Here is a 143,079-nt window from a genome sequence, read left to right on the forward strand (position 1 = left end):
AACATACATGAATATATGACAGTCTACGTTCCATATCCCATATAAAGAACAAATAAACCTACATTATAAACAAGTTCTACAAATAGATAATAAAAGAGCACTTCCCCAGTAGGGGGAAAAAAAGGATATAAACTGCAAAGTTCAATAAAGGGTCTGATAGGCACAAAAGACAAAAGGCAAGTAGTTGACAAACTTTGAAATGTCTATTTTTCAGTAACCAAAAAAAATAAATTACAATTGCAATGCACCTTTGCATCGGCAAAAATTGATTTTAAATAGTAAGGAGTCATGGGGAGAATGCACAGGATCTGACTTTGCAGGTGAAAATCTCTATGGTACTGTCTTTCCAATGGAGAATTTGGTGTTTACAACTGGCACACTTTTGACCTATACATTTTACTTCTAGAAATTTATCCAGGAAAAAAAAATCATGAATCTGTACAAAATATATCATCAAGATGGCTTATCACAGCAGGAGGCAGTTGGTTGCGTTAACGATGCTGTATCCATAAAGGTGAATACTGTGTGATTTGTTAAAATGATGTGTAGGCAATGTTTTTCAAACCAGCCTTTGCCAAGTCTCAGGGGTTCCTTGAGCTGCTGTAGTGGTTGCCTGTGGTGGGGGTGCAGGAGAACTATAGGAGGGGGAGAGGGCCAGGAGACAGGAGCGGGTGAAACCGGAGGCTTCCATCCTCATTTCAACCAGTCCAGCTCCACTTCTATCTGTTTTTTATATGTGAGGCTTATGGGAAAACTCTTTTAAAGAATACATTCCAGAGTTAAAACAGTTTGTGAAACATTGTTGTACAATAGCGTCATGGCAGAGAGAACATGGGTTTTGGGGGGAGACAGATTTGTTATAATCCTAGCTCTACCACTAAACTAGCTGTGTGACCTTAGGCAAAATACTTGATCCCTCTGTGCCTTGGTTTCTTCATCTGTAAAATAAGAATAGTAATGGTTCCTATCTTACCGTTACTGTTGTGAGAGTTGAGATAATACGTGTGAAGTGCACAGAGCTCGGGACACAGTAAGTCACCATGAAGGTTAGCTGTTGTGGTCGTTTAATGAATTGCAAAAATGATCAGAGATGCACTGAACAAAGAAGGTCATGCACAGTATAATCAAATGCATGCCAATATCTAGTGACCACGTGGGAGAGGACATATATAGAGATGCTAGCTAGCACGGGTGTTTGCTGGGAGGTAGAATTACAGGTGGTTTAGAGTTACCACTTTTTGCTTCCTCTCCCAGCAAATGCTTTTATAGATTTCTAAGACCCTGCATCTCCTTATGTGTAGGGAAGGTCATCTGATATTGACTCACATTCCGTTTTACAATGTTCCAACAGTCTAGACAGAGCTAGACGTCACCTTTAGCCTATTTGATCAGTAGGATTTATATCATCTTGCGCATTCATCTCGTCCACTAAACCTGGACATTTAGGAGATGATATATTGGTGTCAAGATTTGGGGATCATTAAATCCAAAGCAGGATTGTCTCCTGGGCGCTGTGGAGGATGCTATATATCATAGGATGCCAGTATCTCATAAGCCCCAAGGACAAGTGTCTCCGAAATGGGGTGGGGATGAGAGTGCTGACGTGCCAGCCATCCCTCCTGTCTCTTTTGATATACATGCTGCTGCTTATTATGGGATGTCCTTCATATTATGATAGGAGACAGGACCGTAAAGAAAAGATAGGCAGGACAGTAAAGGGATTTTAGAATGTGAAAAGGGGTACGGCCTATATAAAACTCGCAGATTTACCTCTTTGAGCCGTGCCTGGGGCCATATTATCTGGCAGTAATGAAGGCGGCAATGAAATGTCCTAGGAATCTCTAAATCAGTCTGACCCTGTCCTCTCCACCCTAGGAACAGCTACTGATGGCAGTGTGCATGTATTTGTCGTACAAGAGATTAGGGGGATTGAAAAGATTCAGGACAAAGTGTCCAGAGCTGTCCAGTAGGACACTCTGGGGGGATAGACATGTTCTATAACTTTGCTGTCCAAAACGGTAGCTACTAGCCACATATGGGCAGTGAACATTTATTCGAAATGTGGCTGTGGGACTTAGTGGATTTTAATATTATTTAATTTCAATAAATTTGTATTTGTTAGCCATGTGTAGCCAGTGGCTACCTTATGGAACAGCTCGGCATAGTGGTGAAGGTCATAGAGTCTGAATTCAGGTTGCCTGGATTTGAACAGCAACTACTCTCACATTGACTTTGGACATTTAACCTCACTTTACTTATCTATGAAATGGCGTGATGATAGTACCTATGCTTCTTCCAAGAATTACATGAGTTGCATACGAGTCTATGCGGCATGAGTTGCTCTACATGTTACGTGCTCATATGTAGTATTATGCGAGCCACTGTACTGGATTTTCCCTATCTGGCCCTTCTGATCCACTCTCCACTCTTCTGCTGCGCTCTGTCCTCCAGGAGATTGGCCGTGATGGACCACATGAAGGCTCCCTTGCCCTCTAGCTTCAAGTTGGGTTCAGTCAATGAGAAGCGCTGATGGGAAACCGGAGGACGGGAGGAGGAGGTCAGCGTATTTTTCCGCCTCCTCTCCGTCTGATTGCCATGTTGTGTCCTCTGCTGAAGGACGCAGCCCCTGCCAGCAGTCCTCTCCCACAACCACCCTCCCCAGTTTCTAGTTTCGGCTCCATCTCTTGTCCCTGGGTCATAGAGGCGGTAGGGATTTGCCCCTGGCTGTTGTCAGTCCTGGTGCTTCATCGGCTCTTAAATGGTTCATCTTAATGCTGCCCACGTAGTCAATAGTCCCTTTCATAAGCTCTGCTCCATCGCTCCATGTGAGGGCGCTTCCCATTTGCTGCCAGACCCTGCCGATAACGTTATTGTTACTCTCCTTGTTATCGTTTCACCATCCTGTCATTACCACAAGGCGGCTTGCAGGTGCCTTCTCGGCTTCACTTGGACTGTTGGCTTCCTCTTTTTGATGGACCCTTAAGTCTTATTCACTGATCTCAGCTGATTGGCTTGGGATCTTTAGAAGGGGGAAGATGATCATCAGAGAAGAGACAATGTGTTTTCTCTGTAAGAATCCCTGCCCTCAGAGGATAATCGGATACACTTCGTTAGTAAGCCAAAGCAAGAGCACATTCTAATTGCTGCTTTTCTGTGCTTTGTGTGGGAATACTGAAAGCCAGAATACATTATCCCTGCTCCACTGGGAGCAGTACTCTCCCCACCCTCCCTACTTGTCACACCCTTAACCACAGCCATCACTGAGGACAGGCCTGGATTTAACTCTGTCTCCCTAAGGAAGCAACACAAGCTATGTGTCTGCCCACCTCGGGCCTCATTGGCTGGAAAGATGGCTGAGGGCAAGGGCGGGCTGCTGGGTGTTCAGGGTGTGGACCAAGGGTGGACTTGAAAGAGATGAAGAGAAAAGCTGAAATGGCAGCTTTGCCTTTCCGAGTGATTGATCCAGTGTATCAGCAAACATTTCCAATTTGCAAGGTCCCAGTGTGTCTGTGAGGGTTTGTACATGCAAGTGGCAAAAGAAGTCAACTCTCATTGATTTAAGGAGACAAGTAATTAATTGAGAGGATGTTGAGTGGGTGCCAGACTGGTCACAAACACTGGAGAGCCAGGTTCTGGAAACGAGCAGCTAAAAGGGATGTCAAGCCCAAGCCACGCCAAAGGGCAAGTCACATGGCTTCCGCTGCCCATGCACCGGGTTCCCCAGCTCATTCTGCCACGCTGCTGCCTCTGAGGACTGGAACTTGCAGGTGCCCACTGTCTCCTTGTCCCTGCCTCTTGGGGTCCTCAGCTCCTGATTCAAAATCCCAGGAGGTGAGACCTCTTGGCTGAGGCTGAGACACATGCTCATCTTTGCTGTGCCAGGGGGCTGGGAGGGCAGTACCTACACCTTTTGGCTTCTGTGAGGAAGTGGGTTTTGTCTCCCATCAGGACCATATGTCAGGGAATCCACAAACATAGGAAGGCGGTGAACTGGTGGGCAGCCCCTACCACAGCCTGTACATAAATCAATGGCACAGCCTGTAACTTGGAGGCACAGACGGTCTCCAGACCAGTAAGTGTCTATCATTAATGTAAGTGTGCATGAGAATCAACTGGGGTGGTCAAGTCACAATGTAGATGTACCACACCACCGTTAAAGACTCTGATTGAATCGGTCTGTGCTGGGGTCTGGGAATACACACGATGCCGAGGCAGGCGATCCCCACACTGGTTCCGACACCTAAGCAGAGGCCGGTGCCATGGCCAAGGTGTTCTGACAGCACAGAGGAGCCTCTGACCAACCCATGGAGATGAGCTGAATCCTGAAGAAGGAGGTGGGGAGGGTGGGGAGGGGAAGAAAGAGAGGAGGACAATTCAGGCAGAGGGTCTGGGGTGAGCAAAAGCCTCAAAGTGAGGCCCAGTACGGGATCTTTACAGGAACTCAAAGAAACAGAGACCGGCAAGAACCTGGAGCAGGGGGAAGGGGGAAGAGGTGAGGCCTGGGAGGTGGGCTGGGGCTGGGTTACCAAGGAGCCTTCTTGGCCACTCCAAGGGAGTTCTGCTTTATCCTTTCAGGAAATGTTTTTCAAACAGATCTTGACTCACTAGTGAAATCAGTTTAGTGGATCCTGGCCGGAAGTTTTAGAAAGTGATATAAAACAGAAACTCAGGTAAGTATCAATTCTTAGAAAATTTGCTTCAGTTATAAAGATAAGTGTGTTGTGATATCAGTTGCAATGTAACACAGATTTCTTACCGTGGCTCAAGGTCACAGAAGTTTGAAAGTCATGGTTGTGGGCAGAAAGGCGGTGTTTGAAGCTTTTTAAAGAGAGGAGTAGCATGATCAGATCTGCAGTATACAGCGATTCCTCTGCTAATGGTTGAAAAATCCACAGTCCACACTATCCATCACCACCTTTTACAGGTGAGAGAGCATCTTGATGGCCTTGAAAAATCTGAGGTGGGATTTGGATCGAGAAGGGCCAGGAAAAAGGAGGAGGAGGGTGACCAGGCAGAAGCACTGGCATGAGTGAGTCACAGAAGCTGCCACTCTGCTCCCCTACTCGGTCACTAGAGTCAGCCTGGTATTCTCCTGGTTTATGAAAGAGAAACAGGAGAGAAGGTCTAGGCCCTACCTGTGGGGCAGAGGGCTCGGCTCAAGGGGGTGCGGAGGTCAAGGCACAAATTTGAACTAATTAATAGCTGGAGCACTTAGGAACAGATCTGAGGGGGTTTAAAGCTGCTGCGTTAGAAACAGGGGAATAGAGGAGAGTGACGGATTTCAAATCCGTATTGGGCATCTTTTCTCAGAGCCCTCACTGACCTCACCCCAGGACTAGCTTAGGTGCCTCCTCTGTGTTCCCATCGCTCTGTGCTTCCCCAAGGTAATCATTCCCTCCTTGATTGTCTCCCCAAAACCTGTTAGACTAAAGAGAACAAGGACACTATCTTCACTGTGCTTCATATGTTGCCTAGCACTCAGAGGATGAATGAATGAATGAATGAATGAATGAATGAATGGGTCCGTTCCTCCTGCAAGTGGCCCCAATGCCCCTTTTCCCACTGAAGTATCAGTCCTGAATGCTGTGTGCACACAGCGTTGTGTGGCTTATTGACCACAGAATCTGCCTGCTTGGTTCCTTCCCTCAGGGCTGTGTGCAGAGCTGTTGTTTACCCAGTAGATAAGCAGGGGCCAGGTCTGGTCAAAGTGAGGTGAGCACAGCTTGGTCATGAACCAGGCAGCAGCGGAAAATCCCCAGCCTGGCCTCCAGCCTGCTCAGCCTGGCTGCCTATGCGGGAAACTCTGGGAGCGGGAGCGCAGAGCAGGAGTCCTCCTTAATTCAGCTGCAGCCTGGAGGACCTGCATCACAGGCAGTCTGCCCAGAAGCCCCCTGTTGTTCCCACCCTTTCTCTTGAATATTTGGAGGTTGGGAGGAAGGTACAGGCCTAGGTCCTTCTACCTCATCACAGTCCACTGGAAACTTTCTCTGGAAAGGAGCAGATATTTTACATTTTGCAAACCAGACAGACTTTGTCACAACTTTGCCATTGTAGCAAGAAAGCAGCATATACAACACACAGATGAATGGGTGGGGCAGTGTGCCTATTAACGCTTATTTATAAAAGCAGGTGGTGGGCTGGAAAGTAGGGGAAGTGGACCTGCAAGCCCCCCACAGAATCCACCCAACCCTGACCTCAGGACAGACCCCTAGAGCAGGGGTTCTCAACCAGGGGGATTGTGCCCCCAGGGAACATTTGGCAATGTCTGGAGCCATTTTTGGTTGTCACAATGCCTGGAGGCATTTGGTGGGTATAGGCCATCACTTGCTGCTAAACATCCCACAATGCACAGGACAGCCTGCCCACCCCAAACCCAATAACAAAGAATCATCCAGCCCAAGATGGCAGTAGTGCCCAGCCTGAGAAGCCCTTTTTGTGGTTCTCAAAGTGTGGTTATCGTCCCCTGTGAAATTGTTCGACTTGCACAGTTTCAGTCCCTTCCCCCTCCCTACTGAACGGGACCCAGAAATCTGTACTTTAACAAGCCTTCCATTTTTTCCACGTCTTCACCAACTTGCTATCTTTCCTCTTTCTGATAACAGCCATTCTAACAGTGGGGGCGGGGGGAGGGGGATTTCGCATTGTGCTTTTGATTTGCATTTTTCTGATGATAGTAAAGTTGAGCGTTTCTTCATGTATCTGTTGGCCATTCGTATATTTTCGATCTTCTTTGAAGAAATGCCTATTTAGGTCCTTTGCCCACTTTTTAATCAAATTATTTGTTTTTTTTGCTATTGAATTGTATGAGTTCCTTATATATTTGAATATTACCCCTTATAAATTCTGAAGATCTATGTGCAATAAATGGGACTATAGTTAAGAATACTGCATTGTACACTTGAAATTTTCTAAGTGTACACACACACACACACACAAAGAAAAAGAAAGAAAAAGAAAATTGTGACTATATGAGGTGATGGACATGTTAATCAGCTTGATTGTCGTGACTATTTCACAATGTAAATGTATATCAAATCATCAAGTTGTACACCTTAAATACATACAAATTTTAGTTGTCAATTATACTTCAAATAAAGCTGGGGGGAAAAATGAAAAGGAAGCCATCCAGCTGATTGTGACACGTGCTAACCCTGAGAACCACTGGGCGAAAGAGATCAAGAGGAGAGGCTGAAGAAAAGGGAGGTGAGGAAGGGCAGGGTGGGCAGAGCAAGAAGCAGGCAGCAGCCAGGCTCTGAGCTAGGAGGGGCCTCAAATGCCGTGAGACAGATCATTTGGAGCCACAGAGATACCATTCAGAACGGAGTAAGAGGAAGTGGGGGAGGGCCTTGAGAGTGCGAATCCCTGATGGAGAGTTTAGGAAAGGCTCCTGGGAGGAGACGGGGCTCTGAAGGGGGAAAGAAGAGACGACATGAGACGTCTGGATTGGGAGAAGGGTGTGTAGAGGAAGACAGACCAGAGAGACCATGTTCCCTTTAGGAAACTGCAAGATGTCCAGCACATGTCTGAGAGGTGGGGGGAATTGGGGATGACAGAGAAGCTGGGCAGGTGACAACAGCCAGAACAGAGCGCAGAGTTGTTGGCCCAGCAGCCCATGCTGTTTCTCAGTCAGCGTGCCATGTTCTGCGCTCGGGAGATGTACAGGTGTCAGCCTTCCAGTGTGAGAGACAGGCATGTAAAGTGATAAAGACAATACTGCCAGCCAAGGGTGGACCAAGGTATAAGCAAAGAGCATAAATAGATTAGAGAGAGGAGCCATGGAGTGTGCACCCAGTCTCAGAGAGCTGCTGGGAGGAAGAGCAGGGCCCCCAGGTGTAAGAGGAGGAGGAAGGAGAAGAAAGGCATCTTGGACAGTCTTATTTATTCCTTACAGCAATCCTGAAAGGTAGAGTTGACTATCACCTCTGTATTGTGGCCGAGGAAACAGGCTCAGAGAGGTTAGATAACTTACCCAAGGTCACACAGCACGAACACAGCAAAGCCAAGGCTCCGACTCCTCTGGAAGGAGTATGACCTTGGCCAGGGGCATGGAAGTGACTAGAAATCAAGTGTGGCTTTCACCACAGGGACTTGCAGGAGAAGAGCTGACAGCCTTCCATTTATGGCAGCAATCGTAAGATCTCCAGAATCCCACTCCCTTCAGTGGCTTCCCCAGCCCTTCCCCATTTTAGTTCCTATGATTTCTCCTTTAGAGGAAGATCAGCCAACCGAGACAATTACTCCAAGTTTCAAATAAACATAACCTTGGGAGGTGAGAATTCTTTTCTCTGCGAGAGACTTAGCAGGGGGTGCAAAGACAAAGGCTCTTGTACTTCCTCTCCACCCCCACCCTGTCTGCCCTGCTGGTATTCTAAACTACAAAATACTTCTCATTTGGATCTTCTTCCTGGGAAAATTTTCCTCCCTGGCACACTTTCTGCTGAATTTCAAGAGTGAACCAAAGATTTTTATCTTTGCGATTTAATTAAAATGTGTTTGCTGGATGGTTGAGAAAGACAAGCTTCACTACTCTTCACACCTCTTCAAACGCCCTTTTCCAGCCCTTTGAAGGATCGATCCCCTGCTGCCCCGGGCTGTGTAGCCCAAGCCGGTGGGGAATGTGTGCTCCACTAGCGCCCCCCGCTGCCTTAATAATGTCAGAACAACCTCCCACCCTCGTGGGGACCTCAGGAATCGGGAAGGAGAATGTGCTGGGTGCATTAGAAGAGCAGACAGTGCAAATGCCATTTGCTCTCTGGGTAGAAGGAAACTGCCTAGGCAGCGGATGGTTTCCTTAATGGGTGGCTTTGAGCGCATGGGAGAACTAAGTGGAAAGGGTGTCTCCAAGAGGCCCCTGCTGGCCCCTCTCTCAGGAAAAAAGCACAAACCCCTGGCTAAAACCGAAGGTCAGGGATATGCGCAGTTGCCTGGAACAGAGTTAGAAAGGTTACCAGTCAGTGTCCCAAAGCAGATGGTTCCTGAATTATTTTCTTTGTCCAGGATGTCTCACGCACCCTCACCCACCCCCAGCCAGCCACAAACAGACCAGTCGCTTAGGTGGTTCTGGGAGTGCCAGTTTGGGGAGATAGAGCACATCAAATGGCCTGAACAGTCGCCACCAGTCCCAAGTCTTCGCTTCCGACTTGGCACCTTGGAGAGCAAACTGTCTAGAGAAGTGGAGGAGAAGGGGTTTTCAGGAGGCACTGAGGCCAGCAACTTGGAAACTTGGGTCCAAAAGTGTTTGGAGGCAGTCAGTCGGGCCGTTACAGAAAAGGGGGGGAAATCTTCGACTCCTCAAAGCCCTCTTTGCCTTTAGCAGTGGAAATATATTATGCTTGGGCACATTCTCACTTCCCTGAGCCTCACTTTCTTCATCTCTAAAATGGGATAATACAGATCCTCACCGGACTGTCTGAGTGCTAAGGGTGTCCCATACATGAGCACGCAATAAATGTTTCCCCCATCACAGACAGACTGCCTGGCAGTGTCTCCTCTGTGCTCGTATTTTATGGGATATTTACATTGTTCTTTACCTTTCTTGTGAGCATATGGTTTTCCCAACCAGATGAAAAAGTCCTGGAGCTCAAGGTTGTGTTTTAAACTCCACACTGTTGCACAGCGTATTAGACCCATGTCTCAACCAACATATTTCCAGAGATATAAAATATTAGTGGCTTGATAAATATATATAGTAGAGGCACAAAATAGATCTACTGAATGAATGAATGAATGAATGAATGAATTTAGCCTCCATGTAGCTCTTCCTGAGAGAGCAGACCCAGGATATCTCCCCAGGGTCCTTTCTCAGGGCCCTTGTAGCCCAGAGCTCTGAGTAACGGCCAGGTGGGGAGGGCAGAGGCCAGTCTGCTGTCGCCCAGAGAGGAGAACCCACAGAGCTCTCCAGAGCAAACACACAATGCCCACAATGAGCACGACAAGAGACAAGACGCTTTGTTTCCTCTGCTCCTTGTCTGCACCCCATGCTCCCCTGGGCTGCCACAGGCCTGTGCCGTTGCTAGGGAACCATCTCGTGCAACATCCTGGGGGAGGAGAACCTGCTGTCCCCAGGGTCAGAAGCCTGTGCTTGCTCCCAGCTCCAGGGGTTTATGACGGCCCCGATTAGACCGCACCTGCACTAACTGAGGGTTTTGTCCAGGGCTTGGTCACATTATCGATTGGGTAAAGCTGGATGCTCCGGTTCTCCTGGGAGAAAAAACAATAGCTGCCAGTCTCTCCCCTATGGAGAAAGAAAGCTGCAGCACTCCCTCCTGTGCAGTGAGGAAAGGTGATGGTGAATGTGGTGATGGTGAGGCCACAGTCTCACAGAGCCTGGGAAGTGTTGGGTGGTGTCTGTTCCTTGGTGTGAAATCCCTGAGGGAAGTGGAGAAATGCTTTGGTGTTCTCGCTCTCTTTTCAGAATCACTGAAATCAGTGGTTCTCAACCAGGAATAATTTGCCCCCACCCCCATCCCAGGACATTTGGCCATGTCTGGAGACGTTTTTGATTGACATGACTGGGGCTATTGCTGGCATCTAGTGAGTAAAGGCCAGGGATACTACTTACACCTCCTATAATGCACAGTACAGCACCCATACCAAAGAAATAGCCAATCCAAAATGAATGAATGAATGAATGAATGAATGAATGAATGCAACAACATCTGAGCGCCATACAAATTGTAGGTATCTTTTTGTGTCCCTATATCCCTCTATATATACACAAAGACACACACATATCGTCACAGTGGATATGAGCACCTACTACATCAAGGCACTGCGCTAAAGTGGTGGGTATGCATTTGTTAGAAAGCTTAGAAATGCAAGAATCTGGGTCTGGTGATAAGAGTTCAACTGAGCCATGTGTAGTGGCTGAACTTTACCAAGGGGTAGAAGCTCCAGAGAAACAGGGGCAAGGATATCCGTGGTTGCCGTCTGACACACAATTCACCAGCAAATCCAATCCTCCCTTGTCTGGCTACCAAGCACCAATTCTTCAGGCAGGCTCAGAGGTGGACCCCCAGGAAATGGAGCCTCTCCACATAGGTGCCCCCACTGCCCACCAACCTCCACAGGTGCCGATGGGCACCTCCCCCATCTGGGGGCTGTAGGGAAGATGTGCAGAGGTGTCCCCACTCACCAAAATATATAATACAACCTTTGCTCCTTTCCCAGAGTCAGTGACGCAAACACTCTTTCCAACATCCTCACCCTCCCCACCAAAAGCCTAGAGTCTCTACATCTCAGACAGAACCTGCGAGTCACTTCCGGGGTGCTTGGAAATGTGTTTTCCTCCTTGAAGCACAAAAACCTCTCGCAACCCCCGGAGGTAAGGTAGCTCGTCAGTACTTGCGAACACCTGCCGCATTGAGCACAGGATGGAACACAAGTAAGTATCTTCATAAATGATCCCACCACCAGGGTCTTACCACTCTTAGTTTTTTCGGTCATCACAACAGACTAAGGTGTGGGCGTTACTAATCCCACTATACCGATGAGGGAACTGGGGCTTACAGTGTTGAGGGGACTTGCCTAGGGCACTGCCTCCTGTTGGGTTCCTGGGGAAGCAGATGGAGACAAGTTCTGAGTGCGGGATAGATATGAGGGACAGAAGCAGAACTGGGCAAGGGAGAAGTTGAACTGCACTACAGTCTCACTGAAGGCCTCCATCACCCCCGTGGGGAGTTTTGGAACTGAGCTGACCCTGTGAAATTGTCCCAAGTTGGGTAGATGGAGCCAGTGTTTGGTCGATAGTCATAGGCTACCCTTGGACGGAGGTGTGACCTCAGGCGGGGCAGTTTTTTTCAGGTGAGGCAATCCAGGGCTAATGGCTGAGAGCCACCTCTGGTGGCACTTCCCACAGCTGGAGGAAAAAGCCTATCTTTAAGAAGAGCCTGGGTGCACGTGACAGCGTCCACCCCAGTCACCTCACTCATAAAGGACAGAGCTAGAATTATGACCCGGGTCCCTTTCCCTTGCCATCAAGTCTCTATCTTCACGCTTGATTTACACGGGGGCCAAGAGACCTCAGGACAAGGATTAGAAGAGCCTCCCTAATTAGAGTTCCAACGCATCCCATCCTGACACACCCAGGGAACTGCAGGGGTGAGGGTGGACGAGAGAAGCCCAGAAGCTCAATTGCAGGGCTGGGGATGGTGCAGCTGCAGGTCCGGGAAGGAACAGAACTGACTCCTAGCCATAACATGGGTTCCCCTTTACCCCCTCAGACCCTGTGTCCTGACTCGTCTTCATTTCACTCTGACCCTCCAAAGTCTGCTGACCATGGCTGGCCGCATCCCACACCCCTGCAGGGCCCAGAACCTAGAAAGAACCTAGAATTGACATAATCATAGAGTTTCAGCACTGGAAGAACCTTAACAATCTCCAGTGTTTTCTGCTGAGCAGTTGAGAGCCAGAGACCCTGGTACGCACAGTGGGTTCTCAACAACGTGGGAATAATCATGTGGGGACACAAAGCTAGTAGAGTTAAAGGTGGGACTAGAACCCAGGTCTCCCGGCTCCCAGTCCTAGCATCAGGCACCACGGCACACTGCTGCAGGCAAGGAGATGGCCCTGCCTTCTTGGCACCACCTCTCTCCTTCCCTCTCTGTGTCCAGCCTCCTGTATTTCTCAGACACGATCAATTCTTCCTCTGCCTGCAAGATTCTCCCTCCTCTTTGCTCTGTTAGTACCTGCTCACTCTTCAGGTCTCCTGTTCCCCAGGAAGCTTTTCCAGACTCCCCAGGCCAGGTCAGCTCCCAGCCCAGTCTCCTTTTATTCTCTCATGGGACCCCGTACTCATCCATCACACACATTACCTAAATAAATTGCTGTGCAATTGCTTATTCCATGTCTGTCTCCCTCATTGGAATATAAGCTCCATGACAGTGAGGACCAGCTTTGTCTTGTTCCTAGTGTATAACCCCAACACCCAAAATTATAAACCAATGAGTATATTCAGTGGTATATAGTCTTCTTCAGTTCTTTCAGTTCTTAATATAGTTGTCCTGGCTGTTTAGACAAATGTCAGATGCCCCAAAAGGCGTCTCATGAGACTTTATAAGTGCCCGTGCCCTCCCCCATCTTGTCCCCAACCCCTCCCCCACTCCCACCTCTTGGCACCTAGTCCAATGTCAGTCACGAGAATGGACAAGCCACAGCAGTTTGCTGATTGGCAACCTGAGCCTCCAGAGCACACCTGTCAGGAAAAGGAGTGAAGGATTTTTGTGCTTCTGCAGACTGAAGGGCAGGAGCCTACCACGGCTCTGCACTGGGACCCCAGACGGCAGGAAGGGAAGTAGCTCAAATCACATTAACATGGTTCTCAGGAAACGCTGCTGAATTAGAGGTTAGAGCCACGGCAGCTGCCTCTTTTTAATAGGACATTAGTGCTCATTCTGAGCAATTACCCTGTTTGCAACGGTTTCTTAATGTTCAGCTTCTGGAGCCCTGAGAAGAAAGAGCCTTGTGTTTCCAGTAACCAGCTCTCCACTGGGCAAGGCAGAAGAATGAGCTGGGGACATGCCCTTCCTGGCTAGACCAGGGGACCGACACCCCAGACAGCCTGGAGAAGGGGCTGGGGGCTGGCTTCCCTGACCAGCTCGCATTCCCAGAGCCGTGCAAAGGGTAGGGCTGTACAAACAGAGGCAGGAGAGTCTACACACAAGAGAGCCTTACAGAAACTCTACTGTTCCCTGTACAATTACGCAGCTGCCTAAAGCAGGTCCCTGCTTTACAGCATTCGGTACCTCTCCCAGCACTTACCATGCTTACCATTTTGATTTTAATAGCAGTTCCTTTCTTGATTATTAGAGTAATTAAGGTTCATTGCAAAAAATAAAGCAAAATGTAAACGAAGGAAACAGATTGCATTGCCACAGCACCCAGAGGTCATAGCTTTCCAACATACTGTTTTTCTATGCATACTCACATAAAGATCTGTAAATACCAGTTTTTAAGAATGGGACCAATCATACCACCCACCCTGTTTTCTTAACAACAGGGTGACCATACTTTATTCTCATTGCTTATGTAATGGTCTTTTCCAATGAGTTTTAGCTTCAGTGTGGGCAGCACTCCACTCCATGAGGTTCACTGGTGCTTTTTGGGCAGAGAAGCTGGCACATGGCAGTTGCTCCATACATGTTAGCTGGTGAGATGGGGGGCAAGTCAGTCGGGATTCTTTGAATTGCAAGTAACCCTATAAAATATCCAGTTAAATACCCAATTAAAACTGACTAAAGCAAAAAAGGAATGTATTAGCTAAAGAACTTTGGATGCTCAGAAATATAATAGTTCTAACTTCAGATGAGATTTGATCCAATAACTCAAACCATGTCATCCAGGATTTAGTTTCTCTCTCTCTCTCTCTCTCTCTCTCTCTCTCTCTCTCTCTCTCTCTCTCTCTCTCTCTCTCCTGTCTTGTGTGGTGTTAGTGTCATCCTTAGGCTCTCTTGGTGGCCCAGAGCTTCTGGATAAACAAGACCTCATGTCCTCACATTGCATTGTCCAGGAGAACAGAGCAAGTTACCTCCAATAACTGTAGTACACATTGGGGGGGGGGGGGTTTGGAGAGAAGGAGGGAATCACTTTCTCATCAGCCTAAATTGGGGCACATGCCTTTATCTGAACCCATCCCTGTGGCCAAGGGGATAGTTACAGGGGTGGGGTCAAGCCCACCTAAGCTCCATGGGTGACAACAGAGAATAGATGAATTCAACAAAGGAAAATTGGCATCCTGTTAAAGGGATTGGGAAGGAGAACACAGACACCCACTAGAAATGATGGATGGACGGATGGATACAAGGGAAGATGGAAGAGTGAATTATAATAGCTATTGATGACAGCACTAGGTTTACTCAAAGAGGTTTGTGAGGAAGGTGGAGTTTTTGAGGCAGGTAGGGTCCTATCCCATTTCGTGAAGGTGGTAGGTAGCACAGCACTAGGCAAACTGTCCAGAGGAAATCCAGTCACTGAGTGACTTAGCAGGGCACTTCCTCTCTTCAGGCCTTGGTTTCTAGAACAAGCTGGGTGTTGGAGGTTGGCTAGATAGACTATGTTGCATTCAGTTTTGAAATCCTGTAGTTGAATTCTTCGGGACATTATCCTAAACTTTTAACTGGCCTCAGCGCCCCAGCTTGCCCCTTCTCACCCCCAGGGTCAGCCAACTACTGTGAAAGAGTTAGCATTAGGGAGAGGAGGTATCACTTCTCCCAGGACGCTGACCATTAGTGGGTTGCCAAGAACCCCGCATAGCCAAAAGGAAACGTTTAGGTGCATGAGTGGTGTGCTTGGGCCCAGTACACCAGAACTTTGGTGATTGGTGTCTGGGACATTAAAGACGTTGTCTTGACTCTGAGTCCAATGAGAAGCCTCTGGAGGGTTTTAGACAAAGGACTGCCATGATCTGACCCCCATTTTAAGAGTAGCTCTAGCCACTAAGTTGAGAACAGAGGAGGTAAGTACCTTCTTACTCCACTGCTCTCCTCCCCTTCCTGTTCACCTCCACCTCATCTAATTCAGCTCAGGTGGCTAAGAGTTCTGCTCTCACACCAGTGACTCTCAGCATGAAGATATGAGTGTGGGAGAACTCCACCTCTTCTGTTTGGAGAGCTTGGGAAACATGGGGTTCTTCGTTTTCAACTAGGGTGAAAAATGAATTAGACTTCATGTCCAAGAGATGATGAAGCTTTACCTATAACCCTCCCCACCCCCACTTCTGTGTACGTGTGTGTTTCTCAATCTTCTTCTTGGTCTTGGTATTTGGACTTTATCAAACACAGTTACTTACCTTATCAACCAAGTAGGCACTCAATATTTGTTGTATGATTGTAGAACTCAAAGTCTCCTTTCTGATAAATGAATCCTGCTTCTTTCCATAGGCTACGATGTTTTAGAAATACATTTAGATATATTGATTTTTAAAAGAGCCGTAAAGCAGGTCTCCCTGCAGAGATCAAAGGCCCCACTTCCTGCAGGTGGTACATATGGCCGTATCTATTTGTCCACAGAGATAAGAAGAGCTAATATCTAAGCTGAACTAATTCAGAGAATGCCTAGTGGACTTCTGATAAATGTCTTTTAACCAGCTCTGTTGACATGTTGGTAATAACACAGTCTTGCAGCCACCAGAAAGTTTTATGCTCTGGGGTGCAATTATTGGGTCGTTTCATGTGAGGGTCATTTCAAAGAAATGCTCCCCAGGCAGAAACACGGAATCAGTAGCTAAGAGAGGAAGGGTCTTAGGCAGGAGGACAGAATGATTTACCAGGAAGTGGGGGCAGTAATGTCTGGGTCATGTGACACGCTAGCTTCCAGGTCGGCAAAGCAACTTCTGACTCATGTCCATGATGAAACTGCCCAAGGGATTAAGGTTTTTTCCAGTCGGCTCCCAACTTTGGGACCAGAATTGGGTCCTTCCCCACTAATTCTGCCCATCATTATAGCAATGAAAATCATTTTGTGGGTACATTTTCTAGGCCAGCACTGAGCGAGGTATTTGTTCATTTGTTCATTCATCCTACAAATCTTTAATGGCAAGCTACTGTGCCAGGATCTGTTTTAGGCATTGGAGATATGGTGATAGGTACAGTATATAAAGTCTACGTTCTTATGGGGCTCACATTCAAGTAGGAAGAGACATAATTTTTGAATGAGCCAATAAATACATAATATCAAGCAATGAGAAATGCTTAGAAGAAAAATAAAGGGATAGAAAGTGAAAAGGGATACTATTTCGGACACAGTAGGTACAGTGTTTAGGATAGGGTACAATTTAACAGGAACCTAAAGGAAGTGAGAGATCAAGGACAGTACAGGTAGAAGAAATATCATCAGGAAAGGTGAATGCATGCTTGGTATGTTGGAGGAACAGCTGGGAATCAGTAGGGATGGTGTGGAATGAAGAAAGAGAAGAGAGGCAGGACGTAAGATCAGAGAAGTCACGGGCCTTGCAGGAAGGATACAGACATGGGACTTTATTCTGGTACCAATGGAGAGTTTTGAGATGACGAGCGTCTGGCTTCTTTTTTTTTAAAGAACGGTCCTGGCTACTGTGGGGTCAACAGAATTTCGGAGGAGAAGAGTGGAAGCTGAGGTAACAGTTAGGCCGCAAACTCAATAGTCCACGTGAGAGACATTAGTGCTGACTCTGAGGGTGGAGAGGACTGGCCCCATTGTGGACATAGTTTTCAAAAGTGGAAACAACAGAATTTGTTGCTGAATTAAGTACAGAAAAAAAACATAAGTCAAGGATGATTCCAAAGATGTTGGCTGCAGCCCCTGGGAGAACTGGTGGTGAACTTTCCAAACTGAAGGAGGAGTCGGTGGGGAGAGATCAAGAATCTGGCTTTGGATGGGTTAAAATGAAATCCCACCCAGAGGCTGGGTGTAGGGAGAGCAGAGAAGAAGGCTAAAGACTGAGCCCTGGGGTGGTCCGATGGGTGACTGGGAAGAAGGGAGGATCCAGTAAAGGAGGCTGAGAAAGTGGCCAAGGAAGTTGGAGTGACCTAAGAGAAAGTGGTGTCCTATGGCTGAGGAAAGCAAGTATTTTAAGGGGCAAGACCTGATCTACCGTGTCAAGAGCCACTGGTAAGTGCAACAGAGTCCTTATGTCCTGCCGTGGAGACTCCTGTCTCCTGTCGCCCCTGAGTAGTCAGCCTTGAGTTTACTGCCAAGGGGGTCGTGTCAGCATGCAGTCTTTCTAGAAAGCATCTTGATTCAGTTGAAAACATAAGCTTGGTGTTTCATTTTCATTGTTTTTACTCCTAAAACTTACTAGGCTTTTTCTCAGCTTAGCTCTGAAGAAAAATGTCATTGTTCCTAACTGGACCATAGGTGAGCAAGTTTGGAGGGCTGACTCCGCCACCCTTGACGCCTAGGGGAAGAGGTAGCTGCTGTCTTCTGCTCAGTCCCAAATTCTATAACCTCTCCAGTCGGAAGAGAATCACACCGGCTGTCTCTTCTTCCAGGTCCTGCCAAGATTTAGTCCCACCTGGTTCCAACTTTCCCAGCCCCTTCTTTCTGTCCTCCTTACTTATCAGTCCCTTGAAACTAGTGCAAAACAATGAGTGATTTTTATTCTTTCATCTTCAGATTCTTATTGATGACAATGAACATTAGCTACTTTTGAAATACAATTTTTCAGTTTATAATACTTTATTATTCAACATTTTATTATGAACATTTTCAAACAGAGCAAAGTTCAAAGTAATGTACAAAGTTCAAAGTAACACCTATTAGCACCACCTAGAATCTACATTTAACTTTTTGTTTTACGTGCGTTATCACATTGTCTATGCGTCCCTCTGTCCATCATCAATCCATCTTATTTTCTGACACATTCTGAAGGTGCAGACATTAGTACACTTCACGTCTTTGGTGTGTAGATCATTAACTAGAGTTCAATATTTGCCTAAGGATTTTTTGAGACAAATTTTTCAAACAGAGACATGAACAAATCTCACATGTACATATGCTGAGTTTGGACAAATACATACACACCTGGGTAATTGAAACCTCTGTCAAGATACAATCATTGTCATCACCCCCAGGAGGTTCCCTCTAGCCCTTTCCTGGTCTGTTCCCACCCCCACCCCAGAGGCAACTGCTGAGCTGATGTTTTTCACCACCGATGGTTTTGCCCATCTTATTCTAGAATTTCACATAAATAAAATCTTACAGCATGTACTCTTCTGTGTCTGGCTTCTTTGGCTCAGCATGTTTTTGCAATTCATCAGTGCAATAGGATGGTATTAATAGTTCGCTCCCCCTGTTTGCTAGTCGTATTCCACCATGACTATGTGACAGATTGTTTATCCATTCTCCTGCTGATTGCAATGATTACCTTAATAAAGGAAATGATTCTTTAATGAATTTATAGTTAGATGCTTCTGCCTTTTTGTCAAGCATGCTCTCCTCTAATGCGAACTGGGTCTGAGTCGTGGTTGTCAGGAGCCTAGGTGTTGAAATCAGAAAGTTCTGAGTTTCTATTTATGTTCCAACTGTTACTAACTAGTTGACCTAGGACCAGTTACCCAGCCACTCTGCACCTTACTTTTCACATCTGACAACTGGGAATACAAATATCTGAATGATGTAAATTTCTCATCAGGATTAGAGTTGTTCATTCATCCCTTTGCTCATTCATGTAACAATAGTTAACAAGCATCTGGTCTGCTGCATTCCTTAAGCTCCAAGAGAAAACAACAGGAAATAAAAAGAGGCAGAGACCTCACGGGGCTTTCTGGCTGATGGGCTACACGGGCACCAAACAATTAATTGCACAATTAATTATTTAATTGCCATTGTTATCAGTGCTGCAAGGGGAGATGTGACAGCTGCTAAGAGCTTGTAATATGGTTGTTCAAGGAAGGTGAGCTTGGAAAGATGAGCTAGAGTTAAGCTGGCAAAGAAGGAGCCTTCCAGGCAGAAGGAGCCGCAGTGCTCCAAAGCTCTCTGGAGGGAAGGTGCACTGCATGTTGGGAGAAATGGAAAAGGCGATGTAACCTAAGGGTGCAGGTTTTGTGTATGTAAAGTGATGGAGAAGGAAGGTGAAGAAGGGAGGGTTGGTTTTAAGCAGACGTTTGAGATTTGTGTCTTATACAGGTCGCTGGCTGCAATGTAGAGACTGGGTTGGCAAAAGCTCAGAGCGTGTATGAGTTAATTCAGGCTGCCATAACAAAATGCCACAGACTGTGTGGCTGAAACAACAGAAATTAATTTTCTTGAAGTTCTGGAGATGGGAAGTCCAAGGTGAAGCTGCCATCAGGGTTTCTGGTAAGATCTCTCTTCCTGGCTTGTAGTTGGCCAGCTTTTTGCTGTGTCCTTCCCATGGCCTTTCCACTGTGTGTGGATGGAGAGAGATACCTTTTTAGAAGGACACCAGTCCTATCAGATTAGGGCCCCACCCTTATGACCTCACTTAATTTTAATTACTTCCTTAACGGCCCTATCTTCCAGTGCAGTCACTTTGGAAGTTAGAGCTTCAATAAAAGAATGTCCACAATTCAGTCCACAACAGGGTGGATGCAGGGAAACCAATCAGGAGGTTAGAAAAGAAATGCTAATGGCTTGGACTAGGTGTTGGCAATGGAAATGAAAGGACACTGAGCAGAAAAATCTACCAGAATCAGTGCTAGACTTAATGGGGAGGGAGAAAGAGGTGTCAAGGATAACTCATAGGTTTCTACAATAAATGTAGTGTTGAATAGTGGCCACTGAAAAGATATGTCCATGTCCTAACTCTTGGAACCTGCGAATATGACCTTATTTAGAAAAGGGGTCTTTGCAGATACAATTCAGTTGAGAATCTCTAGATGAGATCATCCTGGATTGTCTGGATAGGCCCTAAATCCAACTACAAGTTTCCTTATAAGAGACAGAGGGTAGAAGACACAGAGAGAAGGCTGTGTGAATGGGACAGGCAGAGACTGAGGCCACAGAAGCCACCAAAAACTGGAAGAGGCAAGAAAGGTGTCTCTCCAGAGCCTTCAGCGAGGCGTACATCTCTGCTGACACCTTGATTTTGGACTCTGGTCTCCAAAACTGTGAGATACTAAATTTCTATTGTTTAAAGTCACCAGTTTTGTGATAATTTGCTAAGGCAGCCTTGGACAATTGATCCAGGAGTAATTGAATATGTGACGGTGACATTCACAGTACAAGGGAAATGTGGGTGGGGCAAGTCTTGCGGGACAGGAGGAAGAGTATGAGTTTAGATTTAGAAATGTAGGATTTGGGGTGACTTTTGGATGTCAAGGAGATGAAACAACAGCAGCTGGGGTCACAGTAAATACTCAATAATTGATAGCCATTACCATTCTCATTTGCTTTTGGAGTGCTCCGATATTAGAAGATGTGATTGTCCCTCCTAAGCATATCTGATTTTCCTGTAATCCTGGGATGGAAGTCCGAAGTTCTGCCAGCGACATAGCAAAGTTCAGTTCTTTCCCTGCAATTCCCCTGTTTGGACACAAATATTTCCTGGTACAAATTTCTGTTTGTACCTCTTTACCTCAGGCTGATACCAGCTTTGTACCCACCCGGAAAGTCTACATCACAGCTTTCCAGAAGGAGCTAAGGGAGGCACAGTTCGGCCACTTTTCCCTCCTCCCCTTCTTCTACCCACAGAGAGGCTGAGCCCTGCTGAATCCATTGGCAGCATACATCCGCCATCTCGTGGACACCAGCAATTCTAACAGCCTGGTCATAACATCAGGATTAGAGAGCAAATGATTTCAAAGACACTTAACTTGCCTACCTCCAAATTCAGCTTCAACTAATCAGGCTCTAAACGTCAAGGGTATGGGTGTGAAATCTTTCTGGTCTTTAAAATAGCTAAGAGGTCAGCAAAATGAGAGCAAAGTTCTCCAGAGTCTCTTCATCACACTTGGGAGAAAATCAAACTCCTTAACCGGCACCTTTCCAGCCTCATCTTTCTCCCCTCATACCCAGCCCTGGTGAGCTCGGGACCCAGGACCTTTCCCGTGCTCTTCTCTCTGCTTTAATCACTGGTCCATGCCTTCTGCACCTGCATTCACCCCTTCATCTTTCAGGTCACAGCTGAAAGTCACTTCTCCAGGAAGTTTCTTAAAGCCCATGGAAGAGGTCCAGTTCCCCTTGTTTCACACATCCCCACAGCAGTCCCCACTTTTCCTTCACAGTACGAACCACAATCACTTGCTGTGATCACCTGCTTGTCTGTGTGATTATTGTCTAGTCTATAAACTCCACGGGGCAAAGACGGTGTCTCTTCTGTTCACAGTCACATCCTCAGTCATCAGCATAGTGCCTGACACTTAGTAAGACCTGAATAAATGTTTACTGAATGGATGGAATAAATGGCTCAATGAGTGTTTCACACTGATGAGGAACGTAGTTTTGGATAGAAATTACCGTGTTTCCCTGAAAATAAGACCTAGCCAGGCAAACAGCTCTAATGCGTCTTTTGGAGCAAAAATTAATATAAGACCCGGTCTTATTTTAATATAATATAATGTAATATAATACTAGGTCTTATATTAATTTTTGCTCCAAAAGACGCATTAGAGCCGATGGTCTGGTTAGGTCTTATTTTCGGGGAAACAGGGTACGAGGTTGGACAATGAAGTTCATGAACTCATCCTAGGAAAAGTGCTACATACCTCTTTGCTGAATATCACTACAGTCACCTTTGAAGTTCTCCCCTTGGGAAGCTATGCACTGACACCAGAGCCTAGTTCATCCTTCAAAGCAATTTTGAAACTCTTTTTTTAGAATGGCCATCAGAGTTCTCGTCGTATTACGCTTGATGTCCTGAATGTCATCAAAGTGTCTTCCTTTCAATATTTCCTTTATTTTGGGGTAAAGAAAGAAGTCACCGGGGGCCAGATCAGGTGAGTAGGGAGGGTGTTCCAATACAGTTATTTGTTTACTGGCTAAAAGCTCCTTCACTGACAGTGCCGTGTGAGCTGGTGCATTGTCGTGATGCAAGAGCCATGAATTGTTGGCGAAAAGTTCAGGTCATCTAACTTTTTCCCTCAGCCTTTACAGCTCTTCCAAATAGTAAACTTGGTTAACTGTTTGTCCAGTTGGTACAAATTCATAATGAATAATCCCTCTGATATCAAAAAAGGTTAGCAACATCGCTGCAACAAGTTTGCGAACTTAATTGTCAGACCTCATATGTGGTGGGTAAGTTGAACTGTATGTATTCTCCTTCGGGAAGGGACATCAAGGATATCAACGAACATTACTTGAGCCAGGTATCTTTCACTAACAACCACTACAAGAAAGGTTTAAGGCTTTCATAACATGGTCTAAGTTTTGCTAAGAGTACTTCATGGAGTCCTTCATGGAGACCAGATGAGTTTTGCAGAAGCAAATCAATCCTTGCTGTGGTGAGGTGCATGTCTGCTTTCAGATTCTTTAGGAGCAGCCTAAGGCTCCTAAAGAGCCTCCTTCCCCCAAAGCTTCCCTGACACAGAATCAGCAGACTGGAGAGAAGAGGAAACCGTTGCTGATATGATGTGGTGGGCAGAGGAAGGTGGATGGCACAATATCTGGTACAGGACAGGATTCTTGTTCCCTGTCAGCCCTGTCCCTGAAGAGGTCATCCAGTGAGTGTCACCAACACCCACACTTGGCAGACGGTCCCACTGGGAGAAGCTCCACTCACCAATGATGACCCTGCCTCAGATTTTATCCACTCACCTCTCACTCCTGAGTAGCTGACCACACCTGCCAGGACAGATAATGGAAAGTTAGAAGGTAAATGAGTCTGTAAAAGACAAGTGTCCTATTAATACATTCTTAGAAATACACCTGGCTCATTGACCAGACTATTGGTGCCAGGAGGTCAGCACATTCCTGTACTCTGTAAACAATCTGGGTATGAAGCCACACTGTCCAGAACTGGGGTTCTAGGATCACGTCAAAGAGAAGGACTGAGCTTTTGCGATGCTCAATCACTTGAGCCCCCATGATGGCCCAACAAGGAAACGTGCGTGGCACGTCCAACGGAGCAAAGTGCCTCTCCGGTCTGTGCTGGGATGGCCTAGGCCTGCCCTGCCTCCTGGATGGACATGACTCTGTCTGGACTTTCACAACCCGTCAGTCCCCCTCTGCGAATACTCTTCTTTCAGATATGTTTATGGCTTTGTCGGCTGTCTTTCAATCCGGTGGCCCTGGGAGGCTATCTATGTCTTTCTGTGAGCTTGTCAGTCTCTGCTTCATCGCCTAGCATTGGATTTATAATCCCACTCCCAAGAGAACAAGCAAGCACCTCTATTTCCAAGTTCTTGGAGGACAGATGTCCATATGCTGCCTAGGCACTGCTGGATTGTGGAGAAGAGAGTTCCCCTCACCTGGCACCAATGGCTCTGATTGCTTTCATGATGCTGCCACTGACCTGGTGGCCAAGGGGTAGCTCAGCAGGACGAAGGCCCTTCATGCCACCCTCTGTGCGGAGGGAAGCAAGCGTTGACAGACCCCTACTCTCTTTCAAACCAGCATCTCTATAGTAGTGTAGCGTTGTTGTGAAAAAGGACAATGAAATGACCCCTCAAGTAAAACTCTCTGTGATATTGAATTCATTTAAACTTATTTCTCACTACTTTTCAGACGAAGATTTCTCTTCCCTATCTTTGCAAAATCTGGACAAACATACAGTGGGGGTGGGGAGTGGGGTAGAAGATTTCAAGCATTGTCTTAACTACTAAATCATGATTATACAAGTCACCATTCTGTGTCACAAGTGAAAAAAACCCAACTCACACAAGTTAATATGTAAAGGAGGGACTTAGTCAGCTCACAAAACTAAAGGGTCAAGAGGTAGTTTCCAGCTTCAGGTGTAGCTGGATCCAGAGTCTCAAGTGATGTCATCAGCCTCCTTTATCTCTGAGTTCTGCTTCCTTTCCATGAGTTCACCTTCAGGAAGATTTTCTCCTGGCAGCTCCAGCTTATATGCTATCAGCTCAACACACTCAGCAAAAAGAAAGATTCTCTGTAATAGTCCAGCTAGGGCTACCAGATTTAGTAAATGTATGGGACACACTTATACTAAAAAATTATTCCTAGCTGATCTGAAATTCAAATGTAACTAAGCATCTTGTATTTTAACTGACAACCCTCAGTGTAGCACAGGTCCTAGGACTGAATCTGGGCAATCTGGATCACATACCATCCCATACCAGGTCAGGAAGACGGGCTATGCAAACTGGCAGGCCAGGGAAATGAACGCTGTGCAGACAAAACCAAAAACATGTCCACACAGTGACCTTGAAGGTCCCAAACAACAGTGAAAATTGTAAAACTGCATGGTGGTTGTATGCCACACAATAGTTTACCAATTATTTTCACACCGCTCTTTCTTTGTCACCCATACCCGTTTGGTTGGCAGAGCAGATATTATAACCACTCCCTTATTACTTTGCTCAGGTTGCTGTAACAAAACACCACAGACTGGGGTGGGGGGGGCGGGGCGAGGGGCGGCAGTGCTTAACAACAGACATCTATTTTCTGAGTATAGTTCTGGAGGCTGCAAGTCCAAGATCAAGGTTCTTTTGAGGTTTCTCTCCTTTGCTTGCAAATAGATGTCTTCTTGCTGTGTCCTCACATAGTCTTTCCTCTGTACATGTCTGTGTCCAAATCTCCTCTGCTTATAAAGAAAGACATCAGTCATATTGGATTAAGGCCCAATAAATAGTTTAATTTAATTACCTCTTTTAAGACCCTATCTCCAAATACAGTTACATTCTGAGGTCCTAGGGGTTAGGACTTCAACATATAAATTGGCATGGGGGACACAACTCAGCCCACAACACTCTACCCTCTCCTTTCTTTCCTTTCTTTCCTTCCTTCCTTCCTTCCTTCCTTCCTTCCTTCCTTCTTTCTTTCTCCTTCTCTTTCTCTCTCTCTCTCTCTTTTCAGGTAAGGAACAGGACAGTGAGGATGGTCACAACTTGTCCCCAGCCACAGGGCTGATTTAGTGGTGGAACTCAGTAAGCAGCCTTGCCCAATTCCAAGCAGTGGCAGCCGCCGCTGTGCCTGCCCACCCTCTGCCCGGCCTTCATCCCCTTGTGTGCCCACTGTTTATACAGGCCACCTATTGCCAGAGTGCAAGCTCCCTTCCTGGAGTGCACAGAGCAAACCCACCTTCGTGGTCCCTGCACCTCAGGCTGGACCAGACACCCAGCAGATGATATAAGCATTCCTTGAAAGGAAGGAAACAGAAAAAAAAAAAAACCCTAAAGAGTTTTAGATTTAGTTTAAAAAGAGGGGAGGACAGGGGCACATGCTCATGATTTGAAGTGATAAAGACTCTAGAACAGCACAAATGATGAGCCCTATGGATGTGTAAATGAGCCTGGGGAAAAACTAATCAGAAGGGTAAATTACAAAACAGAAAAAGACTAAAACAAGTGAGGAAAGAATAGTGAATATTTTAGTTGCTTTGGTTCATAAGAAATTCATGAGCACTGAGTGTGAAAATGTTGTTGGTTTTGGTGGTGGGAAAGAATTGTAAATATGTATAATATGTAAATACTTTTATAATAAAAACCCATGAAGATAAATGAGGCTGCCTGCAGAAAAGCTGTGAACTCTATAAGATGCTAATGTGACTCTCGTCACTCTAAGAAATTACCATAATGCTTACAGGGCTTTGAAAGTTCCTGAGCTTTGGAAATAAATGCATAAATTCTAAATACTAACCAGAAAACTCTCTTCTTCTTCTTCTTCTTCTCTCTCTCTCTCTCTCTCTCTCTCTCTCTCTCTCTCTCTCTTTCTTTTAATTTTTTTAATCTGAGGAATGACAAGCAGGGGAATCGGACCTATATGGGGTCAAACACGACTTCCGTCCATCATCGACGAGCTGTGCAGCCTTGGGCGAGTCGTCCAGTCTCTCTGCACTCACTTTGCCCATCTATGAAATGGGAAAAACGCCATCTACCCGCGCCGCGTTTTGGGGAGGAGCAAACGGGGAACGCGCGCGCCGACCAGTGGCCGATGGACGACATAGGACCCGCTGGGGAGCGAGGCCGGGGCGGGACCCGGCGGGGCGCGGCGGACGGAAGGGGCCGGCCCGGTGGACTCGCCGCCGCCCGCCCCGCCGCTCGGCCAGAGCCCATGGCACCGGCCGCGGGCCGCTGGGCGCCCGCCCTGTGGAGGGCCTGCAACGGGCTGATGGCTGCCTTCTTCGCGCTGGCAGCCTTGGTGCAGGTCAGCGGCCCGGCCCCGGGAGGCGGGCGGCGGGCGGCGGGCTGTGGCAGGGGGGCCTGAGGGCTCCGCAGGAGGCCGGAGCCAAGCTTCTCTCCAGGCCCCGCCTGCAGGATAGACTAACAAGCCCACAGGGTCGCAGAGGCTGGCAGTTTAGGTGGAGGACTAGAATTGGGGTTTATGCTTTGGGAACCCCCACTTCCTCCCCGTCAGACACTCATGTGTTGGTGTGATCTCACCACACCCCTCTCTTTTGCTCAAATGCTGGAAGGAGCTAGTTCAGAGTGTGTCCCTTTGAAAGGGACCTGAGCTGAAGCACCCTGGGCACCTTTCTTAATATTCAGCCTGTGTATAAAAATGAATACAATTCAGGGCCTAGGACAGGTATCGGAACAAAACCCTTTTGTAGCACAATTAGACTTTCACGTCTGCTTTGGGCCCCCTTCATAACAGCTTTCCTCATTCCTTGAGACCAGAAGGCCCTTAAAATACCCATTCTAGGTTTGGCTCACCCTTTTCAGAGTGCCTGTGCAGTTCTTTACAAAAATATGTGCTCTATGTTCACACCATCTGCTGTGTTCAGCCTGAAGCCCCATCACCCATCGTGATCTGCTGGACTATGTCTTATTCCTGTTTTGTATCCTTGGTGCCTATTGCAGCACCTGGCACAAAACAAATAATCTGAAATGAATCAAAGGGCAGACCAACTACAGGAATGGAACCTGACAGCATGTCTGCTAACACCGGATGTTTTGGCATTCCAGGTAAATGATCCAGATGCAGGACTCTGGATGGTGAGTATCAGCTGCGTTCCTCCATCTGCAAGAATTGTGAGACTGCACCAAACACACAATATTATTTATCTCTTTGCTACCATCCCCTCCGCTTTGTTTACTTAAAAACTTAGAAATCAAATCCTTTGAAAGCTCTTTTCCCTAAAATATTAGAGGGAAATGGGTCAGAGTGATAAAATGTGTGTGTGTGTATTCAGAATTTTCCAGAGACATAGGGGTCTTTCAGCAGTATTCTCTTTGAAAAAAATGGTCCAACTGAGGACACTTTTTTGAAAACATAGAGTGGACCTTTCAAGGTCAAATGAACCATTCTTCATGAGAAACTCCAACAAACATCTGACCAGAAATGGGAGGCTTAAATTACAGTTTGTGGTTCTGCTAATTCTGTGAGTTATATTTACAAAGTCATTAAAGCCCACAGGCCTACAGTACACATCAAACCAGTGCTCTAACAGAACCATTTGGAGGAGGGGACGGTCCTTCCACGCATTTTCTGAAATACCTGGATTTTCTTTCAATACAGATCCACAGACTATACAATATCACCAATGAGATGATTTTAGGCTTTGGAATAGCGTGAACCATGTACAGATTAGCAACAAGTGAAAGCATTTGGAATTATAATGCAAAATTCTAGTCAGTTATTTTTAGTGTAGTGGAATTGCATTCTCATATTGCTTGTTGTCCAGATTCACATGTCCCTGAATCAAATCAAATTGTCTCTTCCTTAGCACTCTGGTCCATATCCCGAGCTACAAATATTATTTCCCTGCAAACAAGTCTCAAATATCCAGCTTAATGTTAAATGTACAAAAGACTGCGACCGTGCTTTCCCGAAAATAAGACCTAGCAGGATAATCAGCTCTAATGCATCTTTTGGAGCAAAAATTAATATAAAACCCAGTCTTATGTTATATAAGACCGGGTGTTACATTATACTAAAATAAGACCAGGTCTTATATTAATTTTTGCTCCAAAAGATGCATTAGAGCTGTTTGCCCGGCTAGGTCTTATTTTGGGAGAAACATGGTAGATATACCCACCTGTACATCACACTGGCTCCTCAAATACACCCAAGTTCCTACCCAGCATCTTTCCCTCCAAAACCCATTCCTCCTCCTGACTCACCCATTTTTATTACCAGCAGAATCACTCGGAGTCATCCTTGATGAAAACCTCAGTCATCTTTAACATATCTGTTCCTCACCACTGTCTTTGATATCCCCTTAAAAAAAAAAGCAATCCAACAACAAAAAACCCAATCTAGGTTTCAATGCTTATCTGTACAGTACCTGTACATTTTACCTTTCACTTCATGTTTAGATGATGTAATATGAATAATAAACACCATATCCCCACAGACGTCCTCCCTTATTTCCAGGTTAGCCCTCCATTACCTCCCACAGGGACCCTTGGAATGGCTTCCTAACTCTTCCAGCTGCATGTAATCTCTTTCACTCCAAGAACACTAGTTATATTTTGCTTCTTGCTTCAAAAACTTTTCTCATTTCCCACGATGGGTAAGTTGAAACTCTCTAACTTGGCATTCAAGGCCCAGCATAATATGGCCCCAACCCACTTTTTCAGTTTGGTTTTGGAAGCCCAGTCCACCAATAATAGTTATAGTGGCTTGCACCTAGAATTCTTGTATGTCATACTCAAGCTTCAAGATCTACCTCAAACGCTCTCTCTCACCCCCAAAAATCTGTCTTTCCCATAAGTTCCAACCATCCTTCCTTTGAGCCTTTATTGCAGGACTAATGCATTCCGCTTTGCGCTAGAGTTGGCTCCGGACATGCCAGCTCCCAGGGGGACAGAGGCTTGGTACCTTCTTCTTGGTGGCCCTCAGGCAACATAACATAGTGCCTTCCTATAGATGTCCTTCCCTTATTGACTCCTGAATGAATGAAAGAATAAAAGGATGCATAGATGAACGAATACTAGTTTACTGGGCCTTGGGGGCTTGTACTGCACCTTACTCATTTCCATGTTCCTTATTTCATCCTGCTCATGGAGCATACTTCCATGTTTCCCCAAAAATAAGACCTAGCCAGACCATCAGCTCTAATGCGTCTTTTGGAGCAAAAATTAATATAAGACTTGGTCTTATTTTACTATAAGACCAGGTATAATATAATATAATATAATTATATAATACCAGGTCTTATATAAGACTGGGTGTTTTTAATATGAGATAATACCCGGTCTTATTTCAGTATAAGACTGGGTCTTTATGATATAATATAATATAATACCCAGTCTTATTTTAATATAAGACCGGGTCTATATAATATAATATAATATAATATAATATAATATAATACCAGGTCTTACATTAATTTTTGCTCCAAAAGACGCATTAGAGCTGATGGTCCAGCTAGGTCTTATTTTCAGGGAAACACGGTTGTATCAAGACACATACAGGAGCAAATAATAGAAAACCTGACTAACATCAGGTTATAAAAATGCAGAATATCTCACTTAACAAGAAGTCCAGAGGCAACTGCTTAACGGCCAACAGCGTCACCAAGGACCCGAGCTTCCTCTTTCTTCTCTGTCATACTCAATGTGTGATGTGTCCTCTAATATTTACAGAATGACTGCTGCAGCTCCAAACATCTCTTCCCCAGGCAAGAACATCACAAGTAGAAAGACACAGGCAAGAGCAAAATGAGTTTTTCTCCTGTGCTTTCCTCCCTTTTATCAGGGAAGAAATGTTTCCCAGGGAGCCCCGCAGGCAGGCTGCTATTCGGTTTGTACAAACAAATATGCTTGGTCAGCACCCATGCGTGTTGGTGGTTAAAAGCTTCGACTATCAGTCTCACCCCTAAGAGACTTTCCCTTACATTTCACTGCTGGAATATGACCACCCCTTGCTGCTGAAGTGGCTGGGAAAACAAATTGGCTTTTCAGTTTTTATAGTGGCAAAGGGATAAGGAAGAGCAGTATTAGGAATGACTGCTATGGGACTCAATGACTATGTGCTGAATTAAACTAAGAATTATAAATAAATATGATGATACCCTTAGTTTAAAAACCTACCAACAAAAAGTGGGTTCTACTGAGTTCATTACTGAGTGTTTATATTGTGCATTGTTTTTACTTGTGTACTAAACACAATTATTTTCGGTCTCTCTGCCCTCCAAAAAAAAAAGTTATCTCCTTCAAGATAGAGAAAAGCATTTAAATAAGGATCGACATGGCACAATTGCCATGGGAGATCATTACTTAGTTTTTAGGGTTGTTTTGTTCATATATTTACGATACACTGAAATAAAATCTTAGTTTAGACCCTTTAATCTATTAATCACCAATATCTGATACATTTTAAAATCTCTGCCAAACATTTCTTATGGAGAGCACAATTAAATACTGCATGTTCTCTGTGTGTTTAACTTTCCCACCCTCCCACTCCCCCCAGCTAAATCATGTAGGTTTTCACTGGAGGAAAACAAACTCCTTACTACTCTAAGTGTTGTCCTTGAAAGAACGACAGCAGTATCCCCTGGAAGCTTACTAGAAAGGCAGAATGCTGGGCCCAACCGCAGATCTCTAGAACCAGATGCGCATTTTAATAAGATCGTCAGGTAATTCATATGCACATTCAATTTTGAGAAGCACTGGTCTCGCCCTCAGTCGCATGACTGTCCACCTGTGAGAGGTGACCTGCCTTGGACATACTGATATTGGCCAATAGTCCAGTAATCATAGGAAAGATGAACAGGGTGTAATCCAGATCCTCTCTCTCACCAGGGTCAAGACAGACATGTTTTTATAGTGACGGCCAATCATTTAAAATGTACAGCTCCGACAACTTCCAAATAAACTAAAAACTTCTGACATAAGCATCGTCATTGATGTGGTTACACAGCTACATTTCTGGGAAAGTCCCCAAACTTCTTAGAAACCTAATTGTCCTTTGCCTGCAACACACAGGCAATGGCAGGTTTGGCTAGTCTGCTGGCTATGGACGAGGCTTGAAAACAGGGCTTCTTCGGGGCCAGTCTTGCAAACCAACTCACCAGAAGTTTCCAAGATGAAGAGCCTAGTCTTCTTATTGAGCACCTCTGATCATCCCTCATCAGTAAGCTTTCTTTGGCCTCACGGCAGAGATGGAATATAGGGCTGGATGGTCCATGGGGCCAGACCCAAAAGGGCCATCTAGCTAATAATTATGGCTGTTCTTGCCCTACTTTTCAAAGAGCCTTTTGTTTTGTGAGTGGGGAAAGGCTATTTGGGCATGGATGTTGCTTAGGAGAGCTTAGGAAGTCAGCGTGTCGAGACCCAAACTCTGCTCAATGATAGAGCTCGAAGATGAGTAAAGACTTTCCTGGAATAGCCTTCAGTCTAGGAGGAAGGCAGATTAAATTATTCCTTGATTGTTCCTGAAACCTAAGGTAAATCATGGAGACTGATGGCCACTGATGTCATTGTTCTTTACTTCCTAAATATCTCTGAACATCTATGTTGGGCATACGTCTTAACTCACGTGATCTCCTCTCTTTTTGCTAACAGGTTGTGTATACAATTCCTGCAGTGCTAACCCTGCTTGTTGGACTTAACCCTCTTGTCACAGGTATGACCCTTGGATTAGGAATGCAGATAATGCTACTACTTGTGAATGAATGAATGGCTGTAAAACAGAGGCTTTATCGTATGTTTATTTTGTAACCTGCTACTTTGACCCCTTACATATATATCTATCTTGGGTGGGTGTACACGTAAAATCAGATTTCCTTATAATGAGAATCTATCTGCCCATCCTCCAGGAGAAAAATGGGCTCTCCAGATCTTTTTCCTCATTTCTGATAATAACTGGGAGCTAAGTCTAATCTAGATCATCCTAACCCATCTTCAGGGAAACTTCACAAGGACTCGCCATATTGAGACAGTCTATCAGTGTGGAACCCCAGATCTCTTCCACTGGTGTGGAATAGTAGTCACGCAGTTTAGCTTACGAGAGCGAGAAGGGCTCCAGTCTCTGCCACCAAGTGCTAACCTTGTCTGCATACTCAGCGGTGATCAATGTCTAGTATATATTTACTCTTATCAAATTCTTTTGAGACCATTGTCACCCCCATTAATTTTACTATTTTGAATTCATTCAAAACCTATGTATATGAACTGCTACTTACGTAGAGAAACTGTTTGTATCGTCTATAACAAGTATCTAGATTTTTTGTTAATATAGGTTGCTCTCCCTAATCTCCCTATGTGCTGTCATAATACCCCCAGCAATTTATTGCATGCTTATGTGTTTCCTCCTCCTAGACTGTAAGCTCCTTAAGAGCAGGATCATTTTTAACCCATCTTTGTACCAGCTGAGCTTAAATATAGCCAAGAATATGGTAGCTGCCTGATGTTTACGAATGAATAAATGAGTGGCTGTAAAACAGAGGCTTAATCATATATTTATTTTGCAACCTGTTCCTTTGGAATCCTTACATGTATATCCCAGGTGGGTATACATGTAAAAATTCACTTAAAAGAGCTGGTTTGTATTGCCCTTGGGCTACCTACCTGAATTATGGGCAACACATAGCTGCTTCACCTTTTATGGCCTTTAAAACTCTTTAACAAACCTTTAAGTTCGAGTTTTATACTATAAAAGTGTCTTACAACAGAAAAAAATACATTTGACATTGTTTACTAACATTTTATTAATGGGGACTATTACTCCTGCAGGTTATTCTTCCTTTTCTTTATGACAGCTTCTATTAGTGGGGCTTGAACGTTCTTAGGGCCTTAAAATAAAGACTAATGATTCCCACGTGCGTGGGGAAAACTCTTGTCCCCTAGGTGCCCAGGTTCCTTGTGTAGGTCCCTAGAACTCGGTCTACATGTTTAAGGCATATCAGTTAGGGCTCCTTAGTTGTGAGCAAGGGAGAAAACTCAAATGGGCTCCAAGCTAGAAGTAGCTGTATTAGGATACGTTACTGAGAAGGCCAGGGTGGTGCTGGCTTCAGGCACGCTGGCAGCTCAGAACGTCAACTTCTCTGCACTCTCAGTTCCACCACCCATTGCAGACTTCAGTGCTGGGCTCCACGTGGTAGCTCTGCAGCTCAAAGTTCATATCTTCACCACGCCAAGTCCAGCAGAATATGGAATCCACTCCCTGCTATCTCAGAATTGAGTTGTTGGTCCTGGTTTGTCTTATGTTCATCCTGAGCCAAATCACTGTCACTAAGGGGATGAAATGCATTGGTTGACCTAACTAAGGTCCAGTTATCTGGGACATGTGGACAGGGGTGTGGGAAGGGGAGATCCCCAAAGAAAATAAGGGCAGTCACCATATAAAGGGGAGATGCTGGACAACCAAAATAATAAATGTCCGTTTAAGTTTATAATTACTGCTTTAATCTCTGTGACATCCCTCAAAACGAAGGACAACCAAACCCCGGCCTTTTCTGAATACTTTACCTAAAGCAGACTGCAGCAGATGCGGAGATCATTTTTCTCTGGGATGTGATTCCATGAGTAACAGCATCAGGGTTTCTGTTTTTAGGTAACCTGATTTGGAAGAGTGTCTCTGCAATACACATGTTCATTTGTATTGTGTGGGCTGTCGCCTTGGCGCACTACCTCCTGCTTCACACCCAATGGAGCATCTTACATGAGGAAGAAGGCAGGTGAGCAGTGACTTTGGCTCTCTGGAAGGAGTGGGGAAGAACTGAGAAATCTGTTCCTTTACACCTTAATCTGTGCACAGTGATTTAATCCCTCCAATTATACCATGAAGAGCAGGGGAGGTATTATCTCCTTTGTAAGTTCAAGAAACTGAAGAAATGATGGAGCCAGGATTCAAACCCAGTACCGTCTACCCTATGTCATGATTACTACAGACTGCCAGCACATATTACATTATGTTACCGTCAAGGCAGTTGGAACTTGACCCCCTTACAATAAGCAAGAGTACTATACAGTAATAGTCCAGTCGAATGAGGTGAAAGAAAACTCCAGCCGCATTGTTTCAGTTCTGGTTCAAGCCAAAATCTTACCTACAAGTGTGATCGGCCACCGCAGAGGTCAACCTCATTCAGCCTTGCCCTGATGTCTCACGTAATCCCCTCCCTTTGTCACAGCCATTTGTTCTTACTCACCTCTTCCTTTGCTTTCTCCCACCCTTGACTCCCTGGCCTAATACCCCAATTCCTTGACTTTCTATCCCACTGCTGACATCTGCCAACACCCAGATTTAGAGACCTGTAAGTTAAGCATCACTGACGAGGTGCTGCTGTTACAGGCCCTCCTCTTTGGAAACCTGGATCAGGTTGGTAGGTCGATGGGAGTGTAAACCAAATGGGTTGCATCACCTCCAACTCCAAGCCCACAGGTATGGTACAAAGTGGGGCTGCCAGTGGTACTATGGCCAAATACGACTGTTTTCTACTCTATGTAAAGGATAAGTGCTTTTAACACATATTTCTAAAAGCATATACCCACCGAAATCATCAGTCTGACGCATATTACAAATAAATCATTCCTCTCCACTAAGATGTGACCCAATTTCTGTAGTATGTGCTCAAATTGTTTATCGAGTTGAGCCCAGGTGGCTGACCCTGAACACACTGAACACTGTGAAACAATGTATAAAGAATGCCTGATCAAATTGAGCTTGTTTTCTTGGTTGTAGTATTCCTCCCAGTGACAGGAAGTGATTTAGCTGTGTTCGTGTTTGTATTTTGTTGTTTTCTTTTGTTCACTTATAAGTTGGGGAACAGTCATAGAACTTACATCTGCTTCCTAAGCTGAAATTTTTATATAGGGCTTTAAACGGTGTGAAAATAATTTGAGTCATGCCAGACTTGAAAATATTCTGTAGATACTACACATCTTGGGGGAAGTCATCCAACAATCAGCAGAAGCAAGTGTCATCGAGAGAATGGCTTGATGATACGTGTCTCACTTGTAGCCACTTCAGAAATGTGAGACGTATGCTGTTTTACAGGGAACTGTTTGGTCTGGTGATTATCACAGCATGGATGAGCCTGTGCCACAGTTCGTCAAAGTAAGTTGTCCTATCAGATGCATTCAAGGTTGATCAGATCAAGTCGGTAAGTGAAACACTGACACAAAACAGGAATCTTTTGAAAGAAATCTTTCCTTCCCTATGGAAAGCTAATAGTTGACTTAAAGTTTCATGCTCATTAATACTTTCACGAGTACCACAGTTTCCTATGTGGCCCAGAGTAATCAGGGAGTTGCCAGCCTAAAGAGTGTTCTTCAGGGAGAAGGAAAATGATCTCAGAAGGAAGCTTGGAGATTTAGGGAAGAATGAACAGCAAATAAAATATAAAAGTGTGAGTACATATAAATGAATATCAACTTTATAAGACAATAATGATGTTTTGTGGGACTCAAATATGTAAGGAATAAAAATACATGACAAGAGTAGCATATAAGTGCGAAGGGGATAACTGAAGGTAGTGTTCTACATCCTTGAATTGTCTGGGAAGAGGTAAAAGTACCCATGCATATTTTAGATTTTATAAGTCAAGGATTCATGTAGTAATCCTTAAGGTAACCAGTAAACGAAAAGAAATTTAGTATAGAAGTCAAGAAAAGAGAATGGAAAAAGAACAAATGGGAAAAATAGGAAAAAGATGTTTAGAGAAATAAACCCAAATATATGAGATTACATTAAATGTAAATATTCCAAATATTCCAAATAAAAGTCAGAGATTTTTCAAAGTGGGTAAGATTACAAACCCGACTAAACACTGCTTACAAAAGACAACTCTTAAATATACAGATACAGAAAGATTGAAAGTCAAAAGATGGAAAAAATATACAATGCAAACACCAACCAAATGAAAGCTGGTATAGCAATTTTAATTTTAGAAAAGCAAACGTTAAGGCCAGCATTACAGAGAAAAGACACTTTTTATTGATTTTTAAAAATTTTTTATTTTGAAATATTCAAACATATACAAAAGCCGAGACTGATATAATGAATCAGATGTACCCATCATCTAGCTTTAACAATTATCATAGTATGTCCAATCTTATTTCATCTATATCACTGTCTTCTCCACACTTAGATTATTTTGAAACAAATCCCAGACATCACATTGTTTTATTTGTAAGTATTTCAGTATGTATCTCTAAAAGAGAAGCACTTTAAAAAAATAACCAATCTACCATCATCACACACAAAAAATAAAAGAACAATAATTTTTCAGTATGGAGTTTTCCAGTCAATGTTTACATTTCCCCAATTGTCTTATAAATGCTTCTTCCTGTGTTCTGTATTTCTTATAAATTGGTGGTTAGATCTAGAGGCTTGGCCAGATTCTAGTATTTTTAGTATTAATACCAAGCAAGACTACTTCATGGGTGGTATTATGTACTTCCATCATAATATATATAATACTTAGCTGTTTTTCTGTAATGTTAATACCGTGTTTCCCTGAACATAAGACCTAGCTGGACAATCAGCTCTAATGCGTTTTTTTGGAGCAAAAATTAATATAAGACCCAGTCTTATAGTAAGATATAGTGATATAGTAAAATATAGTAATATAATAGTGAACTTATAGTAAAATAAGACCGGGTCTTATATTAATTTTTGCTCCAAAAGACACATTAGAGCTGATTGTCTGGCTAGGTCTTCTTTTTGGGGAAACACGGTAGTCTTTGATGATAATTGCCTAAGCCCAGTAATTCACTGGAGTTACAAAACAGTTCTATTCTAATTATACCATTCCTTGATTATTAGCTGGAAAACTTCAATAAAGAGAAACTTCTAGATCATAAGAAGGAAAGAAAAAGCTGTTGATTCTTAATTTACCATTTTTCAAAGAGTTTTTCTTTACTGGGCATCTTCCAAAAGTGACCGATGAGTTTTGTTTATATGTTGATTTAGTAGTACCATTATAAAGTCATGGATTTCAACATAGTTGTTTTTCAGTTCATGGTAGTTATTATCTTTATTGATGCTTCAACTGTCCCATCTTTGACCAGTGGCACTGACTCAGGTTTGGATCCTGCATTCCTTCTTTTTTTAATATGAGAAAATAAAATTTTAATACATGTGCATGGGGAATTCACATAAACATGAAACTTTCAAAGACACTGAGGCAACATTGGGTATGTATGACATTTTGGACAAAGGAGAAAAGGCAGAGACAAGGTACTAGATTCCTGAATTCTTTCTGACATGACCCTAGTAATCTTTGATTGCTTTCTGGTATGATAAAATGTTCCAAGATAATACACATTTTATGTCCCAGACCTGGAATTAACCATTTTCCAAAAAGCCTTGGTTACTTTTGATAGGTAATGGTATTTATAGGTCACATTCTCGGCATGAGTGGTGCTCATTGCTACTGGATTGGTGATTGGATCTTTTTAGTGGACAGCTAGGAAATTCATACGTATGTGCATATTCGTGTGTGTGTGTGTGCACCATAAATATATATGCACACATATTACACATATATATTTAAAGATAATATGTATTTATATAAATTTAAATATATGTTTAAAGATAAAATACCTTATGAGTTCATACTGATTCTAGAAATTCAAATTCAGGAACAGAGCTTTTCATTTAACCTTATCAGCGATCTGACATCAGTATTTCCTTGAAATCATGTCGAAAAATGTCTAGTCTCAGTGACCTCAACTCATCTGACTTATCCCACAACAATCTCAAAATAACGATGATTACTAAAAACAGGATTTATTTTTTATCGTTGGTAGGGACCGTCCCTCTAAGGCAGGGGTGTCCAAACTTTTTTCAACGTTTTTTACCAAGGGCCATTATTCGGTAAAATACACAAACAGCTGGGCCACTCACTCGAGGTGAAGTAAGTATTGCCTCACCTGGTTTATTTAAGTAAACTAAATATATTTTTGGAATTTGCTGTGGGCCAATGAAAAATGGATTGCGGGCTGCAGTTGGGCCGCAGTTGGCCCGCGGGCCGCAGTTTGGACACCCCTGCTCTAAGGGATGTACATTCAAATTACTTGGGATAGTTCCTCTGCATGCTAATGCTACCAAGTGAACACACAGGTTCATTTATTTCATTTTACTTTTAATTTCTAGGGATAATTTTATTAAAAATACATTTTGTTTTATAATTATATAAAATATCTACATGGTCCCAAAGTCAAATCTACAAAATATAGTCAAAGAACTCTAGCTTCTTTATTCCCCCAACCCTCCCTTTATAGGTGAAACTTTTTGCAATTTTATGGTTTATCCTTCTATGGTTTCTTCATGGAGCAAATTCGTGCATTTATTTGTATTCCTGCTTGTCTTAAGTGGTAGCATATAATAGAAAACTGTATTGAATACAATTGTCTTCTCCTTGAATATTTCCTTACTGTATCTTGGAGGTCATTCTGTAGTATATATAGAATTTCCTTATTCTGCTAATAGCTCCACAGTGTATTCATCTAGTCCTCTTATCGTTTATATTGTATACAAACTTTTGCTATTAAATATAACGTCAGCAGACTATATTGGCAAAGTTTTGACTTTTTACTAATCAGATAGTTGAGAAATGGGTAATTTGCATTTTTCTTATTAGGAGCAAAGGGGGGCATTTTCCTATGATTAAGTGACATATGCATTTCTTTTTTCTATAAAATACTGGTTCATCTCTGAGTGATATAGGTTTAACCTGTTTCTAAGGTTGTTAGTCTCTATTTTTAGAAGCTCTTTACTATAGGTTAATACTACAGACATTAACCCTTTGTGATATAAGCTGAAAAAAAATTTTTTTGCAGTTTCTTTTTATCCTTTTACTTTGCTTTACATAAAGTATACTTTGCCGTGCAAATGTAGGTTTTTTTTTTTAATGTTACTAAATTTATCAATTCTTTTCCTTATTGCTCTGAATTTGGAGTCATAAGAAATCTTTCCTTCCTCTCAGGTTGTAAAGTAAGTTTTCTTCTAATACATGTATGGTTTAATTTTTATATTTAACTCTTTGATCTACTTAGAATTTATCCTAATACAATGGTATAAACAATGCTATACCAATATTATCTTTTTTTACTTTTCGCTACCTGGTGATCTCAACATCACTTATTAAAAAGTGGATTTAAGATGCCAAAGAAAGACATTTTTTAATGACCAAAGGTTCATTAAATCAGGTTCAATAAATCATTATATCAGGAAGATAATAACAATTCTAAATTTGTATATAACTAATAACATAGCCTCAAAATAGATAAAACAAAAATGGACAGAACTGAAAAGAAAAATTGAAAATTCTACAATCATCTTGAGAGACTTTGAAAGACGTCTTTCAGTCACTGATAGAATAAGAAAATCAAGAAAAAATTTCAATAAAGATACAGAAGATTTGAGCTATACAATAAGAAACTTGACCTAATGGATGTGTACAGAACACCAGCACCAAGAATGGAAGAATTCACATTCTTTTCAAGTACACACTGAATATTTACAAAATGACTGTGTATGTTGGGCCATGAAATAAGTCCCAGCAAATTTCAGACAATGTTCTTGACCACAGTGCAATAAAGCTAGAATTAATAAAAATAATTTAAAATAATAATTGTACCAATCACTGTATGTTTGGAAATTAGGAAATACACTTCCAAATAACATTTGGGTAAAGAAAGAATCACAATGGAAATGAGACAATATTTTGAAGTGAATATAAGGAGAATACTACATATTAAAATTTGTGGAATGCAGCTAAAAGTCACGCTTAGAGGGAAATTTATAGCCTTCAATAGATATATTTAAAAAAACAAAAAACAAGAAAGGCTGAAAATCAATGAGCTTAGCTTCCAAGAAGTTAGGAATTCTCCAATTCAAGAAGTTAGGAAAAGAACAATTAAATCCAAAGAAACAACAAGAAAAGAAACATAAGAAGATTTTTATGAACAACTTTTTGCAAATAAATCTGAAAATCTAGACAAAATGGACAAACTCTTTAAAAAAATACAACATATCAAAACTGATACAAAAAATATTCAGAACAATCCCATAAATATTAAAGAAACTGAGTCCATAATTTAAATTTTTCCTAAAAGAAAACTCTAGAACAAATGGCACAACTGGAGAATTTTACCTAACACTTAAGGAAGAAATAATACCAAACTTCAACAAACTCTTCCAGAGAACAGAAAAAGAAGAAACACTTTCCAATTCATTTTATTAGGGCAGAATATCCTTGATACCAAAACTTGACAAGAACATTAGGAAAAAACAAAAAGAATTTACATAGCAATCTCACTTATGACAACAAATGGAAAAATGCTAAACAAAACATTAGCAAATCAAATCCTTCAATATAACTCAACTACCAAATTGCGTTTATTTTAGGAATACAGTTAGTTTAATGTTCAAAAACCAACAAATGTTTTCTACCACATAAACAGAATAAAAGAAGAAAATAAACTGATAGTTAATCTATACAAAAAGAGCATTTGATAAAATTCAACATCCATTATTGATAAAAGCTCTTAGAAAATGGGCATACAAGGGAACTTAACCTGATAAAGAGTATCTATGCCAAAGCTTGATACTTAACAGTGAGCAGTTGAAACTTTCCCTCTGAGATCAGGAATGAGATGAGGTTAGCCACTCCTGACCCTTCTACTCAACATTATTATAGCTATTGTTCTAGCCAGTAAAATGAGGCAAGAAAGAAATGAAAGGCCCAAGGATTGGAAAGGTAAAATTAAATTTTCATGATTCATGGGTGACATGATTGCATACATAGAAACTCAAAAAGTATCTAAAAAGTTATTTGAGTAAGTGAATCTAGCATGATTGATGAATACTAGGTCAATATACTAAAATCAACTGCACTTTTATTAGCAAGTAACAGAAAATAATAACAAAGTTACTACTTTTAATAACAACAAAAAATCAATTCCCTAGGAATAAATCTAGCAAGAGAAATGCAAATATCTACACACAAAACTATAAAACATTACAGGAGAAATTAAAGAAGACCTGAATATTAAAATAAGGAAGACCTAAGTAATTATCCTAAAGTAGTACAGGCTAAACCTATACTGGCAAAACGATAAACTAGAATGAAACCAACTAGAATCTAGAAACAGATCCATACATATATAGACCCTTGACTTATGACAATAGTGGAACTGCAGGGTAGCAAAGGAAGGAAGTCTTTTCAGTAAATACTGCTGGAGCAATTGAATATCCATATAGAAAACAAAAGGCAAAAAAATCTCTACAACTGTAATAAAAATCAATTCCAGATGGAATACAGATCTAATGTGAAAGCAAAACAAGAAAACTTTTAGGAAAAAAATAATTATTTTCAAGATCTTAGGAGGGAATGTTTTCTTAAACAGGACACAAAAATTATGAAAAGATCAATTTTAACATTGCTTAGTTAATGACTAGTCAGATCCTCAAAAGACATCACTGAGTGGGAAAAGGCATTTGTAACAGGTAAACAACAAGGATGTGCATGAAGAATATGTAAAGAATTCATGCAGATCAATAAGTTATATTCCAGTAAAAAATTTAAGAGAAAAAGGATCATACAAAAATATAATGATGTATTTTACCAAATTCCATCTTTATACTTGTTTCCAAAGTAACCTATAATTTTCATTGGATTTTTACTGATGATAATTTTTGTGTGTCTTTATAGGAATCCAGTTGGTGGAAGAATTCAGTTGGCTCTCGCCATTGTGATTGCTCTTTTTCCCTTTACCTCGTGGGTCTACATATACGTAAACAAGGAGATGCGGTCCTCCTGGCCAACTCACTGCAAGACAGTAATTTAAATGAAGAATCCTGTTCTTAAAATGAGAATTTTCAATTTTTTATAAACATGGATGATTTTTTTCTTTTTAAACCTAGGAACTTTTTAAGGCTGCCTACAATACAACGTAGGATTAGACGGGACTGGTAAGAGACGGGGTCTCACATTCTGTTGTGTCATAGTATAGAAAAGGCAGTAGAAAAAAAGTTAAGAAATACAAATTCTGACTCAGCTTCCTCACTATCAATGTGACTTGGGCAAATATAAAACACTTCCTGGAGGATATTTCTTTATCTATAAAGTACGATTATTACTAGCTCTCCTACTTCCTTTTACAGTTGCAAGAATTAAACTAGGTAATATGAGAGCACTCTGAAAATATTAAGTGCTTACCAAGGGCTGCCCATGACTAAAATAGAGGGAAGCAGGGTTTGGTTAATATGTACGATAGAAAAAGAGGTTCAAGAGAGGGCTACAGCCCTGAACTAATCTCATCATCATTTAACTGGTACAGTGCCAGGAACTAAATGAGGTCTCCAAATAAACCAAATGAACAAGCATGTCTTGGAAAGAAAGGCAAGTTAAGATAAAATAAAGGAATTTGGAACAAAAAAGGAAATAGAGAATGTTAATTACATTGTAAATAAAAAATAAAATGAAAATCTACACACATCTTTTTTTTTTTAATGTCAAAAGTAACCTTGGGGAGACCATTTTACAGTTGTACTCTCCGACACGGTCGCCGCTAGACATGTCACACTGAGCACTTGAAATGTGGCGAGACTAACGTACGAAGTTTTTTTTTTTCCTTATTTTAATTTAAAAATATATCAATTCAGTTCTTAGAAAATGTAGTGTTTGGAACAACTTGGGTGTCTGAATCTACTTCTTCAACTGCAAATTTTATATCTAATACAGATCAAGTATTTTCAACGAAATTAGTGTCCAAATGGATGGGTTATAAGTATAAAATACACATTAGGTTTTAAAGATAGTATAAAAAAATGTAAAATATTTTTATATTGATTACATGTTGAAATATTTTAGACATTCTGGGGGTAAATATATTATTAAAGTTCATTTTATCAGTTACTATTTACTTTTCAAAATGTGACTGCTAAAATATTTAAATTACTTATGTGGCTCACATTATATTTCTGTTAGTGCTGTTTTAGAGCATCTGGGTGGCAATTTTTTACATAGACTACTATCAAACTCTGTAGTCAAGACACTATTTCATGAGATTTAAGAAATATTTCACTCAAAAAGTTATTAGCACCAATCATACATCATGAGAGTGAAAACAAGCCTGGTAGTTTGTGTCTTTATTTTTATAGCCTTAATATTAAGTATGCTATAAATGTTTGTTAAAGGAGGTAAGCATGTGTTTTGTTCGTTTTACACAATTACACAATGGCCAGTAGACAGTCAGCAATTCTTTATCAAGGTTTAGATGAGGTAAAGGGAAAAAAATCTAGTTGATACTAAAGCAATTAAAGTGAAATTTATTTTAAGGGTCAATAAAATAAATATAAAGGATTTCAATGTTCCAGGGTACATTCAGCTTGCATGGTATTTATGGCTTTTATAACTATTAAAATCATACATGAAGAAATGGACTTATTTGCAAATTATATGTAGGACCTACCCATGATTGATTCTATGCTTAAGAGAAATGTTCCAATTTTTAAAAAAAGTAATGTTCAAGATAAAGATACTTTCATCCTATCTGCATCTCCCATTATCACACTGAATTCTGTGAATATACAGTTCCTTTTGAATCTCCAAAAGTATCTAAAGGAACTCACTTTTGGTAGTGTACTGCCTTTAGAAAACATTACTGAAATTGCTTTTAAACTCCATAGTTTAATTGAATTTAAGTATTATTAGGTAAGTTGCATATTTCTGTTATCAAAACCTGTCTTCTCACCAGCTTTGTTTCCTCCCCTTGTCCCTCTTCTACGTCAGGGTCTCATTATCCACTGCGGGACTGAAGCACAATCTAGCCACACGTCACCCAGCCCAGGAACCCGAGGGTTCTTCACTGTGTGACAAGTCAAATTCTAACTCTGCGCCCATCGTTCAAGGCTCTTCTCCACACAGCCGTGGCCTGTCCTGTCCTGCTTTACTTCTTGCCACACCCCTAGAACCGTGTGGTGATCCTCACAGCATCACCTGCCTCTCCTACACTCAGCATAGCTTTCGGCGCCGCTGCTTATGCTAATCTGTCTGCGTGAAATGCACTTCCACACCTACTGAAACCATATTTTCTTCCTTCTTCAAGCCAACCCCAATCCCTCCAAACATGAAACCCCTGCTCCACGTTCCCAGTTCCTCTTCACACGTTTGTATCTAAGGTTGTCAGTGTCCACATGCTTCATAAAGCTGGTGAACGCAAGGAGCACATTACAGTCTCCTCTGTGATAGGCTGTGATAGGCTGAATAACGGCCCTCAGAGATATCCAGACCTTAAACCCCGGAACCCATGGATATTAGCTCATATAGCAAAATGGACTTTACAGATGTGATCAAATTAAGGATCTTGAGATGGGATTATCCTGATTATCCAGGTAGGCCCTCAAGGTAATCACAATTATAAGAGGGAGACCTGACTACACAGACAGAAGAGAAGGTGGCGTGACAACAAAGAAGAAAGATTTGAAAATGCTACCTTGCTGGCTCTGAAGATGGAGGAGGGGCCGTGAGCCAAGGAACCAAGAAATGCAGCTCTAGAAGCTGGGAAAGACAAGGAACCAGACTGTCCTGTACAGCCTCCTGAGGGAGCATGGCCTGACAACATCTTTATCTCAGCCCAGTGAAAATAACTTCAGGCGTCTGACCTCCAGAACTGCAAAAGAACAAATCTGTGTTATTTAAGCCATTATGTTAGTTTGTGGTAACTTGTTATAGCAGCCATAGAAAACCAATACACCTGTATGCCCCGCTGGTGCCCAGGTACTCAGCAGGCACTTATGTTGACGAGTATTGGTTTTGACTCTCTTGCTGTTTTTTAAGCCCTGAATCAAACTTTCTCCACACTTAAACAGTCCCTACGTGCCATCTAGGAAGTGTTTTTGCAAATAAGCCTTAGCATGTATGACAACTGAGTTAACATGTTCCATTCATCGATAATGGGAGTCACAGGGAAATTCATTTACTTGCTATGTTCACGTAGCCACCAGCTGGTGGCCCAAAGAGACCACGTCAGCAGGCACACAGATGCACTCACTGGCTCTTGGTCCTGCTTTAATTGGAATCACAAGAGGACCACGTGACTTCTTTGAAGGCCCTTCTTATAGCCTTACGTGGGAGCACACTTCCTTCACCTGTGAAGTAACTTGGTATTTTTGGTTTACAAAATAGGAACACAATCCTATAAAAGTACAGTATGATGGATATTCTGAGCAAAAAACAAAATGTCCAAAGCTCACTCACACAACAGAGTAAAAAGGAAAAGCTTTACCTGAGCTTCTATCTGTTTTATTATGAATTTTAAGTTACATAGATAATACATGAACATATTCTCCTTGTAAAAAGTAAAAAAATCTCAGGTAAGGCTAAAATAAAGTCTGTTTTGCAGATTGTATCACCCTCCCCACCCGTCCCCCTCCACCTCTGCAGTCTCTCTGGTTAAGTCAGGTTACTTTAATTCATTTTCTTTCCAATTTTCAGCACTGGATATATTATCCAAAAATGACATTTCAGAATGTCTTATGAGCCAACACACAGTGAAGCCATAACTACATTTTGTGATGCAAATAGAATACTAAATGAGATTAAGGATTAGGGGGTGGGGAACAAACACAAAGCAATGTCATCCTCTTTCTATAAAGACAAAATCAATCAGACTAAAAATGGAGAGCTTTTTCCTTCTTGTAATTCATAATTCTGTCTGGCACTCTGCCCCTCCCTTTCAACATCATTTTGTCAGGATACACATAAACTGTACCAAAAGCCTGGCTGTCTGGGGCTGTTTCAATAACGCCTTCTAGATTGACGTGGTGCACACCGAAAGGGTCCTCACAGTAGCCGCCATCGTGAGTGTGACCGGCGAAGAAACACACCACACACTCATGAGACCAAATGACTGTCAGGGCGTCTCTGTAATTCCAGGCCAGGCACACAGTGTCAGAGGCCTCTGGGTAAATGGGAAGATGGCCTGTTAGTTAAAGAGAAGAAGAGTTATGAACCAATTAGGAAATACCTCTTTCACCAAAAGCAAGGGCGAAAAACTAGTACCCAGAAAGGGGAAAAAAAAACTGTGTACTGCTACCTCATCATGGACTGAGACCAGCGAGAACCCACATTCGTGAAGAACTAGGTAATCTACAACACGTCTCTGGAGCATAAAGAAGGGTGCGACAGTTCCCGTACCAGGGGAGAGAGGCTATGGAAGAGGCAGAAACCCTGAGATCTCTACAGCCTACAGAGTCTCAAGATGTACAAACATCACGGGAGACTGAGGGCTTCCTGTGCCGGGCGGCCTGCAGAGGCAGCCAGAAGTCAGGCAGAACCTGTGCTGGACTCCAGTGTCCTTAAGTATACAAGTGTCATATACACACACAGAGGTACTCTTAAACAAAAGAAGAGTTTAGGGACGGGCCAGTGAATTATAGATCATTTTTATAAGCACTCAATGTTCTATAAAGAACTGATTTATGTCACTTTAAACACCTCCAGGAGATCAAGGTAGCCATAGCCATGTGACAGACAAGAACAAACAGTGAGTTCAAGCAGGGAGCGTTCACACTAGGCCCCACAGGAGATATGCGGAAGCAGAGCCAGGAGGACTTCCAATTCCTGAGGCCAAGACACGTAGGATGAGGCCACACCATGTGTCAGGCCACATCTTCAATCCCTTGCCTTTTTTCTTTGTCACTGTTTAATTTTATTCTAAATATTTTTATTCTGCTTAATAGCTATTAGTTTGTGTTACAAGTTAAAAAATGGGGGGCTAACAGAGTGCACCTGCGTGTGTATATACACACACACACACAGCCACTCTTCAAGCTGTGATCAGGGCTAAGAAGCCAGAGGCTCTGAGACCTTCCAGCTCTAGATGCCATACTGTCCTCATCTATCGAATCCCTGTAGTATTTGACACAGTGCGTTTCTCCCTTCTCCTTGACTTCGAGGACATCACCAGTCCTCGTTTTCCTCCAACCTCAATGACAACTAATTCTCATTCTCCTTTGCTGGCTCTTCATTTCCCCAGTGTCTTATTAGAATGCTTCACTTCTCTGTCTACACCTAATGGCTTGGTGATCTCTTAGCAATTTACAGTTTTGAGTATAACTGTATTTTTTCAACTTCATTTATACATCTTGTCCAACTTCTATTCCGAATTTCAGACTCATACTCATATGTCCAAACTGCTTACTCAACGGTCTCTGCGGATGTGTAATAGACATCTGATATCTAATAGGCATCAGAAACTCAGTATTTTCAAACTTGAACTCCTGAACTCTTCACCCAAAACCCGCTCTGGCTGCAGTGTTCCATATCTCAGCTAAGAGCAATTATATCCTTCCAACTTCATAACCAAAACTTGAGAATTAGGCAAAATGACATCCGAGTAGCCAAAAGGAAAAGTGCAAAACCAAATGAAAACAAAATTTCTATTAGTCATTTTAAATTTTGCTAAAGAAAACCTGAGGCACTCAGTTGTTAAAGGTTTATTCATCCAGGTTCTAAGCTTACAAAAAAATGGAAGAAATTTAAGAGATTGCTCATGTAGGTAAGTGTACTGACATTAAGTAAAGAGAAACAGGAAGAATACAGGATAGAGGAGGCAAGGGGACTGGGATAGAAAACATGGACTCTAATCTCAGCTCTGTCAGTACTTGTATGATTTCAGCTATGAGTTCACTCTCTTTTGCTTCAGTTCCCTTATCTTTAAAACGAAAAGGTTTGACTATATGATCGTTAGGCCCCTCTTAGCTCCAGTATTCTCTAGATTAACACCTATTCTCTAAATTCCAGCCTGGCACTGAAAAACTAAAAAGCAGAGACAAGAAGTATCCCAGTTTTTAAGACCACTTATTGTAAATCCAAAATAGTGTCACAGCAAGCCCAAAACCTGAAGGTACATTGTATTTTCCAAGCCTTGAAGGACATTTGATACACTGATGGTAGCAGAAACCCCCGTACTCCATCTACAGGTTTTTACTACGTGAGTGGACGATGAGTAAGTAAAAACTATATAGAGAGATAGAAACCTAATTTTATATCATCACCTGTCTGAACAGCCTATCCTTTTCAAAGAGTCTTCATGTTCACAATTTCCTTTGATGCAATACTGAGAAAACTGCAGTTTGTAAGTCTGACATTTGCCCGGTCACACGGCTCACAGAAGTTAAGAGCCAGAAGAGCATTCCGTCTTTGTTACCCCCAGTCCAGTATCTCATCCATTACGGCACATCAATTAGATCCCTAAAAACCGGATCTAATCATCTCAGCCCCCAAACCAAGTACACCAGCCACAAGGCAAATCCAAATTCAGCTCTTTGCGCACGCACACACGTGCACACACCCACGTCGGAGTGTTATGTTAAGCACCTCCAGATTCCTACAATCTCTGATGGCAGTATGTCTGTCAAAAATGATTCTGAACGAAAATAATAACATAAGTGCTCAGTGCCCACTGCGTTGTCCCTGTTATACTGGCTTGGCTTTCATCCAGACAGCAGGGGGCCTCTGGTGGCCACTGCACTGACAGGCAGGTCTCCTAAGGCTTAGATTTGGTATGGGGCCTAAACTGAATTTCTCATTTAAATGTTGCTATATACATTGATCCCATTTGGGGAAATTGTACTTTGAAACCTGAACGGTCAACTCACAGGCTCTAATATTTGGCAAGATGTATCTGTTATTTTTCCATTCTTTCTTGACTCAACCTTAAACGTTAACCTTATTTTCAGATCTTTTCTCAATAAAAACAAACATTAAACTAAGTATTCACTTTATAGAAAGAGGGTATCACAATATAAATATTGTTAGTATGCTTTAAAGTCTGATTCCTCTTATTCTCTAAAATGCCGGTGTAAACAAATTGTTTAAATACTTACTCACGATCACCACCTTTTCTTGGTTGGTGTCAGAGAATGTAAGGACTTCATTCAACCAGTTCAGCTGTTCTTGGCTGAATCCTCCATTAAACTGGACAAACTGAGGCTCAGAAAGTCCTAAAATGAATTCTGTAAGTTAGACCCGTCAAACATCTTTTTTTTTTTTTTTCTTTTGTCCTCATGAGTGCATTCGAACTTAGCTAATATGGGGACACTTGTAGTAGGTCGGTGCAAAAGTAACTGCGGTTTTTGCCATTATTTTCAACCTTTTAAACAGCAATCACTTTTGCACCAACCTAATACTTTTCTTTAGGAACATTTGGCAGCAATCAAAATAGGAAACCACAAGAGTTTAGAGTGATATACAAATAAACCACATTGTATCTTACTCCTAGTCTTAACACTCCTCTGCTTAGTTCACTAGCTTCCTGTTACACTGTAAATAAAATACACTCTGTACTGTATCCACTGAGCTACTGCTAAACCCACCAGCACCACACTGGCCTTTTCTGCGTCCAAGAACGCCCAAGTCTTACACTGCTTAGTGCCTCTGTATTGTTTTTCCCCTTGGTCTCAAAGACTCTCCCCAGGGTTGACTTCTTCCTGTTGTTGAGGTTTCAGCGTCAATGCTTCCCTCCCAGGAGAGGCTATCTCTGACCACCTAAACTAAAATAGCCCGCCCCCACCCCACTCCTTTACTATGTTATTATACTTTATTTTCTGGGTAGCGTTTATCATCATGGAAATAATCTTGTTTCTGTTTCATTTATTATCTGTCCTGCCTACCTACTGTTCTTGTTCCTTCCACTCTATCCACAAAAAAAGTGACACTGTCAGTCCTGCTTACAGTTCTGAATAGCTAAGCTCTAGAAAAGTGCATGGCCCAAAACAGGCATTCAGATCTCTGTTACATAAATCTTGGACCAACTGCAACCAATCCATGTGCCATGAGGCTTGTGAGAAATCCTGACCCTGAACGACAGCGACAATATATTTTTACCTTAATCATCCATCTTCCTGCTGAATAAAAGGTAGCTGAAGAATTTAAAGACAATGTATTAGATTCTCAGCTCAAAGGAATAATTCACCTTGAGGACTATTCAATTCCATATTTGGATTGTGCTCCCTCAGCATCCTCAGACACTGCTGGTATTTTGGAGAAGACTGATCCACGCCCAAGACACTCAAGTCATAAGCATCGAGTAAAATGAACCGGAACTTAGGGAATGGTGCAAAGTGGTAAGCGTAGTAACTCCCTGAAGGCACAGTCTCTGGATGATGCACAATCTGGTCTTCTAGAAACTTTGTGTTCAGTTTAGAGTTTGTTAAATAGTCTCTGCTGAAGTTATAGAATTCATGGTTTCCCCATGTGTGATGAACTGGCACTCGAAGCCTCTGAAATGTGTTCATAACAAGTTCTAGCGACCTTTCTGATGCTTTATACTGTGCATTATATCCATCGATGATGTCTCCAAGCTGAAGTACACAACACGGTGGGGTGCTTTCTTGATTCCAGTATTCAATAGCACCCTGCAAGTGAAGAAGACTGTGTCTGTAGTATCTCCGTCTGTTTCCTTGGTAATTATAGCCGTCTTCTAAATTAGCATATTGAATATCTGCTATCACTCCAAAGGAGAAGAGAGGTTCTGAACTCTCACTTAGGGTTCCAGGATTGGGCTTATCATCCATAACCTCCAAACAAGTTTCTAAGTAAAGCAAAAAAGGTAACTAAGTTATAAACATCTTAATTTTCTAAATGGTAAAATGGATGTTAAATTTACTGGTTAATCCACTGGGTAGCCTGGTATAGAGGAAACTGCATGGGCTTTAGAATCTGATGGTCTTAGTTAGGTCCAAATTATCAAGTCCTTGCAATGCTTCAGTCTTCTCATCTGAGAAACAGATAACTTCTATTCTTTAGAAGTGTCATAATTTAGCAAAGGATTATTATCCTATAAATGAATAGGCATTCTAATGCTAGTAAAGTCAAATCTGGTATAATTTGAAATTTTTAAGAAATATATACCAGTTTTACACACACACACAGGCACCTTCTTTCACAAACACCAAAAAAACTACTTCAGGAACTTTTTTTGAAAGTCATGTATTACACTCATTCATTGCATTTTATACATTAGATTCCTGCTATGGGTTATTTTGTGTCAGGCTGGATAGGTCACCTGAAATAAGTTTCTCATATTTTATATCTGGAATAATGGAGAGGCAATAAAGACATGAGAGGAATAATTTTAAACAAAAATTTCTGGCAGAAAAACGATGATGCTGACGTGACCATTTTCATTTCTGAGAATAATGGTTCCTGGTTCTTCAACAGCTGGATTCTTATATGAACCAACTTTTAAAAACCAGAATACCATTTCCCCACAACCAAAACAGGAAGTATGGCATCTTTTTTTTTCTTACACATGATCTCTGCCTGGCCTCAGTGGCCAAGAAGTAGAAGAGATTCAGACTTGAAAAAGCTATTACTTTATATTGTTTACAATCTTCATGTATAATTATTTATAATCTTGTAAAAGAGCCAAGAATACTAAAGATTAAAATAAAAACCAAAGGCCAAAATCCTAAATTATCAACTATTATTGTTACAAAGTTTACAGTAATAAATTCTGCCGTGGTATCTAAGTTTATTAAAACCTAGTAGTTCCTAAAGAAATTCATTTGGAGTTTCTAAAATCACTTTCAGACTCCTGGTCTCCAGTCATTTGCTAAAGAACTCATATACCGCCCGAGTTCTTTTTAATCCTCGACAGAATTATAAAATCCTAATTGTCAGAGAGCTCCCATCAGAGGTGGACATGACAACTCCACAACTGGCAGTAAGGGCCAGACTTCAATCTGACTTGTTTCAGAATTAGGGGCTTCTTTTCATTCTACAACTGTTGACACTAATGACATACTTTCAATTTGATCTACGCTATTATGAGCTTCTGCTACTTTCCTTTCTTCATTAACCTGATTAGGTATAGTTAACCCTAAAACAGGAAATACAGCAGCACCAGAAAAAGAGATGGACATCCTAAAAAATGGTTCGGTTTTCTTATACTTTGTTAGTTTCATTTGCTTTTGTCTTCCTGCAGTCCCCATTTGAAAACCCCACTAGATATCAAGTTAGTCTATATGTATGAGGGGTGGTAGATGAGATAATCAGATTTGGAAGGTGAAGAACTCAGATACAAGTACAATAAACACAAAACTCATTTAAGCTGAAAATCTCTAGTCTTACTAAGTTTCAAAGATTTGCAATTCCAAGCACAGATTAATAAGAGAATCAAATCAGAAGACAATTTTGCAAGTGTGTCAGTGGAACATTATTACCAAAGCTTAAGAGAAACTGTTTCTGGGAGTGCTTTTATCAACACTGCCAATCGAGCTTGTTTATTTTTATCTTTAAACTCAGAGCCTTCAAGGTAATAAACACTGTGGAACTTCTACAGGGCATTCAGTCCCATTGATCTCTCCTGCACAACTGTGTTTTTTGGTGTTTTGTTTTTTTTTTTACTTACACAGCACACATTCTGTTTTTCTGGTAACAGCACCTCAGTGCCTCTTTACGCAACTATTCCTTATTTTCCATGTGGTTTACGAGAAGCGCAGACACATGACCCAGGCCCAGCCTGTTTTAAAAGCCCAGCTGCCCCTCTGGTCAGTTAAGCGTACGCATCTAACCTACGCAAGCCAAGGGTCAGCCCTAGGACTTTTGCTAGAACTACTAGCAAAACAATTAAAAGTACTTCTGCTAAGCTAATAAGACTGGAGTTCTGGGGAAAAGCTAACTGAGAAGAAACCCAACCTTCCGGAAGCAAACCTGACTAACGGAAAGATGTCGATTCCTGGGAACATTAGTTGAATACCTGGATCACTCTGTCCCTGCTAGGACTGCTCTTGGTTATTTAGTTGTACCAGCCAATAAGTTGTCCTTTGAGCTTAAAGCCAAATTGAATTAGCTTTAAATTTTCTGTCATGTCATTCCAAAAGTCCTGTCAGACACACCGTCCACTGGAACACAGTTCTCACAGATATGCAAAGATTTGCCAACTTTTTAAAGAAAAAAATTAAGCAACGGAGAAAAACCACCAAGGGCCACACACTTCAAAACAGTATGTATTCTGGGGTAGAAAAGAGATCCCAAATACTGAATACATATAGCTTTTAAAAATCAGGTTGTGGCTAGGGAGCATGCAATGTCATTAAAGAAATTGTTCTGAAAAACAGAAACTTGAATTCATACTGTGATCAGCTAAGGGAAAGACAAGAGGCAAGAGCGGAGCACAAAGCCACGCTCAAGGAAAGACAATTAAATCCGAAGTGATTTAAGTGATTTAAAGGACAAAAAGAACCAAGTGGGCAGGGAACTGACTCTCCTGGCTAGTTCAGTCTGATTTTATGGCTCGTGGAGACGCCAGGGAGCTCAGAAAGGTTGGTCCTGGCGGGCAGAGAGAGCGAAAACTCTAAAGACATCTCCAGAGCTTCGGGAGCTGAGGCTCGAGTTGCTGTGCACCCAAAGGTGGAGTTGGGGCCTGGCTAAGTGATTTGAATAAATTAATGAATAAGTTAGAGGGCCTGGCTGGCCCGGAATGAGCCGCCTAGTCAGCTGCACCAGTCACTGCCCCCGCAGAGGCCTCTGGCCCAGCGGCCAGGAGGTTCCTCAGCTGGGAACTGGGAAGATTGGGTGGTGTGGAGTCCGAGGTCGGACATGGGCGGTGGGGACTGAGACCTGAGCAACTTCTCACAGGCATCCCCTCCTTGTCCCGGGCCGGGCCCTGCCTCATCCAAGAGCGTCCTAGTCACTCCAGCGTGGCCTCCCCCCACAACAGGCATCTGGCACGAGTGGCAGACCCGCATTCACCTAGTGCTAGCATCCTGCGCACTCCCATCCAGGGGGAGAGCTCTCCACAGCCAAACGTACCAGCAGGGAGCAGATGGAGCGTCCAGGGCTCAGATCTCGGCTCTCCTACCCTTGGCATTGCATGGACACCTATGAAGACCAGCAGCAGAGAGCCCCCAAACCACGCGTGAAAGGGCTGAGTGAAGTATTTGAGTGAAATATTTGAGACGGAAGCCCCCAAATCGAATCTTCCCCCAGAACCTGTTCTGCACCTAGAGGCACCTTCATCTTCTGAACTGGACTTACCTCTGGGCACCCAGTTTTCCCTTGAGGACGGATGTCACCTTGGAGTCAGAATGAGCTCCCTTCCAAGCGGATGTTTTCTGAGGAGGAAACAGGACAGCCCTCAGAAACCCCTCTGGCCAGCCAGGGCTCAGACAAGCCCTTGAGATACCCTGAGACGCCCCGCTCTTCAGGTTCTAAGTGCAACAGATGGAAACAAAATGGCAAGGCAGTAGGGTGATCTCCCCTCACCATCCTGCAGGATGACAAATCCCCCGGGTCTCTGACACCACGGCAGGGTAAGTGACCTTCTCCCGAGTGAAAGTGTTTGTTAGAGAACTAAAGGATGGGGCCATTCTGGGAACTGGACGACTCTGAGACTGGAGGACAAGCATGGAACGAAGGCTAACACCATGACAAGGAAAATCAGCACGTAGCCGTGGTAGAGAACGAGGCCAGGCGCAGGCCCAGCCCTGGGTTCACCAGGGGTCTAGTGGTATTCTATGTCCTCTTGCCCCTTCTTTCCCTGAAAGACTGGAAAGGCTCATTTTCTTCGATTCCCCCTAAACTACCAACTCTGGAACTGAGAGCTTTCTTGCGCTTTCTTTGTGTCTTATATGTTTCTTGTACTTTAAAGGAAGTGGCTTTAAAAAAAAAAAAAAAGGGTATCTCCAGTGGGGAGATTTAGAATAAACAGAAAATCTAATGCCAAGGAATTTTTTCAAAATATCCTCCTATTCTACCAAATACACACAAAGAGTAAGTAAGGAGAGAATAATTGTTGAAGCTAGTAATGGGTACACGAGGTTTATTCTCTCTACTTTTGTGTGTTTTTAAATGTCTATGAAGATTTTTAAAAAGCATTCTAAAGTTGAGAGAAAATAAGTCTGGAAGAATCAGAAGACGTAAGGAAACAATTTGCTTTCGAAAAGAAAGGAAAATAGCAAGTTTTTGTTCTCCAAGTTTTGCCTGCACCATTTATTACATTGTAAGTTTTCTAAGATTTAGTTAAGAGGTATTATGATGAACTGTTGAAGGCTTTAAAATTGAAGACCTTGAATTGAATTGTAGTTCCAGATTTTCCTAGAGTAAAACAATCCTCACTGGTTGTGAGATTCAACTAGGTTATAATCCAGTCATCTACTGTGTTTGCCCAAAAATAAGATCTAGCCAGACCATCAGCTCTAATGTGTTTTTTGGAGCAAAAATTAATATAAGACCCGGTCTTATTTTAATGTAAAATGTAAAATAATGTTACATTTTAATGTTAATGTAAAATAAGACCGGGTCTTATACAATATAAGACCGGGTTAAAATAATATAATATAATATAATACTGGGTCTTATATTAATTTTTGCTCCAAAAGATGCATTAGAGCTGATTGTCCAGCTAGGTCTTATTTTCAGGGAAACAGGGTACTTTGTAAATCATAAATAAAGCACTATATGCATGTTAAGAATATTATTTTTTAATTATGTATCTGAAAAGTTATCTGCCTAGTGAACCTCAAGATACAACTTTTTATAGAACAGAATTATGTAGAGAACTTTGCAAGTTTTTCTCCAAAAATGCCTATAGAAAGTCATGGTGCAGGATAAACAGCCAGCATTTTGTAAAAACCACCTTTGCCGCATCAATGATTTTTAAGACTAGGAAGAAATACCTAGGGATGCTTAACTGCTGAAAACTTGCTCCAAAATGATACTAATAAAACACTGTAATAATTAACACTGGCAGAAGGCTGACATTCCTTATAGAAAGCTGTCAGGCATCTATAATGAACTTGTGAATGACAGCCCTACATTGAGAAGAATATTTCCTTTATACTATTGTCAAAGATAAAAAGGGGGTAGCGTGGGGGTGACAAATCCAGAAATTAGTAGGGAGAGACTCTATTAAGGGGAACTACTGCAAGAGAGAGATGCTCAAAGCCTAAGCCAGAAGTGGTTGAGGGGAAGAATAGGAAAGCATAGTTTTTACATGCAGAGCCCATGAGATAGGTAACTACAGAAGCGGGCGTTGGTGGTGGTCTTGAAACTTAACTGTGCTAAATATTACAGTAACAGGAAAGTTGAGGCAGGAAATATTGGTGGCTAGGTGCATGGGGTGGATATCTGAACTGGAAATGAAGCAAAAATGTTAGTGCTAGGAAGTTCACACAAAGTTAGGCCTAGTCAAAACAGCCTAACGTTATGGCAAGCACAAAATGTAACCAGCCTTGTCACTAATGATAGAACATGTATCAGATAACATTATGCATCCTACCTCTATCAAGAAAAGTATCTCAATTGAAAGGAAAAAAACCTCATTTGGGGATCTCGGTGGTTTAACAGTAGTAATACAAGTTGTAAGTTTACACTAGATGTTTTAGGTACATATCTTTTAACATTAAAGTTTCATGGGTCCATGAAATCAGGCTCATACGTGTTATTCGCAATCCATCCACGGGTTAGTTACAAAACACCTACTTTGAGTCAGCAACTGTTTTAGAAGCTACTGTTTCTTTAACATTATAAATTTAAGATGAAGTTGCATGAAAATGCTCTGGTAAACAAACAAAGCTATTAAAAGAATCATTCTGGCAAACAAAATTGAACAGACCCGCTAAAAACACCACTGAACTCAAATTTATATGATGTGTGTTTGATCAATTAACCTACAAGTTGAGCAAAAGAATGAACAATAATTTTATATGCTCACTGTCTGAATAAGCAAGGTGCTTTTGTGTCTTTGTGTCAATTTGAGGAAAAATTTCTCCCTGGGCAATACACAGAAGTAAGACGGTAAGGAAAAAAAATCGTACTACCCACACACAGGCAACTCCAAGACAGAAAATTTAGTTTGATTAACAACGATATGAAGTGCTAAGCAAACATTTACTTTGAGCAAAAATTCCAGTTCAACTTTGGAATCAAGAAACATGGGTGATACTAGACTACAACTTGACTGCATGAGAGCAGCACACTTGGCTAGTTATGCCAGCTCCCAGAAAATACCATGCTTCAGTCCCACATCTCCGGAGCAGGAGTTACTTCTGCTTTCAGGGAAGCCCAATGAAAAAAAGCCACGCAGGAGTGGCATCTAAAGTTAAGGAACAGAATGAGAAAGTGATTTTTTTTTCCTTTTTCTGTATTTTGCAATTCTACCACGGAAGTAGGGAGGGTAGGGGTTAAGTTCACAGATATTGAGGCATAAACAAAGGCAGACAGAATAAATGCGAGTTAAACTTTCAGAAGAAATGAAAAATAAACCTCCGAATGTTCTCAGGCTTATTAACATGGGGCTGTACCCAAACAAAATAAGCAGTCCCAGATGAGGAACCCATCAACAAACTTTAAACCACGCAACTGAAGGGGGCAGGGGAGTCAACGAGAGCATTTTAAGAAACTGGGGCCCAGGGAGACTAAGTTAAGGGATGGACACGACGCAGTATATATTACTTCGTACTGTGCTGTTATTTATAATTAGGTAACATTACGTATAACCTGAGAACAACTGGGAGCGCCAGGCACTTCAATCACACTTGAATCGCCCTTGCCTTATTAACTACTCAAATTATCCTTATTAGCAATCAAAACAAAAGTCAAATTATTTCAAGTGCAATGGGTCGGCTTGGAGGGGCAAAGGGATCAACAGCCTTATAATTCCACTTGGCCGGCCTCCACACTAGACAGGAAGAGGGCGACGAGAGTGGGGGTTGGGGGTTGCTAGGTCCCGCGGGTCTCTGGGCGGTGTTTTCTCTTCCGTGGCTGGGATGCCTAGCGCAGCGAGGAGCCCCCAGCGCTCAGGACCGCCCCGCCTAGGCCCGAACCCCGAAGCAACCCCCTTTTCCAGGCCCTGCTGCCCACCCCCGCCCAGCCCAGCCCAGCCCCGACCCAACCGCGAGGAACCACCTACCGCGCGCCAACTCCTAGGCGAGGGGCTCCCAGACTAAACGCTAGACGACCGCGCCACCATCGAGACGAACGGAGAGAGCGGCTCCTTCTGACTTCCGGAGGAAGTGGAAACGCCGCCGGAAGTGGAAGGGCGGGTCAAAGGAGGCGCGGTCTCCTAAGCTTATGGCGGGTCTGTTACTAAGTGGGGGCCGGATCATGGGGCTTCCGGGTGGTCAACTTTGGCCTCTCCTACCTCGCGGTCTCGGCGTTTGGGGTCAGGCACAGGGGACTGGGACCGCGAGGGTCTTGTTGAGGCAACTCTGCGCACGACGAGAGAAGTGGCGGGCCTCGGGGTTCGTCTGCAGCTGCCTGGGAAGCCGGCCCCTCAGCACTGCGATGCCGCCACCCCCGGGGACGTCAGGACCCGAATCGAAGGGCCGCGGGGACCCCACGCGCCCCTCGCAGCCCGGGGTGAGTGCACACCTGGAGCACTTCCTTTCCTCGTCGCTGCTGTCAGACAGCTCTGTCCCTCTTGGTCTTAACCTCAGAAACCAGTCGGCTTAGCCTGACATTGTCCGAAACTCAGCCGGCTCACCTGGGTCACAGAATCTCATCTCGCGTTTCTCTTGGTTTGCCGGTAGTTTCTGCCTAGAGAGAGAACTTGTTAGCCAACGCTCTCTCCACGCGCGGTTAAATACATACTCGAGCTGGGATTTTAGTTAGTTTTTGCGCCAAAAAATAAGTTTCAGTATTTTGTCATCCCAAAGTAACATGAAAACATTCTGTACATTTAACTAGATCAAAGCCTGTGAGTATGTATGTTAAAAACTGTAATAAATTTAGTATGATTAAATGTCTGCATCTTATTAGTATTTTTATGTTTGAAATCTCTGCCCCGGTAGCCTGTTTCCTGGAAGTCTTTAGCAGTCACATTTGCTATTGGAGGAGCTTTATTGGCTGGAATGAAGTACTTCAAGAAAGAAAAGACAGAGAGTAAGTAGATATCATCTGGTCAGCTCTGAATAACATTCGCCCTGGCTGTGGACTGGCATCTTTTTGTTGTTGTTTTTAAACTTTTTAATCTTGAAATAATTTCAGGTCTACAGAAGAGTTGGAAACATAGCATAGAAAGTTCCTATATACCTTTCACTTAGCTTCCCCTAATGTTAACATCTTATGTAGCCATGCCTCATTGATCAAAACTAAGAAATTAAAAATAGTATAGTAGTACTCACTAAAGTACCAACTTTATTTGTATTGCACCTGTTTTTCCATTGCCATTTATCTGTTCTAGGACACCACTGTCTAACAATATGAAAAGACTTACAGTAGGACAGATTTGAACGTGGGTAGTATGAAGTTCAGAGGGTATAAAGATGGTTAAGATGCAGTCCGGCCATTGAGGTGCATATGGTAGGGAGACAGACACAGAAGTAAAGGATTTTACTAGATGAGGTTCTGCCAGGCCAGAGGAAAGTTCAGGGTGCTCTGAAGGCCAAAGGAAGGTTCAACCCACTGCAAATCACTAAGTATCCGCAGAGGGAAAGGATGGAGGCTGACCATGGAAGACAGAGAGAGAGAAAGAATGCTAGGAACTGCTCTGGATATACACTTGAAGTGTTGAGAAATTATTTACAGGAACTTTATATTTTAGCGAATATTCCAGGACCTTTAAGATTTGGTTTAGAAGTTTCCAGCAAATCTTTAAAGTAACACTTAAATCTGTTTTGCTTTCCTTACTTTAGAATCTCTTTTGGTGTTATTATACAAAGGATAATGTTTAAATCTGGGAATGAGAATGCATAGGCTTTAGAATCTCTTTTGTATAACAAGTCGTGTTTTAGTGATATGATTTTTATATTCGGATGAGCAATTAAGTTCCTTTCACAATGAAACAAAACTAAAAACTAGGAAGGTGGTAGAGACACTTCTGGAAAATGCAAGCTTCTTTTGACTTAGTTTGGAATTTCACCTGGAATTAATAACTTTTTTATTAAAAAATGTGTTATGAAACAATTCGACAAGTGTTCCTAAAACATTTGAGAGTATTTGGTGACATGATGCCTTGCCGTCTCCAAGTACTATTGTATATTCCCTACAAATAAGGACATTCTCCAACATAATCACAATTCAACCATCAAAATCAGAAAATTAACACTGATATGTTACTGTGCAATCTTCAGACCTCAGTCAAGATCCAGTTCAGAACCACATCTCATACCTAGTTGTTACCTCTGTAGACTCCTTCAATCTACACGTGTAACAGACTTTCCATTCTTTACCTGACTATCATGACCTTGACACCTTTGAAGATTACAGGCCAGTCATTTTGTAGAAGGTCCCGTAGTTTTGGTTTGTCTGATGTTTCCTCATGATTAAATTTAGGTCATGTACTTTTGGCAGGAACATCACAAAAATGATGCTGTGTTCCCACTGTACCCAGTCAGGTGCCACACGATTTTGGTTTGTCCCATTACTGATAATGTTCAGTGATTAAGGCGGTGTCTGTCATGTCAGGCTTCTCTACCAAAAATGGAATTAATATGTATTTTGTGATGAATATGTAAATAATGTAAATATTCTGTATTATTTACTCACGTAAATATTCTGTTCCCCATCAAACACTTTATTTATATCAGTGTGGACTTACGATTTCCTATATATCCAATGTATTGTAATTTGTTATTCTCTTTATTTTAATGTTCGAATTATCCCAGATTGGTCAATGGGAGCCCCTTTGACCAGGCTTCTGTTTTCCTTTTGACATATCTCCAATATTCTTTGAGTTCTCCCTTAGTTCAGGCATAACAAGATGTTCCAGGCTTATGTTGTGCTTTCTCTGCCCCAGCCCTGATATCAGCCATTCCTCTAAAAAGCCCTGTTTCATTTTAGTGGAGGAGGATATTTAAAAGTCAGGATAAGAACTCATTGTTATTAGGGTGTGTCTGCTCCTGGCTCTTCTCAGTAGGCAGAGCTAGGAAAGATGTATAAATATAGATACAGATTAGATATAGATATAAAGATATATATATAGGGAGATGGCTCTCTGTATATATATACATATATATTTGCATCTAGATACATCTAGATAGAAACCATAAATTCACACCATAATTCCGATACTGCAAGGTTCATTCTAGTTTTCTGTTTCCATCATTCTGACTCCTTTTCCATTTATAACTCTTATCCCTAATATATTTACATATTTGATCAATTCATAGTAAGTAACTAAGATCTCATCACCGCTGTCCCTTCCCTGTGCCGCTGCCTCCAGCACACTCAGACTTCTAATGCCAAGCCACCCTACCTGCCCACGTGGGTCTACATGTTCTGCACTGCTGTGCCCCTCCCCCAACCATATTATGGCACACTTGTTGGCTTGATGGTATGACTTGTTCCAGAAGAGGAAGGAATATTTTCACCAGTTTCTTATAGTCCTTACAACATACCAGAGCACTTAATTTGATTCTGTTTTATGTTTATTTTTCTTACACGATTTTTTAAGCTTCTTGAAAACTGAGAATATTCTACACTTTATGCCCACACAGTCATGAGTATAATACGGACCATATATCAGGCATTTGAGTACCTGTGGTTAGATTGACTTTTTTTTTTTTTTTTTTTTTTATGTTTGTGTTTGTGTCTCTTTAAGAGCTGGAGAAGGAACGGCAGCGAAGCATTGGAAAACCTTTACTTGGGGGGCCGTTTTCCCTCATAACTCATACTGGAGAACCCAAAACTGATAAAGACTACCTGGGTCAGTGGGTATTGATTTATTTTGGTTTCACTCATTGTCCCGATATCTGTCCAGAAGAACTAGAAAAAATGATTCACGTCGTGGATGAAATAGGTAAGAAAGCCATCACTATAAAAGTATATGTTTACTTAATATCCTTAATGTTACTACGCTTTTCACATTTTTACTATTAGGTGGAGGGTTGCAGTTATGTGGTTTGTGAGAACATAAAATCTCAGCATTAGGCTTTTGTTGCTTTGAATCCTGTGACCCTATTTTCCAGCAAAGGAAGTTTGTGATGCTAAAACAGGTTGCTCAAGAATGTCACTGGTCTGGGCCTCCCTTACCTCTGCTTTGTGTTTCTTCCTTTTTTGTGGCCTTCCATCGACACTGCCATTGCCTTTTCCCGGTGACTGACGGTTAGACTAGAAGATCTGTGGTGTGACCTGTGATGCGCAGTCGGGGGCATTCAGTAGTACCAATGAGAAGGCAGGGTACATCCTTCTTAAAATGAATTGTTCCAAAATATTCAGTCCTTATGAATACCTTGCCCTTGAGGTGTGGTGGGGGGAAAAACCCTTCCAAGTACCCAGTTATTGGATTAGGAGACAGGATACCCAGAGAGTTGGTCCAGGTACCAGCATGCATGCAGTGCTGCCGGTGTTTGGTAGGATGTGTATGATTCTACCACAGATAGTGTAATGGATCTGTTCCTCCAAAGCCCATCCCATTCCCTTCCCCATCATGTAGCATCAGTGTTTGATGTGCCTCTATGTTTCCTTAACACCTTGCTGTGGCACTCACTGCACTGGACTGTAATTGCTGGTTTTCTTTGTCTTTTCCCTTTGGGTGTGAATACTGACCAACGAGAACTTTCTTTCAGATAGTATTCCAACTCTGCCAAATTTAACTCCTCTTTTCATCACTATTGACCCAGAGAGGGACACAAAAGAAGCCATTGCAAATTATGTGAAAGGTATGTTTCATTTGTAATACTTTGCATCTATTTAGCTCTTGCAGTTTTTGAAAGATAAGTTCACTTGAACCTTACAATGCCTTGTGAAATACGGAGGACAAATGGTATTATCACCAATTTTACTGGCAAATAAAAAGATGAGGCTCAGAGTTGTGACTATGGCTAGTAAGTAAATAAATAAAAAACAAATTAGATTTCTCAATTCCTAGTGCAGGGCTCTTTTTATTTTGTCACAGAGGAGGAATTGAACTTGGCCTTCATATAGCAACCAAGTTAACGGAGACTTGAATTGAGAGTAAAGACATCACTTCTAATTCCAGCTCTGTACTTCATTCTCTCCTTTGTCAAATTAAGACAAACGTACATATTGGGAGTACGGACATTGGGAAATTAAAATGAATTATTATATGTAAACACATTTTGAACTCATAGCATGTATTTTATAGATCCAAAACATTCATTATGACAGAAACACATAACTATTAATGAAAGAACTTCAAACCTCTCAACATGCAGGTTAAAACCTGTTAGAAGGTACTTTTAAAGACTAAATTTTGATAGAATTAAGGGTGAATACTTAGATTCCTATGAGGTTGGACAAATTGCTTAATTTGTCCAAATTCAAGTTTTTTCAGCTGAAAATGTGATGAGAATAAAAATCTGATCAGACAGGTTTTGTTCTTCTTATACTAGTGTGCAGAAAGTGGTGCTTAAAAAGCTGGGATTTAAATTTTAATTACGGTGAAATTGATTTAAGCTACTGGTGAGAAAGACTAATGAATAGTTTTATATTTTTATTATATGACACATTCTAATGCACGTATCCTCTAAAACTTTGAGATTATTTTAAAAATGTGTTTTTTGGAAGACCTGCTATATATTTTATGTAACAGATTGATTGCAATATAATCCATATCAAGTGTACATATTTAAAGTGTACAATTTGTTGCCTTTTGACATATGTATGTACTTGTGAAACCATCACCACAATCAAAAGTGAAAATATCCACCACCCCTAACAGTTTCCCTGTGCCCTTGCTAATCCCTCCCTCTTGCCCCTCCTGTTCACCCACCTCCCGTCTTCAGGCAACCACTGATCTGCTTTCTGTCCAGATAAATTACTCTGCATTTTCTAGAAGTTTATGTAAATAGAATTGAAGAGTACGTGCCCTTTTTTTGAAGGGCTTTTCTCAGCATAATTATTTTGAGAGTCATCCGTGTTGTAGCATGTGTCACTAGTTAGTTCATCTTTATGGCTAAGTAGCATCCCACGGATGGACATTGAAGCTATTTCCAGTTTTTGGCTATTGCAAATAAAGCTGCTAAGAGCATTCATATACAAGTCTTTGTATGGACACATGCTTTCATTTCTCTCCAGTAAATACCTAGGAGTGCAGTGGCTGGACCATGTGGTAGGTGTATGTTTAACTTTTTAAGAAACTGACAAACATTTTTCCAAAGTGCATGTGCATTTTTACATTCCTAGCAGTAGTGTATGAGCGTTCCAGCTCCTCCTCCATATCCTTGCCACACTTGATATGGTTAGTCCTTTTAATTTTAGTCACTTCAGTAGGTATTTAATGGTACCTCATTGTAGTTTTAATATGCGTTTCCCTAATGTTAAGCATCTTGTCATTCTGCTGTTTGCATACTATTTTCATGTTGCTGTCTCTTCACTTCCTTTGCCCATTTTATGGGGGCCGTTTATTTGTTATTATTTATATTCCTGGTGTAAGTTTTATCAGGTGTATGATTTGCCAGTATTTTCTCCCAGTCTATGGCTTGTCATTTTAGCCATGTCTTGAAGAACAATTTTCCATTTTGATGAAATCCAGTTTATAAGTTTGTTCTTGTGTAGATAATTCTTTTTGTTGTGTATGTAAGATATATTTGTATAACCCAAGGTTACACAGGTATATGTCTTCTTGAAGTTTTAGAGTTTTTAGTATATATAAGCAGAATTTATATCCACAGTTTGCAGGTTTGTCAGAAATTTGGGCAAGAGCATAGTTCTTTCCTAAAGCAATAAAAGGAAGGTACAACTCATTAGATGACGAATGATTTCCAATTTAAATGTGTGTTATATTGGCAATCATTTTTCATCACACATTAACCAAACTGTAAATATCCCCAGATGAATAGACACCTGAGTTACTGTGTCTAACTAAAATACTGAAACCTTATCATCATATTCTTCAACAGCACCTATGTATAGTGATTGATAACATAATCATTATTAATTACATTTTGGAGGGATTTTAAAGTGAGTAAGTTGGTACTTAAAAAATTATTGCAATTCAATTTGTTAAAGAGGTTTGGATGTGCAAATAATTCGGGCTTAATTCACCTCTCTCTTCATTTACTCATAGAGTGGAAAAGAAAGACTAACCATCTTTCTTTTTCAGTACCTGAACAATTTTTCAATTTAGAATGAATTAGTCCAAGGCTTGAAAATAGATTTTCTCTACCTTTGGAAGAAGGTACTGCTGTTAAATGTTGGACTCTCATCTCAGTCTGATGAATCCAGGTGTTTTAAGTGACTTTCACCAGCTTACTTACATAAATTCCAAAAGCTTAACAGCAAATACATACAATGAGATTATTTGCTGGAAACTGAGATACAGATATTTTGACCTGGTATGAACTAATTGTGAAGCAAACTTTTTTCTCATGATGCAGTGAAAAACTATAGTGCTTAACTCATGGTAATATCTTTAAATTTCAGCATATCTCAGAACTACTTTAACTATTTAAAAACAACTAAATTAATAGAAAATGTGATTTAAATAACTAGCATATATTACCTCCAGATCTCTACTAGATAGTTATGAAAGGTTTACATGATAGATTACAAAGAACAGCTATTGGTTTCATAGATCTTCTCTATTAATGTCCTGTTTTCAATTTCATTGATTTCTGCTCTAATTCTATTCTTCTCCTTATTTTGGATTTAATTTGCTCTTTTATAGTTTCCTGAGGTAGAAACTTACATTGTTGATTTCAGATCTTGTTTCCTTTTTTAAAAATTTTTTAAAATTAAAGTTTATTGGGGTGACAATGGTTAGTAAAGTTACATAGGTTTCAGGTGTACAATTCTGTAATACATCATCTGTATATCACATTGTGTGTTCACCACCCAGAGTCAGTTCTCCTTCCATCACCATATATTTGATCCCTTTTACCTTCATCTACCACCCCGCTCCCCCTTACCCTCTGGTAACCATTAAACTATTTCTGTGTCTGAGTTTTTGTTTGTTTGTTTTTTGTTTTCTAATATATACATTCAATGCTATAAATTTCCCTCTCAAGCACTGCTTTTGCTGCATCCCACAAATTTTGATGAGTTGTGTTTGCATTTTCATATTTCAAAGTACTTTTTACATTCTCTTGAGGTTTCCTTTTTGGTCCATGTGTTATTTAGAAGTGTGTTTAATCTCTAGTATTTTGGGATTTTCCAGATATCGTTCTGTTACTGATTTCCAGTTTAATTTCAACGTGACATATATTACAAAGGAGAATTTTCATTTGTTCTGTGTGAATTTCTTTTCCTTTGATACATGAGGCAATGTTTAGGGACTCAGGGAGAAAGTGGCAATAGGGCTGCTTTATAACTAATACTATTTTTTGAGGTGGAATGGTTGTTTTGCATACTTCTCATTTTTCGTTTAGAATTTTCTCCCAAACTGGTTGGCTTGACGGGCAGAAAAGAAGAGATTGATCAAGTGGCCAGAGCTTACCGAGTGTATTACAGCCCTGGCCCCAAGGATGAAGATGAGGATTACATAGTAAGTAAACACTCAGTTCTCAACCCTTGGGCCAGCTCCCAGGTCCCAGACAGTCGTAGAGCTATAAGTGACAACTGCGTTTAGAGATGAAAGAAAACCTAAGGTTATTGCAAATTCCTTAGGAATTAGGAATATTTAAAAGTATAGTAGAAGTATAATTTTTTTGAGGGTGCTTGTTTAATTTATATTCACTGTTCTCATAATTTAATTGCCTGTTTTTCTTTTGTAGTGGCACATAAAATTAGAGGGCGCTATAAAATCAGTGGTGTCTTAGAATCATTTGGCTACCAGGAAATAAAGAGAAGCGTCGTTTGGGGGCAAAGCTTATTTTAGTTTATAAACATTATATTGGTTCTCCCTGTGTGCCTACTGAAAAGGTACTGTGCCTACTGAAATATGCTACTTTTTGAGAAGCAGTGTTAGGCCATGGGTAACTGCATTGTGGGTTGAATGAGTAAGAATTCTGAAAAGCAAGAGAAAAGATGAAAGAAAGCATAGGCAGAAAGACTTTCAATAAGATGGTGTTTTTCACATCAACTATATACTTTGCATAACTAGGTGTTTAAGATACGCTTTTTAATGATAAAGAACAAATTCCATAAAGCTGCACTTCTGTAGCTCATCCATTAAAGAGCTGTCTTTACGTTCATCAGCAGCACTGCCCCCAGGAGCCCTAGGCTAAGGCCCAAGTTCCTTTGTTCCTTTTCTTATCAGTGGTTTCACAGTGAAGCACCAACAAAGGCCATAAGCATTGCCCCGTCCAGTTTCCTTCTTAATATGGACATTCTTTCCCATCACATTAAGAGTTGACATTGTATTATATTTTAGTATCATTTCAGTTTTTTCCTCAGTTGTCATTGCCTGGTTTCTCCCTGTTACATTGGTTGGACAAAGTGATTAATAATAAGAGGTTTTCCATCTACAAAGCTGGTTTTGTAGAAAGAAAGACAGACAGCACCTTGAATCATTGATCTGCCAGCTACACCGTGGCCAGTTCCCAAGAGCGATATGCAGAGGGACATCTCACTGTGGTGTCTCCATCACCTTTGAACCTGGAGCATATTGTGTGCCCCTGTAGCCTACCCCCTAAATTGGAAACAGGCTTCCAGTCCCTTTGCCTTAAGCCCACACACCATAGTCTTATTTTTCAGTTCTGCTTAATCATTTAGGGAAACTTGGACTCATGGGAGAAAAAAACAAGAAAAATTAGCATTTTTCTGTAAACGCTAAGTTTAAAGAAGGTGGAAGGACCGCACTGTGGCTTCCTCTTCTTGCACCAGCAGCATGAGAAGAATGAGAGAAGAGGAGAGGGGAGCAATGGTCGAGAGAGGAAGCCATGGAAAAAACTTTCCAAAGTTACTTACTCTTCCTATAAAAGAGTTACCTGCTCTGGTTTTGAGTTTAGCTTATGATGATAGTAGGAGCAGGTGAGCTAATCAGTGTGACTTCCAGTGTTCAGTGAGTTTTATTAAGTTGTCTAAATATATACAATTGTAAACTAGATACTCCTTAGTCTTGTGCTAATAGTTCATGATTCTAAAGTCAAAACGAGATTTTACAAATAAAACCAACCAACCTGTAAAACTCAATTAAAACAGCCAGTGAAAGTAACAAGAGATATTTGCTGAAACCAAAGCACTGCTCACCACAGGAGTGTGGTTTGCGTTGGACTAGCAGATACCCAACTGTATTATCAACTGCCCCTTGCAATTTTTTATTTTATGTATTTTTAAATTTCTGTTGGTGAATATTGGGGAACATTGTGTTTTTCCAGGGCCCATCAGCTCCAAGTCAAGTCATTTTTTCAGTCTAGTTGTGGAGGGTGCAGCTCAGCTCCAGGTCAAGACTTTTTCAGTCTAGTTGTGGAGGGCGCAACTCACTGGCCCATGTGGGAATCAAACTGGCAACCTTGGTGTTATGAGCACTGTGCTCTAACCACTGAGCCAACTGCACCCCCCCTGGAATTTTTTAATTTAAAATGCTTTGAAACCTTTGATTATGTAGTCTACATTGGTTGATCTTGACTCAGCAAGAATACATCATTTTCTTATCTGCCTGTAACCAGTAGTGTATAGCAAGGGGCCAGTGAGATCATAAACATAAACACAGGTTTGGGCACTGAGGTTTTACTGTGAAGGTAATCCAGAATATGAATTTTTTTAATATTAAAAATGGAAATGCAAATATTTAAGCCTTATGGAGACTTCTTGAACACTGTAGAATATATCCTAGACCCCATTTTGAAAAATACTTGTCTACTGCTGTAAGAATTTGACATTTTGATAAGAATCAGTTCATTGCTATACATTTGCTAAATCAACCAATAGAGGGAGACTCTCACCAGCTTCCTTGGTTTTTCATTAGTGGGACTTCTGTCTTTTGAGGTCACAGAGTTTCCACATACCATCCACAAGATGGTATGGGGAACTGCTATTGAGATTTAAGGACCTGCAAGGAGTGAGGAAGTAGCTTAAAGGATGAGGTATGATGGAATGAGATTTTCTTAATCTGAACAGCAGAAAAAGGTAAGCTGGGTTTTGAACGCTAGTGGGATCCTTATATTGATGCCATAATATATGTTAACTGGGTATGCCAATCATTTAGGATCCCACTGAAAGCTAAATGTGGACATCATTGCAGTGTGTGTGTGTGTGTGTGTGTGTGTGTGTAAAATATTACATTACTTTGTAAGTAGTACCTAGAAACTACTTTTGACAATGATTATAAATGGCTTTCAAACCTAAGAAAAGATGTTCAGTTTCACTCATAATAAAATAAATGTGGATTGTATAATGTGATGCTATTTTTCACCTGTTAGATCAGCAGAGGTCAAAAATTTGAAATACATTGTCAAAATCTAATTTGGGAAAAGAGGAACTATAATGTTGGAATGAATTTGGAATGACAGGCACTTTCATGCATTGTTGATAGGAACACCCTCTTCAGAGGGCAGTTTGTCAGTATCTATCAACATTTAAAGTAGAATACTTTTCAGGTTAGAGATCCTACTTTTTGGAATTTATCCTACAGATATACCCTACAGCATTGTTTGCAAAAAATCTGAAAACCAAACCATTTTTTAAAAGGCTACTATATATGTGCTGATATAGAACAATGTCCAAAATATCGTTAAATGAGAAAACAAGTATAGTATATTTTCACTTCTGTGTAAACTTAAATAGGTGATAGATGATAAAAGAAATGAGTGGCTATCTACACACACTAATAAATGCAGAGAATTTCTCTGGAAGGATACAGAAGGACCTGGCGGCAGTGGTTCCTTCTGAGGAGAACTGAGGATTCTGGGAGTCTGGAAGGGATATGAGTTTACTCTATATTCTTTTGTTCTTTTTTGTAAGCATATATTTTCAAAAAGTAAAAGTTATATACGTGCGTGTGTGTGTGTGTAAATGCACATTAGAAAAACTGAGTTGTTACCCTCCAGTAGAATTCCAGTAGAGATAGTGGCAACATTGTGATATGAAAAGAGTGTGGATTTTGAAGTTGGACAGATCTAAGTTCTAAACTTAGGTATGGCACTTACCAATTCTATAACTCACCCTCTCGAGCCTATTTTATCTGTTGTAGAGGAGTATGAAACGTGTCTCCTGGGTTAAGATGGCACGTGAAAGAGCTTGTCAATAAGTGCTGGTTCTTTTTCTCTACCAGGAACTACTAGAACTTTTAAGTTCTCTATGTTAGAAACAGATGGCAATTTGCTCTGCTCACACCTAAATGGACATTGAGACTTGACAATTGAAAAGTTTGACAGATACAGATAGAACAATAGTTTTATTATGTATTAGAAAGTGATTTATATCAAGGACACTCATAAAATAAGTCCAAAACACTGCAATTATATTTTTTAAGGGAGAGAGAGAGAGAATAGAGAAAAGGAAGGAATAGGAAGAAAGAGAGATGTAAGCTACAGGGTAAGGTTTGAAGAGCGAACTAGAGACCTAATTCTGACTTACATGTTTCAAATGTGTGGAGAGACACAGATGCCCTGTCCTACTCCTGCAGTAAATTGTTCCAAAACACATGAAATCAGCAGCTGTTTGAGCTCTCTTGGTGTACATTCTTTCCTTGTGTGAGTGGGCAAGTGGCTCTTTCCATTTGCTATCTCTTTATGAATGTGTGTATATTAAAAAATAATAACCTCACAGACCTATAATGTGCGTTAGGGTATATTTGGGGGATGTCTTGAGTTTGGTATGTATGATCACATTCCCGTCTTTTTTTAGTCTTGCCAAGTAGCAATCAAGCCTGCAGTAAATTCCAAGGACTCCAAATTCCAAGTCTTGTGCTCATTTAAAATTGGGTTTTGCGGAAGCATAGAACTAAAAAAATCCTGATGACGAATCTAAATTTACGTTAGAGCTAGGAATGTTTCGAGAACTTTGCCAGGAAAATGAATAGTGGATTTAAAATGATTCCTGAGGTGGAACATTTATGGCTCCTCAGGAGATTCCAGGTGATTTACATCAGATAGGTGGTTCAGTGTACTATAAAAATTTCCCAGGGGAGAAAAATACTTGTTTTCATGTTTCCATTTGAATCACTGATATCAGGACTGAATACTGAGTTAGAATTTATAAATTATATATTTAGTAGTTTTCTGGTTTCTTCTCATAAAACTTGGTAAGCAGAATTTAGGTGGTAATGAATGACAACCACTTCTTCCTCAGACAAAGGAACCCAAAATATCCCCAAGAACTTATTAAAGAAAGTGCTTTTTTCCCAACACCTTTCATTCCATGTGCTCTCTCTGTATAATACGGTTAAGGGGTCAGATGACATATTCTTCACGTAAACGTAAGCTCTTTGCAAGCACGCATTGTTGTCCCACAGCATTGACTTTTATGAAGGCCTGTGGTAGCCGTTTCTTAGAAGTGAATTCTTTTCTCAGAGAGTGTGTTGTTAAGGATTGAACCAAAAGAAATCCAAGTTCTAGTTGATGTCTCAAGCAGGAGTCAGTGCAGATTTCTGGAACACAAAAGATTTTAGATAATTTGTCACTGTGAATTTACGATGAAGGGCTTAGGCCCATTCCATAAATAATAGGTGCCACCAAAGTTATTTAAGCATTAATGTGAAGTTCTCTCATCCTGCAACATTTATTCTGTAAAATAAGCAGCTTATTTTGGTAATCTTTTTGTCACCCCTCTCCCCCTTTTCTCTGCAGGTGGATCATACAATAATAATGTACTTGATTGGGCCAGATGGTGAGTTTCTTGATTATTTTGGCCAGAACAAGAAGAATGCAGAAATAGCTGGTTCAATTGCTGCACACATGAGGGCACACAGGAAAAAGAGGTAGCCAAAGCAGCATTGCCAGCTCAGTGTTCACTTGCTAAAGAGGAAGGAAGCTTTGTCTCCCATAGGAGCCAACATGCATACATATACATATGTGCAACCTACAGAATGGCCTTCAGACCATGAGAACATCTATATTTTGGACTGGACATGTTACCCTGGGGATCGGCCGACATAGATTCTTGGAACAGTAACAGTTACAATCCAAAGCCTCCCAAATATCCACTGCCAGACCGGAGGACCAAGTTAATGTGCATCCAGGGGGATGGACCTCAGGGAAGGACACAGCCTGGAGAGACCCAGCCGCGGTGTGTCCGCATGTGAGCAGGCCCTCTGATCACCGTTGCTGCCTCTCCAGTGTCTGGGACCCTTGCTCATACAGGCTATGGGACTGAGTTTTCAGGAAGAATGCAAATTCCATAATGCTGTTGCTTCCCCCTTTGAGTTCTTGGTGGCTGATAACAGTCAAATCAGGCTCTCTGCCATTCAAAGTTAATCTTTATACTTAAAAGCATAAGTGTAGTCTTCCCTGTTGAGGAATATCACTGTCAGGCTTGCATTGCATTCCTCTGTCAGCAAGTGCTGATTTGACTAATGAAGAGGAAATCTATTGTTGAAGAAAGCCATTAGATTAGTTTCCCTAGGGATCTTCTATGTGATTTTTAGCCGAATGATGTGCCAGGTTTGCAATGACATACCAAAATGAAAGGAGGATATTGATCATGAGTGTGATACAGAGTGATTTTCTGCCTATACTGGATTGTACTGTGTGTGAAATAAACGTGTGTTCAGTTTTGTAACTTGAACAAGCATGACCTTTCTACTGGGTGAAGAGGGTGTGCATCGATGGCAGCACACAGCTCTCAGGGCAGAGACCCACAGAGCCAAGTGGGTGGGTAGGTGGGTGCTTGTTCAAGTGCAGGTTCCTAGGCCTGGAACTGCATTCACTGAATTTGGGGTCGGGTGCAGAGACCTGCATTCTTAACAGACACTCCAAGGCACTCAGATGCTGGTGGCCTGGCCTGGGGACCATGCCTTGAGAAAATTTTGTGAGGAAACAAGATTTTGATGTGACTGAGTGAAGACTTGACCTATCTTTTGGTGGTGTACACACAGCCATTCAGGAAAATGATTGTCAAGTGATGGAATGAATCTTGGCTTTTGTTCCTGAATTTCACTTGCCTGGTGCTTGGGATCAACTATCACCCTTTTCCACCTGAAGCTGCTGCCTAGGGCAAAGTTCTCTGAAAATTCTTCAGTAGATCCTAAGCAGGTATAGTGCCCTGTCAGATAATAGTTTCTCTTTGCACATCGGTTATGTTTCACATGCCCATGATGCCGGCCAGTCTCTTGGTCTTAAATTTTCTTCTCAAGAGTTATGTTAAACCTACTATAAATACTTATGTCGAAATACGCGAAAAAGAAAAATCATAAACTCTTTAGTGATTGTGGGCTGAATTGTGTCCCCCAGAATTTGTATGTTGAAGTCCTAAATCCCAGGACCTCAGAATGTGACTGTTTGGAGATAGGGTCTTTAAAGGGGTAATTAAGTTAAACTGAGGCTGTCAGGGTGGGCCCTGATCCAATATGACTGGTGTTCTTATAAGAGGAAAATAAGGACACAGATACATCCGGAGAAGACTGTGAAGACCCAGAGACCTCCAGAAGAAACCATTCCTTCTGATACCTTGATCTCAGACTTCTAGCCTCCAAAACAGTAAATGTCTGTTTAAGCCACCCAGTCTGTGGTACTTTGTTACAGCAGCCCTGGCAACTAATACAATAGCCATCCTCCTTTCTTAGGGTAGGTTCCTTAATAAACAACTACAAGATTTAGTTTATATAAACTTCAACTCAAATCTAGTTGGTTTGGAATGACTTTTCTAGGGACCTTGTCAAGAAGGTGAAGAACTTAAAAGTCTAGTCTCACTTAAGATATTAAGTATCTAAAATGCCAGACATTTAAAAAGATGGTCTGTTATAAGCCACAAAACATTTGTGTGGATCACTTTGCAGCAGGCTTGCTCTAGATAAAATTTAGTCTTCATTCTCAGCTGTTGCAGGTTAGAGCTTATGTAATGATCCAGAAAAGGAACAGCAGCTTTTGAAGAAACCTTTATTTGCTCTTCATTCCAGTGTCAAGTTTAAAGTGTTAGAATCAGGATGTCAGAAGCAGGAAAGGGGCCTCAGAGATGACGTCCAAATTTTTTTATGAGTGAGGAGACAATCCCAGAGATTAAGGTATTGCCCTTCTGAACCTAGGTTAGAATTTGGGGACAATTTCTAGTCAAGCCCCTGCTTGTTCCACTGCTATGGGGTGCTTATGTGACCATGTGAATCCAACCAAAAGGAATGCTGGGGGCTGGTGGGGCAGCCTTACAGTCGTGAATCTTGGGAAATCAAAATCAAGGCTGCCTTTCAACAAAGTTCACTTGTAGATCTTTACCTGGGTGGGTTACAGTGTTTTCACTGGACTCTTCAATAACATTACTATATCAAGAAATGCTCTTTGTTTATTTGAAAGTTACAAGAATCCTGTCTGTGCGGTAAGCTTGGAAGTACTTAATGCTTCCAGCTAACCATGAAGCAGCTAACCACTTAGGCATAAGAGCCAAGATTCACTGAATACAGCAAAGCACCCCTGTGAGATGGGAGACTAATGTGAATGAGTAAAGCAAAATTTGAAATTGTAAATGCATCTACGTACGATAATTTAATATTTTTACTATTTTTAAACGTAAGGTTAAAAGAAATGAAAATTTTCAAATCACCCATAGTCCCCCAAATAACTGTTTTCTTTTTTGCATATAGCACAATTTAAATTATGTGTGTGTGCCTGTGTGTGAGTTACCTTTAAAAGGACAGTCACCCATACAAGCATTTTTCATCCATTTAGCTTATACTTTTTATTCATAGTTATGAGTTACATTACTCTGTACTGATATGAATGGTTGTTCCTATTTATTAATGAGATGCAATTACTAACCCGTCCGCTATGTGTTCCTTAATAACACCTTTAGAACTTAGGAGATAATTATTTTCTATTAATTTTTAAAATGTATTTTACTATTTATGGGTTCTGCCATAATTATATCCTCAGTAGAGAAAATTTGGAATATACAGAAAAGTTGAAAGAAGAAATTTTAAAATTACCATTGTTCCACTACCAGGAAACAAAATTTGGGTGCACTTCCTTTCTGTTTTCAACATTTTAAAATCTTTTATAATACCATAAATTCGCAGATGTATTCCTTTATAAAACTTAGACATGACGGAGATCCAAGATGGGGAAATAGATAAACACTGTGCCTGCTTCCTTCCGTGAACACATTAAAATTACAACTAAATTGTAGAGCAATTGACCTGGAGAACCATCTGAAGTCTAGCTGAACAGAAGTGCTATAACTAAAAATAAAATGAAGAAGCCACGTTGAGACTGGTGGGAGGGGCAGAGATGCTGAATAGGCCCCAAACCTCCCTGTGGTGGTTGAGAATCAGGATCTATCTCGGTAAAGTGATTGCAACTATAAAAAAGGACATAGAAACCATTAAAAAAAAATGAATACAATAACTGAAATGAAGAATGTACTAGGAGTCACCAGCAGACCAGAAGAAGCCGAATCAATGATTTGGTAGACAATGTAGCAGAAAGCACCCAATCGAACAGTAAAAAGAAAAAAGAATTCAAAGAAATGAGGATAGTTTAAGAGACCTCTGGGACAGCATCAAGTGTAACAACATTCACATCATAGGGGTGCCAGAAGGAAAAGAGAGAAAGCAAGAGATTGAGAACCTATTTCAAGAAATGATGACAGAAATCTTTCCTAACCTGGAAATGGATACACAAGTCCAGAAAGTGCAGAGAGTCCCAAATAGGATGAACCCAAACAGGCCCACTCCTGGACACATTATAATTAAAATGGCGAAGGTTAAAGACAATCCTAAAAGCAGCAAGAGAAAGGCAACTAGTAACTAATAAGGGAGCTCCCATAAGACTCAGCTGATTTCTCAACAGAAACTGCAGGCCAGATGGGATTGGCACAAACTATTCAACGTGATGAAAAACAAGGACCTACAACCAGTGATACTCTACCCAGCAAGGCTATAATAAGAGACAAAGAAGGATCCAGTAATCTCACTTCAAGGTATTTATTTGAAGAAACCCAAACACTACTTCGAGAGGATGTGTGAATCCATATGTTCATTGCAGCATTGTTTGCAATGGCCAATATGTGTAGGCAGCCTGGGTGTCTGTTGATGGAAAAATGGATTAATAGTAGGTGGTACATACATTCAATGGAATATTGCTCAGCTGTGGAAGGGAATGGGGTTCTTGCCATCTGTGGCAGCATGAATGGACGTGAAGGGTGTAATGCTGAGTGGAGTGTCAGACAGAGAAAGACAGATGCAATGAGATCTCGCTTATATGTGGAATCTAAGGACAAAATGAACAAAGAAAACAGAAACAAACTCTTAGATACAGAAAACATTTTGATGGTTGCCAGATGGGAGAGGTATTGGGGTGGGAGTGAAAGAAGGGGAAGGGATTAAGAAGTACAAATGGGTTGTTACAAAATAGTTATGGGGATGTAGGGTATAGCATAAGGGATATAGTCAATCATATTGTAATAACTGTGGTGTCAGAAGGGTACTAGATTTATTGGGGTGATAGATGAGGTGGGAGAAGGGACTAGGGGCCACATTCCGTTCCACCCAGGGACTCCAGCTCTATTGTGAGTGTCAGGGAAGCGCTGGAAGGGCTGAGGGCAAGAGCCTGACCCGATGCGTCTGCCCAGGGTGCCCACTGTGATTACGGCCTCCACTCACATAGCAGTCAGTGTGCTAATGTCACCGACTAGGGGGTCTTGGAAGTCACTCACCCTGTCTACTATTGCAGAACATCTCCGGGTATTTAATTGAAAGAAAACTTTATTTCTCTTTTTTCTTTTTATTGTGGAAATTTTAAAACATATTCAGAGTAGAATAGTTTAATGAATCGGATATACCCATCACACGCTTCAATAACTATCAACATATGGCTGGTCTTGTTTCATCGATACCTCCACCACTCCCAGCCCACCCCAATCCCACGGGTGTATGTATCTGAAATTTATTTATTTATTTATTGGGGTGACAATTGTTAGTAAAATCACATCGATTTCAGGTATACAATTCTGTATCACATCATCTATAAATCCCATTGTGTGTTCACCACCCAGAGTCAGTTCTCCTTCCATCACCATATATTTGATCCCCCTTTCCCTCATCTCCCACCCTCCTCCCCCCTTACCCTCTGGTAACCACTAAACTATTGTCTGTGTCTGAGTTTTTTTCTCATTTGTTGGTCTTGTTCTTTTGTTGTTTTCGGTTTATATACCACATATCAGTGAAATCATATGGTTCTCTGCTTTTTCTGTCTGACTTATTTCGCTTAGCATTATACTCTCAAGATCCATCCATGTTGTCACAAATGTTCCTATCTCATCTTTTCTTACTGCCGAATAATATTCCATTGTGTATGTATATCACAACTTCTTTAAAAATTATGGAACGCTTCACGAATTTGCGTGTCATCCTTGCGCAGGGGCCATGCTAATCTTCTCTGTGTGGTTCTAGTTTTAGTATATGTGCTGCCAAAGTGAGCACTGTATCTGAAATTTGATGCCAACTCTATCTTTTAAAAACATAGTTACAATCCCATATCATACCAAAAAATTTTTTCTACTTAATTATCAAATATCCAGTCAGTGAAAAATCAAGTTTATATTTGGGTCCTTTGCTTTCAAGGAACCACGACACTTCATTGAGAGCTGTATTCTGTCCATGTTGCACATGTAACTTTGTGTCCATGTTTGCACCAGTTCAAGGAGGACATGAGGGGGTCAGAGTGAGACAACCCTGCAAGCCTCCCTCCCATTCTCACTCCTAGGTGGTGGTGTTTGTGTTGGATCAGATTAGAAAGAGCAATCCACTCGTCTTGGTTATTTTGTTTGTAGACTGGATAACAGTGAGGATGAAATGAGATGTTGGGAGAACAGGGAAAACTAATCTGTGGTCATAGTCAGAATAGTACTTAACCTCTGGCAGGAGTTGGTTAATTGAAAATCTCAAGGTGACCTTCTGGAACCATGGAAATGTTCTATAGCTTGATTTGGGTGGTGACTTACATATCTAAAAATGTACTGAGCTATAAAATTAAGATTTATGGATTGCATGTAATTTATAACTCAAAAATAGAGGAAGGAAAGAAGATTTCCTGTGAAAGGCAAGCTTGAAAGAAAACAGTGTGTGATGTGGAGAAGGTTTCAGGCTATCACTCAGCAACTCACTCTAGCTTAGACTGGGTGACACAAGCTAAGAGCTACTCCAGGTTCCCAGTTAGGAGATGGACTAAACGGTGACAGCACAGAAGATGAAACTCTCCGAAAGCTTTGACAAAATCAGAGGAATGATGGTAGACAGAAAAGTAGGGTGGGCCTGACGTGGGCAGTCAGAGCCGGGTAACTGCACTATTCCTGGTGTTCAGTGTCTGTCATCTCCTCCCCACTCAGAGGTACAGGACATAAGTAGCTACGGTGACCCCCAAGCCAGAGGACAGGGGCTAAGGCTGGCACAGCTTTAAAGAGACATTTACTCAGAGGTTTTCTGTGACCCAGGACATGAAGGGAACAAAATGAAGGCGCGAGCAGGCACGTTCCTCGTTGGCTGCTGCAGTAAGCAGCAGCTGAGCATTGTCAGTCAAGCTGTGTGGCCGCTCTGATGATTCGTGTGCCCCGTAGAGCCCCTTTTTATGGAATGAGCCAGGCTCAGTGCCCTTGAGCCATCTGAAGTATGCTTGGGCGGGTCTGCAGTTGGCAGCCCATCATCCATTTTCCATTCAAGATGACGCAAAGCTAAGGGCCAAGCTGAACTTTGTAGACATGTGAGAGCCTCCCAGTTGCAAGAGGTCACACTGAGAGCCTTGGGCACCAAGGTCTCTGATGAACTTGAGGTGGTTTTGCCATCACAATATCAGATGTGGCAGAGACCATCTAGTATGCGCTCACTGCGTAGGCGAGGAAGGACCCAAGTGGGGACCTGTCTGGAGGTTTATAGCAAAGCTGAAGCTAGAACTCCCTCTTACAGCCTTACTACCCAAGTGTGGTCCCTGGACCAGCGGCGGCATGTCACCTGGGAGCTCACTGAAAAGCAAAACCTCAGACTCCATATCTCCTGAATTAGAATCTGTACTTTAACAAGATCCCCAAGTGATTCTTATGTACTTTAAGGTTTGAGAAACACCGCTGTACAGTGCACTGACTTTGTCCACCCCAGCCCCACAGCGTAGAGCCTACTAATTTTTCCCCAGTGGGGAAGGGGAAAAGTAAAGAATAATAAAGTAATCCATCTTCCCCTGACCAGGAAGCTCTTGAATTAATTTTGCTTCCATGAAACACATAATTTGAGTCTCGCAAATAAATTCCATTTTCTGATAATTATTTGCCCCGTTTTAAAAATTCTAATCAAAGACGTATATCACTCACTGTCAGAACTTCTGTTCAGCGTAGGATATCAAGGGTTTCTTTGTTAGGTAGATATAATTCCAGCAAAAAAGCACAGAGATAGGTTGTTTGGTTAGGCTGTGAGGGCTTATCAGGGCTAAATGCATATTTCCATTGGGGCATTTTGAAATATTGAAAGCAGATTGAGGACCGTGTAACCTCCAGTTGTCCCTAGTTCAGTAAGGCTGACGAGAACTGCTGATGTGATTAAGTGAAACTGGGAGAAGCTAACGCTGCCTGTCTCCGGGTCAGTGCAGCTTCTGGTAAGGCTCTCCGAGTTACAGGAGAAGGTGGAGCCATGGACCTGTGCAAGGATCAACTACCATTCTTAACAGGAACAGACACTTAGTGTCTAAAGCAGGTCAGGCCTTTGGAGCGATTGCTTTTGCCCCCATTGCTTTTCTCTCTGGTGTCCTCAGGTGGGTCTCCCCTAAATCCTGGGCCCCTGCCCAAGCAAGTGTGGAAGGCACCCACCCCCAATCCATGCAGAAAGCCCTGTCCAGAACATGAGGGATCACAGCAAAGGCATTCATTCATTGATTCATTGATGCATTCAACATTTTTTGAATACCCAGGTTAGGCTAAGTAGTACTAGAGCTGTACAGGTTGCATCCCAGTAACTCTGCGATGCAATAACCACACACAAGAGAAACAAAGTAGGATAGTTTTTAGATCATTCTGCCCTAACGGCTTTGCCGACCACTACACCTAAAATTATACCCTCTTTTGAGTGTTTTATGTATCGAATCAGTTTCCAGTTATAAATATGCAAAAATCAGTAAGTTTACTGTATATCATAATAGCGATATAGAAAGTAAAATGAAAAGATCACTAATTTCACAATAAACACACAATATATAATAAATAGAATAAATGTAATAATGATTCAGGATCCTAAGAAGATTATAAAATTTTGGAAATTTTAAATATTAATGAAAAAAGGTACAATTTACTTCTTGATGAGACGATGGTGTAAATATGTTGATTTTGACCTTCTTAAGTCTTCAGTCAGGTCACAATAGTATTGCAATGGCAAATGGTTGCCAGGAACATGAGGGAATTTGGAAGGGTGATGGAAATGATCCATGTCTTGATTTTAGTGGTGGCTACACAACTGTATACCTTTGTCAAAACTCATCAAACTATATACTTACAAAGGGTGGATTTTAATATTTATACCTCGATAAGTCTTACTTTAAAAAATTGCAATGGCGTTTTTTGGGGGCAGCTCAACAAAAAGATTCTGAAATTCTGGAAAAATAAATGTGAAAAATAATTAGTAGAAATAAGAACAAGGACTTGCCTTACCTATATTAAACATAGTACTAAGCCATAGTACTATTTTTAAAGTGTGGCGCTTACCTAACATTTAACATCAAATCACAAACAAAAGATCAAATCACAAACAGACCCATGTTTATAAAACGTTACAATATCAGAAAGGTAGTATACTGTGTTAGTAAAGATTACTAAAAATTAGTATTGGAACACTGATTAATGAAATGAAAAACGTTAGATTCTTATTCTATATCTTCCACTAAAATCATAACAATGACTGCACTAGCAGGACAGTTACCTAACATCTAAACAGTTACCTCATTTGGGGGTAGGTTTACCCGAGATGTCCTTGTGCATGACCTAGGGGCAGCAGACCCCTCACAGCAGAGACCATGGCCATCGATTGTACCCCACAATCCACCCACCATGGGTGGCGCACAGCTGGCCAGTTCACAGGCTACACCAATCAGATCCTCTCTGGAGTATAAACAGAAAGGCTGTGCTGATCAGCAACAGGAGCTGAAGCAAAGTCGTGATGAAGAGGTTTCAGAACCAGGCCAGAGGTGGCCACCGTGAGCTACGTGCGAACTGAAATGATGAGTGCAAACCAGTCAGCAGAGGAAGCCAATGGGAGGAGAAAGAAGCAGGTCGGTGGAGGTAAGCCGGAACCCTAAAAGAGAGACAATAGCAGTAGTCTCCAAGCTTTTTAATTACAACAATTAATTTTAAAAATCAAAAATTTGACATGCATCCTCTAATATATGTACATTTGCTTATTTATCAGTTATATGCATGTACAAATGCACAAATGTATTTGACAAGTGTCTGCCAGAGATAGCACATGGAAAATAAAAAAAGCAGAAATGTGAAAGGATGAGATAGTAAATAAGTGGTATTTATTAGTCTGGGTGATGGATACATGAGTATTTGTTTTATTACTTTATAAAATGAACATACATATTTTTGTACATCTTATATATGTTTGCTCCACTTTCCTATAAAAAATAAAACTGAATATGCATGTAAGTAGAAAGGCTAGTTAGTATTCTCTTCCCACACTCCAATGTTGTGTGAGCTTCTGACTCTGGAGACCACTGCTTTAGAGTTTGAGGGCATTCTAGTTTTAGATCTAATCTACATCTGTGTCCTCCCCATCCCACCTCCTTTCTCTGGAGGGTCTGAATGAGCCTCTATTTCTTCCAACCAGAAAGTTAGACTAAAACAAAAAGTTTTTGTAAACGTGACACTGAAGGCAGAAAGCAAAGAGTAAGTCATTTGTTACATTGATCAAAACCATGTAACAGAATTACTATCACTAATATAAAAAGAATGTTTACAAATCCATCAGGAAATAGAAGGTGAACACCCCAAGAGAAAGCTGGGCAAAGAACATAAATAGTCAGAAAAGAAGGATGTCAAATAGTTAATAGCCATAACACCCTCCTCCAACCAAAACAAAAAACAAAAACACTAGATATCAAACAATGCAAATTAAAACATTGGGTTTTTGTCTCTCTGGTTGGTAAACTGCTAAAAAGTATGTTACATATTGAGACTGAGAGTATGGAGAAATGGACCCTCACTGGTAACTGGAACCCTCACTGGAACTGGTAACATATAAAGTGTAGCAGCCTTTCTAGATGGCAATTTGTCAATATATCGCAAGCCCGCCATTCCATCTTTATGCATTTATCCATGGAAAGAACTATAGGTATGCACAAAAATTTGTCCACTGCAATTTTTGTAATAGTAGATAATGGAAAGCCACTTAGATGTCCAACTTTGGGGATCTGTAAGATACCCAACTTACAGGGGAGAAATAAACTGTGGTACATTCATAAATGGAGTGCCATGGAACCATTAAAATGGAGCTAACATTTAATGATATGGAAGGATATCCAATATCTACTTTAAGTGAATAAGCTGCAAAACTTTGATCTCACTTTTTCTGTATAAACACAAACAATGCACACCACAATATTATTAACAACAATGGTATGTTTATGGATTTTTATTTTCTTATTTTTGAGAATCTATTTTCTAACCCTGCCTAAATGAACATAATTTTGTAATAAGAAAGAGTCATTATTAGGAAGAATATCCTAGTGTCAGGAAGACAAAGTTTATCCCTATTTTAACCAAACAGTAGTCACTTCCTATACTACAATGCTAAGGAAGATTATAAAGCTGTGACCACGCTGGGATGGTAGGTGCTATAATCCACTAATGATGTCTGCAGGGATCATGGGATGAGGTAGCATCTACGTTGACCTAGTTCTCTCCAGCCATGACATAGAAATCCTGGGGTTTAGCGATGTTGCCATGTGTGTTTGATTGCTTTTGACTGGGGAGGGGAGAGACGTGGCCAGATGACGCTCTTGGCTCCGGCCTGGGGAAGTCTACCTACCAACGCAGTGCTCTTGGTAACGTGCTGTCATGGACGTTACCAATGTCATGGTAACGTGCATTCACTATGTACTTCATGAATGGAGAACAACCCAGCCGCCTCCTGCACCCCACATACATGCTTTTTTTTTCCTCCAGTGTGTCAAACCTTGACTTTTCTTTTTTCTTTCTTTTTTTTTTTAACATTTTTTTTATTAGTTTCAGGTGCACAAAACAATGTAATAGTTAGACGTTTATCATTTCTATCCCTCACACAGTGACAACCCCCCTCCCCCATCCACTATCCCCCTGACATCGCACACAGCCATTACATTTCCTCTGTCTCTGTTCCTAATGCTGTACTCCGCTTCTTGTAACTATATGTGTATATAAAATAATGAATGCCCACGTACATACTTTGAAGATAAAGACAATGCTTTCATCCAAGTGGATCTCCCTTGTGCCTCAAATCACAGTGTCAGAAGATAGTAGAGCTGAAGAGAATGTAAAAGATCATTTGATTCAACTCCTTTTTTTTTCAGAAGAGGAAGCTGAGGCCCAACTATTTCAGGCATTTTAATTTATTAGGTCGATGCAAAAGTATTTGCGGTTTAAAAGGTTAAAACAATGTAAAAACCACAATTACTTTTGCACCAACCTAGTATGTAAGGGAAACATTATTTCTCCCGTAATCCTAACGGATGCCATCAGGGCCCCGTTGGACAGCTTGATGCACCACACTCAGCAAGGAAACTGAGGCCTTCTCACGGCCCTGAGGCCGTTACCCGACAGTCCCCCACTGACTCAGTTTACACATCAATTAAGTGAGGGATAATTCCACCTGCCCTGCCTACCCTCTGGGATTGTTGTGAGGCTCAAGTGAGATAAGGAACAAATGAGGAATACATTTGCTAGAGATTACTAGAACACTAGAGATTACTGAAATCTTATATATATGGAAGTTTTTAAAATGGAAAAGTATGACATCTCAAGATAAAAAGGACAAAGGGTATGAAGACTGCATAGAAGAACTACAAATGATCAGTAGCATGCAAGATGAGGTTCAACCTCACACATAACAGAAGAAAAGCAAATTAAAACATCAGTAAGTTATATTTTTCACCTATAAAACTGGCAAAAATTAGAGTGATGCCACTTGGCAAAGCTGTGGGGGAGTAAACTTTACACGCGGGGGGGGGGGGGTGGGGGAGATTGTAGACAGATATGATCCTTCAGGAGATGGATGTGGTGATATGAACCAAAAGCACTAGATACAATAATCCTACTCCTAGAAATTTATCCTGAGGAAATAATTGGATAAATGTTCAAAGATACAAGGATGTTCGTCGCTATGATATTTTAAAAAGTGGGATTCAGTAAATTAATGATGGTGCATCTGCATAATGGAATTGTGCGGTGATATTAAAAAGGATAATATACAATTCCTGACAGAAGGATGTCCATAATACATCATGTACAAAGTTGATTGCAAACACATTTTTGCATAATATGATTTTATTTTTACAGTCAGCCTATGTGGCTTTAATAAAAAATATGTAAATGTCTCCCCTTTTTATTTTGAAAAGACAAATATGACTAAACATAAAAATATTTAGAAGTAATATATAATGCGAGTAGTTTAACTCGGAGTGGGGAGATTATGATTTACCTTCATCATCTTATATTTTTCTACAAATGTTTCTATGAATATTAATTTTATAATCAGAAAACAATCTTGGAAAATGAAACATGTTCTCAGCAGGTCTAGTTGCTCAATCATTTTAAAATTGTTAACTCTTCACTCATTATCCTTCCCAGTTTCCCGAAGGACCCATAAGCTACTTTTCTCAAACAATTATCCTCCTAGAGGGATGATAATCCCTGTTCTGGACTCATGTTTTCAGCAGGAGCCCCCAGCCCCAGCCCCTCCCAGTGTTGGGAAAAGCTTTGGTACTTTCCCAGGGTAGGAAAAGAAATGTAATGGGCTGAGAGGGACACCACTCTGCATGAGTGAAATGCTTAGCACACGGTCGACCGTCGGGCATGGTAACTACTGGCATTTTGTATCAGAGAGAATGTGAAGTCAGGTATATAGTTATCAGTGAGGTTATGGAGAAACAGAAATAATGTGGAAACGGGAGGGTCATGGCAGGGCAGAGCTGACAACCTACAGGCCCCCAGTGCCATTTACTGCCAGAGGGCAGGGTAGTGATACCTATAGTTCTACCTGGAGTGTAATGGACCGGGCATGGGTATGAGAGGGCCATGGAATGGAGAGAATGGTCTTTTGGGAGGCATCTGCTGTGAAATTAGAGTTAGCTGGGAACGCAACGCCTTACTAACCCTACCTGGGGGAGAATCTAGGCCCCGGGGTAAGCTTGCATCCAGATTTGAGATCATGAGAAAGCTACCGGGCGTAGCCAAGAGAAGAGTATTTTAAGCTCCCTGGTTGGAGGGTAGTGAGTGGCATCTGGAAGCAGGTTTGGAGATACAGGGAGGAGAAGGAGCAACAGGCAGGACCCTGAATTTAACGTTTATCAAACAATACTGAAAAGGTTCTGGAAGCAACTCAGTTACCCTGAAGTGGCAAATTTTAGTTTCCTCCTCCAGAGCTTGAAAACAAAGATAAAATTAATTAAAGAGAAATAATGACAGTTATATTTTTGCCCACGCATGTAGTCTGGGAGATGGGTACCTGTTTCACAAGGGCAGTCTTGCAGGGGGGCATCACTGGCCAAAGACTGCCACAAAATGGGTTGTGCCTGGCACCCAGGTCCCCTCCCACCCACATTACTGTGGTGGAGGAATGAGTATTATGACACATCACAGCCCAGCTACTCCTTTTTAGGTACCTGATTAGAACGGTCATATCAGAGAAAGCAGAAACCAAAGGTGACCTAGGGCATTGGAGAGACCCATTTCTCAGATGAGGAGACTGAGGCCTGATGAAGAGAAAGGATGAGCTGAGCCTCAGGTCAAGGCAGCCCTGGGCTGAGTGGGGCCTGGCTCACTTTCTCTTACCTTCCATCCCCTTGAAGGACAGCTGATACCTTTTCTGGGCCTGACAACTCAAATGCTTGACAGAAACTGCTTGTGTTTGCTTTTCGGGTTTTTTTTTTTAATTTTTTTGTTGTTGTTGTTTTGTTTTATAACCAGTACCTCCTCACCCCCTCCTTTGCCCATTTTAGACATTTTAAAATATAGACACAACCACAACACGGGACTCCAATGGAGGACAACCTTGCCACCTGCTTTCTTTCCAAGGCCTCTTGGGTTCCTGTTGGTGGAAGTCTCAGACCTCCTAAGGGAAACAGTTGGTCAGTTATGGGCAAGGCCACCCCTCAGCTCTCCTAGATTTAGAAGTAAGGTATGTAAATGTGGAGTCCTAGTGTCAGAGTCAGAAAGAACTGAAGAAGTCATCTGTCAGCAGTTTCTAATCAGGGGTCTTCCTCAGAATTACCTGGAAAGCCATTGAAACTCCACATACCCCATCCTAACCCCCAGAGATTCTGATTTAAAGGGATTTGGGTGGTGCCTGAATATCCAAATCAATAGTAAATTTCCCAGGGGTTCCTAAACCTAAACCTTGTTAAGATGTCCAAACCTGGTTAAGATGACCCAACCTGGTTAAGAAACCCCCTCTAGTTCAACTATTTTACTTGACAAAGGAAGGATTTGATTATTCCTCACCCCAAATAGATTCAGCTTCAATCACTGCTGTTTGAGACTTTTGTTTAATGTTCTTCAAGTCCTCCCCAGAAGGACCCCCAACCACTCCCTCTCCACCCCCTCCCCACCCCACACCCATATCTGCTCAACTCTGGACCCTCCACTTACCCATTTCAGTCACTATTGGGGGAGTATCTGTGTGCTTTCGAATCCATCTTTTCCCTGCAGAATTCCATCATTCTAAGCTTCGAATCTCCCTTCCTCTCCTCTCAATCACCCCCACCCCTCACCAGCACCCTGGAACGCTCAGTGCTTAGTTCTCAGGTGTGGTTGTGCATTCGAATCCAGGATGCACACACTACACGGGGAGCTTTACACGTCATGCGCAAAACCTACGCCTAGAGATTCTGATTCCACTGGTCTGAGACAGGGCCTGGTCTCGGGGCTTGTTTGTGTGTATGTTTTTACATTTCCTCCAGAACTTTTTATTTGAACGTTTTCAAACCTATAGAACACACATTTATTTATCCTTTCCCTGAGCCTCCTATTGTTCAGTTTTTGCCACTGATACCATTTTGCGTTGACAAAGTTTTGCTTTATCTGTGTATGTACATTTCTTTTTTTCTCTTTTCTCTCTCTCTTTTTTTTTTTTGGTTGAACAATTATACAAGTTCATTGTATAATTTATAATATCTCCTTAAGAATTTCAGAATGAAGTTTCTATGAATAAAGACCTTCTCCTACATATCTACAATCCCATTTTCACACCTAAGAAAATTAGCAATAATCCTGTGTCATCTAATATCTATCTAACATGCTACCTTCATCATCAATCCAATTTCCATGTATATTAGCGCCTTTTTCTGGACTTTCTGCTGTTGCTTTGGTCAGTCTGTCTCTTCAGGCACCAGCACAACACTTCATAATTGACTTGATAATGTAGGTTTTAATATCTGGTGGACTGCCCTGCCTGTGACTTTTTCCCCCAGGGTTTTCTTTACTATGCAGGCACTAAATTTAGAATCAACTATCTAGCTCCAGAAAAAAAAATTGTCAATATATTTATAGGGATTGTATTAAATTTACATATTAGGTTGGTGCAAAAATAATTGCGGTTTTTGGAATTATTTTTAACCTGTTTAAGCTGCAATTACGTTTGCACCAGCAAACTTGAGTATTATTAACTTGAGTATAACTGGCATCTTTATAATGTTGAATCATCCTATCCAACAGCACGAAAATGTCCTTTTGTGTCTTTCAGTATCACTTTTAGGTTTTGCACATATCTTCTGAAGTTTATTCTGTAGTATTTTATCTTATTTACTGGAGTCTTCCATATGACATCATATCTTCCAATTGGTTATGCAAAGTTTAAAAAAAACAAACAGCTCCTCAGGTGATTTTAAGGACTCGCCAAATTGAAAACCACATCGTTAAATGAAAATTCAGTGTCATCCTTCAATTTAAAGGCTACGGTTCAAATCTCAATCCATCTCCACCCCCCAAATTGTCCACCTTTCTTCCAGATGCCTAAGGTCACAGTGCTGTTTGTTCTCCATTTCATCCTCTCTCGGCAACCCCCCGGCAATCTGTGATCTTTGCTTTCCACACCCACATGCAGCCAGTGAACTTGTTTACCTGCTTCCTTCTCTATGGCGTTGTTCAGACTCATGCATTACATGTCATTCCTGTCCCCAAATGCTCTGGCAAGGTCTTGGAGCTTGCCTGCCACTTTATCAGCTCCTTTCCCTTGGAATGCCCGTTTTCTCCTGTCTTTCTCGCTCACAGCAGTCTTCCTTGCTTCAATCATGTTGCTCCATGCTCCCAGCCACAAGGGCCCATTAAATGCAGGCTTGTGACAGCAGCCACCATAGCCCCACTTTCCGTATGGGAATCACCTCTTTGCCAGCTGAGTGTCACTCAAACCTTCGCTCACTCTCGTCTTCACTCCTCTCCTTAGGTTTTCCCAGAGTGTGTGGAATCATCTCCTTACTGGGTCCCCTTTTACCACCAGCTGTCCGTTTCACTTCCAGATTGAGGTTTGATGTTTTCAAGAAGTTTGCTCTGATGAACTTCACAAACTTCTGGCTCCCCTCATAATTCCTGAATCATCCATTCCCCGATGCCCTCTCTTGTAGTGAGTGAGGGGGGGTTCAGAGCATGGTTTTGACATCCCACCCAACTGCATTATAATCCTGGGAGATCATTTTACTAGGCTGTGTACTTACCGGGACATTTGAAATTTTTCATAATAGAAAGTGGGGGGCAGTGAGTGTTTGTTGAACTGAATTAAAGGAGAGTTATAGCCTTTCTGCTTGAATTTCTACCTGGGGCTCGGCATTGGCAATGGTCTTGGCTCAGAAGAAGTGAATTCCTCATTTCCAGTGACACCTGACTCCCCTCACGGTGCCACACGGAGGAGGAGAAGGCACTTGATCCAAGAGGCAGCTGCTCCCTGCAGCTGACTTCACGCTCTGGCAGTCAGCAGTCCTGAGCAGGCCGGTGTGTAGCCGGAGCCCCATGTCCACGTGGCCACGTGGAGGGGACATCAAACAGGCAGAGGAAGATGGCTTGGGAGGAAGAGCCAGGCTCGCCGAAGGGGAGGGCAGCGGCCCTCCATTCATCGCTTCTGAAACTACTGAGCATTCTTGAGACACAGTACATCTTCTTTCCAGCTCATCCAAAAATAAATGCAGCTCTCTGCGCTGGCTGTGGGGATTAGCTCTAGCTGGGGGATGGCTGAAAGAACAAGGGCCCCTCCTGTTCCCCAAAATCTGGCTAATAATATTCTCTTAAGTCATCTGTCTCGGTTGTCCAGAGGAGGAATTCCACAGGCAGAGTACCCAGTTAGCCCCAAGAAAGCTGCCTCTCAAAGTAACAACATGAGGTTCTCTTCTTTAAGATCTCTCCCTTTGGATGGATTTTTTTTTTTAAATATTATATATGTGCCTTTTCCTCTCCTCATCTCAATAAAACAAATATTCAATATAATTGACTCAGGGTCATCAAGAAAGCCAGTCGTACTGTGCTATACCACATGGAAACTTTCAGGTAGAAAAGAAAACGTAAACATCTGCAATGTGCCAAACGCGGCCCAGGTATAGTGTTTCTGATATTTTAATATCCTACCGCATGCCTATAACTAGCTGTGAGGCAGCTGTATCATCTCCACTTCACAGATGAGAAAGAGAGGCTCAGAGACGTTAGGCTCAATGCCCGCCATCACACAGCTTGCAAGAGGTGGGCTGTGGGACTCACACCCAGGCCTGTCTGACTCCCAGGGTCCATGCTGGTGATGCGACCGCCTGCAGCTGCCACTGTTCCATGTCGTTCTTCCTTTTCCTAAGGGTAATTTCCCAAATGACCGTACTTTCTGATTCCTGAAATCTAGCTTTTAAACCGTTTTCTATGTGGCAATTGTTGTCACTTCTGGCTTCACGGTTTCTTCTGGAGAGCTGAGTTCCACCCCTCACTCAGGTCCTCTTGTTTACGGCTTTGGGCACGCTTCCTACCACTGCTGGCTTCCCTTTTCTCATATGCAAAAGGAGGTTGTTTAGCAAATGATCTATATGATCTTCCAGCTGAACACTCTGATTCTATGATGAAGTTTGATGGAGAGAAGAAAGGAAGGGGTAGGAGGCCATCAGTGGTTTAGAGCTTTTATTGGGCTCCATAACGGACAAGGTGCTGTTTCACAGGAACTCCGAGAAATCCTATAAAGACTATGCACCTTCAGTTTCCTGGAGGTGGATATGGACCTGGTTAAACAGAGAGATGGATAAACTGGTGACTACAAAGGGGACCATCCAAACTGACCCATGTTTCATTTCCCACCGTGTCCCTCCCAACAACTCTCTTGGAGTTTAGGAAGAAGGGACTGAAAGCACCCCTCCCCCACCCACGGCCCATCCTGCATCCATCACTGCCTGAGATGTAGCTAGGGCCCCTCGAGCTGTCCCTTGGCCCTCTGGGGCTTGTTAACACCTGCTCCCACAGGTGACCAGGCCTCCCAAGGAGATGGCCAGGCAATGGCACGAAGACTTGGACTCGTGTACCACTGAGCAGGCGAGAGACGGCCGCAAGGAGACCACTCCGTTTCAGGGCCTGGATGGACCCTTTAGGAGCAGCAGCGCGCTCTCCTCGGATGAGCAGGGGCTCCAAGGATGGGCGTTTCCTTCCACACTAGAGGAGAAGGCGTGCCGTGCAAACCGGTTCACAGTAAACTGGTAGGCAGGCAAGTAGGTGTGTTAGCAGCCCGTCCGTCATTCTCTGCTGGTGGCCACTTACCTCGCTCGGCCCCTTCTTAGAACGGGCAGTTAATAAATGTATCACTTTCAACTGAAATTGCCTACCTCTTAAAACCAACTGACTCCTCATTTCTAATATAAACTATTAAGAGTCAAAGCTGCGTCTTCCTTTTCTTTTGTGTCGTCTTAAAGTGCTTTGTATTGGGGCCTGCATACAGTGGTGTTCAATTAGTGTCCCTCCCTCCTGAGGACCACTTCCCTGTCCCACCCCCACCTCTTTGAGTCGCCTCCATATCTGGCCTTAGTGTGGGTGGGAGGAGGCCGTCTTTATTCTCAAGGGGGAACTGTTGACACCCAGTTCTATTGAGAATCAGCAACCAGACCATGCTCACCAGCCACCCTCCCAAAGAGTCAGTCAGGAAAGAAAGGGACACAACAAACATAAAGTAGCATGGGAAGGCGCAAAAGCTTCAACTTTACCCGGATTCTTCTCTGAGGCTTTATTTTTCCAACCCTGATTTAGAAACAAGCACAGTTGTTAGACACCCCCCTGACCCCCGCCTTTCTCTGCAGGCCACTACTATTCCCCCTACCCCCACCGAGGCGAGCAGCTGGTCTTTCCTAATTGGTAATCTATCTTAATAACAACAGGGCCTGAAGCAGCTGTTGCCCCGAATAAGGGCTGTTGTTAATTGACTTGTTGGTCCTATTGGTGTTTAAGAAAGGATTACGTTAATAATGATACTAATGAAACAGAAAGTTACACAGTAAAAGGAGCAGGAGGAGAAGAAGAAGAGGGGAGAAGGGGAAGAAAAACGAAGAATTATTATCGTTGCTGTTCCTGGCATGAGTATTACAGTCACCCAGCCCTGTCACGACCCTGTGTTGTGACAAAAGTCTTACTCAAAATTCCAAGAGGATTTGAACTTTTTCAGGCTCGGTTTCATTCATTTCTCCCTAGGATGAGATTTCCAAGCAAATCGCTGACAGAATGTGCTCCTGGCTGCCTGCATATGGAAGTAGGCAGGCCCTCCAACAGAGAGGCTGTTCCATCACATCAAGGGAAGGAGCGCCAGGCCCAAGTTCAGAGAAAGGCATTTCAAACTCCCAACTTTCTATAGTCGGAAAAATGGCTATGATCCTGCTCATTTCTATATATACCTTTCCCTTGGCAATGACCAAAAAAAAAAAAAAAAAAAAAAAAAAAACGTGAGGAAGGAGCTGCTTCTCAGCTTATGGTGTGGGTCATTCTCTTTCCAAATATAGAAAAGGAATGAACTGTGGGGGTTAGCGGGAGCTATAAAAGCCCAGGCCAGCAACAGCCCCTTTGTAGCTGCTCTCTCGTGGGCAGAGGTGAGTCACAGCCCCTCTTTACCTCATGTGGCTGGGCACTCTGTGCCATGGTCCTGCCTGGCTTTGGTGAGAATTAGTTATGGAGCTAGAACCCCCTAGCCCCAAATGCCCACCCACCCTCTGCCTCCAGCACCCCACCGAAGCAGGGATCCTTCAGGCCCCCTTACTCCTCCCCAATCTCCCCTCATGGGCAGGATCTGTCTGGACACCCCATAGACCGCGGTCTGTCCCTTTGCCTCTCGGCGCCGTGCAGAGGACCATCGGATCCGGTGCCTTCTCCTGCCCTCACCTTCTCCACCTGGGTTGTACGCCTGTCAGGTGTCCTGTCTTCTCAAGACCACACTGGCTGTGTATCAATTAGCCCATCTCAGAGACTTCTCCCTGTTCACAGAAGACAAGAGAACTGGCCTGGAACCACAAGCTTTTCAAACAGAGATTCTGTCTTTCTGGCCCAATTCTAAATGGGAGGCATTGCAGACTGATGAAGGCGCCATAGTGGGCTGGTAGGAGCCAGGTTTGGGGGCAGTTGGGGCCTTTTACTACCTTCGTGGCTGACCTGTGGGTCATGTCCCATCTGCTCCTGCAGCTTGCCTCCAGCGTAAGGCTCTTTTTCAGTTATTAGTCCTTTATCCTCGTGTAGTTAATTCATCAAGAGCTGATTGGAAGCGGAACCAGACACTTCCAGGTGTTCTGAGTTTTCTTTTTGTGTATTTATGGCAGGTCTGATTCCTCAGCTGTTGCGAACTTCTGCTGTCCTCCTGCGGGTGTGACTCTCAGGTGAGCATTCTGGCCCTGTCCCTTGGCTGGTGGAGGTCTTCAGGTGATCTGAGATTCCCAGTCCCTCCCGCCTCCCAATGGCCTGAAGCAGAGAGTCTAAGACTGCTCAGATAAGGACAGGTTAGGCTGGAGAAGAGCATAGACTTTCCACACGGATGCTGAAGTCAAAGGCGGCTTCTACTCTCAGCAAGTGAAGGAAGCACCAACTCGTTTCTTTGTGTAAGGAGGTAGCCACCTTGATTGAAAATGGTTCAGTAATTCCTTAGCTATTTTCCATTGAGTATACTCTCTGAGAAGAAGGACCTTTATTTTTTTATGGGGTTTATTTTTAAAGCTTCCCTCAGCAACACCTGGATTTTACAGCAAATGAGGTCCTGAGAGAGTTGCACTCACCTTTAGGTCCTTCACCCATCCGACCGAGCCTCAGATAATCGAGGAGCTTGAGGTACATACACATGCTCTGGGCCCTTTGCACAGAACAGCCACTCAATAAATACGGGCCCATTTGACTTTCTGAGCACTTAAGTCCTGTGGGTGGAGTTCCTAGGACCGAGGACAGCCTTGCTCCCAGGGCAGCAGGACAGCAGAGCAGATGCAGAGACAGGACTGGAGCCTGGCTCAGGCGGCGGCTGGGCTCACCTGCTGGGTTTGCCTTCCAGCTGACAGCATGAGTAGTGACACGGAAATGGAAGTGTTCGGCATAGCCGCTCCTTTCCTCCGGAAGTCGGAAAAGGAGAGGATCGAGGCTCAGAACCAGCCCTTTGATGCCAAAACCTACTGCTTTGTGGTCGACTCAAAGGAAGAATATGCTAAGGGGAAAATTAAGAGTACCCAGGATGGGAAGGTCACGGTGGAAACCGAAGATAATCGGGTAAGCCTCGTCCTCACCGACTGGCCCTCTGTCTGCTCCTCGCAGCTGCCCGGTCCATGCATCCGCCCCTCCCCAGCCCCTTCCCGATGTGGCTCTGGCACTGGACTGCCCCTTACAGGGTCTCTGTTTAGCTTTCCCTGGTGTCCTTGTAGAAAGCACCGTGAATTCTGGCATCAGGTTGCAGGGTAGGAGAGGAATCTGATTGTGTCTGGTCAGAGCAATTAGTGTTCAGGTGCTTCTGTCATGTCATGTTGCTCCAGGTCAGACAGGACTAGCTCTGTGCATCCCGAGGGTGTGGAGTTGGAGGTTGAACAGTAGGAAGACCTCTTCTAAAACACTCTCCTTTGGTAGCCTAGGTTTTCCCCAAATGCTTCTAGCGGTAGCCAGCTACCTGAGGAAGTAAGGAGAGTGAGTAAGGGACCCTCTTTCACTATAAATTCAATGTGAAATGGCAGCCGTCTCATATCGTGAAGGCCACGAGCAGCGTAGCCTGCAATGGGCCATTGTGGGAGTGTTAGGAGGAATTCTGGACTTTGCTACTTTCTGGAATCTAGACCAGAAGAATCTGGAATGATCCAAGAAAAGTTAAAAAAAAAAAAAAGAAGAAGAAGAAGAAGAGAGGAAAGGGAAATGGGAAAGAGAAAAGAAGTGTCTAGCTTTCCCAGGTGTCTGCACCCAGGTTGGGTGTGAAGGAAAAAGGCCCTGAAAACTGCCCTTCAGTGCTGTCAAGCATTGGCGCTGCCAGGGCATGGCTCTCTGCATATTTCAAATAACAGGGCTAAACGTGGGCTTACAAACCAAACGTTTTGGATGAAGCTAAACGTACGTTTAGAAGCTAAACGTAATGGATGACAGTCTAAGACAATCTAGATTACGCCCAAGGAGGGCTGGCTGCACAGGTGGTTTAAGTGAATCTCTGCTGGAAGGCGGGGAAAGGCAGGTTTCCCACCCGCCTTGTCCAAAGATGGGACCAGGGCAATGATTCATCTTCAAAGGAAGTCTCAGAGAGGAAGGAGTAGAGGGCGGCGCAGGGGAGAGGAAGCCAAGCCCGCACCTTCTGTGCTTGAGGAATCCTGAGGGCATCGGGGCTTTTCCTCTTAAGGGAAGTACAAGCACACTTGTCAGTTCCTGGAGCCCTGCTCTGCCTCATGGCCCCCTTACCTGGTGTGTAACACTCTGACCCCAGAAAGGCGGGGAGGGCTGAGGTGGGGCTTGGTTCTCATTCAGAAGCATGGGTGGGAGGGTGGTGAAGAGGCACGAGAGCTCTGAATGTGGGTAACTCTGGGTGCCAGCCCGCTAATCCAGTGCCACCTCCCACCTTCTCTTCTGTCCCTGCCTCAGGGACACCCATGGACGTGCCATTCTCTGAGTAGATAAGAACAAGCTCATCAGCTTGGGGAGCAGGGTTGTGATCCAGTTCTTGTTCCTGAGCTGGAAGGTTCCTCTGGTTTCCGTCCTGTACCATCTCCCGCATCCACCCACAGAGATCCTCTTCCCTTTTTTCTGTCATCTTTCCCTCACCTCAGGCCCAATGGAGAGGGAAAACACAAAAGCCCTGCATGACAGGAACAAATCATATTGTATCACCTCCATCGCAAGCGGCCCGCAACCTTGCTGTTAAATGGGCATTTTCTCTAGCGCGTGCCTCTTCTAATCTCGGCTCACAAGCCTCTTGCTGGGGGACAGATGTGGGCAGCGGGCAAACCGCACAGAGAGTAGTGGGTAAGCATTGAACCTCTTCCCTTTCAGACGGTGGTGGTCAAACCAGAGGATGTGTATGCCATGAACCCACCCAAGTTCGACCGGATCGAGGACATGGCCATGCTGACACACCTGAACGAGCCCGCCGTGCTGTACAACCTCAAGGACCGCTACACGTCCTGGATGATCTATGTGGGTGCTGCCACTGGCCGTGCTTTCTTGGAGCATTCAATGGGGCTGGGGCAGAGATGCTCGTGTGGGTGATCCGATTTTGAAAGATTAGTGCTTGACTAAGCTGTTGAGCAAAAGAGGGGAAATGGGGGGAAAAGAAGAAAGGGGGAAGAGAAAGATAGAAGATGAGAAAGCAAGGGATACAAAGGGTAGGAAGAAGACAGGCTGAAAGAAGACGGGCAGGGAGGAGGAAGAGTGAGCACAGAGAGTACGAAAGACAACTCTGGGTCTCAGCCGTGTCACTTACCAGCTGTGGTAGGGCCGGCTACACTTTTCTTTGAGCCTTTCTTGCCTCACTTATAAATAGAAATTACATCTTCTCTCCATTACTAGTTTATTGTGAAGAAAAGTAAAAAAATAATAATAATAAAGGCAAAAGGTTTTATATTTACATGTACACACATACATATGTATTTTTTACCCTCCCCCAGACCTACTCGGGCCTCTTCTGTGTCACCGTCAACCCCTACAAGTGGCTGCCGGTGTATAATCCCGAGGTGGTGGATGGCTACCGAGGCAAAAAGCGCCAGGAGGCCCCGCCCCACATCTTCTCCATCTCTGACAACGCCTATCAGTTCATGCTGACAGGTAGGTTTCCAAGAAGGACGCCTGGAGTGGTGGGGCCGGCACTGGACAGGGCCCAGGAGAGCTGCCCTGTGGCCCCGGATCTGCCCCATTTGGCCTGTGACCTCCACACAAAGGAGAGGAGGGAAAAGGTGCTTAAACAGGCAGAAAGAGGCCCGATCTCTCAGGGCCTTCAGGCCTTGATGAGGAGTTTGCACTCATGTCCGTATTGGTTAAATCATATGAAACTGACGTTTTTGTAGGCCAAAACCAATATTGAATCAGGAGCCACTGACTGGTGGCAAGCCGCTGGCTGGTTTTAAACAGGGCTTAACCTCTCTGAGCCTCATTCTCAAGCTCCCACCTAGGACTAAACCGTATTAGAGGGAAGAAGAATTGTGCATTGAACTCTGACTGCTTGAGAAATGGGGTAGAAATGGGAAGCTCTTTTTATATTGCCATCAACGCTGTTTTATTTTTTTCCTCTGGCAGATCGTGAAAACCAGTCCATTCTGATCACGTAAGTGTCCAAGGGGTAGAGCAGTTTCATAGCTGTGGCTCCTTGTCCCCAGTGCAGGAGGCAAAGGTGCCACTTGCTGTATCCTGTTTGTTAGAAAGTATTTAGAAAAAAAATCTATACTGAAAAAATAGATTTGGGGATGGGCAAGAAGGCATGTGGAAGGCCTCAGAAGCTGGCGTTACCCATCCTTGGGTCAGCTCAGCGGTGGAGTCTTCCCTCGGGTCTCTGCCTGTCTGCGTGGTCTCTCACTTTTGTTTTGGTAGGTGTGTATCTGATGTGGCTCAGAGTATGTCCAGGCCTCTATGTGACATCCTGGGGAGCCTCTGTAGACTAACAGAATGTGTTTCTTTCTTTCTCTCTCTCGTGATCGCTCCAAATAGCGGAGAATCCGGGGCAGGGAAGACTGTGAACACCAAGAGGGTCATCCAGTACTTTGCAACAATTGCAGCTACTGGAGACCTCGCCAAGAAGAAGGACTCCAAAATGAAGGTATGGAGAGGAGGAAGGCTCGCTTTGCTCTCACTTCTAACCTTTGTCTTAACTTCCGAAGGAAGGGTCAAAGGGCAAGGAGAGCAGGCCCGGATTTGAAATCTTGAAGGACAGCCAGTAATCTTCGACAACCCAGTGTGTGGTTGATCGTACAGGACCAGATCCTGTCATTTTTCTGGAAAATAAGGCTCTAAGGCTTAACTAAGAAAGGTTAATTTGGGAGCAGCTCAGAGAGCTTCTTCTTTTATGGTGGAATCACATACACCAATTTGAGAGAACTGTAGCATGTACCAGGGTTGCCAAAAAAATGTATACAAGTGGACACTTTGGTCAACGTTGCTCAAGCAGTAGTTCATCGTAATCAGAAGTGTCTGGACGCTGATGGTAACCACTTTGAGCACCTCTTGTAATTGCAGAAGTCAAACGTGACTTGCATTCATCTTTTGTTATTCATATATATTGAGTATTACAATTTTAATACAGTTTTCCTTTCTCAAAATATGTATACTTTTTTTGGTACCCCCTGTACTTGCCTTTCTAAATGAAAATATTACAACAGTTTGAAGTGAATACAGACACCCTAACTACCTGGAGAATCAAGGAATAGAATGAGGCAGTAAAACAATTTTTTGTTTTTATTAGTTTCAGGTGTACAAAACAATGTCATAGTTAGACATTTCACCCCTCACAAAGTACCCCCTCCCCCAATCTATTGCCCCTCTGGCATCGAATACAGCTGTTACAATTCCATTGACTATCTCCCCTATGCTGTACTCCGTATTCCGTGACATATATATATATATATATATATATATATATATATTTAATTACAGTTGACATACAATATTATTCAGCTTCAGCTTCAGGTGTACAGTGCAGGGGTCAAGCATCTACACTGTCCATGAAGTGGTCTCCCTAATAAGACATGTGCCCATCTGACACCCTACAAAATCTTTACAACATGATCGATTGTATGCCCCAAACTGTCTTTCATTCCCTGTGGCAATATTGTAGTTCCCAATGTATGCTGTCTAATCCCTCCCCTTTCTCCCTCATCCCCACCCCCCTCATTAAAGGAATTTTAAGGCAAGGCACTCGACTATAGCTAGATAAAACAAAATGGCCAAAGTGTCTTGAGCATGACGCGCTGGCAATTTGGTTGATCCTCCACCTGGAAAGGGAGGGAGGGAGGGACTGGCTTGGCCATAGACAGCCAGGCAGCAAGGGCAGGCAGGAGTGCAGAGCTTGGAGCGTTGCTTACTGTCATGCTGTGGCTTCTTTCTCCCTTGATCTCGCACATTAGGGGACTCTGGAAGATCAGATCATCAGTGCCAACCCGTTGCTGGAGGCCTTCGGGAACGCCAAGACCGTGAGGAATGACAACTCCTCCCGTTTTGTGAGTCTGAGTTCAGGACAGCTGGGATTTTCTCTGGCGCCTCCTGTCCTCGCGGAGGTCACAGTGCAGTGGGAATAGAAAATGCAAGAAGGAAACAAATCAACAAGAAACTTTCCGATAATGATACATTTACATAAAGTTCAATAAATCGGGCGTGTGATAGAGTAAATGGGGCCAGGGTCTCCTGTAGACAAGGTTGGCAGCGAAGGCCTCTCACTGGGCCTGGCCTGTGAACCCCAAGATCTGCAGGATGAAGAAGGACAAAAGGCAAAACAAGTGCACCATCTCTGAAGTGGGGGAGGGCCTGGTCTAGTCACTGGATCTAAAGAGGGTTCCAGTGGCTGCAGCAAGGTGGGCAAGGAGGCGTGCCCTGAAGTGAGGGAAGAGGCAGAAAGAGACTTGGTCACATAGGAGCATGTACGAGTATGAGAAGGAGTTTAGATTTTATCCAGAAAGCAATGAATGATTCTATAAGCCGGGAAGTGATAGGTTTGATTTGCATCTTGAAAAAAATCATTCTCTTACTTTGTTGATTGGATGAGGTAGTGCAGTTTGGAAACATTGTGGGAAAGGGGGATGTAAAAAAGGGAGGCACATCAACTGGACAGAGAAGAAGGGAGAGAGAGGAGGACATACGTAATTTCAAACTATAGGAAAATAAAGCTCCTATTCACATGACCCAGGAGACTACGGTAGACGCTGGTCTCTCCCCAACAGGGCAAGTTCATCCGAATCCATTTCGGTACCACTGGGAAGCTGGCCTCTGCAGATATTGAAACTTGTAAGTAGATTATTGGGATCAGATGATGTCTCGGGGTGGTGGGAAGCAGTTTGGAAAACAGTCCTGTATTTGTGTTCATAGATCTGCTGGAGAAATCAAGAGTGACCTTCCAGCTGAAGGCTGAGAGAAGTTACCACATCTTCTACCAGATACTTTCAAACAAGAAGCCTGAGCTCATAGGTGAGGAAGTCCCCAGTGGGGTTGGTCTTTGAGGCATTTCAGCTCTGATATCACCAGACCACTGAGAGCTGTACCTACCTATATGTAGGGGACTTGACAGCCAACAGAGGGAGTTTGTTGTAGAAATGGGATGTGGCTGAATGCACAGTGACATACCAATTAAAAACAAAAACAAACAAACAAACAAACGAATCCAATTGACAGCAACAAGATTGGACTGCTACTGAATTCAGCACTGGTTTATTTAAAAAACACCTTTGAACAACTAAGCATGTAATTGTCCTTTAGCGCCCCCTTGTGTTCTGATACGGAAACCAACCTTTCACCAAACGCTGTGAGGTCAATGCAAAATCAGATGAATAATCCATCCGGTGGATAGGCACCCTGTCCTTCCTTTGTTCTGCACTTCACGGAGGCCTCCTGTCCATGGTCTTCTTTGCCCTTTGGCTGTGTTTACTCAGTCTTCTTGTCCGAAGCCTGGAAATAGGCTGCAGCTTTTCAACAGGCTTTGGAAAAACTATGGTGTTGTACCCAACAACCTATGTTTCCCTCAACGTGGGCTCTTGTCCCGACCCACACTCATACAGTTTCCCTATTACCTTTTCTGAACCTACATCAATGTGCACCATGTGCTTGCAAAGAAAGAGAATTTATATACTGTATTCTCTCTAGGGCTCCTTAACCTACCTCACATAGGCGGGCTACACAGTCTTTCCTGAACTTGATGTTCATTCACAGCCTGAGTATCTGTTTAACAGGGAGTTCTAACTCTAAATTCCACGTGGGCTCCAACAGTGAAAGTCTCAGCCCAGAACACAGGAGTTCAAATCCACTGGGTGGATGCTCTCTTTGCATCTCTGTGACCTCTTTTATTCATTCAGAACTCTTTCATATCATTTCAGAGCTGTTGCTTATTACAACCAACCCCTACGACTACCCCTTCATCAGTCAGGGTGAAATCCTGGTGGCCAGCATTGATGATGCTGAAGAGCTCTTGGCTACGGATGTAAGTAGAACTGAAACGTGAAGGGTGCTCCTCCTCGGTCATTGGGGTCAACCGAGTGACATGCTGTCCTCTCAATGCCAGAGTGCCATTGACATCTTGGGCTTCACCCCAGAAGAGAAATCTGGACTCTACAAGCTGACAGGAGCCGTGATGCACTACGGGAACATGAAGTTCAAGCAGAAACAGCGAGAGGAGCAGGCAGAGCCAGACGGCACGGAAGGTAGAAAATCACCACAACGGGGTATAAGCCAAAGTTGAGTGGTTGTTCAACTGAGGTTGTTTGTTGCCTCTTTTGAAAGTGATTAATCCTTCTTCCACCCGGAGACGTGAACCTCTCTGGGGCTCAGAGGCCTGTAGGCACTGCTACCACCCGTGTTTGCTGAATCACTAGAAGGGTCCTGTTTCAGCTGCAAAGAGAAGTGACCAGGGCTTTCTGGAACCCAATCCTTTCTTTTCACAAAATCTAGCGTATTCTCTGAGTGACTTAACTTCCATTGGCTGCATGTAAGCAGTTTAGAGATATGGAATGTAAAACACACTGAGATAAACTGAGCTAAGCCTTGCAACATCTGGGTGATTTTCAAAGTGGTTCTACTTTGCCAAGCATTAGGGCTTTCCCTTTGTGATCGGCTCTCTTTTCTTACCAGTGGCTGACAAGACAGCCTATCTAATGGGCCTGAACTCTTCAGACCTCCTGAAAGCGTTGTGCTTCCCCAGAGTGAAAGTTGGGAACGAGTATGTCACCAAAGGTCAAACTGTGGATCAGGTAAGCATCTGCTTCAAGGCCGAGAAGCAACGCAGGTACACAGTGGCCACTGCTTTCACACCCATCAGCTCATCTTTCCCAACAGGTTCACCATGCTGTGAATGCCCTTTCCAAATCAGTTTATGAAAAGTTGTTCCTGTGGATGGTCACTCGTATCAACCAGCAACTGGATACGAAGCTACCAAGGCAACACTTCATTGGCGTTTTGGACATTGCGGGCTTTGAGATCTTTGAGGTTTGTGTTGCTTATATTCATGCTTTCATGTGGCTTTGTATGGGGGAGACTGGTTTTCATGACCCTATAGGGGGAAGATGTCAAGAGAGCCAACATATCAAAGCATCACCCCTTGTAGGAAAACTAGATGGAGGGTGGATCAGGTAAAAGATATGTGGGAGGGTCTATGTTATTTTAAGAGAGAAGGAGACTTGTGTCAAGCGCAATTTTAAAGATATTGTCCAATGAATAAGAAAAATAAATCAAATGCAATTATTGACTTAGGGAGAGCCAGGCATATAGAGAATTTGATAATAAGCCAATCATACAATATTTTGTGTAAATATCCCATTGGTTCTGGGTTAGAAGCTTATCGTCATTCATCAAAGTGTGTATTTGGGGTCTACCCGGTACAAGACATGCAGGTGAACAAAAGATGAGCTTGTAGTCTATAGAGGAAGATGAGAAGTATTGTATATAAGTCAGTGCACAGGAGAGGCCCAGACAAAGGAAACTCAGGAGAGGGGGTAACACCTTCTTGTTGGAAGTTCAGAGAAGACTCCAAGGAGGAGGTATGATCTGAGCTGGGCCTTGAAGAATATGAGCATATCTGAAAACATAAATGAGCTGGCTAGAGCCTGAGCAATGAGGAGGAAGGTTGGTGCACCTTTGATTTTGACCTAAGTCTAACTTTTCGTGCGACCATTATATTTTGGTGTTAGTATAACAGCCTGGAGCAGCTGTGCATCAACTTCACCAACGAGAAACTGCAACAGTTTTTCAACCACCACATGTTCGTGCTGGAGCAGGAGGAGTACAAGAAGGAAGGCATCGAGTGGACGTTCATCGACTTCGGGATGGACCTGGCTGCCTGCATCGAGCTCATCGAGAAGGTATCCTATTCTATCCATTCAATCCCCTCTCCACACATACTCTGTCGCTCATCACCGCAGCTCACATTTTCCCCATCTACATTTTGCCTTGCCTAATCTAGCCAATGGGCATCTTCTCCATCCTGGAAGAGGAGTGCATGTTCCCCAAGGCCACAGACACCTCCTTCAAGAACAAGCTGTATGACCAGCACCTGGGCAAGTCCAGCAACTTCCAGAAGCCCAAGGTGGTCAAAGGCAAGGCTGAGGCCCACTTCTCGCTGGTGCATTATGCGGGCACCGTGGACTATAGCGTCTCAGGCTGGCTGGAGAAGAACAAGGACCCCCTGAACGAGACGGTCGTCGGGCTGTACCAGAAGTCCTCCAACAGGCTCCTGGCACACCTCTACGCCACTTTTGCCACCACAGATGGTAACAGACTCCGTGGAACACCTTGTAGTCATGCTTTCTCCCTCCATTCAGTCCACAGGACCGAAACATCCGTATAGATCTGCTAACAGCATGCACTATCTATCTTTTATTTCTTTCAGCTGACAGCGGAAAGAAGAAAGTTGCCAAGAAGAAGGGTTCTTCCTTCCAAACTGTCTCTGCCCTTTTCAGGGTAAGAAAAATACAAGTTTATTTGCTTGTAGTTGGTTTAAGTCATCTCCCATGAGCAATGGAGGGATTCTAAACTTGGTTTATTCACGAAGAATAATGTGGTCTTAATCTGGTTACTGTCACTTAGTGAAGTTGAGTGGTGGTGTGATGATACAGAAAGGAGGTCTAACAAATGTAGGACTAGACTGTCATTATTGCACTGCCACTAGCTGAGTTGGCTGGCCTGGGAGGTGTGTCCTCAGCACAAGCTCTCTGACTTGCCTGGAGGACATAGGCAATAGCATCTCAATCTCCCAGTGAGGCTTGATGCATTCTTGAGTTGATTTCAGAGGACATTTTGTGCTTGGTTAGTCTCTGGCTCACTGTGCAGCAAAAGACTACTATATAAGTTATTTGCCTACTCCTCTAGCTGTAGGACTATGAAAAGAATTAAGTAATTCCATCCTTCTTTAGAATTCATAGGTTTAAAACATATGTCTTATTTTTCATTACAATATATCTCTGTGTTTATAAAAAGCTTACAGTAGGCTGTCAAACTTAATCTTTTTCTTTTAGGAAAACCTGAACAAGCTGATGTCAAATTTAAGAACAACTCACCCTCACTTTGTGCGCTGTATAATTCCCAATGAAACCAAAACCCCAGGTAAGACACCTGTTGGCTCTCTAGATGGTGGTCAGTTTTTAAGAAATTCTGTGTGAAGCTGATGTTTCTTGCTTCTGTTCTCAGGGGCGATGGAACATAGCCTTGTACTCCATCAGCTACGCTGTAATGGTGTCCTGGAAGGGATCCGTATCTGCAGGAAAGGGTTCCCAAACCGGATTCTCTATGGGGATTTTAAACAAAGGTGTGTCATCAAAATGTTCTATGTGATTCTTGATGAGATGTGCAAATACCAGAATGTGAGACAGAGAAATACTGATGAAAAGACTCATTTCAACAGAATAATTATGGACTTCCATGTAAAATGACTTGGCCAAGGTATACATACTTCTTTCTTCCACGTTTTCTCAGAAGCTTATCTGATACACACATGGCAGAAAAATGCCTGGCTTAAGATTTAAGAGACCTAGATTCTAGTCCATTATCTAGCAGTGTGATTATGGGCAAGTTTCTTTCACTCTCTGGACCTGAGCTTTCTTGCTTATAGGAAAAGAAACCTGAATTGGATGTCTCCCAGGTTTGTGTTTTTGCTAATAGTCTCTGATTGTTTCTGTGTCTATGATGGCAGATACCGAGTGTTGAATGCCAGTGCAATCCCTGAGGGACAATTCATTGACAGCAAGAAAGCTTGTGAAAAGCTGTTGGCATCCATTGATATTGACCACACTCAGTACAAATTTGGACATACCAAGGTAATGTGTCAATTCTGACAGATGCTGGCCTTTAGACCCTTTTAGACTTCTCCAGAAAACTGACTCATATCATCCTTCTTTCCGCTAAGGTGTTTTTCAAGGCTGGCTTGTTGGGAACCTTGGAAGAAATGCGCGATGACCGCCTGGCCAAACTGATCACCCGAACACAAGCTGTGTGCAGAGGGTTTCTCATGCGCGTGGAATTCCAGAAGATGGTGCAGAGAAGGTTGAGCAGGGTCTTTGTCATGAGCAGTTTGGGAGAAGTGGGGAGTCTCTCAGAAATAACTGATATTTTGTTTTTAGGGAATCCATCTTCTGCATCCAGTATAACATCCGCTCATTCATGAATGTCAAGCACTGGCCCTGGATGAAACTCTTCTTCAAGATCAAGCCCCTGCTGAAGAGTGCCGAAACTGAGAAGGAGATGGCCACCATGAAGGAAGAGTTTCAGAAAACCAAAGACGAACTTGCCAAGTCAGAGGCAAAACGGAAGGAGTTGGAGGAAAAATTGGTGACTCTAGTGCAAGAGAAGAATGACCTGCAACTCCAAGTACAAGCTGTATGTGTTTAGAAATCTTCTTTTTGTTCCCCGACTTTCCTTCTAGATTTGATTATTTAGGAAAATAGAGTTTTGGTGGGATTTCTGCTTTTTTAGTTGGGGTGTTTCATAAAGAACTTCATATATAACAAATACTGGAATGTCATCAAGTTTATCTCATTAAAGGAAAACATGAAATCACGATTCTTTTTTTAAAGGAAAGTGAAAACTTACTGGATGCTGAGGAAAGGTGTGATCAACTGATCAAAGCGAAATTCCAGCTTGAGGCTAAAATCAAGGAGGTGACTGAGAGAGCTGAAGATGAAGAAGAGATCAATGCTGAACTGACAGCCAAGAAGAGGAAACTGGAGGATGAATGTTCAGAGCTCAAGAAAGACATCGATGACCTTGAGCTGACATTAGCCAAGGTTGAAAAGGAGAAACATGCCACAGAGAACAAGGTACTCTCTTTCTGTGTCTTTCCAGCTTGATGTAGTCATTGTAAACCATACCTTATCTCTTCTTATAATTGCTTATGGCTTCTTCTTAGGTTAAAAACCTTACTGAGGAACTCGCTGGGTTGGATGAAACAATTGCAAAGTTAACCAAGGAGAAGAAGGCCCTCCAAGAGGCCCACCAGCAGACCCTGGATGATCTGCAAGCTGAAGAAGACAAAGTCAATTCTTTGAGTAAAATCAAGGGCAAACTGGAACAGCAAGTCGATGATGTAAGTAAATACTGCTACTTGGCACTCCTAGAACTTCAGGGTTTGAAGAGCCCCCAGGAAACCTCTAGTGCAAAGCAATTGTTCTCAAGAGGAAATGGTGCTTTTTGCAGCTGGAAAGTTCCCTAGAACAAGAGAAGAAGCTCCGTGTAGACCTGGAAAGGAACAAAAGGAAGCTTGAGGGAGACTTGAAGCTTGCCCATGAGTCTATATTAGATCTGGAGAATGATAAACAACAGCTGGATGAAAGGCTCAAGAAGTACGCACTAAAACCACTGATTTCAATTTACATATTACTGAGTACTTGGTCTTCACACATCCTACATTTCCCTTCACAGGAAGGATTTTGAATATTGTCAACTGCAAAGCAAAGTGGAAGATGAGCAGACTCTGGGTCTCCAGTTTCAGAAGAAAATCAAAGAGCTACAGGTAGGAGGAGTTTGGGATTTTTCTTTTACGTGTGGGTCCCTCACAGTGGGCTGGGTGCTCTGTGCTATAAACCATTTAGAGCAAGTGAACAGCAGCGTGGGTCTGCCTGCCTCAGTGGTTTCCTTTCTGCTAGGCTGACACAGCAGTGATGGATAATTTTTCCATAATTTTAAATAACATACATAATTGAAGTATTCTGAGCCAACATTTAGTTGAACGGACAATATCCTGGGTTGATCACTGCAGGGGGATGACCATGATGGGGCAGGGAAAATTCATATGAAAGGAAATGAGCAACATTCATATTTCTCTTGGAGAAGTTCCAGAATTGGTTTGTCTAATGGGAATGGAAACTAGCCTGTTCTTGACATTCAGAGACAGTCACTCCGGGGTGGATTGGCTGCCCTCTACAGGCTCGAATTGAGGAGCTGGAAGAAGAGATTGAGGCGGAGAGAGCCACTCGAGCAAAGGCAGAGAAACAGCGCAGTGACTATGCCCGAGAACTGGAGGAACTGAGCGAGCGGCTGGAGGAAGCCGGAGGAGTCACCTCCACCCAGATAGAACTGAACAAGAAGAGGGAGGCTGAGTTCCTGAAACTGCGCAGGGACCTGGAGGAGGCCACCCTACAGCACGAAGCAATGGTGGCCGCCCTGAGGAAGAAGCACGCGGACAGCGTCGCTGAGCTCGGGGAGCAGATAGACAACCTGCAGAGGGTCAAGCAGAAGCTGGAGAAGGAGAAGAGTGAGTTCAAGTTGGAGATCGACGATCTCTCCAGCAACGTGGAGAGTGTGTCAAAATCGAAGGTACTTGGGTTGGATGGGGCCCAACGCTTTCTATTAAAGAGACCTCTTCAGTCATTCAGATCTCAATGCTGACTTAATTTTCTCCTCCTTTTCAATCCTTTAGGCAAATCTGGAAAAAATATGCCGAACTCTGGAGGATCAGTTAAGTGAGGCCAGGGGCAAGAATGAGGAAATTCAAAGGAGCATGAGTGAGCTGACGACACAGAAGTCTCGTCTCCAGACTGAGGCTGGTGAGCAATGGGAAATGAGAAAGGGCAACACCTCATGGGCACCTAAGAGGGGCAACTGGTCAAAACTTAAAGGGCAGGATTTGTTTGGGGGAAAAGCAATTGGAATAACCTACAATACAGCCACTGAAATTATCCTGAAGGAGGAAAATGAGAGTTCAGTAAAAACAAAAGAGAGAGAAGTAGACCAGAAAAAGAAGGGACTCAAAATATCACTTGGTTCACACACTTTCAAAATTAATAGAACCTGTCATCAAAAAGAGTCTAAATGGCAGAATTGGGATTGGAAATCAAATCCCATGGCCTTTCTACTTGCTGCACATAAATTCAGATTGTCCGCAGTTAGGTGAAATGAAGTGTTTTCAGACTGTCTGCAATCAAGACAATAAAGAACATGGCTAAGTTGTATAGGTTCTTGGTGTGTAGTAGAAATAGTGGGGAACATTATTTGGGGCTTTCACCTAGAAAATGTGGCTCCATCTAGTACTGGTCCTACAGCCAATCATCACAGGTGACTCAATCCTTTCATAGCAGACACAACCAAGACAACGAACAAAAGCAGTTAGCTGCCACTTCTAAAATACTTTTGGGATTATAAAGAGTCCGTAAGCGTCTCAACCCCTCCTTTTTTCTCGTACTTTCATATAAGCATATGAACCTGAACTTAACATATTCACCCAAGAGTTTACCTTCAAATTATATATTGAGTCCTTGAGAAAACAGTATTTCCCTTAATGACAAATTGACAAACAGCTGGAAATACTAGCCCCTGAAAGGTCTGATGGGAGTTTTTAGCTGTTTCTGATACTGTTTAAATTGACAGTTGTTCTCAATGGGCTTTACTGACAAAAGTCACTCCATACTTCTAATAGTTTACAATACTTATCAGGTTGTGCTTTCACTTCCCTTTTTATGGACTCATCCCTTCACCCCGAAGAAAGGACCACACCTTATAATTTACTCTCTCCCAAGATCTTAGCACAGTGTTTTACACACAGTAGAAACTTGGTGAATGAATGAATGGGTGAATTAATAAAATGAAAACATTTCCTTCTGGACACAGGTGAGCTGAGTCGTCAGCTGGAAGAAAAGGAAAGCATAGTATCCCAACTTTCCAGGAGCAAGCAAGCATTTACCCAGCAAATAGAAGAGCTCAAGAGGCAGTTAGAGGAAGAGAGCAAGGTACATCCCCTGAAGAAGTGCTTCCTTGCTCTAATTTTCAAGTACCACCTGCAGGAAAAACAGGGCAACTTTATTCAGTAGGTGATGATAGCAAGCACATACACGGATAGTATCATGCACATGGCATTATCATATTAATCCTTTGGGGGCTCTCGTCTTTCTTGACTTTTTCAGGCCAAGAACGCCCTGGCCCACGCCCTGCAGTCCGCCCGCCACGACTGTGACCTGCTGCGGGAACAGTATGAGGAGGAGCAGGAAGCCAAGGCTGAGATGCAGAGGGCACTGTCCAAGGCCAACAGCGAGGTTGCCCAGTGGAGGACCAAATACGAGACAGACGCCATCCAGCGCACAGAGGAGCTGGAGGAGGCCAAGTGCGTAACTCTATTTACCTTCAGAAGAACTTGAACCCTTAAATGATTATATGATAGAGGGCATTGACTTTAGAACTGCTTGGGAATTAATTTTTTTTGTTACTAGATGTTTCCTCATCTCATCTATCTTTTAATGCAGTGCTGTGCCACTGGAAGGACCTGGCCTAGCACATTTCCTTAAGACAAAAAACTTCGATCTTGATTAGAGACATGGAAGGAAGGTTGTTGATCACTGATTTTTAGCAGCTAGGAAATTCTCCTGAGCTTATGAAAGCAAATGGGTGCTTGAATCACAAAGGATTGAAACTTAAATAGCATCTGCTTCTCTTTCATATTCTCCAAGGAAAAGACTTGCTCAGCGCCTTCAGGATTCCGAGGAACAGGTTGAGGCAGTGAATGCGAAATGCGCTTCCTTGGAGAAGACAAAGCAGAGGCTGCAAGGAGAGGTTGAGGATCTGATGGTTGATGTTGAAAGAGCCAACTCACTGTCCGCCGCTCTGGACAAGAAGCAGAGGAACTTTGACAAGGTGTGGGGTCAACTCCGTGCTAGCTAAACACCGCCATGTGTGGAGTGCCTTGTAGTCATGGAAGGGAGAGCCTGGGTCCCAGTCCTGACCTTGCCCCACTAGCAGTGTGACCTTGGGCAAGTCGCTGAACTTCACTGAGCTGTAGTTTCCCAAAATGAAATGAGGATGGGATGGGGGTAGAAGTCCCTTTCAAACACCGTCAGTGGAGACAAACCCATTTCCACAATGTTATTGAGCCTCAAACATTTTTCTTCCCCCATACTGCTGGTCTGTCTGGGCAACCGGCATGTGGGAATCTAACTTGGGTCCCATTGAGGAGCTTTTTGGAAGCCCCTGTCGGTATGGCAGATAGGTTGATTTGAACCAAAGTTTTAATGAAATATTTAAAAATGCAGGGCCATTTTCATATTAAGAAAAGGGCAATTATGCCCAGCTAGTTCCTTCTCAAAGTATCCATTTGTGTTTTGGAGACAATAATTGTTAATGATCAATTATTGATCTTGAGTAAATTTGTAGAATGAACTCTTGGTTTGTCCAATAATCAAGAACAAGGAGCTAGGCAAGAGAAACTGCCGAGTACAGATCCAAGTCTACGAGGATTTACCTTAATGGTTATATTTAATTAGAAGCTTGGAGGAGAAGAGCTAATAAATGGAGATATCTTCCATCCCGGTGTTCTAGGTGCTAGCTGAATGGAAAACAAAGTGTGAGGAGAGCCAGGCAGAGCTGGAGGCATCTCTGAAGGAATCCCGTTCCTTAAGCACTGAACTCTTCAAACTGAAAAATGCCTATGAAGAAGCCTTAGATCAACTTGAAACTGTGAAACGAGAAAATAAGAACTTAGAGCGTAAGCAGTTCAAAACCATCTGAAATCTCCTTCACACTATTGCTAGAGTGTATGCTGGAGTGGGCGTGACTTCAGGCTCAATCCTTACACATGCGTCCGTGAATGCGTGCACAGAAAGTGTTCATCATCGAAAGGGTTATTTTTGAGTCTCTCTCTAGGCAATATTTTATCTCTAAGAAACAGCGTCCTTAGAATTATAATAAACTAGTTAAAAAGGATCCAGGTGATGCTTACCATGCCTGGATAACCTGTGCAGAGGTGTTCAAATGTAATCAAAAATTATTTCTTTGCAGAGGAGATAGCAGATCTCACAGAACAAATTGCTGAAAGTGGTAAAACCATCCATGAACTGGAGAAATCAAGAAAGCAGATCGAGCTGGAAAAGGCTGATATCCAGCTGGCTCTTGAGGAAGCAGAGGTGAGCAGAATGCTAGGGGGGAGGCAGAGGCAGGAACAGACACATCATGGCGGAGCGCCCCCCAGGAGGCTAGCTGGCCCCACTCTGTGTCTTAATTTTTGCCCCTGTAAAATCACAGCCCTAAAACCTGCTCCTTTCCTATGAAATAGTATAACTATGAGGTTGAACGAGATAATACTGTGACTTGTCTTCAACTGATTGGAGAAAAGCATTACACTAAAATAGGAACTAAAAAAAAGATTTTACAAAATCTTAGATGGATTTAAACTATCCATAAAGTGCCTTACACGCCTAAGAAATAGGTCATTTAAATGTTATTATTGTTTGATAGTATAATTAAAAGCAATGAGTCAGATTTTATTTCTGCACCGAAGATAAATTAGGGATTTTTTTTTTTAAGATCGTTTTGCATTGTAGAGTTAGTGTTACGAATATTCCATTGAAACCCTGAAGGGCAGTATAGCAGGCTCTATACCATCACTGACCCTATTTCTATTTTTTTGTCCTCTAAAGGCCGCCCTTGAGCATGAAGAGGCCAAGATCCTCCGAATCCAGCTGGAATTGACACAAGTGAAGTCAGAAATCGACAGAAAGATGGCCGAGAAAGATGAAGAGATCGAGCAGCTGAAGAGGAACTACCAGAGAACGGTGGAAACGATGCAGAGCGCCCTGGACGCGGAGGTGCGGAGCAGGAATGAAGCCATCAGGATCAAGAAGAAGATGGAGGGGGATCTGAATGAAATTGAGATCCAGCTGAGCCATGCCAACCGCCAGGCCGCAGAGACCCTCCGACACCTCAGGAGTGTCCAAGGACAGCTGAAGGTCTGAGAGCTCCCGGGTGGGCAACCTCTCCTGTCCACAAAGACTCAACTAGGCTTATGGCCCTAATGCGTCAACTTCAACTAGACTTTTCCTTTTTCCACTGGCTAGGATACCCAGCTCCACCTGGATGACGCCCTCCGGGGCCAGGAGGACCTGAAGGAGCAGCTGGCCATGGTGGAGCGCAGAGCCAACCTGCTGCAAGCCGAGGTGGAGGAGCTGCGGGCATCTCTGGAGCAGACGGAGAGGAGCAGGAAACTGGCTGAACAGGAGCTCCTGGATTCCAACGAGAGAGTGCAGCTGCTGCACACCCAGGTGAGGGAAGTGGGCAGCAGAGGAGAGAGATTTCCACCTCAGATCTGCCTGGGTAACATCTGTTCCTCTGGCGCTAGAACACTGGCCTCATCCACACCAAGAAGAAGCTGGAGACAGACCTCATGCAGCTCCAGAGCGAGGTGGAAGATGCCAGCAGGGATGCACGAAATGCTGAAGAGAAAGCAAAGAAGGCCATCACAGATGTAAGGCTTTTCCTCTTTGCTCCCATTAGGCTGCCCAGGCTGGGTTTCATTAGAGACCCCTGCCCTCTCCCAACCCTGCCACAGCTCCCGTTAGACAGGATAGGGCCTCCCTGGGGACACACCTGGTGTACATTCTGCTCCAAAACCACTGCCCACCTCCCTCCAACTCAGCGTGTCCTCTCTTGCACATTTAAAAGGTGGGTATAAGAAATAAGGGAGCGTAGAAAAAAAAAGACCGGAAGGGATTGTATTTTGTCTCTTATGCTCATGAGGAGGTATACTTTCTTTCCTTCAACATATGACTTATTCCAAATATAAAAATGAGACTTCAGATGTCCATATGCCACCAAATTTCACTTCACAAGAAGCCAGCGTGGTTTCCACCACCACCTAGTTTTTGTGGGTCTCAGAGGCCTTCTCCCTGCAGCCACAGTGCCATCTGCTGCCTGAAGGAGAACATTATGTTGCAACTATTTTGCTCTCTTGCGGGTTCACGCACGCCCTAATTCTGTAGAGGCCTTCTCTTAATCTCACTGTCTCCAAACCTGTGATGCTAGGTATCAAAATCAATCTTTTCTAAGTCTCTGGGGCCTTTGGAAAAATATATTGGTGATCACGGTGATAATGAAAGAAAGAATTTCCTTGAGGTGGGCGAAGGTCCCAAGGAGGCCAGGTTAAGAAAAGGAAGAAATCATTTCCCATCCAGGCCTTTGAAGGTTTCGTGTCTTAGGTTCTTTTATATACCTGGGGTAGCCCTTCTCATATTCCCCTGTGGAAGAATGGGTTCAACCCTCTTACCCACTGTCCTTTTCCTTCAGCACGGCTCTGGTCCTCTGAGTCCCCAAGTTTTGCTAGCTCCAAGGTCTGCATCTTAGTGGGTCTGATTTGCTTTTCAGGCGGCGATGATGGCGGAGGAGCTGAAGAAGGAGCAGGACACCAGCGCCCACCTGGAGCGGATGAAGAAGAACCTGGAGCAGACGGTGAAGGACCTGCAGCACCGTCTGGATGAGGCTGAGCAGCTGGCGCTGAAGGGCGGGAAGAAGCAGATCCAGAAACTGGAGACCCGGGTACTTGCAGGAAGAATCCCAGCATAAGCAGAGTTTTCCGACTTCCCCCGTTGGTGCTACAGCCCCAGACTAATTTCCCTACCATGTCTCCCAGATCCGAGAGCTGGAGTTTGAGCTGGAAGGGGAGCAAAAGAAGAACACTGAGTCTGTAAAGGGCCTGAGGAAGTACGAGCGGCGTGTCAAGGAGTTAACTTACCAGGTAAGTGAAAAGAAAACTGGAGAGGCATTTTTTTCCCCCCCGTAAAGTGCAACCACCACCCTGGGTTCTCTCTCCAGAATAAAAAAAGACACGCTTCAGCCCCAGAAAAATGGCTGGACCTCATTCAACTCTGTCCCCTCTTCTAGTTACATCCCCATGCTCTCACTTTTAGAGTGAAGAGGACAGGAAGAATGTGCTGAGATTACAGGATCTGGTGGATAAACTTCAAGTAAAAGTCAAGTCCTACAAGAGGCAGGCTGAGGAGGCTGTAAGTAGACATGTTTGTGATTTTAGATCAGTTTCTCGCACTGAGCTCTGAAAGAGGTGCACGTTGATCTTACCTGCCCGGGCTCTTTTGTTTTAGGATGAACAAGCCAACGCTCATCTCACCAAATTCCGAAAAGCTCAGCATGAGCTCGAGGAGGCTGAAGAACGCGCTGATATTGCAGAATCTCAAGTCAATAAGCTTCGTGCCAAGACCCGAGACTTCACCTCTAGCAGGGTAGGTGGTTCCTATTGGCACCAAATGGAGAGCAGCAGGCGTGCGCTAGATGACCTGGGAAGAACCCACTGTGATGTAGACATTTTTGAGCTGGAAGGAACCTTAGAGAACACCCAACTTTAGAACTGGTCAATCTTGGACTCAGGAAGGGAAAGGATTTGCTTAAGGTCACTTAGCTGAGAAGAGCGCCTCTAGAACCCAGGTCTTATGTTGCAATAAGATTTAAACACCATCCTGAAAAGGAATGAACGTTTTCCCACCGAGATCTTTCAAGTGCCCTCTGCCGGCATTGTCTTCAGTCACTATTATTATACAAGTAAGCAGATACCTGTAGGTAGGAAGTCCCAGTGTATGGGGCTAGTTCTCTCCGAGGGCTAGTTTCTCTCGCTATGGGCCGAGTTCCTCCATGTATGCAATCGTGTATTCTCTGGAGGTCCAAAAACTATCCTGTGTCCTACTGAAATACATAAGCAAGCACCTCTCTGATGCTCCAGGAGAGGGAACAGGAGGAAATGTGTCTCTGCTATGTGACATAACTAAAAACCCTATGTTCTTTGCAGATGGTGGTTCATGAGAGTGAAGAGTGAGTGACCTCCTTCTGGAACAGGACAGAGAATATGCAAAATGTATATTTTCATGGTTCCTGACCATTTTACTTAATTTCCATAGGACTGCTTTTCACATGCAATAAACTTTGCGTTGTTTTCAGTTTGGGGCTGGTCCATTGTATTTGTTTTCTTCTTCCCTGTGGGGAAATGATTCATTGGTGATTTTTAATGCCTACTGTTGAAATCTCGGTAAGCAGATGGCTTGATAAATTCACTTGGTGTGTGTCCTGTGGGGATAGGGAGAGGTTGCTTTTGGTTAAAACTTGAGATTCGATCAGAAAGAAAAAATACTAGGTTAACTACAGCTTTGGCAGAGGGAGGGTGAGTTGTCATCTCTCAATATGATGAGGGAAACACAAAGGTTTGGTTTGGAAAACCCCACCTCAAGATGAATAGGTTTATAAGGTAAGGGACAGTTCCCACCCCACCCCCACACACAGACACATATTCTGTCAGGGAACCTCTGGAAAGTTCACTGGGCAGTGCTCTAGGCAAGCAGTGTGCTAATTCTTAGGAACACACAGATGAATAAAATAGCATCTGGTCCCTCCAGGAGTTCAGTGTAAATCTACCACTGAGTCTTTGGCTCAGTCTACACTAGTTCAAAGCCACACAATAAAACACATCTCACTCCTTACCCAAGGTAAACCTGTCTTGACCTTAAAAGAGAAACTACAGCAGAAAGTCAGTATTCACTATCTGGCTGATCTGCTACTGGAAATAGCATCTTTTAACCTGGAATTATTTGTTTGTTATCATTAAACTTATCAGAAATAGTTGTCAAGTTCCCTTCTTTATCTGATTCTAGATGATTAGGAGAGGACCATTTTGACTCCGTGGGAATTAAAGACCCAGGGGAGTTCTCTTCAGCACCCAACATTGAATTTAGGACCTCCTGGGTTTGTCATTTATAGAAAAGAGGACACGTACGATGTCAGATTTGGCCTATGAGTGGTTTCAGATAATGCTGTCTCAAGGACCATGTTTCTTTGATTTGCTTTCACTACTTCATGGCAAAACTGTGACTGAAATGTGGCATGTGTTCTGGGGGTGGCTGTCTGTCACTGAGAGGAAATCACAGCAATGAGAACAAATCTGATCCAGGCCCGGGCCTGACGCTGGGTCCGAGGGGCTGCAGTACTTCAGAGCCTCTTAGAACTTAACAAGAGCGGCTATGGATTGTCTTCTGTGGAAAGTGGGTGATAGAGAAAGCAAGTGGAGCTTCTTGTCACAGAGGTATTCACACTGGTAAAGAAGGAATGAAAGAACTGGAATATCACCATTTTTATGTGAATCATGAAACCCAAGTGAATTATGACTACTAGTGTCACTAAAATATAGACAACCAGACAGCATATGCCTCCTGATAGAAGTACACACCACCTTCTGAGAAGAATTCTTGCCCGACAATCTCACTTGGGCCCCGGCAAGCCTCTAAATGTGACCACCAACTTATAGGAAATGCAGGGGACCCAAGATACAACCAATAAACTCCAGGATGTGGGGAATGCAACCAACCATCTAGTTTTTTCAATAAATAAATTGCAAGGCAAAGATATAAAAGGAATGAAAGGGGGAATTATAGATTAAAAGAGACTTAACAGATCTGTCCACTAATTGCACTACAGGGACCTCATTAGGATACACACACACACACACACACACACACACACACACACACACACAGTTGGTGAAATTTGAAACTAGACTGCATATTTCATTATGATCTGGATTATCCTTCATTTTCGAGGTATAATGTGATACTGTGATTGTTTTCTAAAATAATCTTTGTCTTTTAAAAATACATCCTAAAATACAGATAAGAAATGAAGTGACAAGGAGAGAAAGAAAGAAGGAAGGAAGGAAGAGAGGGTGGGCCATTTTTGATGTGAACTTGTTTTATAGAATTTCAGACATAAAGAATTGATAAAAGAGGCTCCTGATACATTTTATGCAGAATTTGGACACAAACTTGAAAACCTCTTAGGCTGTAGAACCTGATATGTCCACTTAATTGGCAAAGCACGATATTTTACACAAAGGAGAAGGTGAGCAGTTGGGTTCTGGAAGCTATCCTTGACTATTTATCTCTGTAGGGCTTTGATTTTGTGAAGGATGTACATGGAAAAATTCATTTTCTAAGAGTTAATATTATGACCAACTTCACCAGTGTTCATTTATTCTATAAAGCAGAAGATGCCCGTGACTATAGGAAATGTAAGCCCTGCTGCTGAGGAGAGAAAAAGGAAAGCTCGGGTCTCATTCCAAATAAGGACATGCTGTGCCATCCAAGCAGCAGAGGGAAGGCTTGTCTGGGAATGAGGAGAAGGATGATCTCAGCCACTCTTTACTGAACTCTTACCACGGCTGTCTGCACGTACTGCCTCCTGTCTTCGGCGCAGCGACTCAGCAATGACAAGATGGGCCAACCACGCCTGCTTTACAGATGAAGAGACCAAAGCACAGAGTCATTTGCTCAAGGTCAACATGACAGAGCTGGGATTCCCTCTAGATCCCAAGACTCCTTTACACTACAAAATGCTGCCGACTTGAGCCGCTGGTGAAACAGACAGGAGAAACACCTTAAGGGGGTGGAGCATGGGGCAAAGGTGTGCTACAGCTGGGCGATAAAACCCAAACACACTTTTTTTCCGTTTTGACTGTTGACTATTTCTGTTACCTTCCTGCAGGCATTCCACTATAACCTTTCTCTTGCCCACCAACCCAGCCCACCCTGTCTTCAGAGAGTCTCCCCTCAGGCCATTTGATCTTCAGCAGGCGCTAGGGGGTTCTTTAGCTCATTTGTGGTATCTACCGGTTCTTTGCACATGAGCCCCAAAATTGGATGGCCAAAAAGGATGAAGGGTCCCTCTCTTCCGGCTAACTTCTTTAGGTGGAATCCGACTATTTCCGAATTAAGGGCCACTTTAAACTACTTTTCCTTTTTCTAAGTGGCCTCATTTTTCTTTTTTTTTAATTTCCCCCTGTAATTCTTATACTGTCCAGAAACCTCTGACTTTCTGAATTCTGTACCAAGCCTCAAATTTCTTAGTAGTAGATTTCTATTTTTTGTAATTTTTTAATTATACAAAAAATACATGCTTAAGCATAGGATTGTTAAAAATGCCTGTCAACTATAAAAGGCCCATCAGCCGGGATGGTAGGCTCCTTCTTTACTAGGAATAGATGAGATCTTGATTTACAATTGGCAGATGGCCTCCCCCTGTTAAAGATATGTGAAGGACACAGTTCTAATAGGGTAACATGCCCTTATTGGGGGCAAACTGGTTGCAGTTTGCAGGCTGCCACCAGCTGATAAGGGCTGCCTTTCCTTTCTCCATGCCTGGATCACCGCGACAGCTGAGAGCTTTAATAAAGCAAAGTGTGCCTAAGAATGTGGGGTGAGGAAGCGGCCCAGAACACAGAGGTTTATTTCCGCCCCTGCCAATAATCCCACTGCTAAAAACAGCTGAGGCTGAGAGGTTCTGAAGCTGCTTGCTGGAGCCTAGCGGCGATCCGGTTACTCTATGCAATGCTGAGACATTCCAGAGGCCCTCAGGCCCTGGCCGGGGCCCACCAGGAGCCAGGGGCCCAGGATGACACCGATTATTTTTAGTTAAGATGTTTTAGGCTTACCATGGCAGCACGGAGCAAGAAGCCCCAATGCCTGGGTATTTGTGGGCCTTCTCCATGTTCTCTCAAATGAGATGTGTCCCTTCTTCAAGAGCTCTAAGGAGATTCAGGGGAGCAAGTAATAGACACTTTTAGGCCGCCTTTGTCAAGAACCCTGACACCAGTTTACTGACAGGGGGCGCAGCTTAGATACAGAAAATGGACCCTTGTCACCTACAGAGTGTTAACCCAGTGACCCAGGAATACAAAAGTAAATGAGACAGAAACGTGAAGTTCAAGGACAGGAAAGGAAATATAAGTACTCAAATAATAATGATAAGAAACAAAACCAAAATACAGAGTTAATGGGAAATTGAGGAAAATGACAGGGTCACATGCTTTTATACTCTGAGACCAAAAGAAAGGCAATTCCTTTAGCAATGAGCACAGGGCTCTGTACACAGCAGCTGCTCAATTCATGTGTTGGACTGAATTCCGAGTAGAAAAGGTAAAGTGGTGAGGGAATACGTGTGCCCTTGGGGAAAATAAGTTATTCCTATACTGACTTGCCTCTGTCTATCAATAATAAAGAGACACCAATAACCCAGACGTTGTTCTTTACAAATTTGTGAGCAATCCTAACCAGGAACTTGATTGTCTTGGCTTTCTGGAACAACAGGTGTGGGCACGGCTGTTTGCGATTCAGACTGGATCGTAAGCCTGAGGAGAGAATCAAATATCAGAGAGGAGGCCCTTGGGGGTGGAGTGCTACCCTGTGAAGACAGAACCACAGCCTCCACCTCCCTCTATCTTTATGCTGGAAGTTCCAGGTCTGTGTTTCTTGACACATTTAATCACTCATCTATCATTTACCAACTGGCTACTATAAGCACAGGAACAGGGGCTGGGCGAAGCAGAAGTCCCCAAGAACGCTACACGAGGAAAAGGGAGAGAGAACGCCTGTCTTAGGTCCCCCAAAGCTCAGAGTGGGGAGAGCAGGTGGGTGGGTGGAGGGACAAACAATTCCAAATATGGCTCAGCTTGTGCTCTGGGCCAGATAAGCCTCTGCAGCAGCTGCACCTATTTCGGGCCTGGGGTCTCTCTCCCGTGGGCAACAGGTGTGATGACCTGAAGACCAAGGGTGCTTATTATCCGGGCATCCTGGCATCATTCCAGGGCAAAAGCCAGCCTTTCAAATAATGGTTCTCAGCCAGAAACAAAAAATTTCCTCCTTCTTTGTTTCCACTGTGGCCCACCAGCCTGTGGCTATCTGAGTCTGTCTCATCTCCACCCCACAGGCTTGCTCAGAAACCTGCAGATTTCTGGAAGGGGGTATGTTTGGGACGCGAGCCCCTCTCTGGGTTATACATTGTGGGGACAGAGCCCCCAAAAGCAGTTTCCAGGCTCTCGGCCTCACATAGAAAGGTGCTGGCTCAGGTAGTAAATGGCCATCGACTGTGATCAAATGGCCAGCAGCTGTGGCTAGTTGGCTGTCAGCTGTAACCAGTGAGCCATTAGCCATGAATATAACTGCCGTGGCTAGGCTAGTAGCAAAAAAGAAAAGGGGGAGCTAGCAAGAAGATGGTGGCTGAGTCTGCAAGCGGCACAATGAGGGTTGAGAATTGTGTTGCTCCTGGTTCCTGTGTCTCCAACCCAGCCGCCAGTGAGAGTATAGTGGTGTGACTCCCCTACCTATGGCTCCGTGGGTGTTCCTTTTTGGCCTCACCATGTCCTACGTTCTTATGTGGGGAGCGGGAGCAGAGACCCCACAGACCCTGCTGGACACCCCGCAACGACATACATGTTCTACTCACAATTCACATTCTGCTCTGTGAGAAACCCCCGGAGCAGAGTCAAGTCAGAGAGTCAAAGAGAAGTTGCCCCACGGCTTAGCATCCGGTGCCTGACCCACCGTTCTGGGAAAGGAATGACAACAGCAGCTACTTCGAAGAACTTGCCTGCGTGCTGCCAGACATGGTTTTAGGCACTCCTGTCATATGCAGTGACCAGTATCATGCTACCGCCATTCCATGGGGCAACAAGGCCACAGCCCTTCACACATGATGGTCCCTGTTGGAAAGTAAATGAAAAGGACACGAGTTTTTACCTTTGGAAGTGACTTGATTTCAGTCCCACAGCAAATTGAGACCACAACAGGGTCTTACCTGTCGGTGTAATGAGTGATCAGTACATACACACTGATGAAATTTGATGTGGCCACAATTAATCTCGCATGGCCAAGGGTGTGCAGCCCCGTGGGGCTCATTCTCACCTTTTGAGAGGTTCCCTGGGACATGGCAGACTAAGTCCCTCCCTTTGGGAAGATCAAGCTTCAGCCGGGAGCTCAGCAGGTCCTGTTGCAATCTGAGGGAACCTTAAATAGTGTCTCCTGCCACCTGTTTCTCCCCTCTTCTTCTGTGACCCTTTAGGAAGGGGTCAGAGGGCAGCATCAGCCAGGCTGCCCCCAAGTCTGGAATCAGCCCTGTCAGCAATGAGGGACCCCCAAACTTCTGAACCCCCCAACAGCTCCACAGCTGGGTTTCGAATTCCTGACTCTGACCCCAGGGATATTTCTGCTTCCTGAGTGGCTGAGTGCTGACACATAGTTAATGCTCATTCGACCTGGGTTCACGCCCATCCTTCTTCCTTTATGTTCCATCTTGTTTTGTAATCCTGAATAATCTATTGCTTTTGTTTCAGACTCTGGAACATGGGGTTGAAGATGAACGTGGGCCCCCTTTTTTCTGTGGCTCGAGCGATCTCTGTAAGGGAATAGTTATAGCAGTTCCATGTTTCAAATCATCCTGAGTTTCTGAGATAAACAGACACTTTGAATATTAATCATTACTCTACGGCAAAAAGAAGAAGCAATTTTGACAGGGCTCTTTCCTGCCTTTCATGGTTCCACTGAAACCCCTACGGGGATTTTAAGGCTGGTGATATGAACATGTGGTGATCTGCACGGCTCGTAAGCCATTTGGCCCGAAGAGTGTATAGGGCTCAACGTCACAACGGCGTCCATTCAAATTAGTTGATACAGCTTAGCTTGCTTTAGTTCTATTTGAAACACCACTCTGCTCTGTCACTGCTCTTCCCAAACACCATCAACAGCCCCCTCTGCCTATCAGTTGAGTGCAGAAGCCTCAGACTGTCAACCCATCCAATGTCCACATGCCTGTAAATGTGGCTGTCCTGTGCTCTTCCTGCCGGCCACCTCTCCTCATGGCCACCTCCACCTGTGGGAATCCTAACACACCTCGGGCGCTCTTATTCTTCCCCACCCAGCAGTGGGTACACATTTTGTACACACTTTGGGGGGCACATTTTTATTTCTTCTACTCTCCCTAAGGAGAAGTTGTGATTTACTGTCTTACTTATCTTTGTATCACAGTGCACACAAACACACACACACACACACACACATACACTTTAAAGAGTCACTGGGAGAACACCAAACTAGGAATAAGAAAATCTGCATTCCAGCCTTAACTTTGTTTCCAGTTTCTTTCATAATCTGAGGTAGCTCATTCTCCAGATTTCAGGCTCCTGACCTGCAAAATGAGAGCTCTCAACTATACCAGGGGTTCATAAATCTAGCTGGGTATCAGAACTGCTGTGTGCTTTTTTAAAAATATAGAATTTAGGGCTCCACCCCAGAAAGGCTGATTTAGTAGGTTGGGTGGAGGGCCTGGGAATCTGCATTCAAAGGCTCCCGCGGTGGTTCTAATGCTCTCCCTAAAGATAAACTCTTAGAACAGCTATTTTAAAAAGCAGATTCCTGGGCTCCAAACCAGATCTTCTAAACAGGAATTTCCAGGGAAGAGACCTGGTGACTTGTACAGTTAACAAGCACTCCAGGTGATTTTTTTTTTTTTTAAATCCTAAAACTGGTCTAGGAAACATAGGCCTAGGTCTCTGCTACACAAAGTGGCCCAAGGGCCAACCATGTCACATCACCTAGGAGCTGGTGAGAAATGCAGAGTCTCAGGCCCCTCCTCAGACGACTGAATCAGAATTTGTGTTCTAGCAAGGTCCCCAGGAGCTGGTAAGCACACTACACTCCCACTGAGTTCCCAGGTGATGCTGAGGCCGCTGGTCTGGGGGACCCCACTTTGGGAACCACTGCCTTGGATGATTTTTCAGAATCTTTTTAGTTCAAAGAGCCTTTCTTCTTCTTCTCCTTCTCCTTCTCCTTCTCCTTCTCCTTCTCCTTCTCCTTCAATTCTCCAAGTGAAGCCTGTCATTTTTTTTTCTTGTTAACCTACTTGGGCACTCACAAACTCCTATTCACCCCTCCCGAGGGACTAAGATTCTATGAGTTAGTGATCAGTGCAGCTATGGAAGTGCTAAATTGTTTGGCACATACCATGTTTGCTCTAAAAGTTTCAAGAGTGAACTGCATCACTGCGGCTGTTGCAGTCATTGTCCCCCTCCCCCTCTTTGTTGTGGGGTACGCCTGGTCGAGAGATGCCACTCCTGGACTACCACTTGAGCTCCTGACAGGAGTGTTTTGTTTCTCCCAGAGCTGGTTTTCCCACACTAGTCCCTGGAACTAGAGACTTGGTCACAGAATGTTGAAGAGGACATAGCATAGAAATGCATAGAAATGTTCTATGCCGACCCTCTTATTTCCCACACGAGGATGTGGAGGATAAATGACTGCTTCAAGGTCACCCCACCTGCCCGCAGCAGTGCTAAGAGTGTAAGAGGAATTTCCTGTCTTGGGGTACCCAGTCCCGGAACATCTCCCACTTCCCTACTTCCTGCCTCATTTGTTCATTAGTCCCTGCCTCAACCGCTACCCATGTCTGTCTCCCGCCAGCAGGACAACTTTTCTCTCCTGGACAGCCTCTGGGCATCTCGGTCACTCAGTCTGGCATCCATCTCCTTTCACTCCTTGGCTCCGGAGTTTCCCACTAGGTGGCACCACTGCGCAGCCGTCCCCAGCCCGGGCTGAAGTACTAAAGTTCCCCAGGTGCCAACGCTGATGGGTGTGGCTCTGGCCAAGTGCTGTGGAAAGTGGGAGAAGACTCCCCCCTCTGCCTTTTGGCAGAGAAGTCCAGACAGTGCCATTCCATCTGGGAGCCAAAGTCCACTAACACCACCCCGTGGTAACTTAAAATGTCGATATTTTGTTCACCATGGGTTCTTTTGTATAAATTTTAATTGAAAAAATATTGCCTTGAAATATTATTGATTCCAAGGTTTTTCTTGTTGCCCTCTTAAATTTTGCACTCACGCCCCTCACCCCAGTCCCGCCTGGGTCAGAGCAACATGGATCATGCCCCAGCGTCTTGAAGCATTATGGAAATAGCTGTTTCTGCTGTTATAGATGGCTCCTCCCCTCTGTGAGGTCCTGATGCTGGGCTGCTCCAGATCTGAGGGTACCCACCATGCCTGGGCATGGAGGCTGTGTCTGGGTCAGTTCACTGTCTCTGGCAGGAGCCCAATTCCTCTCAGGATAGGTTCTGTTCCAGGAGGTCCCTCAGTGTTCCTGTAAATATACTTGGGCCAGCCCACATCCCCAGGTCCCCACAGTACTGAATCCTAGAACTGCCACTGTCTGGCCACAAGTCAAAGCCCCCGCCAGTGGAGGAGACGAGTCTCCCAACCCCACCCACCCCCGACCATTGCACCATCCTGCCTTCTAGAACATTCCCTGGTCCCCTGTCTGGTTAGATTTAATTCACTTCCTGAAGAAATCGAATGCCTATCACTCCCTCACGTGCACTGTTTGTGCTCCTGTTTCTTCATTCCTCTTGTTTTGGGAGGGGACTTAATTTTCTTTCACTTAACGAACTAGTATTTTTTACAACTTCTAGTGACACCACTTTTGATGCCCGCAGATTTTTTTTCCCTTGGCCCCAGGCCCCTCTACAGAACACAGTGAAACAGGCTGCCCATGGAACCAACAGAAATAGGAGAGTCAAAGCACTCTCTCAGTTACTCCCTTTAGAACCACCTGGGAGTTCTTAAAAAGTCCAATGGTCCAGGCCTCACCCTAGACCAGTTAAATCAGAATCTCTGCTGGTACAGTCCTATCCCCCTCTCCCATCCCCTACCCTCCAGGCATCAGTACTTTGTAAACCCCCTCAGGTGCACAGATACCCAGCCAAGACTGGGAACCCCAGAACCAAACAGGTTTGGGCTCCTACTGAGTCAAGGCTGCCATCTACAGGCTAGAGTGGGTACTGCTACCCACTGGCAGGATCACAGACTGGGGACACATGGACATCGGAGACTTTAAGGTTTTAGAACTGTCTTCTAACCACCAATGATTCTCCTGTACAAACTTCCCAATGACCTCCAGTCTAAGCCCTTCCAAAGATGCCCCACGTCCACAGGCCTCCGTGTTCACTGGTGGGACAGCTCCTGCCGGCTAGCCAAATACTCTGACATGCAGCGGAAATCTGCCTTGAGAACTCGGCTCTCTTGGCCCTGTCTGCACACTGGAGACACACACACAGAACAAATCTATTCTTCTGGCTCTTCAAGGCTCATAAAACAGCTACCGTATGCCTACGAATTCATGACTCTCCAGGTGAAAGAGCCCCACTTCCTGTTTCCGGCCCCGCCCGCCCCCGTTCCTGCTTGTCCTTTTCTGGACATGCTTGACTGGCAATATTCCTTCATCACGTGAGATACTCAGAATTTAGTCTAAAATTTAAAATGTAGAGAGCAGTAACATATATTCATTATTAAAATAGACTTGTAAATCAAAATAGAAGTGCCTCTGCTCCTTCCCCCATTCCCCTCTCATTCCCACTGTCTGGGGTGGGGGGTTGGAGTGGGGCACCATTGTTAACAGGTTAGTGGCACCCAGAACTGAATGTCATATTCTTGCAGCAAGAATGAGACTTCCTCTTTGAGCCTCGGTTTCTTCATTTGTACCATGTGAATAATTAGAGCACCTTTCCTAGAGGTTAATAGTATGATGCAAATAAAAGGCCAATCACAATGCCTGTCACATTTTAACTGTTTAGTAAGTGGTAGTTCTTAAAGGCTAACTGAATTGTCTCAGGCTATTGGTGGAACCAGACAGGGGCATAAAGTACATTACTTTCCCTGATCATTATACTCACATCACAGCAGAACTGGGTTCATGCAGGTTAGTAAAATTAGTCCAAAAGCCCAAACGCTGAGGGCATCTGCTAAGAAGTTGTAAATTAAGGAGGCTCCGGAAGGAATCCTTTTCGGCCAACGCGCATTGCATGAAGCTTACCACAAGAGGGCAGTGCAGCGTTACTTATGAAGGGATTGCTTTCCTGGTCAGTCAGTGCAGACCCACCAACACAGTTGCTGTGGAGGCTTCCTCACTTCTGGTCACCTTGGGTTGAGCTTGAGGGTATCCTGTCTGCTAGTCTGTCCACGTCTGAGCTCAGAAGAGTCCCCTGGTATCAGGTCAGTTTTTCTGGTGCCCACCTGCATTTAGGGCCATTTCAATGTCTTCAAGCTGGGATTCTATTCTCATTTTTCACAACAGGACTAACACGTACACTGTGCTTCTCTCCACTTGCTTACCGGCACCTGTGGCAGATCAATCCTAAATTGGAGCATTTCCCACCGTGCCTAGCCTGAGATCTGTCTCAGTATTTCATCCCAGACAATCCCTACCAACTGCTCAGACTCAACACCAGAGATTCGATCACTCAGCAGGTATTTACTGTCTGCTACGTGCTAGGCACTCTTAAACAGTCAATAGTATTTTAACTTTTCTCGATAATCTAGGCTTATTATTATTGACCGTATACTCATGATGATTCAAGAAATACCGAGGCAGGGAAGCCATTTGCCTCTGGATTCCATGGCCCTTTAAGTTGTACGTGACTTTGTTAGAGCTCTGTTGCTCAAGCCACGGAGAGTCTTCTTGAATACGTTATCTTATGACCTTTAACTCTCCTTTTATCCCTCATTTCTTTTCTGGTCCTCCCATATGTGCAAAGTTGGACCATTAGTACATCAACTGGGTCAGGCCTGGGGTCTCATGTCTTCTCCTGACACATGCTCATAATCTAACTCAACTGCGAACTGTGTGTTTTACTCCTTCTCCTGGAGTGATTAAACGGACTGAAATATTCCCTTCTTCTACTGCTATGTTGAGCATCTCATATCATTCAGTCAGCTAAATTCCATCTTAGCGATAAATCCCTCACAAGTATTTTATGAGCTTTCTGGTGTAAGCATGTTAAAACCTTTTGATTCCTTGTATCCTTCCTCTCCCCTTTCTTAAAATAGTCTATAGCTCTCATGTCAAGGATTGTATTGACTTCTCCTTCTCTAAAATTGTTTAATTATAAAAGAACACGTTCCCTTATTTCCCTTGAAGAGCGTGCATAATCAAAACATTCTTGAATGCAAACCTCCAGGCAGGTGGGGCAGGATAGCCCCTAAGGCAACAGGGCACATGTCAGCCAAGTCCAAGGGCATTTGAATGTTTGGCAGGGAGAGAGGACATTTGACATCTGCACTGTCCTGAAAAGTACAGTCTCTGTAAGTATTTTCTTTACCTTTTAGTAAGAATGGGGTGATGGGAAGATTTAGAAATATACTCCTAATTCAGTTTGAACCTGCAGCAACATGTTCCATACATTTTTTTTTTTTAGATAAATACCATACTTGTGCAACACCAATCCATCTCTGTTCCTCTGATCTTAAGTTTATATGGAGGCTCACAAACTGTACTAGTGGGGGTGAGAGATGGAGGTGGCATGTAAGAGGATTGTGGCTGACACACATGGAAGCTTCCATTTGCATGAGAAAAATGAAGTGTTGGCATCACGCACAGGGCAGGCGGCTGATTCTGTATATTGAGGCTAAGTGGTGACGGTGCCATCTGGAAAATCACAGGCAGCCTGGTTATTGGGTACATTTTCAGGGAAAAGGAGACGTAATCACAGGGCTCCACATAAAGATTGGCTTCTAATCAACTATAACACAAACTATTGGTCAAGCAAGTAATGATGCAGTTTACCGTGGTAACAAGGCCATTACTTTGAAATATGATACCAAAACACGAGGAATACAGTCCAGGTTGCAAAGTCCTTGAAGAGTCTTCACCCTCCAACGTATTTTTAGTTCAGTAATTGTAGACAGTGGACAAAAAGCACTATAGCCCTCAAAATGAGATGGCTCCCAAAACATGAGGTCAGCAGATGCCATCTCCGTAAGTAAGTCAAGCCTACAAGAAGGAGGGGATTAGCTGTCTACAGGACAGCTTTCCAGAAGTAACCCATCTTGTACAGTGATTTGGAGTGACCTTACTGAGGAGATTAAAGTGCCTGTCCCAAATATGTCATCAGCAAGCAGCCTAACTTAATGCAAAAAGAATCTGACACTTAGGAAACTGTGTGTTGTAGTAACGAGTGTGTAAACGGCAGCATGGTGGTCTGCATGAATATTTGAAAAGGAAAGCTGGCAAATGAAAACCGCTCAATGTGTCACCGGGAGGTCCTACAGGCACTCTGGCTCTCCATGATTGATCCTGACCCTTTACATAAAAATAGCCTTCAGGAAATGGAGGCCAGGCCATCAGATAGGCAGAACTTGGCAGAAATAGCACATTAGAAAATTCAACTTTTGTTCTGTGCTCACCAAGTAACCTTCTGATCCCATTCACCAGGAAGAGACTGCATTGGGACAAAGACTGATTCCATTTCTTGGATCCAGAGAAACTCCCTTTAGAAATGAATACACTGGAATTCAGATATAAAAATCAGACTCTTCTGTATTTGCTTAGTAACTTCTGACCACTTGTTTAATCCTGCATGCCCTGATAAAATCACGTTCCTGAACTTCAGTCTCTCATTCTTTTATTAAACATTTCTTGAGCAGCTACTCTATACCACACACTGTGGTAGGAACTGGTAAAACCCAGACAAGGACAATGAACCTCCTCTGCCATTATTGAATCAGTACTTACTTTGCCTTTATATTCTATTTCTGGGATCAAAAAATCAATTAACCTTACATCTGGGAGGAATCTCAGACAATCATATATAGTGGTTTTCCATTTTGCCTGCACACAATCAGCTTTTAAAAAATCCTGATAGTGTTTACTGTGTTGGGCTGGAGAGGACGCCAGACATCCAGACATCAGTCTATTTAAAATTCACCCAGGTGATTCAAAGGGGAAGGTAGGGCTGAGAATCACTTTTCTCGTCCAACCCCTATATTTTCTAGGTGGGTAAACCGCGACTCGGGGAACTGAAGGGATGTGCCCAAAGCAACATTCACATAAGTGTAATGCTCATGCAAGTTCAATGACTCATAGTACTTTAATCCAGACCATGTTTTGGCTCAGGCCACGTCTCCTAAATTTAGTCATCTGCATATGATCTGCAAAATATTTGCCATACAAACATGCATCTTTATGTACTTAATTATTTTTCTTTAAAAGTAATGTTTTTTTAACTTAAATGTATTTTAGCCTTGTCCTTAGCCATAACATTTGTGAACTATGTCTAAAAATGAATAACTATTAAAATGCAACAGATTTAGCAGTCAGTCACTTTAATTCATGCTGCATTTCGTGCCTACTACACAGAGCACACCTTGGGGTACAGTAACAGAGCTGAGTTACTGGCAGCACTGGCAAGTCTTGGGAAGATCTAGGGCAGGTGTTGTGCACCTTTGCAGTAGTTGTCCATACGTGGGGCTGAGGAAACTTCAAGTGACCACAGGCAGCTATCCTCATGGAGTCTGTCAGTCCTTGGTGGCACTCAGCTTGGAAGGACTGATTTATGACCGGGTTGGTGTGAGGAAGGAGGGGACCTCGACAGTAGGATTTATTTTACCTCTTCTAGAAAGACCACAGGTTACTCCCTACCAACAGACTATTAAAATGAAGCTGCCTATCCATCCCCTGGAATCCGCTAATGCACACACAATGAGATTGATTTAGTTGGAGGGAAAAATGACCACGACAGGATGCTCATCAAATCACAGCACTGAAGGGACGTCCTTTAATCTGGGTTCACAAAGATTCAGGATTTTAAATTTATTATTCTACTTACAAAGACATTTTCTTTCTTGAATAAACTTGTTGATCTTGATCTCTTGTTTAACGTGTTCTAAATTGATGTGCGATATTCTGAGAGAAAGGATGGAAAAAATAGCGTATTCCCCAGTCTCATCATCAGTTCTGCTTCAGGATGAGTTCGTTCTTTGAGTTCTAACAAATTGCTCATCACCAGGGCTTTGATTAAGAGGTTTCCCAGTATTCAAATTTGGGAGAAAAGTGGTGGAAGGAAGTAGAGAATTCATCTTCAGATGAAATAAAATGACCTGGAATCATTGAAATCAATCTCCCTGAAGAAAACCGAAGACTGTACGTTTCTCTCTTTCTCTCACACTCTTAAAATGTAAAAGGTGTTTTAATAATGCAGAGGTTCTACCGCTAGGACAATCCCTGCGAGGGCTCTGATTCAAGTACACAAGACACAGACAGGATGTTCAATACAGCACTTTTTACAATAAGGAAAAATTAGAAATGTCTTAAATGTCATTCTATAAGAGAATGAATAAATAAATTGCTGTCGTTATACAAGGGAAAGATACACAGCAATAAAAATGAATGAACCAGAGTCACAAGTATCAACTTGGATAAATCTCAAAAAAAGTTGATGAAAAACAGCAAAAAGTAATTATATAGGCCATACTACTTTGGTATAGCTTTAAAATATAAAATAATAGTGAACATTGTTTAGGGATACAAACAGAAAAGTATACAACATTGGACAGGAAGATACACACCAACTTCAGGGAAACAGTTGCTGCTGGGATGAAGGCAGAAGAGAAATATCTGTAGTATTTTTATTATTATTTATTACAATAATCTTTAAAGGTCTGAAACAAATATGGAAAATGACATTCGTTAAATCTAGATGGTAGGCAATGGATATTTGTTAAATTATTTTTCAGACTTTTCTGTTAGTTTGAAACTTCATAGTTGAAAAAAAGTTATTCAAGCTATTGAAGCTCTGAATTAAATACACATATATGAATTCATTTGATGGAAACATTTGCTTATGACAAAAAGTCCTTTATGGGCCATAATGAGGGACAAATGCAAAACACAACTTTTATCAGGTGGTCTGACACATGTATAACTGTCGGAAAGGATTTTATAAAGAGTTAAGAAAATAATGTTCAATTAACAAACTTTTATACAATTTAAAAATTGTTAGTGAATTAAAATTAATTAGTGAATTAAAAGTGTTTCACTTAACAAAACAGCTTTCCTTCTTAAATTTACTTTTAAAATGACAAAAGTAATAGATTCTCATTTAACAAGTCAAGCAATATAGAGACAGTTTAAAAAGTTGCCAAGCTCCATCTTTTTTCCAATGCCGCCTCCATCCCACAAGTTGACCAAGGTTCACAATTTAATATATATATATATATATACATATACATATACATATATATATATATCCCTTCACCCCTTTCTCTGTAAAACATTTTAAAATTGTTTTGTGAACATTTTCAAACCAATTCAATTTTTATAATTGAAAATAATTTATTTTTTTTCATTGCCAAACCAATTCATATTCATTTTAGGAAAATATAGAAAATGCAAATGAGCAGAAGCAAGGTGACATAAAAACATTTAAATGGGTGTACATTTGAATTCATTGTTTGAAAACACTTAATACATGTTTAAATACTGGATTTAAATACTGAATTTAAATTTAAATCCTGAATCAAAGGTTTAGGGCACAGTCCACTTGCCAGCTGCACAAGGCTAGCTCCAGTTACAATAGCTGCTTTCTGGGAGAGGACCCTAATGAGCCTGGGGGAGTCAGCCACAATGGTTTCCATTCAGGCAGGGTGTAATTTGGGTTGGTAAATTGCCAGTTATGCTTTGAGGCTCAAAGTAGGGCTCTAACCTTGTCCCCCAAAGTCAGGGACGGGACGCTCCTGCTTCCTTCCACCAGGCTACTTGACAGCTGTGGCCGGTTGGTCTCATTCTGCTTCATTTATTTCTCGCTTCCCCCACCCTCTTGTCACTGTCCTTCCTCCTCTGTCCTTCTCTCCACCACCTCCTTTGCCCCACTCCTTTCCTTTCTCCAACTGGCAAAGTGTCTATATCACTCACCTCTTGGGTGTAACTAGAGCCCTTCAGCTGTTCGCGTTCCTGTTTGGAAGGTCATCCCGGCCTTCACCCGGGCTCCTGGGACAGCCAACTTCCCACAAGGCTTCATCTGTCAAAGCAGGAGGCTGACTTAGATTTCCTCATGAGAACTTTGCAAGAGCAATTAAAAGAACTTATCTTAGGTACTTTAAAAAATCTCTCCAGAACTGCTCAACCCCTTTCTGAGACCTGCATTTCCAAATAAAATGTTCAAAGAGTATGGAGAAGAGTATGGACATTTTAGGCAAGAACTATCACTAACCCCTACCTGTGAAGAGCTTCAGAAATTGGGAGTGGGACTTGTCTGAGTGAGCGGGGGTCCTTTCTTTTCTCTTTCCTCCCTTTCTTAATGCTTTTCTTTCTTTTTCGCTCCCTCTCTCTCTCAGCCTCCCTCCATCCCTCCCTTCCTACCTTCCTTCCTTTTTTTCTTTCATAGTTCTACTCAATCTTAAATACTCTTCTTCAAAACAGGTTATTTGGAAATAGGTTAGCATCACCAGCCTTACCCCAAATTATCTGGATAGGCTTTCCCAAGACAATTTCTCATGTAAAAAGTCAACAATTCCCATAAAAAGTACACCACCAAGAGTGACCCCTCGTGTAAACTATGGAATTTGGGTGACGATGATGTGTCAGTGTAGGTTAATCAATTGTAACAAATGTACCGCTGTGGTGGGGGCTGTTGGTAGTGGGGAGGCTGTGTTTGTATTTGGGGGGGTGGGGAGTAGCTACATGGGAACTCTCTACTTTCTGCTCAGTTTCGCTGTGAACCTAAAACTACTCTAAAGAAAGTCTACTAAAAAATACTTCTTAAAGGCAACCACCACTGCCAGGAGGTGGAAACACACCCTTACCCACTTATACAACATAGCTCCTAAACACACAAAGACAGATGGGAAAAGAAACAAGGACTTGAAAGACAGTCTCCAGGGTCTAATATAAGCAGGCACCAAGTGATCATCTGGGGACAAGGAGCCTTGGAGGGGGGACACATTCCCTTGCTTGATGCCAGGAACCTTTGGCATTATCATTTTACACAGGGAGATGCAAGAATGTCTTCATCATCCAAGACTTGGACTCCCCCTCCTTGATCCCCATGAGAAAAGAAATCTGAGGACAGAATGAGCCTGCTGTGTCTGTCCTGACGTTACAAGTCTGGCTGAGAGATGGGGTCAAAGCTGTAAATCCCACCAGGGCTGCTGCTCTTAGAAACCAAGTGACAGGGTCATCTGACCTCAATAGCTCTATCTGACCCTGGGCTTCTCTACTGACCCTGACTAAGGAACCATTATTAGTAATCTTATTATTCATCAGATATTATTAATCACGTATTATTATGAACTCAACATTTGTTGTGTCCTTACTGTGTGCCAGTCAACATTTGTGGAGTGTGTCACGTACATTCTCTTACTTATCCCTTATATGCCTAGTTAAAAAGGTGCTACTTTTATGGCAGAATAGTATTCCACCATGTATATATACCACATCTTCTTCATCCAATCATCTATTATCGAAGGACACTGTGGTTGTTTCCATGTCTTAGTGGTTACCAGAGGGTAAGGGGGGGAAGGAGGTGGTAGGTAAGGGTAAAAGGTACCAAATATATGGTGATGGAAGGAGAACTGACTCTGGATGGTGAACACACAATGTGGTATATAGATTATTACAGAATTGTACACCTGAAACCCATATAACTTTACTAATCATTGTCACATCAATAAAGTTTAATTTTTTTAAAAAAAGGTGCTACTCTTATCCATATTTTGTAGAGAATGAAACTGAGGTTTAGGGGAAGTTAATACTTTTCTAAAACCACAATTATAGTATGTTTTGGAGCCAAGAAAAAAAAAAACCTCACACACCAAACCCCACACTCTTACCACTTAAATCCTGCTCTCTCGGTCTCAGTAAGACTATAGGTGTAAGGATGAGTAGAAGAGCCCTTTGGGGTTTACTAGTGGTTGCACCTGTTTCAGAGTATCCAGACCTGGACTAATTGAAGACCCCTGATCTTTCACCTCCACATAAATCTCCAGATTCTTCTGTGCTCATTCTCTTTGCCACACCTCATAACCTAGCCACCCTGGACAATTTGTTTTTCTCCAGACTTACCAGATTTTCCTGTATGTCCACATGGTGTATGTTGCATATGTGGTTCCACATGCTGGAATGTGTTCTCCTTCTGGCAAAGCCCCCTTTCAAGAGTTAATTCCAATGTTGTCCCCTCTTCAGTGAAACCTTTCCTAGTCTTGCAAGAATTACTTTTCCTCTCCCCATTGCGCCTTCAAACTGTATCCCAGGCATTGCTCTCTCAGAGAGTCACCTCTCTCAGAGGTGGTAAAAGGGGCTAAGCCAGGAGGTTGGACCCTGCCATTTCACCCTCTGTCTCTTCTTCCTACCCTCATCAGTTCTATATTATTTTTATACACCCAATATTAAACTCTGGCCACTATACCAGCTCACTATTGGACTTGATATTTCAAGTTTGGTGAAAACCACTAGGTTATGTGCTAAGAAATACTCAGCCCAGGTTACCTATTGCTATTCAAAGAGAAAGCTTAGCTATGAGTTTACTAACCTTGGACCATGAGTCACAGGACAGGTTATTAGTATATGTATGTTCTCTCTGCACAGTTAGCGTGTCTGGACTGCTATCAGCAGCGGGACTAGCAGCAGAGTGGGTTTGGAAATAGGTGTGGGATGAGAATACTTTCTAGGAAATGTCACTCATAAAGCACCACTTCTTATCGTTTAGAAAAATGGGACTCCTTGGTAGGGTGAACTGCTATATCTTGGTTTCACTGGAAAAAAAGAGCATCAATCAGAGTGCTTCATCCATTTCCCTATCTGAACAAGTGGCCACTATCTCTATGATTTCACAACCTTAAATAGTGACACTGGGAAGGAGTAGAACACCAAAAGAATAAATTTCAAAGATGTTGAGAGTATTTTACGCTTCTTAGAGTTCCTTTGAAAGCTGACGTTGGTCTATAGTTCCCACTATTGTTGTTTGAGATGGGGAGGTTTCCTGGAGGTTCATTATTTTAACAAAGCCTTTGATTACATTCTTTATTCTATACTGATGTTTCTACAGCATTGCTTTATGTATGGACAGTCTCCTGGATACACTGAAAACACCACTCGGCCAGGGATTACTTTGAATGGTGGTAGCATAGCCTTGTCCACCAGAGAATGCAAGAGAAGGGCCAAATGGGGGCCCTGGATTACCACAACAATAAAGTGAGCAGCAGGGAAGGTAAAGTGTCCTGCTAAGAGGATGGAATGCTTTATTCACATTCCAAGAGCTATAAAGAGGTGCAAGCTTTGGAATCCTACAGTAGTGAGCGCAGGGACTGGTCATACTGCATTCCCACGGCTGCTTGGGGAAAATTTAATGTATAATGACTTCTAACCTCCCACCTGCTAAGCCATATAGCAGGAATCGCCTGAATTTACTGAGCAGCTTCCTAAAGTTCCAAACATTTCCGATGTGAGGTCTCACTCATGTGTATAATGTTCCTCCATACAGGAAGCGAGTGCCCATTGACGGAATGGTAGTAGCAGAGATTAGAAGGATGCTGGCTCTGCACAGACTGACATTTTGGAAATGAAGGGGTTCTTTTGTTCATTCTGGCTCTTCTGCAAAAGTGTTATCAGACCAGAGATAAGTCATTCAGTTACTCAGAGAGCATCCATCCATTCATTCATCAATTTGAGTGTCTAGTGTGCGCCAATCACTGTACTAGTCATGGAAAGCAAGATAGGCACAGAGTCTACCCTCATGGAGATGACAGTATAGCAGTCTTGTTATGTGCTAGATGCTGTAGGAGAAATACAGTCATCTTTGAAAAATGCTCTTTTTAAAGGAAGCCCACACGCCAAGCTTCTTCTTGCCTCAGGGCCTCCTCCTGTCTAATGTTCTTTTTCTGAGTTTTGCATGACTAGTACCTTCTATCATCATAGACTTCAACTCAAATGCTTTCTCCTCACAGAAACCTTCCCTGAGCAGCTTATTTAATCTTAACCCTCTCTCCTTCTCAGTCACTTTAGCACATTATCTTGCTTCGTTTTCTTTACTCTTTGAAATCATTGCATGTATCTGTAAAGTTGTTTATTCAGTTTCACACACTTGAGTGTTATCTCCATGTGAACAGAATCGTGTTTGTACCTCCAGAACCGAAAGGCGTGTGGTAAGTGCTCAACGCACTTTTGCTGAGGGCATTTCACAGAGAAGTACCTTATGACTAGAAGAGATAACGTTTTGTAAATACTCGAAGGAAAATGAGGATGGTCAAATGGGTTGATCAGCCAATGCTACCTGAAAAATTTAGATTGGGATCTGGAACATGATCAGTAAAGAAAAGATAATGTGTGGCTGGGCCATAGGAGGGTGGGTCGAAAGAGTACGAGCAAAGGATTCAGAAGGAGAAAGGGGCTTTTAGCATGGCTGGACCCAAGAGTTCCTGGAAGCAAGCAGTGAGCCTGCATAGACAGGCTGGACTAGCCCACGGAGAGGCTTTAAATCCAGCTGCAGAAATATTCTTCAAGTGGAGAAAGAACTCAGTTCTATTCAATTGCATCCCTCCTGAATAAAGGCCATAGATGTTGGTTGTTGTTATTTTAGAGGAATGACGATCCACATTTCTTAGAAAACGCCATACAGCATTTAGACTTTTCGTTTCCTGTTGAGAACGTAGGTAAATCAATGGGAAGCGAGAGAAAGGATGAATAAATCCATTCATAGTTAACTTCTCTCAAACCTGCTCCAGTGTGAAGAGCAACAGGGAGCTGGGGGTGGGCACAGACACATGGTGGAAAGTGCTTCCCTGGGGTCCTGTGTGGAAGGCATTCGTGGCAATGGTATACACAGCACGTTTAAGATCAGCCTTGGTACATAAGGACCACACATCGTTTGGCAGCTCAGGGACTTAATAAGAAGTAGGTGACCAAGGAGCTTCACTTTTATGAGGACTGACTTTGCCATTTAAGACAGTTTAAAGTAGACTAAAGTAGAGGACAAATAAAAACTTTCATTCTGTAACCATTTTGGAATAGCAGAAGGAAAATCGTTTAAAACTTTAGGAGTGAAAACATACCCTTTTCTTGTCACTTTCTTCTTTAAAAACATAAATGCAAAAAAAGAAAAATCTCCTTTCACAGTCAGGTGGGAAACACTGAAAAGGGGTCTGTGTGCATGTGGAGGGAGAATGACACTGCAGAACTTAAAAAAAGAACCCGATGATGTCTAAAAGCAAATGTGTAACACTTGAAACTTCCTTGACACAGATCAGCTTCTGTTTGTAGCTCAGCAGACCATATGCTGTATTCACTCACTCCTCAAGGATCATCCACTGTTTTCCAAGTATTAAGATGTCAGCGAAAATCTACCTTCTGGGGAAATTTAATCTGCCAGAGAAGAGCTGCTGACGCTCATAAAAATAGCTGTCAGACCTTATGACTCCTCTGGGACACGTACAACAGGACATGAAGGGGTCATGGAGCCCAGGGTAAAAAAGCAAAGTTACTTAGGATCCTCAAAGATCAGGCAGGCCAGAAACTCTCCACCTGGGGGGCAGAAGCCCTACGGGGTCTATGGGAAGGCTTCAGGGTAGCTAGAAATTCCCTGAAACTGAACAAAAATGTTCGTGTCTTTGTGGAATTTTTAGGGGGGAAAACTTTCATCAGATTCTCAGGGGTCATGGCTAAAAAATGGTTAAGAATCATTGAATCAGTATATTATATCCATAGATATGTTTTTCACTCTCAAATGTCATTTTTCATTACTCAGGAAATACTTGAATACATAAATATTATAAGAGATTTAAAAATTATAGATGGGTTTGAAGTCTCTTTCATACTTCCATGCCAAGTCTGTTCCCCTTACTTTTGCTTCCTACAGAAGTAACATGTGTTCTATCCTTTTAGGCGTTTTCGTAATTACACACTCACAGAGAAAATGTAGAGCATTTGGGTGTATGTTTGTCTTAACTTGACTGGTACTGTATTTCATATAGATTTCTGCAACTTGCTTCTGCGTTCTGCAGTGTCTCGGGGAGAGGTCCACATGTATGCAGTTACCTCACCCTTCTCACCTACTGTATTGTACTCCACAGTCAGGCTCTACAGATAAACATTTAGGTTGTTTCCATTTTGCCCCATTACCAAAAACAGCACAATAAACATTTTTGTTTGGGTCTGCTTATGCACTGGCACAAGTATTTCTTTAGGAGAGAGGCTGAGAGGGGAAATTTCTTGGTCATGAGATATGCATATTTTAAATTTTACATTCCACTGCCAGACTCCCCTCTAAAGAGGTTGTATTGGTTTATCCTCCTACTGCCACACTAAGTATTATCAATCTTTCTGTTTTTTTATTTTTTATTTTTTTTAAATTATAGTTTGTTGGGCTGATGATTGTTAGTAAAGTTACATAGATTTCAGGTGTACGGTTCTGTAATACATTATCTATACCTCACATTGTGTGTTCGTCACCCAGAGTCAGTTCTCTTTCCATCACCATATATTAGACCCCATTTACCCTCTTCTAGAGCCCCACTACCCCCTTCCCCTCTGGTAACCCCTAAACTATTGTCTATGTCTATGAGTTTTTGTTCCGTCATTTGTTTGTCTTGTTCTTTTGTTGTTTTCAGTTTTATATACCACATCATCAGTGAAATCAAATGGTTCTCGACTTTTTCTGTCTGACTTATTTTGCTTAGCATTATAATCTCAAGATCCATCCATGTTGTCACAAATGTTCCTATCTCATCTTTTCTTACCGCCAAATAGTATTCCATATCAACCTTTTTAATTTTCACCAATCTGAAAGATAAAAAGCGTATCCCGTTGTTATTTTCATTTGTACTTCCCTAATTGTGAGGTGGAGCATCTTTTCACATGTTTATTGACTATTTGTGTTTCCTTTTCAGTGAGTTTGCGGGTTGGAAGAGCAACAGTTGTCTCACCTTAGCACACATCAGAATGGTCTGGAGGGTTTAAAACACTGCGGGGCCCCACCCCCGGGTTCTGATTCAGAGCGTGAACGTGCATCTCTAACAGGTCCCCAGGTGATGCTAATGCGACGGGTCTGAGGACCAGACTTTAAAACTATTAAACTAGAGAAAACACCTGGTCCTTGTACCTCTGTATTGTTCTGTGTCAGTGGTTCTCAGCCCTGGATGCATATTAGAATCATCTGGAGAGCTTTATGAAAGTATTGGTATCTGAGTTCCTCCCCAGACCAGTTAGGTCAGAGGCCCCTACCCATATGTATTTTTTAAAGATCACCAGGTGAGTCTGATATTCAGCCAGGAATGAGAACCCATGCCGGCTGATGCTAGCACTTTGAAGGAGGCAAGTTCCTTCATTCTACTTCCCTCTCTTAAAGCAGAGATCATAGTTGGAGAATGCGTTGCCTGGGACCACCTCAAACTGCTCTTGCCCTGTGTTTTACCCAGAGTCACAATCCTGTGAATTTACAGGGGAAAAAAAGTTTCAGTCGTACGGTATTTGTTCGAAGTGTTTGTTGTTTGTTCTGTTTGAGGGCAACCCTGTGTGGTGAACATTCAGACCTGAGTTCTTATCCCAATTCTGCCGTTTATCAGTTACATAATGCTTTGATTAGTAACTAAGCTTCTGTTTATTCATCTATGAAACAGGCTTCATTACGGCTACCTGACAGGCTTGTATAAATAAAAGGAGGTATGGGAAGTGTCACAGACAGTATAAGTTCTTGAGGGTGGCATTGGGGCCCAGCACAGTAGGAACGCAACAAACCTACACTGTGGGGACAAAGCCCCAGAGAGCAGTTTCCAGGCTCTCGGCCTCACGTGGAAAGGTGCTGGCTCGGGTAGTAGATGGCCGTGGGCTGTGGCTAGTTGGCCATCAGCTGTAGCCGGTTAGCCAATTGGCCACTGATATAACTGCCGTGGCTGCGCTGGTTGGTGAGTCAAGTGGAGTCGGTTGGTTGGCAGAAAAGCGGACAGCAGGTTGCACATCGTGTGACTCCAGCCTCCAGTGAGACTATAGTGGTGTGACTCCCCTACCTACGGCTCCGTGGGGGTTCCTTTTTGGCCTAGCCACATCCTGGGTTTTTATGTGGGGAGCAGGAGCTGAGACCCCGCAGGCCTCCCCACACGACATACACTCAAATCCCTTTCCACCCTGTGACTTGTTTGAGATAGAAATCTGGTTTCTAGATTCACTTCTCACAGATGGAATAATCTTGGAGAGCAATTGGAAGTCTTTTCCAGGCCTCTTAACAAAATCCTCACGCTACTCTTAAAATGTAATCACTCAGGCTGCTTCAAATTTACATAATTGAGTAGGAATTTACATAATTGAGTAGGAATTTACTTAGCAATAAAGGGTTCAATAAAAATAGTTTGGTACTGATGAAGGACAATCAATCAATCAATCAATCAATATTATTGAGTGTCTATTACATGCAAGGCACTGAAAGAGTTCAAAATAAGGTCCCCAATGCCACCCTCAAGAACTTATACTGCATTTGGTGAGACTTGAAACTTAATGACAACCAACAAAGTCAGATGGGAAATGGTAGGTGACCGTGAGCTCTAAGGAGTTTCAATAAGAAAAAGAGAAAGATCCCTTTGAATAGGGTGGTCAGGAAAATCTTCAAAGACTTTGAAGGAAAGGCAAAGTGTTACTCGGTAGAAGGGAAAGACATGTTTCCGATGAGAAATGTGGAGTAAGCAATGGCAAAGTCACGGAAGTAATTTCGGGAACAATGAGTAGACCAGACAGACAAGCTGAATCATTCATGAAGGGGGTGGTGAGAAGCAGAGGTGAAAAGGCAGAGTATAGCTATAGACTGTGCAGAAACTTAAAGTCCTGGGAAGGAGTTTGGGTGTCACTTGATAGACTAGATTTTTAGTAGGAGCTGCTTTGTTTTCCTGAAATCGAAGAGAAATATGATTAAAGTGTATTTTTTTTTCATTTTATTATTTGCTTTTAAAAAAAGTTAAATTTAAGTTTTTGATGAAGATAATTGTATGGCACAAAAGATATTCTAGTAAAAAGTCTCCTGCCATGCCTGTCCCTCAGCTGCCTAGTCTGTGTTTTCCCTTTCTTATATGTCCTTCAAGGGAGCACCCACATATATGCATGGTTGATTCCCGTTACTAATGGTAGTTACATATTGTAAAGTCACTGCTGTGCACACGGAGTTAATGGATGTTGAATGAGTGCTCCTAGGGGAAATATAGGGCTCCGGTCCTGTGAGCCCCTGGTCAAAACATTTTCATCAATCAATCAATACATAACCTTATTTTATGTGTTTCTGTTTAAAGATTCCTTATTTAATACACACTGTTGATTCATTAACCTTGACCTCATGGCCAACAGCACACATGTTTTCTCCATGAAGCATATCACAGGCTTCTTGCACTTTGGAACACTAAACAGAACGTTACCATTACATTTGAGGACCATTTTGTGTGAAATAGCAAAGTCTCACACACACACACACACACACACACACACACACACACACCCCGACAGAAAACAAATGAAACAAATGTGTCACCAAAAACATTTGTTTACAGTATGAGAACTGAAATAAGAAGGCAAAGTGTCTGTCGCCTTGCTTTCCCTCAGCTGAGAACGTGCAAGTTTGGCGACTCAAACTTTTCACCACCCTGAGCATGTCCATGAATGAACACAAAAGTTCATGTGTACTGATTTAGGGGTTACAAATACATTTTAGCAACTAGGCAAATTAGCAAATATAGAATCATTGAATAATGAGAGTTGGCTGTACATACCAGCTATTAGAAAGATATAATTTTACCCTATTTTCACACAAATTATAAAAGTTGTGATTAAGAAAGATAGATAATAAGTGTAGTGAGGGTGAAGAAATGCACTTAGGAGAAGTCCCAACCCTGGGGACACCAATGTTCACTGGTGAATCACCAGAAGATTCCGCTCTCCTACCAGGATAGGAGGACGGGGCAGTGGTGGTTATAATGACCTCTTCCACACAGGTAGTTTGGGAAGGAGTGGAAGTGGGCTGTCAAAGGGAGAGCAGCTGGGCAAATTAAAACCAAGTTGGGTCTCGGGCAGATGGCAAGCAAGGAGCAGAAGCAGCTGGTGGGAAAATGAAGTAGGGCACAGCTGTGAACTTGGAAGAATCAAAGGGGTCTGTGGTGGAGCAAAGGGACTAGAAGGATGACGTTGGTGATCCAACTAACGTCTAAGAAGAATACTTGAAGTTTAGACGTTATCTCTCATGCAAAAAACATTCAAAGCCTGGGCTGGTGAGAAGACAATAGAAGAAACTGTCTATGAGCTGGTGCTTAAGCAAATTCCAGTAGCCACATCAGCCTTTTTTTTTTTTTTTTTTTTAAAAGGGTCAAGTTCCCAGAGGCCATTTTAGGGGCCATCACTATTATCAATAATCCCTACGGCTCTGTGGAAGAGAGGATATTTGGATTGGAAGTAGACTCTTAGAGTGGGGGAGGATTTTAGAATAATAATTAGATTCAATTCTAATCCAACACTGTCCTCTTCCTGCAGAACCCCCGACAGGAGTGCTTTGCTTAAACACAGTAGAGAAGGAATTAGTTTTCTGACCTCATCGCCCTGCTATCAACTGGATGTTTATGTCCCTCCACCCCCAAATCTTTACGTTGAAACCTATCCCCGGTGTGATGGTACTGAAGGAAAAGCCTTTGGGAGGTGAGTAAGTCATGAGTGTGGAGTCCTCGTGAATGGGATTATAAAAGAGACCCACACAGCTCCCTTGCCCTTCCACTATGTGAAGACACAGTGAAAAACGATGGCTATGGAAGTGGATTCTCATCGGACACTGAATCTTCTTGTGCCTTGATTGTGGACTTCCCAGCCTCAAGAACTGTGAAAAATAAGTATCTGTTGTCTATAAGCTACCAATCTGTGGTATTTTTGTTATAGCACCATGAACTAAGACATTCTCAGTAAGGGTCACTGGAAGTCCAGGGCTATGGTCAAAGGAGACAGGACCAGGGATTACTGTGCTTGTAGAGCTCTGAAGGAGACACCATTTTGCTCTTGAGAACTGGTTGCTCTGTGTATGCATACATACAGTGCTCTGGCCTGGCTCATGACTGTGTCTCCCAAGGTCTCCCAATTCCAAAGGCAGTAGGGGCTCCCACAAATCTGCAAGAAGAGTTATACAAACCGTAACTGCATGTCAAAGGTAGAACAGAACATCCAGGAATGCTGATGCTATCAGACACCAAGCCTAATAGCTAGGTGGCTTCATTCTCAAAAAATTCAACTTTCTCGATATTTCCAGCCACTGTGGAGAAGCCTCATTGTCTGGTACATTGTGGCTACGATCTCAACAGAACTGCCAACGAACAGATATTACCTTTGGTGAATACTTACCTTGGCATAAGGCAGTGGTTCTGAACTGGGGGCCATTTTGCCACCCAGGAGACATTTGGCAAGGTCTGGGGACATTTTTGTTGTCACACCTCAGAGGAGGGGAGGTGCTTCTCGTGTCTAGTGAAGAAAGGCCAGGGATGTTTCTAAACATCTTACAACACTTAGGTCTGCCCCCCCCGCCCCCCAAAAAAAATTACCTTGTCGGTGTGGAGGTTGAGAAACCCTAGAATAGGGAGATCAAAGTTGCTGTGTTTATCC

At 42.9% G+C, this 143,079-nt stretch overlaps 4 protein-coding genes, 1 long non-coding RNA gene, 1 other non-coding gene and 1 pseudogene across 8 annotated transcripts; 4 read left to right on the forward strand and 3 right to left on the reverse strand.

Annotated features, from left to right (window-relative positions):
* Nucleotides 1-26,545: 26,545 nt before the first annotated feature.
* TMEM220 (transmembrane protein 220) lies at nucleotides 26,546-43,231 on the forward strand. Its single transcript, XM_033089364.1, has 6 exons — nucleotides 26,546-26,691; nucleotides 27,453-27,482; nucleotides 31,998-32,058; nucleotides 33,988-34,111; nucleotides 35,431-35,490; nucleotides 42,095-43,231. The coding sequence occupies exons 1-6, from the start codon at nucleotides 26,599-26,601 to the stop codon at nucleotides 42,228-42,230; spliced, it is 504 nt and encodes a 167-aa protein (XP_032945255.1). The 5' UTR covers nucleotides 26,546-26,598; the 3' UTR covers nucleotides 42,231-43,231.
* Nucleotides 43,232-43,274: 43 nt separating this feature from the next.
* Nucleotides 43,275-58,406, reverse strand: ADPRM (ADP-ribose/CDP-alcohol diphosphatase, manganese dependent). 3 transcript variants are annotated; one of them, XM_033089362.1, is made up of 6 exons: nucleotides 58,305-58,406; nucleotides 54,431-54,507; nucleotides 50,364-50,981; nucleotides 49,276-49,392; nucleotides 46,158-46,367; nucleotides 43,275-45,056 (listed from the first exon to the last, which is right to left on the reverse strand). In XM_033089362.1, the coding sequence occupies exons 3-6, from the start codon at nucleotides 50,962-50,964 to the stop codon at nucleotides 45,016-45,018; spliced, it is 969 nt and encodes a 322-aa protein (XP_032945253.1). In that variant the 5' UTR covers nucleotides 50,965-50,981; nucleotides 54,431-54,507; nucleotides 58,305-58,406; the 3' UTR covers nucleotides 43,275-45,015. The 3 variants fall into 3 exon arrangements, with proteins under 3 accessions (XP_032945253.1, XP_032945250.1, XP_032945252.1); XM_033089359.1 differs by lacking the exon at nucleotides 43,275-45,056 and having other exon boundaries at nucleotides 45,817-46,367; XM_033089361.1 differs by lacking the exons at nucleotides 43,275-45,056; nucleotides 54,431-54,507 and having other exon boundaries at nucleotides 45,817-46,367; nucleotides 58,305-58,390.
* On the forward strand, nucleotides 52,095-58,341 carry LOC117012855 (cell division cycle-associated protein 3-like; annotated as a pseudogene).
* A 28-nt stretch (nucleotides 58,407-58,434) lies between the features above and the next one.
* LOC117012875 (protein SCO1 homolog, mitochondrial) lies at nucleotides 58,435-72,901 on the forward strand. Its single transcript, XM_033089363.1, has 6 exons — nucleotides 58,435-58,753; nucleotides 59,185-59,275; nucleotides 61,935-62,132; nucleotides 62,902-62,994; nucleotides 66,664-66,779; nucleotides 71,965-72,901. The coding sequence occupies exons 1-6, from the start codon at nucleotides 58,466-58,468 to the stop codon at nucleotides 72,097-72,099; spliced, it is 921 nt and encodes a 306-aa protein (XP_032945254.1). The 5' UTR covers nucleotides 58,435-58,465; the 3' UTR covers nucleotides 72,100-72,901.
* Nucleotides 72,902-77,634: 4,733 nt separating this feature from the next.
* LOC117014167 (U6 spliceosomal RNA) lies at nucleotides 77,635-77,741 on the reverse strand. Its single transcript, XR_004421464.1, has one exon. It is a non-coding gene; the product is annotated as a U6 spliceosomal RNA (small nuclear RNA).
* Nucleotides 77,742-93,304: 15,563 nt separating this feature from the next.
* LOC117013852 (myosin-3) lies at nucleotides 93,305-114,693 on the forward strand. The gene is made up of 40 exons (XM_033091366.1): nucleotides 93,305-93,345; nucleotides 94,005-94,216; nucleotides 95,966-96,109; nucleotides 96,580-96,736; nucleotides 97,205-97,232; nucleotides 97,613-97,721; nucleotides 99,025-99,117; nucleotides 99,835-99,898; nucleotides 99,980-100,078; nucleotides 100,981-101,084; nucleotides 101,166-101,304; nucleotides 101,732-101,850; nucleotides 101,936-102,085; nucleotides 102,787-102,957; nucleotides 103,059-103,365; nucleotides 103,485-103,555; nucleotides 104,110-104,197; nucleotides 104,282-104,399; nucleotides 104,784-104,907; nucleotides 104,997-105,133; nucleotides 105,211-105,466; nucleotides 105,664-105,906; nucleotides 105,996-106,172; nucleotides 106,283-106,428; nucleotides 106,508-106,598; nucleotides 107,012-107,401; nucleotides 107,505-107,631; nucleotides 108,692-108,810; nucleotides 108,985-109,181; nucleotides 109,525-109,708; nucleotides 110,390-110,555; nucleotides 110,849-110,973; nucleotides 111,487-111,795; nucleotides 111,904-112,107; nucleotides 112,185-112,310; nucleotides 113,207-113,377; nucleotides 113,472-113,576; nucleotides 113,749-113,844; nucleotides 113,941-114,078; nucleotides 114,639-114,693. Exons 2-40 carry the CDS (start codon nucleotides 94,013-94,015, stop codon nucleotides 114,663-114,665), a joined length of 5,823 nt encoding a protein of 1,940 aa, XP_032947257.1. The 5' UTR covers nucleotides 93,305-93,345; nucleotides 94,005-94,012; the 3' UTR covers nucleotides 114,666-114,693.
* A 14,578-nt stretch (nucleotides 114,694-129,271) lies between these two features.
* On the reverse strand, nucleotides 129,272-132,330 carry LOC117013854 (uncharacterized). Its single transcript, XR_004421383.1, has 3 exons — nucleotides 132,285-132,330; nucleotides 131,395-131,500; nucleotides 129,272-129,581 (listed from the first exon to the last, which is right to left on the reverse strand). It is a non-coding gene; the product is annotated as an uncharacterized LOC117013854 (long non-coding RNA).
* Between the last annotated feature and the right edge of the window lie 10,749 nt (nucleotides 132,331-143,079).

Source organism: Rhinolophus ferrumequinum, chromosome 21 (genome assembly GCF_004115265.2).
Source record: "Rhinolophus ferrumequinum isolate MPI-CBG mRhiFer1 chromosome 21, mRhiFer1_v1.p, whole genome shotgun sequence".
Taxonomy (NCBI): domain Eukaryota; kingdom Metazoa; phylum Chordata; class Mammalia; order Chiroptera; family Rhinolophidae; genus Rhinolophus; species Rhinolophus ferrumequinum.

What these genes read in the sequence shown, in the direction of transcription:
- TMEM220 (XM_033089364.1), top strand. Translation starts at nt 26,599, where the DNA reads ATGGCACCGGCCGCGGGCCGCTGGGCGCCCGCCCTGTGGAGGGCCTGC. An exon ending in CAGATGCAGGACTCTGGATG is followed by an intron (nt 27,483 to 31,997) that starts GTGAGTATCAGC and finishes TTTTGCTAACAG; the next exon opens with GTTGTGTATACAATTCCTGC. An exon ending in CTGTGCCACAGTTCGTCAAA is followed by an intron (nt 35,491 to 42,094) that starts GTAAGTTGTCCT and finishes GTGTCTTTATAG; the next exon opens with GAATCCAGTTGGTGGAAGAA.
- ADPRM (XM_033089359.1), bottom strand. Translation starts at nt 50,964, where the DNA reads ATGGATGATAAGCCCAATCCTGGAACCCTAAGTGAGAGTTCAGAACCT. An exon ending in GGAATTGAATAGTCCTCAAG is followed by an intron (nt 49,393 to 50,363) that starts GTGAATTATTCC and finishes AATTCATTTTAG; the next exon opens with GACTTTCTGAGCCTCAGTTT. An exon ending in AGAAAAGGTGGTGATCGTGA is followed by an intron (nt 46,368 to 49,275) that starts GTAAGTATTTAA and finishes TTTAACTAACAG; the next exon opens with GCCATCTTCCCATTTACCCA.
- LOC117012875 (XM_033089363.1), top strand. Translation starts at nt 58,466, where the DNA reads ATGGCGGGTCTGTTACTAAGTGGGGGCCGGATCATGGGGCTTCCGGGT. An exon ending in CAAGAAAGAAAAGACAGAGA is followed by an intron (nt 59,276 to 61,934) that starts GTAAGTAGATAT and finishes TGTCTCTTTAAG; the next exon opens with AGCTGGAGAAGGAACGGCAG. An exon ending in ATGAAGATGAGGATTACATA is followed by an intron (nt 66,780 to 71,964) that starts GTAAGTAAACAC and finishes TTTTCTCTGCAG; the next exon opens with GTGGATCATACAATAATAAT.
- LOC117013852 (XM_033091366.1), top strand. Translation starts at nt 94,013, where the DNA reads ATGAGTAGTGACACGGAAATGGAAGTGTTCGGCATAGCCGCTCCTTTC. An exon ending in AGAAAATCAAAGAGCTACAG is followed by an intron (nt 106,599 to 107,011) that starts GTAGGAGGAGTT and finishes TGCCCTCTACAG; the next exon opens with GCTCGAATTGAGGAGCTGGA. An exon ending in CAAAGAAGGCCATCACAGAT is followed by an intron (nt 112,311 to 113,206) that starts GTAAGGCTTTTC and finishes TTTGCTTTTCAG; the next exon opens with GCGGCGATGATGGCGGAGGA.